This window comes from Drosophila grimshawi, unplaced genomic scaffold, assembly GCF_018153295.1.
Source record: "Drosophila grimshawi isolate 15287-2541.00 unplaced genomic scaffold, ASM1815329v1 contig_848, whole genome shotgun sequence".
NCBI lineage: Eukaryota > Metazoa > Arthropoda > Insecta > Diptera > Drosophilidae > Drosophila > Drosophila grimshawi.
The window spans coordinates 6,236,694-6,363,655 of NW_025063692.1; the positions used below are offsets into that span (position 1 = coordinate 6,236,694).

The following is a 126,962-nucleotide window of genomic DNA, read 5'->3' on the forward strand; positions in this document are numbered from 1 at the left end:
ATACGCTGTGCGAGTGGAGTATCTGTGAAATGTAAAACTTTTGTGTGTTCGTGTATCCGTGAGATATAAAGATATCGCTGTTGGACGACAACGACAACGTCGACGACGACGACGACGACGACGACGACGAGGGTTGCTCGTTGCTCGTTGCTAAATGAGTGCACATTTCAGATAAATTATTGCACACAATTCGTGTACGACGGCGTCTGGCACAAAATGTATTTAACAAATTAAATTTACACACACACAGTGTTAGACTTGGATGTGTGTGTATATATTTTTTTTAAAAAATATTTCACCACAGGGTGTTCCGCGGTTTTTTGCGAGAGGCGACTGCCCGACGGAGCGACACAGGCCGACGGCAACGACGGCTCTTTGTGCCTCTTTTTTTTTGTTTTGTAGGCGGAGCTTGTTTCCAGCCAATGCCGCAGCGCGCTCACATAGATACCGACAACAGCAGACTCGCACACACACACACACACACACACACACACAGACGAGCGCACGTAGATACAAGCAGCAGATACAGAAAAAGATACTTTCACATGGCGCGTGATTAGTCAGCAATTCCTGCTGCCTGTGCTGCTGGTGCTTTGTATGTGTTTTGTATCTCACAGATACATTTACAAAAAGCCAAGTATCTCATCGATTTTTACGTGCGAATTTCGCCAAGGCTTGGCACGAGACTTGTCACGTGACACGTTGACAGTTGCATCTGTATCTGTGGCTATATCAGTGTATCCAGTGTATGCAGTATCTGCAGCTCTTTCTGTATCTGCAGCGGCATCTGCAGCTATAACTACACAGTCAAGTATTTTCAGCTTTTTGTTTGGTAAACTCTAATTACATTAACTTAACTTGTATAAATATAATTATTAAATGCATCAAATTAATGGGTTTTCCTTCATTTTCTAAATATTGTAAATAATAATAAGACCCAAAATTGAATAAAGACAAATTTGAAATGTTGAAACTTAATGGACTTGTTAGTTAAATATGTAAAATTGTATGTAAGCTGATATAATAGTTAATAGTGCTCACTTTCGAGGTGATGCTATGCGAAAGTACTTCAATTTGGAAGGATAATAAGGATTAAAACCGTTTCCGGTTTTGAATTTCAATTAGTATTGTTGCGATTCCGATTCCTGGTTTTGAGTGACTCAAATACTTTCTGAGAGTAGTCAAAAATATATTAAATATACAACACTAGAAAGAAAGATATTCTAAAATCTAAAAAATAAGAAATCAAGCTCAATATTGATTTGCTTGCTGGATTTGAAATGTTGCCTAGAGTCCAATTTTGTACAGTGTATCTGTGGCAGTAGCTGTATCTGTATCTGCAGCTGCATTTGTGGGTGTATACTCATAGTTCCATTCATGAGATGGCGGATACACATAGCGAGCGAGAGAGAGCAAGAGATAAAGACAGAGCAAGACAGCGAGAGAGCGAGAGAGAGAGAGAGAGCGAGAGAGAGAGAGAGAGAGCGAGAGAAAAGGAGAGTCAGCAACGAGTTGCAGCATTTTTTATTATGTTTTTTTTTTGTGTTCTTTTTTTTTTTTGTGTTGGGTTTGGGGCCGAGTGGTTTATATATCCAAGCTGTAAATATCCGCGAGATTTACAACGCCAACAACGACTCTGACTCTCTGACGCCGCCGACGACAGCGTTTTTACTTTTTTATTTTTTTATTTGTTTTTGCGTATCTGTTCGCTTGAATCGCAGTATCGAGTGTTTTGTTGGCATCGCATTCGACAGGCACGGCACGACAAGAGGACAAGACACGACTCCGACTCCAACTCCAGATCCAGCTCCGACTTCGACTTTGACTTGGAGTTCGACTTGGACTTGGACTCCGAGTCTGATTCGCGGCTTGCGGATAATGCATAACGCATAACGCAATCGCAATCGTTTGCTAATCCGCCTGATTTTCGCAAGCAGATACAGATACAGCTACAGCTACAGCTACAGATGAATCCCACTCCAGAGATAGATACGCGAAACTGAAAACTGAAAACAGAAAACAGAAAAAAAAGAGGCGATTTCGTTGTGCTCCAGTTGGCTGTTGCTAACCCATTGTTGCCACTTTGGGCTGTCAGCCGTAACTCACAATTGAATTGTTCCTTTGTCTTCTGTGTGTATTGTGTGTCGCCTATATAGTGCCTCCTTCCTTCTCCAGCATCTCCTGCATCTCCGCCATCTCCTTTATCTCCTTCAGCTCCTACTCCTTTAACTGACTACCCCGTTTCCGATTTTGGTTAACGCTTGCAGTTTCAAATAATTGGCATACGCCTGACGTCTGTCCACGTTTGTAGTTTGCCGCCTAGATCCGCATACGGATTTCAACTGGGAATTGAGCTGGGAATCAGGCATCGCTATCAACGCTATCATCGTTAGCATTATGCTGGTGCCGCCGGACATGTTGGCCGCCCAGACGAGCATGATTTACCAGCTGAATCGCTTCTGTGCGGAACGCGTCCAAGCTCGCATCTTCAAGACGGCAACAGCAATCCGAGAGATCTGTAAGATTGTCCAGGCCATACTGAAGGAGGTGGAACTGCAGGAACCGCGCCTCATTTCCAGCCTGGTCGAGTGCAATGGCAGGTGAGTTGAATCGATCAACGCATTATTGATAATCAGACAAATATCGATGGTTTACTCTACTGTGATTTATGTACGGCAAACAGATCATATTTTCAGACAGTATACAATTTTTCATAGAAATATCAATTAAAGAACTCAACTCAAACAACTCTTTATATATACATATGCATATAGCAAAGTGGCTAGCCTTCCAAGGATAGTTTAGAGCTTACATCAGTTTGAGACGTGTTGCGCAAAGATTATACACAATCTCAGCTTCAATTAAGGTGTTATCCATTCCTAAATGAAGATCCAATTAATATATATATATATATATCTAGTTAAATATATACATGTATATAGCAACTTTGGCTGTGTCACGTTTTGTGCCCCAGGAGCAATCATCGATATTGAGCAGGAACTGAGGAGCATGACTTGACAGCAATGACATTGCATGTTTTATCGTATTGAGGATCTCAGTTGTTGTTGTTGTTGCTTGGCCTGTTAGCAGTTGTGAGCCAGATACGAGGGCGGCCACACAGTGAGTGCTGCGATGACAGGCGTCAGACGCCCGAATTACGCAGATCCAATTGGAGCAGCCAGTTGGAGGATGCAAGGGGAGCACGAGAAGGTCTCGAAATGAGATCAAAGGTGTACATCGAAAGGAATACATTTCAATACACTAGCAGTGCACATATATATATATATATATAATTCGATTTTTAACAGTGCCAGCTCGGATAATATTTTTGTACCTTTTGCCAAATTGTATTTACTTTAAATATTCATATATCCCAAAGAAGTTCGCCTTATGAAATGGCAGATCTGGATTTGAAATCCTTTCTTTTTTTTAATGATATCTCAGCTAAACTCAGTCAAATTTACTCTTATAGCTTCCATGGGAGCAATCACTGATTGACTACCATTTTTTCTAATAGCTTTCTTAGCAATAATCGCGGATTGATTAAAATCTCTTTTTATCGTTGATCGATTAAACATCCTATCGATACCTGTGTTCTTATGTTATACAGCAACAATCGGATAAGATCAGAAATTCTATCTCGTCTACATCTAGCCAGGCATTATGGAGTATTGCAAACAAACTCAGTCAATCTATATTTTGAACAGAATCTTCATTTCTTTATGTGTCACGAGAATAATCGCTGATCGATTAAATGATCCTTTTAGGATTAGCCTATCGATAACGCTTTATATTGTGTATATCTAGCTGGCGATTAGGAAAACATCGATGATAGTAATGCTCTCGCTGTGCTCTGTTCCCCGTTCCATTGCAGGTTCGAGGGCGTTGAGGTTATATCGCCGAATGAGTTCGAGATCGTGCTCTACCTCAACCAGATGGGTGTCTTTAACTTCGTCGACGATGGCACCTTGCCGGGCTGTGCGGTGCTCAAGCTGAGCGATGGACGCAAGCGATCCATGTCGTTGTGGGTGGAGTTCATAACGGCTTCGGGTTATTTGTCGGCGCGAAAGATACGCTCCAGATTCCAGACGCTGGTGGCTCAGGCGTGCGACAAGTGCATCTATCGGGACATGGTGAAGATGGTCGGCGACACCAGCGAGGTGAAGTTGCGCATTCGGGAGCGTTATGTTGTGCAAATAACGCCGGCATTCAAATGCTCCGGCATTTGGCCACGTTCGGCAGCGCATTGGCCTCTGGCCCATATACCCTGGCCGCATCCGAATCTCGTTGGAGAGGTGAAGACGGAGGGATTCGATCTGTTGTCCAAGGAGAGCGTCATCATGCAGAACAAGAACAGTAATGCGGCTAGCATGGAGGGCGATGCTTGGACACTGAGCTTCTTTGAGGCCGAGAATCGATTGCTGCAAGGTAAGAGAAAACACAGAGGGAGAGAGAGAGAGAGAGAGAGAGAGCGGGAGACTAAGAAGGGGCTCAAGAGAGAGAGAGAGAGAGAGAGATGAGAGGATGATGGGAACTGATGGGCATCTTCAAAGGTGGCTGCCGTCGTCGCTGCCTGAGCATATTGAAGACGCTGCGTGATCGTCACTTGGAACTGCCCGGCAATCCCATCCAGGCGTATCATCTGAAGAATCTGCTGCTCTACGAGTGCGAGAAGCATCCGCGCGACATTGAGTGGGACGAGTGCTGCATTGCGGACCGTTTGAATGGCATATTCCTGCAGCTAATCTCCTGTCTGCAATACCGTCGCTGTCCCCACTACTTCCTGCCCAGCCTCGACATGTTCAAGGGCAAAACACCCAGCGCCTTGGAGCAGGCCGCCAAGCAGGTCTGGCGATTGACCCGTGAGATGCTCACCAATGCCAATGCCTTTGAAAAGTTGTAAACTAAATAACTAACACATTGTGCGACAGAGACAGACAGTGTGAGAGAGAGAGAGAGTGTGTGAGAGAGAGAGAGAGAGAGAGTGCGAGAGAGAGAGTTTGATTCAAGTTGCTACATTTTCATTGTCGCACAGAGCTGATTGTGTTGCATCTGATAAGCGAATATGCCCCGAGTAGCTGCCATTTTGTGCCATGTGCGAATCTGTATGTGTGTGTGCGAGTGTGTGTGTGCGAGTGTGTGTGCGAGTGTGTGTGTGTGTGTGTGTGCATACACTAAAAAAATGCATGTCCACGAATTTAGAAAATCGCCAAAATGCATTCATTTACATTCATTTACAGCAAATTCATTCATTCAAATTTTAAGCCACATTTCTGATATGCTTTCAAAGTTTACAAAACTCGAATAGTTTAGGAGACTTTGAGTTGGGGGAAATAAGCCATTATATAACTGATTGAAAGAGACTCTATATACCTATTATATGCTGGCATCACAACCGCAACTCCATCAATTAAAATGTAGAATCGAAATCCCAATTCAATTTTGATGAAATTTTTAGTTGAGATTTTGATTTCAAGTTTAAAGTATGAGGATCAAATTGTGTAGAAATATTTAAGAATTTCAAGAATTTTTTTAATGAAAGTATAACTGAAAACTAGCAGTAAATGAATGATTAAACAAATTTTAATTTATAATTTTAAGAAATTTGCGCACACTCAGATATAAAGCTGGAATGTGTTTCGCAAATCGGAAAATTACTGTTAAAAATCAAAAACTATATCTAGTTTTTCTTAGAGGGCGACGTTTCTAAATTTGTGGGCATGTTATGCATGTATGTATTTCTCCAAGTGTAGCCGCAACAATGGCAAGCAGCGGCATGCGAAGTGTTAATGCAAAGATGCGAGATAAGCCGCACATTTGCCCCCCTCACTCCTCATCCCTTTGCCTGCTGCTGCTTGCCTCTTGTTGTTATTGTTGTTGTTGTTGCTGTTGTTGTTGTTGCTGCTGCTGCTGCTGCCATTTGCCATTTGGCATTTGGCATGCCCAATGCATGGCTGGCTGGCTGCTTATCCCCGGCGAATATTGTTTTTAATAACAATCTTTCGCCTGATGGCCCAAAACAATGACAGGCAGCGAAAACAAAGCCAAAATCCAAACAAAGCAAAAAAAAACAAACAACAAAAAAACACCAACAAAAAGTGGAAGAAAAAAGGAAAAGTAGAGAAAAAAGAGCATTTTGTCGGGTCGCCTTTTGCAAGTGGGCTGAAGTGTGATTGAAAATCGCGCTTATTATCGAAAATTGAGTACTTACTCAGTGTACAGTGTACTCCGTTGTAAGTAGTAAATAGCCCAACAGTAAATACCCAGTATTTACATACATACCTTACAAATACACATACAAATACATCCAAATACACACTGAACACACTTTTTGTAACTGAACACAATTGAAATACTTATCTTGTCTTCCTTTTTTTTTATTATGTTTAAAATAATACAATACAACCAATGTTAGTTATATGTTTTTTCCGATCTATGAAATGTTGTATTGGAATTGCTTGAATATGCAATAAATTCGAAAATAGCTCAAGGCAATTAGCAACATAATCACTATGTATAAATCTAATAAATGTTTTGTTCTTTATTTGGGTTTTCTTAATGAAATCTTTTATGATTTTTATATTTATATATATTTTTAAGAGCTAAATTTTGATGTGCTGTTTAAATGATGCTGATTATATACTTTATTATATATATTTCGATTTGGCCGAGTTTGGAGTGCATTTGCTTTTGCCAATCTAAAAACCCGATTTGCGATCAGAGTTGGGCTCATTAAAAAAGAGTTGGTAGCTCTTCCGATTGGATGCGATTGGGGTATGTTGGTTGGTGAGTTACTGTTATGAGTATTTAACATTCACAGATCGCCAAAAACAGAGAGAGAGAGAGAGAGAAAGAGCAACAAAAGAGAAAGAAAGAATGAAAACGAAGAAAAATTTATTTGTTGCTCTTAGTCAGGACAGCTGCAGCGACAACTGAGCATCAATTTTATTACCCTTATTTATGGTTATGGTTTTCGGGGCTCCAAGGCGCTCTTCTTCTTCTTCTTCTTCTTCGACTTATTCGCCTTCTCTTTCTTCTTCTTCTTCTTCGTGTTCAGCTTGTTGCTGTTCTTTTTGTTGCTGTTGTTGTTGTTGTTGTAGCGGAATACAGACAAAAAGTTTTCAGCGAATGTAATCGATATTTTTCGTTGATGTTTTTTTGTTTTTTTTCTGTTTTTTTTTTTTGCTGACAAAGGATATTTCGTTCCGCTGTAATGTTAAGAGACAACAGAGAAATCCATTTTCATATACATATGTTGTTACAGTGGTCGCTCGCTAAAGGTTTCCACACGTTTCTAGGTGTAATTTCTTTATAAATATTTATGCTCAATTATTTTTAAGGACTTCACTTAATCTATACTAATTAAGAGTCGCAGAGGGAAAATTGGGTTAAATTCATAATTTGTTGTCATATCTAATTTATTAAATATATAAAATAAATATAAATAAAAGCCTAAAAATAATTTCACCATTTGCTGCTAGTTGTAAGTGGCGAGAGACTACTGTACAACAAACTGCGTAGCATAAACAGAAAAAACCAGCAGCAGGAGAGGGAGGGGGTTGCTGGTGCGGGAGCGGTTGGGGGTGGGGGTTGTGTGGTGGCATAGTGTTTGTTGGTCTGCAGAGGTAGCACAATGCGATAGCCAAAATAACAAATTATGCTCGAGCACGCAGGATCATATTACAATCAAATGTGTGTACCCCCTCTACCTCCCCCCCCTGCCACCCCTCCCCTGCCACCTAACTCCAAGCAACACGGACTACCCCTACCATCGTTGGGTAATTCATGCCATTATAACAGCACACCCGCCCATCTGCTTAGGCATGTGAGGGGTGGGCGGGAAGGGGTGCGGGGTGTGGGGTGAGGCGTGGCAGCAGTTTGGCATGGGAAAAGCATCATCAGGTGACTTGCGGTTGTTGTTGTTTTTGCTGCTTGCTGCTTGCTGGTTGCTGCTTGCTGGTTGCGCACTTAGTCAAGACGAAGCCTGAGGTGGAGGCGGAGGCGGGCCTTGGGGTGGGGATTGCTGCTTTCCAAGATGTGGTTGGGTTTGGGGGCAGCGCGGCACGTGTCCGTCATGTGAATTGCCGCAGGCTGTGCGCCCCTTCAACTGATAAGGCACGTTTATCCGCATACACACACACATATATATAGATATATATATATATATATATGCATATTGTTGCTGATCACGAATATATATACTTTATAGGGTCATAGATGCTTTCCTCTGCGAGTTACAAGACATCATCACAAAATATGAGTGAGCATTTTTGTACTTTATATATTATAATAAAATTTTCTATAAATGTTTACCAATTTATTATTATTATTATCATTTCTATTATTACGATTTATTTTATGGCAGTGCATTGCAATTATAAAGGCTAAAGGACGTAAATTTCACCCCCTCACCCCGAAATCCTTTCCCTATTTTACCTCAGCGCAATCCTTTTGTCGGTTTTCCGTTTTCGGTTAGCTGTCAAAACTTTGCGTAAAGCCAACAAAAGCAAAACAAGCAAAACAAGTCAAAGTCGCCCTTTGATTTCTGTTCGGGCTTAGTTCTTAGTTCGCTCAGTTCTCAGTTCGCCTTTGCCATTATTCTGTTTGCTGCTTTGACATTTATGTAAGCTACCCCACCCCCTACCCTCCCCCTTCCACTCTTAAGTCTGTGGGCGTGGCGCGCGCGTTGACAGGCGGCTTGCGATAATGCCGCATTGTTAAAGTCCTCGTCTCGTCCTCTCCTTCTCCGCCTCCTCCGGCTCCACATATTCATCCTCATCCCTTTCGTTTGTTGTTTTTCCTTTCTTGTTTTCCTTTTGTTTTAATTGTTTACTAATGATATTTAAATTAGTGCTCTAAATGACCGCAAGCGCTTGCTTTGTATGATTATTTACCTCTTGCATTATATGTTTGTCATCTCATTTGTTTGCCTCTGCGACTGACACATGCCCCACCCCCCTCCCTCCACCCCTTCCCTTCTCTTCCCCCTACGCAATACACAACCCTTCCTAACTATCTCTCTCTCTCTCTCTCTCTCTCTCTGCTCGAAAGCCTTCTAAAGTCATTTCTGGTGAATGTTTAGTTAACAGCTGTTGAATAACATTCATAACTATGTTAAGCTCGCTGTTAATCTTTGTATAAAACTATTTACAAATTGAAATCATTACAAAATGCACAGCTTAAAGAGCCTTTGTTTTTTACACTTTGCTAAAATGTGCAAAGATTCTTCTCAATTGAGTTAAACGATATACCCCCTTCCCATATAAAGTGAATGCAAAGGGTATCATAAAATTGTGCATATGTTTTTCTATGTCAAACACATTTTAGGCATTTTTCTTACTTTGATTTTTGTTTTGATTTCATTTCCCCGCAATTGGCAAAAAGACAGAAGTAGAAAAATATGAAAAAATACAATAATAATATAAATGTTTTTTTGCCAAAAAAAAAGAGAAAATACTCATTTTTTCCGTGTCCAAATTTATAAGAAAAATAATATTAAAAAATACATAAAAATGAATAAAAATACGAAAACTGCTCGAGAGCTGTCTGTTTTTTAGGGAATGAGAGAAGGGAGCGGTGGGGGGGGGGGGGAATGGGGGCTGGCATAATAATTATGTTGTCATTATCAAAAACACGTGGTGCAATTTAACAACATGCCACAAGGAGTCGAGTACGTCGCCAGCCGCCACACGCCACAAATTATGAATATCAAAAAAAAAAATGACACAGGAAAAAGGAAAGGCAGCAGTGAAGTGAAGTGAAGCTGCCCGGGAGTAGGGGGGATGTGGGGGGCGTAGAGGAAAATTAGTTTTCCACGCATCGTCAGCAAACACAATGGAGCATACAGCAGCAGGGGCGTGGCAGGGCGGCGGGGGAGGGGGAGGTGGATGGCACCTACACACGATAATTTATAGCAGATTGTCGCCTCTTTTGGGACGGGCACAGAGATTTGGGATTGCAAGGGGGGAGGGGGGAGGGGGGGGTGAGTTTTGCTCCTATATAGATACCACACATATATATATATATTTTTTTTTTTTTTTGGGATAGGCATTTGCATTCAATTACGGCAGCTGTGAGCCGGACACATTTATTTTTAGACAAACGCCCATAAACGAAGCCCCAAAATGCGCCACAAGCGAGAGGTGGTGCGGGAGGAATGGGGGGGGTGGTTTGAAAGGAGTGCAGAAAGGGGGATTAGGGGGTGGCGATGGGGTGAGGGGGGTTTTTAGCTAGCGTTGGCTGCGCTCAATCATAATTATGTGATTTGTTTGCGACGCCGACGTTAAAAGTTAAAGTTAAATTTAATGGAGGCGGGGAGGTGACTAATTAAACGTGCTGCCAAAAGGGGTTGAGGGGAACAGGGGTGGAGGTGTGTATGTGTATGTGTGTGTGTGTGTGTTGCACTGACATGTTGACGTATTGTCGCTTGTGTCGCCGAGTGGAAGTTATGACATTTTGATTTCAGTTTGCATTTGATGTCGCTCAGCCGGCGCTAAAAAACCTAGAGAAAAAAAGAGAGGAGACAAAGTAGCCAGACGCTGATTTATGCTCATGGAGCAGAGGGATGGGGGAGGGGCAGGGGACTAGGAGTTAGGCAGGGGTTAGGAGTATGCTAGGTGAACTCAACTAATTAAGATGAGAGTCGGAAGCTGCCTGCCTGCAAACGCCAGCTGCACACAATTTAAAAGCGACAGGATTGAGAGGAAAAATAAATTCAAAAAAACGTATTCAAATTGCTAATTGCAGTGTGAGTGGGTTAATACACAGTAAGAAAATGATGAGACTAAAGCTAAAGCATGCTGGAGTCAAGCACAAAGCAGACTCCCACGAAGCCAGACGAACTTACAGACAGGCCAATTATTATTAATTTTTATACATATATTGATATAATATACATATATATTCTTAAAGCATTTAAGCATAATATGACAATGGGGCGTGGCAAGCAGTGCTGCTAATCGAGACCTCTTCAAAATCTTCAATATGAAGAAAAATGATTGGTTTCTCATCTGGAATCTGGAATCATCTCTCTCCTCATCTGGGATTGACTTACAATACTATGCATTTCCAAATACTAAACGTGATACAATACAATACAATCCACCCATTTTATATCTGGGTCTTAGAATTATTATTTAACCCCCGGGAAAACTAAGAAAACTTCATTATTATTTGCGATCAATGGAAAGACTTTCATTTTTGTTCTTAATCATTTTATAACTATGCCAACTTTTAATGTTTACTTATCTTTAGTATTTTTTTTATATAAATATTAGTTTTTTTCTCATTTTATTCGAATTTCTTATTATTCTGTGGTTTCATTTGTTATTCTGTCAACTTTGGCAGAGATATTGTGATTCATTTTGGGATGAATGAATCATTTTTGGTTGGCAAATTTGTGTTTGGAACTTTAATAATTGAAATTCAGAACTGAAAGCGAAAATCAAATTGTGAGACCAATTCAATTCGGAACCGGAACCGGAACTGGAAAGGAATTCGATTCGGCATCCTGAAAAGGTTATCAAACCGAAACCGAAAATCGAAATTTTTCCCAATTAAAATTTGGAATTGCAATTGTAAATACTTTTATTTGAAATATATTAAATATCTATATATTTATTATTAAATATTTGGATGAATGATGAATACATGAATGAGAAACAAGTGAGTACCTTTCGAGAGATGATTTGAATCAGTTGCCGATTCTAATGAAAATTATACGCAAAACAAATATAAATTTCATGTTATGGATCCTTTTAACAGATTGGCTGGGTTCATCTTCTTCTTCGTGTTGTTGTTGTTGCTGTTGTTGTTAATAATTTAAATGCTTATCTGGTCGAGTGTATCTATTGCATCGCATCGGATTGGATCGGATCGGATCGCATGTGTTGTTTGGTGTATCTTTTACATATAATTGATATTATCTGCATTTCATTTGACTTCTTTTTGTCTCTTCTCTTTTTTTGTTTTCTTTTTTGTTCTGCTTTCGTTTGTGTGTTGTTTTTGTTGTTGTTGCTTTGAACATTCCACAGGTTCTCGAGATTCTGCTGTCCGTTGTCTTTCTTGTGGTTGCAATCCCCTCTGCCCCTCCCCTTTTTCGATGATGATTATGTTGACAATCTGCTGCTGCGACAATTTCTTGGAAATTTTGAACTCTTTCAGAAAACCTTTTTTTTCTTCATTTTTTTTTTGTATTTTTATTTTTGTTGTAGTTTTTTGTCAAATTCATTCGATTTTTGTGGTTTCGAGCAGCATTTTAGAAGTTGTCTTTTAATATTCATTAATAATGTTAATCGATATCGAATTGTGGCCCACAAATATGTCACTTGTTGTTGTTGTTGTTGTCGCTGTTGCCACACACACCCATAACACTAAACAGAGAGAGACAGATAGATAAAGAGAGTCAGAGAGAGAGAGAGAGAGAGAGAGGGAGAGACATCACTTTAAGTTGAAGTGAATGAATTTTTTCTTATCTTTAAACCTAAAACAAGGAATCTTCTATTTATATCTAATTTCGCTATAATTTCTATAATTTTCATTCGAGCTTTAAGAGGCGATCGATTAATTTTATATAATTTCATTTTTTCATTTTTTTATATAATTTCAATATTTAGGAAGTGAGTTTGTATGTTGTACCCAAAGTGTCAATATTCTATTTAATATCCATATTTAATTTAATATGAATATTTATGTATTTCCCCCTGTTGTAGTCGAGTTAAAAAAATGCATATCGTTTCTTTACTTTTTATTCATAAATACGCTAATTAAGTAGGCTAAGAAAAAAAAAACACAACAAAAATTGTAGTATAAATAACAGTTAGATTTAGTGCTTAATCATAAATAGATAGATTAATAACTTTGTGCTCCTCCGCCTCCGTTTCAAATTAATAATTTCAAATAACTTATGCGATAATCAAAATACTATCAAAAAATACAAAATTCCTTTGATTTTTTTTGCTTGGTTGTGTGCGTCGGGTGTGTGTCCGCACTAAACAATGGGAACAGTTTGCTGGCAGCTAGCAAAGACACACACATGTCGATTGGATGGTTGTAAGCTGCGCTATGACTGAAAAAACTATTGCCTGCTTTTGAGCGCGACAGAGAGCTTTCCGGTTCGGTTATGTGCTGGCGAAATGGTTGTGAAATTGGCTAAATGTTCAATCCTTGCAATATTTGGTGTGCAGCACATTTTCCGCACCGGAGAGAATGGCGCCCTCGTGCAGCGGACACAGCTTCAAATACAAATCACTCGACTCCAGCGACTCGATCAGAATATACTCCAGATAGATGCGCGGCGAGGAGAGAATGCGCCACGTCAACGGATTCAGAATATTCGTCTGATATTCCCAGAAGACTGTCGCATGTCCCGGCTCATGCAGATCCCGGCCAGGCACCAGCGATGTATACTCAAAGCCCGGCTCAAAGTACATGGCCTTCGGCGAGAATTTCATGCGTTCCGTGCTCCGCTTGTTGTTGTTCCCATTCCCAATCCGCTTGTGATCCTCGTGCAGGCGAATGGAGAGGGTGCCCACCTCGCCGCCATGGAGATTGCTCTCGTCGTGACTGGAGACACGCACGGTGATCTTGTAGTGCTGACGGCAGAAGGGTTTGCGATCGCCCGTCATCAGATAGAAGACTGGCGGGGCATCCTCCGATTTGACCACACCCCTCGCCAGATGCTTGCGATAATCCTGCTCGCTGTGGAAACCCATGCGCATGCAGATACTTCCCGGCTCCTCGCAGCTTCCGCACTTGACATCCTTAAAGCTCTACAGGGAAAGAGAGAAAGATAAGAGAGAGATTAGCTTCAAAATTGAGAAGAAAGGAGGAAGGTGACTTAAGTAGGAGTAAGCAGGAGAAGGGGGCAACAAGAAGTAAGGAAGCGGAAGCTACTTACATCGAAGGAGTCACAGCTGATGCCCAGAAAAGGACACTTCCCGCCGACGATAGTCTCCGTGTAGTATTGCTCGCTGCGAATGTGATTGCAGCCGAGGAACTCCTGCATGGTGGTGAAGAGTGTCGCCTTGCGGTTGCTCTTCATCACGTCCTGCAGCTTCTTGTCGCAGCCGGGATTGTCGAAGCCACCATTCGGATAGAAGTCGACGTGGCCCAAGCGCTGAATGATGCCCAGTCCGCCCTTCATCAGCGGATTCGCATCCGTGTGGATCACATCCACAAAGTGGGCATCGGAGCGATCCAGTCTCACAATCGGATCGGTGTCCGTGAAGAGTGGTGCAGCCGGATCCAGGCCGGAAATGCGTCCCAATTTGAGGCCAAAGTCACGCTGTAGGTGGGTGCCCGCATAGCCGGAGAGATGAGCGCCCAGGGAGTGCCCGATGATGTGGACATTGTCCAGATTGGGCAGACGCAGTTCCTCGTAGAGCAGGTGGATCACATGCGCTGTTATCGCTCCCACCAGGCGTATATTCGCCACGGCCTGGACATATGGCGGACTCGATCCGCCGCCCCAATCAACCAGGATTACGGCGCACTCATCCTCGGCCGGACAATGGGTGAGCAGTGCCTCAGCCATTTCCAGCATCCAGGGCATGGTACCCGACTCCAGATACCCATGTACAATTAAATATATCTTGGCCCGTCGACTGATGGCCAATCCCTGCACAGCATCCGGATCATTGAGATCGATGTACTTAGGCTGATCCAGCGAGCTTTTCGTGTGCAGCGTAAAATGGGGCTCAATCTCCGACGGCTTCTGCGGATGCACACTTATCGTCCGCGTCACTGTGTTCCACGGCCCGTTGATGGGGAAACAGCCGTAGACACCAAAGCATTTCACTTCATTGATATCTGTAAGGGAATCGCAATAATTTCAATTAAAATCCATACAAATTGTCATCTAAAAAAGGGAGAATGCTCTTAACAGAGCTGTGCGAGTTATTAACATAGATTACTCATGTTAACCAACTCTGGCTTAAGTTAAGAATACTAAAAGACCCACTTGAAAACTGGTTCTATTAACAACGAATCATAGTCCTGTTAATGAGCTGGGAAAGTTGTCAGAATATTTTTTAACATAGCTGACATATATTAGAAGCTGTTAGCGCAGCAGCAGCAATTAACTTAAGTACGTCATGTCGAGCAGCTGTTAAACAACTCAACATTAACACTAGAAGAGAATAAAGCTGTAATCTAATATATGGTCTGTAATTAACAGCAGTGCGTGCTGCTAATCGGCTGTTACAGCACACACTACCATCTACCTGGGTTATGTTATGATGCTAACATTAACATTAAATATTTGTTATGTTAACCAAGGTCTCTCGAATCAGTTGGATTTCAATTATAACATTGACTGTCTCGATGGTATTACAAGACCAATAAATATTTACTGTTCGACTGCTGCTAGCCACTGCTTGCAAATGTCATTGAATAAATACTGTTTGCTCGACCACAACCGCAAACAACAACAAAAGTAACGGAAGCAGCAGCTGAGAAGTGCACGCAAATATTCTCATTGGTCACATTGGACGGACTCCTTCGGGTCGGTGGCCTTCGGCTTTTTAGCCGATTGACTGATCAGCGTTGCGTGCCAATCAAAATCCGTTCAAATCGAATGCTAAAAACGTTTGTCGTCATTGTTGTTGTTGTTATTTATATTTATATCGGAAGTTTTCTATTAGATAGGCATGTGTGCTCTCGACCCCTTCATATATACATAAGATATTTAAATATATATGTCTATAGTTAATGATTGTCGTTGCAGTTTTTCCGCTTTCGACTTGAGCTTTTTCTCATATACAGCTAAAAGCTTCCCCCACCTTCAAAAAAAAACAGCCAAAGAAACAGAATTTCAACTTCTCTGTCTCATCTTCGTCTTCTGTTTTGTTTCTGTTTGTCTGTTTACAAAAGTCAAGCAACTTTCAGTTTAACTCACTTTTGCTTCTTCGTCTTCTTCCTATTGATTTACTTACAAGCAGTTTGCATACTTGAGAAATTCGCGACTATAAAAATACCCTGTATCCGGGACTAAGATCACAGACTGGTATTTACTCTGCATACTTAAATTGACTATGTATACATTACTTGAATATAGTCAGATATTTATAAGCTGCATACTCAAATAGACTAAAGATAGAAGACTTGAATATAGATATTCAATGTAATCCATGAATGATTACAACTTGTAGTTCAACGAATAAAGTCATTCTTTTCTGCGAGTGCAGGGTATATAAAGTCGAGTATAGAAATAGACACTTGAAAAAAATATTTATAAGGTTTATCAAAGGTGCTATATCACTTTCAACTGCACTTCAATAATATAATGGGTATTACTCAACAAGGGCGTACAGTCTATGTGTTTATTACAGATATGACTATATCTCATAGACAACACTCCATTATATATATGCATAGTATATGTTTTATGTAGTACTTCAAGTCGAAGCACAAGCAACAATTTGAGGTTTCTGCCTTGTGCAACAAAGAGATCAGTTAATAATATTGTTGGTTTTTCTTTTAGCTTTGTCCTTTTCTCTTTTTCTTAATAAAAGTTCCTTAAACTTACAAATATAATAGGATGGTGCTATTATTTTTTCTCAACTGTATACTGATCAAATATACATATATAGATATATATTATACTGTTTAGACTGCCTAAGGTGTGGTTTAATTTGCTTGCCTGGCTAAGAGCACTTACCACTTTTGGGCGCCGGTGGCAGATCGATTAATGTGTTGACTGCCGCACGACTTGTGTGATTTGCCAAATAGAGCATCGTTTGCAGCATTAAGCCGCCAGTCGTGTTTGCCACATACATCTTGATCTTGCAACAGAAGTTTTCCTGTTCTGCTCTTAATTATTACACACTTGTTTAAATTCACTTTTTGTTGTTGTTTTTGTTGCAGTCTGTCTACATTTTAGGTAGAAACACGTCAGAGTTTTTTTTTTTTTTTGTCTTTAGTCAATTTGAACTTTTTTGTCAGAAGACAATTTAGTTCACGTTTTTAATTAAATTAATCTTATCGGCTTTTAAGTCACGCAGCTGTCTCCTCTTCGCGCTCACACTCTTTTTTCACTCTGTCTTTGATTTGCCTATTATTATTTTTCGATGGATCAATTTGCTAGTTCTTGGTAAACGGTAAATCGTTATTTGCCAATCTTTGATCGTCGTGCTTCGCATTCGACGTTAGTCTGCGCACTGAAGCCGATCAGCTGCGAGCCACGCAATTTGTATGCCTTGACAAACTTGAGCTTCGGCCTCGCTGTCGACGTCGCTGCTGCTGCGGCTGCTGCTTCTGTTGAGCGGGGTATAACGGCACTAAGATAAGCTTTTGCCCCCACCCCCTCCGAATCAACAGATGCAAAGTACAACAAACGTCGTCGTGTCGTCGGCGGCAGATGCACTTTAAACATGATAACGCGTCGGAGATCAAACTCGCTGCGCCGCTAGAGGTCCAAAGCACGCGCTGCCTATGAAGTAAAGCTTCAAAGCTCTTGCTGCCATATGAAGTTTACAGAAAGAGAGAGAAAGAGTGGAAGTAAAAGAGCAAAAGACTGCACTCAGAAAAAATAACATTCTACTTTTTGTTTGTTTTTCGAATTTTGTATGGCATATAACAACTTATTTTAAGATCTTAATATTTTCCCTTTTCATCAATTAAATATGATTTCTAAGAAACGACAAATAATTTCTGACTGTTGCTATTTATTTTTTTTTTACTAGTGTAGAAAGGCTTTCGCATAGGAAGAGAGATGACTGTACTGTTTTTAAGAGATAAGCGGTGCTTGAATCGACGAAACTTAAATAGAAACTGTGTCAAGCTCTCTGCCCGACAAGCCTGCCAAACTCTCACACACACACAAATATATATATATATATATATATATATACATATATATATATATAGATGAGGGGGCGTTGGGGTTGTTTACAGCTGCCGTATCAGCATTGCGGATTCGGGATCCAAAGTCCATCGGCAAAGGTGTTTACCGGCTGGGTCGATTTGTCGCCAACAGGATTTCAATTTTGCGCCATTGACGTCAATTGGCTGCCAGTGGTGATCCGCTGGACCAGATCGCCCAGAATAAACCAGCTCAGCTGCCTTATCATTTAATAACAATAATTATTACTCTTCTTCTTAGTGCTGTTCGTCGTATTTTCCCTTTGTTTTTCTTAGCTCGTCTCTGATTTACTCATCCATCTCTCCCTCCCTCCCGCCCTCCATCCCTCAATCAATGGATTTTAAAATAGTTTTTTGTGTGACGAGGTTAGTTTTTGATTTGGGGTCTGTGTAAAGCGAATCAATTATATGTTTATTTATATAAAAGAACAAACATATTTGATCGCTTTATTGATTTCTTAAAGCTCACATTTCAGAAAATCGAACTGAAGATGCTCTGTAGGCCGACCTATTACAGAATATCATTGGCAATAGCCCTGTTTGAAGATCTGTGTATCTTTAGTAATAGCCCAAGGCTTACAAGGTTTCTCCTAGCCACTTTTCGTGAAGTTATTTTTAATTGTTGTAATAATAGCCCTGTTTGGAGATTATCTTTAGTTACATCTTCTGGAATTTGAGCACTAGGAAATTTTGATTTTTTTTGTATTTTGATTGATTTACAACAGATTTAGATAATTTAATTTTCCATTTTCTATCTATTAAATAAAGAGAAGAAAAGAGTTCTACATCAAAGTCAAGAAATCCATATGTACATAAAATAGGGTATAAAAATTATTATTATTATTGAACAACACGCTTACATTTAAATTGCGCTTATTCAATGTGTTACGTTTTATTATTATTGGATTTTGATTTGTTTTCGAGAGAATACGCATCGCATCGATAATCAGTGCAGCAGAGTATTTTTTTAATTCTGGATCTATTTGTTTTTTTTTTATTGTTGTTGTTGTTTGTTTGTTTGTTTATTATAAAAACTCAAAGTGCATCATTGAAAAAACGTCAGCAAATGAACCCCACAAGGTGATAATTCCTTCTGAAATAAGTGTGCTATAACTATAGTTTAACACAACAAAAAATAATCTTAGTACGTTCACAACACAATTTGCATACAGATTGATTAATCGGGTATGAAAACAACCGATCTGGGAATATAAGTGTTTTTACCGATTTCGCTGAAAAACAAATGCATTGAAGTAATTCATGAAAATAATAAATAAATAGGTAAACTAATAGTAAATTATCACCTCATAGACTTAAAGACTTAAGTTTAAAAAAACATAATAAATTAGAGATTAGATTCTGAATTCCAATCGGTAAAGCTTACGGTCCCAATTTACGGTCCCGGTTTAAGTAGATCCATAAAGCCAACAAATGAGATTTCAAAAGCAGTATTTAGGTAAATTTCATTTTATTTTTTTAATATTTTTTTTATATACTCGTATAAAATAAAACAAAATAATTGTATAATTATGCATTATGCTTGTATGGAGCAACAGTTTAAATATGAAACTCGTTTTGCACAATTATTTATTTTTGGTTATGATCGATGGCATATTAATGTATATTAAGTAATATTAAAAAAAAAATTTTTTAAAAAAGTTGCAGGCACTTGGCATAACTTATTGTCGTTAAAATTAGTTAAGGCAAATCGCGAGACAAATCTGATTGAAATTACAAAGGATTTCATAAATGGGACAATAGTTAGATACAGATAAGATGGCACTTAGCATTAAGATACTTAAGATACAACTAGTTAAAGATTATGAAAAAAAATAAAATAGAAATATAAATGATTTTTTTTTTTTATTCTCGATTTGGATCGTGGATGGTGGATTGTGGTTTGTGGATCGCCTCACTCGCTGCGCTGCATAATCATCTCGATCTTGTCGCCGGCGACTGCGATCAGCGGCACCGTCAAACAGCAGTCAAAGTCCTGCGTCTTCATCTCATTGACCTGGGGGCAAATACCAAAAATAAATTCAAGAATTATATGTATGAAATCTAATAATCTATATATGTACATATATATAAAGGTCTAAGGCAGGCTGTCAAAACGGAGTCGATTAGAATCGATTATCTACTTATCTAATATTTTGCCTCTCTTTCTGATCGAAGAACGATGCTTGCTAATAAGCCAAAATTGATTGTTCAGTTGATGGATTGATCAAAATTGAACAGCTAAGTTAGTTTTGCAGTTTCCATTAGGAGTAAAGGGTCTTTTCTAGCACTCTCTCTTCAAACTTGCAATATAAACTATGCTTAACTAGCCTTATTCCATTTCGGATATTCTGCTTCAGTTATAATGATCTTTATGCGTTAGTTAATCTTCTTGCTCTATTTATCAATAGATTTAATATATATAATATATATATGTTCATTACTGATGATAAATATATGTCTGCGGCACTTGCCTGCATAATGCGATCGAAGGGCTTTAGCTGACCGGACATGTCCGCCGGGCCGCCGCTGCGAATGCGATTGATGAAGACGCCCCGCTCGTAGAGTCCATCCGAGACGGAGAAGCCATAATCATCGTACACCTTATCCTTGTAAAGTGTGACATGAAAGATGCGCTGCTGCTGCTGTTGCTGCTGCTGTTGTGCATCTGAGGCATTGTTGTTGAGACTGGCCTCGGTGTTGGCCGACGGACTGCGAGGACGCCGCTGCACCCGCGCATAGATGGCCTGCGTCTGTTGCGGCAAGTTGGAGTTGGCGCCGCTGCCACCACTGTTGCTGGTGTCGTGACTGCGCATTATTTTCAGATCGACAACGTTGCTCAGATTGTGCAACAGAGTGGTGGCATGCGATAGCGACATGCCCTGCACCGAATGATCGCCGATCGCCAGCAGCTGATCTCCGACACGAATCTGTCCATTCTTATGCGCAATGCCGCCTGCCACAAAACGAAGAAAATATACATATATTAAACGTATCAGAGATATATTTGGCTCGAGCAGACTCACCCTCGACGATGGCGCTAATGGTAATCGGCTTGGTTATATCCTCACTGCCGGCCAGGGTTATGCCCAGCAATCCGCCCATTGGCATCAGGTGCACCGTGAAGATGATCTGATGCAGGCTGCTCCCGCTACTCTTGCTGCTCGAACTGGCTGCCGAGCCGTACACCTTGCTCTCCATTGGCGGCGGCAATGCTGTGCAGTCCACGCTGCAAACAATCAAATGCCTCGTTCAATCAATCAATCAATCGGTCAATCAGTCAATCACTTACCTAGCATATCGATTCAGCTCGTAGCCACCATATGGATGCGTTTCACGACGTTCCTCATCCAGTTCGTCGTCCTCCTCGGGCAGCTCGGTGGTCAGACTCTGTGTGTTTGCTGCCCCAACAAAGGATCGACTTGTCGAGCAGCCATTGGCCGCCGGTGGCCAGATACCATTCGGCTGTGGCTGTGGCTGCGACTGTGGCGGATGTCGCAGCTGTACGGACTGCAGACTGCCCGTCTCATCGAGACTCGGTGCGCGAAAGTAGTCCGGCTGTGGGGTGCTCGACTTGAGCGAGATGCAATCATTATAATTGCAATTGCTGTAAATGGGACTGGGCAGAAAATCGGGCAGCACCACTCGCTTGATGGTCAGTGTGGTGAAGTCCGCATTCGATGATGTGTTGCCAACTGATGCTGCTGCTGCTGCTGCTTGTGCTGCTGCTGCTTGGTTCTGTGCGGGCAGCTCCTTGAGCAGGGCATCCACATTGAAGTGCTGCACGGGATGCTGATCGACAGCGAGCAGTATATCGCCCGGTCGCAGCGAGCCGCAACGATGTGCCGGACTACCCATTTTCACATCGGATATAACCAGACCGGCACTCGAACCGCTGACACTGAGACCCAGGCCACATTTGCCGGCGCGCAGCAGTTTGACGTTGAAGACACCGCTGGAGGGGACCACAGCATCGGGCATATCGAACTCCACCTCCAGCTCCAGCCAGTTGGCAGCCGTGGGCAACACGGCCGTACCATTGCCGGGTCGACCCTCGAGCAGTTGTCGCATCGCCGCCGCATCCAAGCTATACATCTTATTGATGGCCACAATGCGATCACCGGACTGCATGCAACCGCTGCGATCCGCCACAGAATCGGGCAGTATCTGGGCAATGGTCACGGCTCGGCCGCAACTGCTCGCATTTCCCAGCACAATGCCAGCGCCCTGACTACAGTCGAGCAGCACCGGAAAACTCTCCGCCCGGCACAGGCTGGGATTGGGATTGAGATTGGGACTGGGACTGGCTGTTGCTCCATTCGCCTCCAGGGTCACCGAACTCTTGCGTATGAAACGCTGTCGCTGCTGCCTGCCACTCGATTTACGCGATTCCAGTGTGCTGAAGCTATACTTGGGGCTGCCCAGCGATGTCATACCTGCAATACAAGATGCACTCACACAAATTAGTGGCACGATAAAGTTACGCTCTTTTCCCTCATCATTCATTGCAGGAGAAGTCTCTGGCCTATCAAGGTATTGATTAATATTAGATTGTCTTTGTAAGAAGGATTTCTTTCCAGCAAGTTTCTGAAAAGTTTTCAAGAAAAAGTTCCATTTTTTCTTGAAGGAGAAGTATCTGATCCCTGAGTATATATTTATATACATATATATCTGCTAGTTGAAGCCACGCCGCATCTCCTTTCCCAATGAGCAATCTAACACATATAAACTATTTTATTTTTTTTTTGATCTTCAGTTTCAAGACTGCTAAGCCATAATACGAACTTTGGCATCAGACATTGTTTGTTGAACGTCAGCCCAAAGATTTCCCATGGCTCTTACGCAGAACATGTTTGAAGAACCACCGCAGAGATCACATTTTCCCATATTTCAATGTAAACATGACCTTTTTCCACACACACACACCTTTTCCACAAACACACAAAACATTAAAGCAAAGCTGCGACTCAAACTAAGACAAAAGGTATTAAATTTATATTACTGCTATATATAGTCGGCCTGCCTGTCTGATAATTAAAGTGCGGATCGCGTTTGCTATTTTGTTTGTATTTTTTTTTCAGTGCATTTTAAATGATGCTGTTATTTTTAGACACCCCTCTGCGAGCAGCTGTCGCTTAGCCACTATTTACGGCCTGCCTGGCAAAGATTCTGCCTGCCCAAACTTGGCCAAAAGCTTTTAACACACGTTTTTGCCCCCGTCCGCAAAAGGAGGGTGTATGTGGTGGGTGAGGGAAGGGGGAGTGGGAGGAGGAATAGGTCGCTTCCATCTCTGATGGGCATGTGTGAGAAATAGTTCATACACTTTATACTGCAGCTAATCCACAGCTTAGTCACACACATACAAACACACACATGTGTGTGCTTGTGCGTGTGTGTGTGTGTTGTGTGCGTGTCGCAACAGGGCGCCTCATTGCTGTTTATTTGCCTGTCGCTCTGGCCCAAGAATTAACGGTCTAAAGTAGTCGTCCATTGTCGCCCCCGAAAGTCAAATTATTCGTCTTTTCAACGCACTCAAACTCAAATTGATTGGCATTCAGCATGATTGAACGAGGGCTATATATATATATATATATATATAAGTGATGTTTGATGGCATCAAATATTCTTGGGTTGATTCAGTTGAGTGGCAACTCATTGAGCAGCCCTCGCAACGTATTGGTTTAGCTGCTGCCGATCTCGCCGACGTCTGCTGTTCATTAGCCAGACGCCCACGCAACGCAACCTTCAAAGCACCATTTTTGGATGGGCGCCTTGGAAGGCTTTATTATTTGTTTTTTTTTTTTCTTTTGGCTTTTTCTTTGGCTTTTGGCGTTGCACAAGCAGCCGCCGATTGGAGCACTTAGATAGCCAAACATAAAATAATAGATGGAGACTAGCACACAAATATATATATATATATATGTATAGATGTGTTGCATGGAAGGAGTGAGTATTGTGGCATGTGAAACTTACCGCGTCGCGCCAATGCATAAGCCGGCATGATCTGCATTTGTGTGTAGCCGCGTCCGCTGGTGTCCAACATGGTCATGACCTCATCGGGAGTGTAGTTCGTGCTCTCAATCATTGTCTCGTCGATGGATAGCACCTGATCGCCAACTGATAACGCGCCGCAGCTGCATACACAAAAAAAAAAAAGCAAAGCCAAAAAATAAAAAAAATATATAAAAATAGGAACAGAATCAGAATAAATTATACAATGCGAATTCTGCGCTTGCATCTCAATTTGAACAATTTATGGAGTTGATGTCATTAAATGAATGCGCTTCCTATTTTGTAAAGTCAGGATTAAAGATTAGCGGATAGGTCATTTGTAAAGATCATCTGGAAAATGTAACATTTTCTATGGATACATTTATTCAATTAAATATTTAAAAAAATTTGGGTGTTTAAAAGTGAAACTGAAAATGGGTTTACAAAAATTTACTTTACAAATTAGAAACTAAAATTAAAAAATAAATTATAAATTAGCTTGAAATTCTTGTTTAAGTTCTGCTCCAACACATGGACGGGTGTCCCAACTAGGATGGTCGCTGCCTGTAACTAGTTCTTAGAAAATTTTGAATTTCTATTCTGGCTCTGAATTTCAATTGTTTGTTAGAACTTTTCATTAAACTGATCTTCGCAAGCAATTCAAATCAGCCCAAACTAAATCCAAACCATCTAAATAAGATGTAAAAAAGGAACTACGACAACGATAAACTATTGATATTGATTTGATATGTTTTAATTTAGAAAGAAGTGATAAATGCGGTTTATGTTGAAATACTCACCGATCGGCAATACTGGCGGGTAGTATGCTAGCAATATATATATCCGATTGGGTAATCTCGTCAATACGATCGGTACTGCTGCTGCTGGTCGCTGTGCCCGCCGAGCTGGAGCCGGTGCCGGCGCTTGAATAGTTGCACAGCACCAGTCCCAGTTTATCGTTCATGGGTCGCTCGATTTCGATGATTAGCGGTCCCATCGAGAACTCGACGTTCTGCACAACGGATACGTCATATTCGATGGTGAGATTTGTATAGCCGGAAACGTGGCCGCATTTAATGATCTGTTGCGCCTCGACCAGGGTCTTGCCAATCAGTGAGATCTAACAATGCAGCAACGCAGAGTGACAGAGACGCAGAGAGAGAGAGAGAGAGAGAGAGAGAGAGAGTTGCATTACGGATATGGCACAACGGAAGCGACTGTCAAGCACGATGGGAGGCAGGTGTCATCCATCATGTTGAACAGTTTTTTCGAGGTGCATTCGAATTTCGGTGGAGAATAGATATTAAATATCGAAGACGTGTACCACTTACGATAGACTCAGAAAGACTTGCTGGGTGCTGGGTATGTGGTAGTCGGGCTCACTTTACTTACATTATCGACGCGCAGCAGACGATCGCCGGGCTTGATGCGTCCCGTCTTATAGACGGGGCCGTGCAGTCTTACGTGGGTCACGATCAGCGGATAATCGCCGCCCCCTCGCAGCGTTAGGCCCAGGCAGCCGCTCTCCCGCTCCACGGTGATCTGTGCCAGTTTCGAGGTAACATACAAACTATTCTGCGAAACTGCCAAGACAATCACAAGAGACACAAAGAGAGAGAGAGATAGAGAGTGTGTAAGAGAGAGAGAGACAATGTCGCATAAGAGAAGTGTTGAGAATCACACTTACTGCATTCGGGTAGGGAGTATTCGATCTCCACAATAGCTGGAGCCGCATCTGCTCCACTGGAGCACAACATGTTCATAATCTTCTGGTTGCTGATGCCAATCGTTGAGATGCCATCGATCTGATGGAGCCGATCGCCGGGCAGCAGAAAATCGGCAGCATGACCCACTGGATTGAGTGCCCCAATTACCGGTGGATAGGATAGATCATTGCGCTCTGTGAATGGATTGCGATTGAGAAATCAATATTAGTCTTTACTCCATTAACAGATTGAAACCAAACAAGCAAGCCAGGTGTTTATCAATGAGCTACCATTAATCTTAGTCCGAGAACTCGTAGTACTTATTTTTAGCCATTCTTCCATACACCCTGCATAATAAAAATGTGGGCATAAAACATGTTTTGCTTGTTTTATTCACACTTGTTTTATTCGCACCCATACTACAAAATACCCATCAATTACAATTGTATATCATATTTACTCAAACAAGTTCCTTTACAGGTAGTTCTGGAGATGCTCCTATTATTATTATTATATTTCTCTTAAGCTCTTCATATATTTACCAAATTTAACAAATTTGCAATGCATTAAAGCTACTGACCATATCAAGTAGTGCTCACACTGATACTAGTCTGCCGCATGTTGCACGTTATACATTTGGAAGAAAGCAGGCTTCATAGATGACGATACTTTCCAATTAGAATTGAAAGATCTGTTCCTTAACAATCTGTAATCAATTGCACTGAAAAACACATTGTTTAATAAAGCACAATCCAAACACGTCTTGATATCATTTTTTATAGACGTTCAATATTAGGGCAAGGCTTATGCATTTTCGATTTAAGGGTTTTATTGCTATAGGAAATCGATTTAAGGGAGATTCCTTTTTGCCCTTTGTTTTTCTATTTTGCGGGACATGCTGGCGTATACGCAATGGGCTACAATTGCCGCATTTGCCGCGAACATGTGCGGCCAGACGCACACCTCAACTACACACACACACTCACACACACATACTCACACACACACACACACACACACATGTGCCTTAACTTTGACGCAAACGGCGACCACAGCGGACGCGACTTTTATTTTCGAACGCTTCAATGGCGCATAAAGTTTTTTTTTTTGATGCCCGCAAAAAAGAAAAAAAAAACCAAAAAGCAAAAAAAAAAAAAGCATTTAGAAAGAGCTGAGACAAGGGCGGAGAAGCTAAAAAACGAAGCGTTAAGATTTGGTGCGTTTCGCTTCATTTGCCAAGCACAACAACAAATGTATCTTGCAGATACATTTGCCTAGATGCGTATCTACGTACAGATGAAGGTTTATCAGTGCAAGTAACAGGCAGAGCAAAGCATCTCCGATACAAAATATATGTTCTTAATCAGGATCAACATTCTTATTCCACAATTGCCACTTTATGTGGAAAATATTATTTAGTGTGTTTCACCAATTTATTTATTCTGCAGTTTGGTTTTTACTATCACTGTTTCTTTGGAAAGTATAAGTTTAAAAACAAATAAAAAAAAGCACAGCTAATATTTACGCAACGTTTTTTAAATTTAGTCTCGCCCTTCAACAATTTCAGAGAAATAAACATTAGGCAGTTAATAAATCGTACTTAACATTCACAGTTTCTGAGCGTATTCAATTTTGGCCCGTTGGGTTGGCGGCACTCGTTGCTTGTTGCCTTGGTCTCCATTACCAATTCTGTCAACGGCTCGTCATGCGACACAGTCGCGCCTTTTGGCCAAATTGCAACAAAAAAAAGAAAAATACAATCCAAAAACTACTCGTAAATAAATGTATGCTTAAAAAGCGACTGGCCGAATTGAGTTGATTGTTGTATGTTGTTGTTGTTGTTGTTGTTGATGTTGTTGATGTTGTTTTTGTTATGACAAACTACGCAGCCAGTGAGTGTGTGGATGCCACTGCTACAGTTGCTATTGTTGGCAAGTTGCCAGCCCAACAACATAAACAACAACAAATTAAGCCCCAGCCCGCCCCGCCCAAAGACCTCCATTTGGGGCCAACATGTCGCAAATGTTGAAGACGCTTACGTCAGACAGGCGGCAACGATGACTGAAAGCCAGGAGTCTAGTCCAGCTCTGGCGCAATTGGGCTGCTACACTTGAAACAACTAAAAGAAAATCTCCAAAATGCAAGCGAACATTTTACAATAATTATTTCAGCTGACAGATGACGTATCTTTATCCAACTTTTAAAACAAATCAAATCAAGCATATCTATCAGAGATATTTGTTATATTTCTTGAGAAGCCTTAAGGGAAATTGCATATATATTTAAGTGTTGGTGTTTTTTGCTGAGTGTAGGCTTAATGCCAGTCTATGGCCATTGCAATCTTCTATGCTCTGTAGCTGACACTGACTATCTCTGTCTGATAGCTACCAGTGGAAGAGGCGTGCCACATGCGGCATGGCGAATCTGTTGTCGAGCTCTCGCCATATAACGCAATATGTTGAGATTAGTCAGGGAAACGAAACAAAAATTCTAGACTACGGACTACGGACAACAGACAACAGACAGCATCTACGGATGCAGACGAAATATATATTATAATGTCTGGCAGTCGACAGACTCGCCACGCCTGTGATGGCAACCCGAGGGTGGTGGAGGCGGGGTGTGGGGTTGGCGTCGTTGGCAGATTGAAATGATGATTTATTTTGGCAGCGGCGACGACGACGACGACGACGACGACGACGACGACGAAGAAGAAGATGAAAACGACGACAAACGATGTTTGGCCGTCGGTTATCGACGCGGACGCGTTCCGCATTCAAATCGTATCGTATCGGCCCACTTTTGGCTGGAGATCAAGACAGTTCGACCGCAACCCCACTTACCCGTCCCTCCCTACCCAACCATTCCCAACTTTCCCAAAAAAAAACAAAAAAAGCACACACAAAAAATGAATAAACTAGAAAACCGAAAACCGAAAACAAGAACCGCAAATTGAAACAGAGGCCAGCCCATTTTGTATCAAGTTAATGAATTGCTTATGACTCAATAGTTCATAGAGCAGGCAACAAACAAATCATATCGAAAGACAGCCAAGTCCTACACTGACAAAAATACATTTGCTAGTTGCTTTTGATGCGAGTTGATGCGTTTTGCTGAGTGTATCAATCAAATACACAGATATCTATAAAATACATATTTCTATTGAACAAAGAAAGCGAAATAAAAGCGTAAATAAACATTGTGGAGCACCATTTAAATATTTGTTTGTTTGTTTGTTTATGTGAATGTCAATGTTTATGTAACTTTCATTGCTGAAATATAAATGTCTCTTAACTCTTCGAAAGACTGTAAACATTTCAAAATATCAGCACAGTATACAATAGCATTCTAGAGCACCCATTTGGGACACGTAGAGTAAGCAAATATAAATATATATATATATATATATATATATATATATATATATATATTAAAAAATTTAATTGAATTTTAAAAAAAAAAACAAAGCTTAAAGCTTTCTAAGGCGATCGAAAAGTTGTTCATCAAACTGAGCTTAAGCTGAACTTGCTTCATTCTATGAAAATTAAGAATTACAATGAAAATATTACAAAAATGTTTGTCATAACTCCATCTGTATCCATCATTTGTAATTCTAGCCTGATAACAAGGCAAAGCAACCCTTCGAATTACAAATTGATTTAACTTAATTATAGAATAATTTTTGAAGAATTTACCAACTATAACAGACAGCTGTCAAAACACACAAGAGCCAAATAATTGAGTATATATATATATATATGCGGGCTACTGTTTTCAATCTGAATGGAATCTGAAATGTGGAATCGCAAAAATCTAAATCCCCTCTATCGTATTGGAGAACAGATGCCATCAATACTGATATAATTATAATTTATAATGGTATATAATTATGCTCTCGCCTAATGGGCCACATTAGGAGTCCACTTGAATGTGTCAATTCGCAACTAAGACGCCCCGTGCCCCTTGTTTGCCACTTACCTGCAAAACTGATGGCCAAATTGAGGGCATTGCGTGGCAACGTGATCGTTGTATATGTTGTGCCCCTTTCCGGTGCCAGTCCAGAGTCTTCCGACTGTGCCGGGCTCATCGCACGTTCAACTGCAAAATAGAAAACCAAAACAAAAAATATTAAAAATGAGAAGATAAAGAGCGGAGATCAGGCATGGCGTAAAATCAACATCAAAGGTGTATTTTGGCCCAGACAAAGACGTTCATTGACCGGCACCCCCTGCACCCTATCACCGCACATCATTTTTGCCAAAGGCAAGCAAGAAAAACCGAATCCGATGCAACAGACCGTTGCACGGGCATCGGGGCGGTGGGGTTGGACAACTTTGCTTGCTTTGAGGATTTCCCTTATGCATCACCCAAAAAAAAAAGACAAATAAAAGTAGTGCCAGAAGATCAAAGCGACCCACAGATTTCGCCATGGAAATTTCGCCTTCCGGCAGTGAAGAGAGAACAGCATCAGCAGCCGCCCCTATGTGACCCATAATTGCTATCGAATTGTTTCATAAATCGGCTTCCCCTCAAGAGTCCTCTTCAAAATATTCCCAAATTATCCCCTACAAATTTGACATTGATTACTAAAATGTTAACATGGTTTGAAGGCGGTTGAAGTCAAATTAAGCCATTTGTAGAATTAATGCTAACAAAAGGTTTTCAAGCAGCATTGCTTAATAAGAATGTTTTTTGGAGAAACTTAAAACAAACAATCATTATATTTATTAAATTAAGCCCCTAAGTGCTTAATAAGATATGATTTATGATCCCTTGTGCATTTTCGAGAACTCGCACGGCATTTATACAAATTGTAATTAAGTTTCCGTTGCTCTGTGCACACAATTGCCAAAAATGTGAAATGAAAATCAAAGGGCAGAGTCCCCATCTGCTGGATTTATGCTTTGTATACACATATATATGTCTTTGACCCTTTCGTCATCAATTCGCTCGAATTCACTGCGGCGATTTATATGTTCTTGTCCAAATCGATCTTGCTCAACAGTGAGAAAAAGCATGAAAAGCAGCAACAACCACATTGAATTCCTGCTCAAAATCAATTTCTAATTTATTTCATTGAGCAACAATTGTATACAATTGTATGAGAAACAGATGCAACCTGTCCACATACCGTTTAAGAATGAAATAGTGAATGTGAATGAAATATAAATAGTAGATTGCTACAAAAAAAACCTCGATTTACATAAAGTATGTTGTAGGTATTTGACTTACACAACTAAGAGTTTTAATAATTACTTTAGAAAACATGGGAAAATGCCAGAATAATTTGAAGAAGCATCAAGACCAAATTATATACACAGAGGATTACGTCGTGATTAAGAAATTGTTGCTGCAAATAAACAAAATGTGATAAAAGATTTTGACTGGTCTCTTGTAATGTATTGGGAATTGTATTCCTTTTCTAGTTCTTGCCGAGGGTTTCGGCTTGCAAGTTTCGTTGTTGTTTTTTTGCGGGACATGCTGGCGTATACGCAATGGGCTACAATTGCCGCATTTGCCGCGAACATGTGCGGCCAGAACAGACGCACACCTCAACTACACACACACACACACACACACACACACACACACACACATGTGCCTTAACTTTGACGCAAACGGCGACCACAGCGGACGCGACTTTTATTTTCGAACGCTTCAATGGCGCATAAAGTTTTTCCTAATGCCCGCGCCCGAGTCGGAAAAACAAAAGCAATAATTAGGCAAAAAAATAAAAAGAAAATAAAAAATACAACAAAAACCAAAAAGCAAAAAAGAAAACAAAACTAGAAAAAGCAAAGACAAGGGCGGAGAAGCTAAAAAACGTAGCGTTGAGATTTGGTGCGTTTCGCCTCATTTGCCAAGCACAACAACAAATGTATCTTGCAGATACATTTGCCTAGATGCGTATCTACGTACACAGATGTACTTGTCTTTTGGTATTGTATATATAAATGTACATATTGATTTATATGTTTATACATAAAGCGTTTGTTTTTGCGTATTTCAGTTATTTTTATTGAATGTGTTTAGCTTTTTTTTTGGGTCTGTTTTTTTTTTTTGCCAATTTCTTATATGTTAGTGCCGCTTTTGGTTGCACATTATGTTGCCTGCGTCTGCTGGCACTTGGCCGCTTCTTCTTCATCTACTTGCTGTGCTTTTCTTTTTCTGTTTATATATATATATATATATATATATACATCTTTTTTTTTGCCCACTTTACACATTTCGCTTTGATGTCATTTCACATTTTACATTTCTATATCTACAATTCTTTGGCTTTTGGAGTCCGTTTTTCTGTTTTTTTTTTTTTTGCTATTTTTGTATGAATTTTTATTTTGATTTCGGTTAGCGGCATCGCTATAAGTTTTTCATTTTCATTTCTTTTATTTTGTTTTTATTACTGCCGTTGTATTTTCGACATAATTCATCGGATTTGTCGAGCGGAAATCAGTTTCAGTTTGAGACTAAAACAAATTTATATTTTTTTCCCAACATTCAATTCTGGCCATTCAACCAGAATCAGAATCAGAATCGGTTTGTCGGTTGAGACACCATTGAAGGCTATTCATTGATTCTTTTAATTTTATTTTTAGATTTTATCAAATATTCTCTTCTCCATTCCTTGGCCTTATATCGAAAGCAAAACACGTGCAAATATTGTGATTTTCTGTATATATTCAATATACGCAACTGAAAATACAATTTTAAATATATTTATGTTTAATTTATTAACTCTAGTTGCTGCTCAAGTATAAATACATAGATAAGTATTCTTTTATATGGGATTAAACACGAATCTGTTCCATTCCACTCCGCTCCGCTGCGTTCCCCCTTTAATTTTGTTGCACATTTGTTGCGGGTGACAAAACTTTCTGGGTGACTTCATTAGGAAATTGCAAATTGACGGGCAAATTCGCGGTGCCATTTGCAGTTCCGTTTAAAGAGGCGACTGCTGCCAACTGCTGCAGGAGGCGGGCAGCCCGCCGGGAGTGGGGTAGGTGTTGGAAATCATTAAAAACTATTTTGGGTGTTTTTTTTTGTGTTTTTTTTTTTTTTTTTTTTGCAGTCCGCTCGGTTTTTATGGTCGGTTTTTTTTGGCATTCGCTGGCAGGCTGAAGCAGTTGCAGTTAAATTTATCGGCGACAGTTGTGCGTTGCAAGTTGCTTGTTGCATGTGGCAAGGCGGAAATTGCGCTGAGCCGCAACGTCGCAACATTAGCGGGGAAATGGTGCTAGTTGGCATTACCACTTCCTGACTAATCCTGGCAATTAAACAGATCACACAGATCGCAGATCGCAGATCGCAGATCGTACACAGTTCACTTGGCAGGCTGATTGAAATAGATGGACAGTTGGACAGTTGGACAGTTGGTTTAGTTTTGAATGGCAGCTCACTTGAAGGCCGCACCAGACCAAAGATTTCCCAACTCACTGCCTGAAGATATTCAGCGACGGATTGACTGACGGACTGATGGACTGACAATTGGTTCGACACACAAGTTCGCTGGGGGTCTTTTCTGTTCTCATTTTTTCTCCTTAATTTACGGCACATTTGCTGCAAGATATTCCATTTGCTTTGCAACATTTACTTTGAAAATAGACATCATTCAAAATCACAAAGAGGAGCTGTACTCCCTGCATTATCCCCCTTCCCGCCTCTTGTCTCTGCCCTTAATGAATACATTCATCTGTTGATGTTTTGGTTATGAGCAGCGAGCCTCTTTTAGCTAGATGACTTCATTTGAAATGTTTTTTTGGCGACTTCTGTTCTTTATGGATAGATATATATATATATAATCTATATAATGTGGTAGTAGAATAATTAAAGTATTCTAATAAGAACTAATTAAGAGAACTCGAAGTAAAGTCATTCTGTGATGAACATAGATCATAATAATAATTCTTACTTCTAATCAAGTCCAGTCAAACCCAGTCTGTCTGTTCTTTCGCTTTGTTATTTATGTGTTCTTTGCTTTCCCTCTTCATATTTAAGCTTAAAATAGAAAATAAGAGTTGGACAATTCTGTAAAAAGAGCACTCTTCTGCCATTCTCTACGAAGCATACTTTTCACTTTCAACATTCTGTCCATTTGACAGGTGCTGCCCCATAGCCTCCTCCGACAATGTGGGCCACGCGTGAAATGTGTGTCGATTGATTGACGTGCGATTATATTGTAGTACTTGGTTATTCCCTGGAGCAGTTTGGAAATGCACAAAAAAGACACGAGTAAACAGAGAGAGAGAGAGAGAGTGAGAGAGAGAGAGGGGGGTGCTTAGAGAATTGTGTGCAATACGTGCCGCGCCTTGACTCTTGAATACAAACACACACAGATATTAATGTGTCCATTAACCTCGCACTTTGTATAATGGACGACAGTTACAGAGGAACAGTCTTGCTGGAAAATATGTCAAAAATTTCACAACACCACCCTGTAGGGGGTGGGGCAAAAGGGGCAACGCGGCGGGTGCCCCCCAAGCGACAGGCGAAGACAACAAGAAAAACCAATTATTGCAAATGAACTCAAGTGTGGTTCCGCAAAAAACAAAAAAAAAATGAAAAGAAAAAAAGAATAAAAATGTCAACATCTGATAAAGCCGCAACGAACACATGCCCCAAAATCGAGGAGAGGGCAGTTGCAAGGGCAGCGGATGCAGCCAAAGTGCAACAGCCGATGAACTGAACTGAACTGAACTGAACTGAACTAAGCGCAACTCAAAACTCAACGCAACGGAAAGTTGCGTGCAAAAAAAAAAGAAAAAAGAAGAAAAGAAAAAAAAAACATGAATTTCGCAAGAGGGGAGTGTTTTTTGCAGTTGCTGGCTGTGGCATGCCACAGGCAGTTGCAGCTACTGCATTTAGATCCTCAACTATTTAGCAAGACGATGACATTTTTGAGTTAAGCACGAGAAACGAGAACGACAACTGAATGAACTAGTTCATGCGAGCAGCATTAATTATTAAGTTTAATATTTTTAACAGCTGTTGCAAGCTTGCATGTTGCATGAACAACTGTCTCTATGTGTGTAAGCCAAGCTTAACACATTTCTCAAGCAGCTCCAACTAACATTTAAATCCAATATTCAGCTGGTTGTCTACCCATAACTCACTGTTATTTATAGTTAGTGGTTCGGTCTAAGATTCTTTTGGTTCTTTTAGGCAATTTACAATGTTACCAACAATTAAATGTGATTTGTCAGGTTACCAAATCGATACGAATTTATGTAAGGCTTTCTATTAACATTTTAAAATGACTGCAAATCTTAGCTTTTGTAGCTAATATTCTAATATCTATTTTTGAAATGTTGATGTCCGCGGGTTGACTCCGATCTGCGAGGATATGGATTATTCGGAGTGCTCAGATAGTCTTTCCTTTTTAATATTTTTGCAAAGACAAACAAGTTCTATTGAAAAAGCTTCGAGTGTAATTAAATTATTCTGCTTGCCCCGGAATTAAGTGTGAATGGCAAGCAGATAGCAGACAACAGAGGAATGCCTCAAGCCTCAATGTCCTTACTATGTATATGTATTTTATAGTATATATATATATATATATATATGTCTGTGTGTGTGTGTGTGTATGGATATTTGCCTCATTATTGCGCCGTTTTGAGGCAAATATTTAGCGAGCAAGCAAAGCGACGCGACGCGTTGCAAGAGAATTGATTTATGCCCAAACGAGTTGTTGTGGTTGCTTTTGCTGTTGTTGTTTTTGTTGTTGTTGTTGTCGCCGCGGCGTCAGTTACTTAAAAAAAAAACCAAAAAACAAAGCAAAGTCCTCCCCCAGTGGGGCCGAGGGGTCGAAGGGGCGGCTCATAGGCGTTGAGTGTCGCCTCCAATATACATATGTGTGTGTGTGTGTGTGTGTATGTATGTGTGTGGCACTTAATAAAGAGCCAATGCAAATAAAACATGCAACACACAGTCAACATTTTCATGTGCAACTCAGTAACTCCCGTTCCCGTTCCCATACCCCAACCCCTGCCCCTGCCCAATTCCGCGCTTCATTTCCCACTGGGCATATAGACGATATACCATTTATGATATTATATACATATATATATATATACAGATGAATTCCCAGCAGTCTGCTGCTTTCTTTCTTATCGTTGGCAAACACAGACACTCGCACTAGCACTCGCATGCACCATGGTGTACTTGCAACTGTAAGGGGCACAGATTTATGCCCCGAAATGTTAATAGCCCATAACCAATCCTCGGTCGCACACCCAACACACGTACCGCACCGCCCCGTTTATTATTTTCGACTATATTTCCCGATAAGGTCTCCCGGTCTGCATTTACATGCATTCGATACGTTTAGATAGATATTCAATTTGACTGCTGTCACACAATGAAAGGCGTTTCTCCCATGCCACACTCCACTGATAACTGCAACGTGTAAATATGTCTCCTCTATCTATAATATATGGTAAAGACTTGAATATGCCTGAAAGCGAAAGTTATATGATAAAAATACACCATAAAATTATGTTATAATATCAAAAGGTTTTGCTTTTCAAAATCAATTCAGTTTTGACAAAATTATCTAAGTGGCAAGCAACACATTTTGGCTATGAATGTAATATTTTCTCAGAGACTAAACTTGGACTATGTGTTTCTAAATAAATGCATAACTTTAAAAGGAAACTCTTTTAATACGATTAAAAGTTTCATTGCTTCATTAATTGTTTTTTATATGCCACATATTTAAATAAAATTCCCAATAAGTACCAACTATAAAAATCTAAAATTTAAAAAATGTGTTTCTAGTTAAACCTTGAATACATTCTCATATTATACCTATGCATAAGTACCTTAATGTTAATCCAAATGAAATATGTTAACGGAAACAGTAAGTATATTTAAGCATTGCAAGTCAGACTTTATATTACAGTTGCTTCTTTAGTTTATATATAGTAAACGGAAGACTCTCTTTCATGTCGAAGGATTCGACTCAACTCATTTGGCCAATCAAAAAATATGAGTATATACTAAATATATATATATATATATATATTTAAGACAGAGTGCTGTTGTATCTAATATTTATAAACACACAGCTGCCATGCCACAGAAGAGAAATATTTCTCAGTCATAAAACATCTCTAAAAACTGAGAGCTTGTGGCACATTCTCCACATTCATAATTAACACGTGCAGAGGGCGTTGACAAAAATTGCAAAAAGACTGACGGCCAAGTCCTAAAAGTTGCATGTCATGCAGATACAGATACAGCTACAGATACAGCTACAGATACAGCTACAGATACAGCTACAGATACAGCTACAGATACAGATACAGATACATATGCAGATGTAGATGCAGATACAGATACACAGCCAAAGATACATTTACAGATACAACTGCGCCCGGCAACAGAGACAATAATTATGCTGATGGAGTCGACAGAAGGGAGCTGAACGATGGCATATGGGAGATGGGAGACACAAGATGGTAAATGGCTGATGGAAGATGGAAGATGGAAGAGGGAAATTGGGAGTTCTGCTAGCCGATGTAGACTTCTACAAATTAATCCAAACGGGAGACGCGAACAAAAACAACAACAGCAAAAAGAAATACAAAAACAAAAACAAAAACAAAAACAGCAACAAATTACATTAATCGTGTGTCTTCTGATGATATAGATGATAATGATGTTGTTGCTGATGATAATTTGCCCAGGCATTGCCTATTCGCTTATACCCTGTGTTTAAGATGAGTGCACACATATCCTGTATATTATGAATCTATATATCCTTATGGATAAGGATATCAGATACACTCTTCACATACCAGCCAAATATCATATCAAAATATGATAAGCAACTCTCTCTCGCTTTAGCTCACTCATTAAATGCCTTGATTTTAGATATAGCTGCAATTGGAATATCAACTATATATTCAAGAATATATGAATAAAAGCAGGGCATCTTTAAGTCGCATAATATCGGAAAGAAAGCATTCCTATTGCATTTGTATCTGCTGCTGCTGCTGTTGCTGTTTTTATTTTTCTTACTATTTTTAGCAACGCTGAAATTGTGACAGTTTTTCCTGCCAGCTTCCAAGACCAAAAGATGCATCCACACCAATGCATTTAATGTCCCTTGTACACACACTGACGTATGTGTGTGTGTGTGTGTGCCTGTGTGTGTGTGTGTGTGTGTTTGGGGCGCGTTGTATTCATTTGAATGTTGCTATCAACGAGTACAATGCTCGGCCTCTGTTTGCTGTTCACTTTTCTCTCTAATATTTATGTATTTTCAATTCTAAATACAAATGATATGCGTGTGTGTGCGTGTGTGTGTGTGTGTGTGTGTGTGTGTGTGTGTGTGTGTGTGTGTGTGTGTGCCGTGCTGAACTGCGTAAAGTCAATGCAGATTTTGCACAAAAGTGTAAACAAAAGTTCGACAATTGCCACACCAGTTGCAACATCAACAATTATTGCTAACAACAATATTTGACGCACTATGGAAATATCAAAATTATTTTACAGCCAACATTCAGCTACTAAACCGCTAAATATTAATATTGCGATACTTGAAAACGAAATTATAATATCCTATAAAATTGTATTAAATCCTTGAGCTGTCCTTTTAAGTTGTCAAAGCAAGTATGTTCTAGGGAAATGATATTTGTAATGTAGGCGCTAAGATGAATGTATTTGGGTTGCCTTAGAACGGGAATTAATTTTAGATTGCAGTCAACTAATAATTTACTAAATTTATAGCAGAAGGCTTAAACTAACTGCAGTTTAACAGAAGTGCAACTTATATATATATATCTACATAGACACACACAAATATGTACTATTTGCAGTCTGCTTAGTCAGTTGGTGCCACAGTGCGAGACAGCAGCAGCAGCAACAGCAACAGCAGCAAAAGTCAATGTCATTTGCCTTTAGTCTGGCTGCTGTCCTTATGCCCAGCTGATACTCTTGTTGTTGTTGTTGCTGTTGTTGCTGTTGTTGTTGTTGTCACTGTTGTTGTAGCTGTTGCAGTTGTCGCCCATTGTTGCTTCCGTTTGGTGTGGCAGCTTAATGAGCGCGACACCCAAAAGGATTTGCCGCAAAAAGAGTCGCCCTCCGGAATTGCAGACGCGTGTGTGTTTCTCTCTGTGTGTGTGTGTGTGTGTGTGTGTTCCATAAACAAAACCAAATGCTGCCACTGCTGCCTATGTGGTAAGGGGTACAGGGAGTAGGGGGCGGTGAGGGGTAGCTGCTTTTTGGCCTGTGCTCATTTTGTTCCAATTGCGTGAAATTGTTGTGGCAACTTTTGTGGCTCTTACCACACTTATGGCAGCAGCTCTCCGCTTTTGTTTATACTTGGCGAAAAAAAATAAACACAAAACACACACACACACACACACACACACACACACACATGTGCACACACAACCAAAATATGTTCGATTGTGTAAAATTGTGGCAGCTCAGCGATTTTTCACATGTCTCTGTCGAATAGGAAAAACAAATTTTAATGTTTACTCATTTGCCTGTGACGCGTCGTCTACAGCTACTCTGTGTCCCCCCCCCCCCCCCTTAATGGCTAGCACACATACACCCCACACCACCACACCCCTCTTACTTCCTATACATATCCCCAATGCGCCATCGAGGTTCATTGAATGCAGTTCAACACAAATACAAAAAAATAAAGAAAAAAGTACTCGTTGCAAGCAATATGAAAATCCCCCGAGCCACCCTCGTGGCCCCAAGGGGGAAAGTCAAATGAGGGGAAGACTTTTATTGCAATACCAACTGCGATGCCGGCTACCCCGCTCACTCTCAGTGGATGTGCCTGGGTTCTGGCTCTCGTCTCAATGCCAGACTCGAAATAAAGCCATCAACAATAAAGTGTCGCCAACAATTTAAATGACCTGTTGATGGATTATGAAAAATCCAGCAACGAAAATCATTCAACTCAAAGAAAATATATATATATATATATATATAAATCTATATATATAGTTATGGTTTTTAGTCATCTTGTATATATCTGTTGTGTATATGTTAAATTCAATTAATTGATCATAAAACTAATTTCTGTATTAATTATGATCTGTTTGCAACTGCAACAACATTTTTGTATTGTCATTTGAATTTTGAACACATTTCACATTTTACTTAGCTCGCGGCACGTTTGACCATTATTTCGTTCTATTTCGAGTTTTTATTATGGCAAAAACATCTCCAATTAATCATGTCCCAAATGCACAACACGTTAACAACATTAAACAACTGTCTGCGATACAGATTGAGATGCACAACATATTTGTGTTTGTATCTAAAGCATCCCATTGACGCCCATGCAAATTGTGGAGCTCATCTAATTTTCAAATTATGTCAAATTCCATAAATTCATGGACATTTTCATATTTGACTCTGGACACGTTCGCTTTACTTGTCTGCTTATCAAATGTGGCTCTTCCCGGTGCTCGAATGGGTTCCAAAAACATCAAATCAAATTAGTTTTGGCATCTGATGAAAACATATCTCAAATTATAACAGCGTCTTCAAATCCTATCTATTTATCTATATATATATATATATAAATGTGAACATTTTCTTTTTGTTTATTCCTCCTGATAGTTACAAGAACTTACATACATATTTCGTAATGGTTTGCTTTTTAAGAGGTATTTTATTAAACTACACATTTTTTGTTGTTACGAAACAATTCAATTTTGTATTTCACTTGAATGTGGCAACAATTTGTGCTCTTCCATGGGGGAGTATATATTTTTATGGTGCCCCAAAATGGCTGCATAGTATTTCAATATATAGATGAAGTTATGTTTTATCCAAAATATGCATTTTATTGCAGACATTGTTGAAATTGCTTTTGTTTTTCGTTTTTTTTTTTATTGTTGTAAGAATTGCTTAGCTGATTTGATGAGTGTTTATCGATGGCCACATACACATTTGGAGGGGTGTAGAGATATCTAGGGTCGGGTTAACAAATAGAAGATAGGGGTTAGGGTTTTAGCGGCGTTTGGGGGTTGGTTGGTGTATCTATGAAATCTGTGGCCATTTGGTGATTGTGGTGCATTGACACTCGAGCACCTTTCGATTTTCTCAGGCCTTGTTTACACACACACACACACACAGAGTGGAGTGTTGAGTAAACTGCAGTTGTTGTTCCTGTTGCTGTGGCTGTTATGATTATTGCTGTTGTTGCTGTGTAAACAAGTGACATCTGGGCATTCATCCATTCCACTCGATGCCATCAACAATGCATTCACTTATGATCAGTTGAGCCTCTGTTGTGACAATTGGCGCGGGTGTAACTGTATCTTGTAGCCGTATCTCAATTTTGTATCTTTAACTACTTTGTAGGTGGCCCACTTTGTGGCCCCTTAGCTCTATCTCGCTCCCTCTCGCTCTCTCTCTCTCTCTCTCTGTCTCTCTCTCTCTCTTGGAGGCATTCATTAGACTAACAACAATCTGTGGCAACATTCCGCGCTAGCAGATTAGACAAGCAAATTGCTTGGAAGCCGTTCAACGAATGCGCCGCATCACAAAAATATTTAATTAAATGCTTAATTACGCTCTCGCCATGCCATAAATTCATCAAATGCAACTTAAGCTTAACACACACACACAGATACACACACACACACACACAGATACTCGCACACACACACACAGACGCTCATCACGATGCCAAACGAGGCAATATTGCCGCCAGCCCCTTGTTGCGCCTTGTTTTTGTGTTCGTTCATCAGTCAGCTGCATGCGTTAATGTACAGATGCAGATACAATGATGCAAAGATACAAAGATACAAAGATACAGAGATACGCGGCAATACAGATACAAGTACTTTGTATTCGTCGCAGCTCGTTTTCTCATTTCTCGCTTCTCACTTCTCATTTCTCGTTACTCGATTTCATTTCATTCATTAACAGAGTTCACTTAAAGCTGGGCACCCTCTGGTCGCCCAGGGTTAAACGTTATGTGCCATAACTCTTCCAATGCACCACCAGCAACAACAACAGCAACAACAGCAACAACAGCAACAACATGCATTGAATAGCGGCGGCAATAAGCGTATTTGCAACATAAAACTGAAACCGTTCACAGGAGTCTATATCAGCCTTACAATCGTGATTCGTCAGTCGTGAGTCGTGAGTCGTGCATCGAAAATGAATCCCAGAAATAACTGCAAAAATATTTGTAGACATTCCACTTTGAGTTAACGCTGTAAATTACGCACTCCATCAAATCGCATATGTTGTTTAATATTTTATTTATTTTATATTATATTATTATTATCCTATATCTAAGCTAAGTTTAAGGCTATAGCTGCTGAGACCTATTGATTAATATATTGAGTGTTTTCCTTCACAATTACATATTTGAACTGAGCTTAAGGAGTTGCAAGAGAGTCTCAACTGAAAAATAAAAAAGAATCAGTACTCAAAAATAAAAGTGAGTTTCTAATAAACATTCCGACAGCTAAAACTAAACTTGATCCGCATTTTGATCTTCAAATAACAGACATGATTTCACCCAGTTAATGTCTTATTAACATTTTTCAACTAATTTTGATTAATTGGTAAACGTTTTCTTGGAAATGTTTCTCATGAAAATGCTAAAGCCGCGTTGCAAACCGAACAAATTGTTATTGTTATTGTTATAACTCAATGGAGAATCAGTGGTCAGGTCATTGTGTCTCCATTTCCATGCCCACACACACAGTGTGTGTGTGTGTGTGTGTGAGAGAGAGAGAGAGAGAGAAGTAGATAGATACGCATGCACAGTACACGAAATTGACAAATTGCAGTGAAAATTTAGCTTTTGAAATGAAAACGAAATGCGAGCAATTATTTTTAATTGAAAATGTCAAACATGTTGGCTGCTGAAAAGAGTCGGCCAAGTCGTCAAGCAGCCAGCCAGCCAGCCAGCCAGCCAGCCAGTCAGCCAGCCAGCCAAACTCAAGTCGCGACCAACTGCTGCCCAGCAAAATGTATCTAACAGATACAAATACGCATCGCTGTGCACAGTGCACAGTGCGTTCTGCTTGAGAAATTGAAAAAATAAAATTGTAGCAAACAATAACAACAACAACAACAACAACAACGACAACAACAACAACAAAACAGCAAAGCAAACGTGGAAAACTTATTAGAAGCGCGCTTCTGCTGAGCACTTGAGGGCCATTTGTGCGGCAAACGGGACGCAGTCGGAGTACCTTGAGCGGAAATGCGATAACCCTGAGCGACGGGAAATCGAACGAAAAACATAAAACATAAAATATAAAATAGTGCAGGAGAAGGAGGAGGAGGAGGAGAAGGCAAACATACTTTTAGATTGATTTCGAACATATTCAAAAAAGAAACTCTATTGTAAACTTTCAGCAAAAGCAAAGTTTTCATTTTTGGTGTGTCGAAATATTAGATGTAAAAATTAAATGATACTGAAAATAATTTCAAAAACAACTGGCAGAAAATGTCAAGCGTTTTTGGTTTTCAATTTGCAAACACATTATTTAATTAATTGAAACTGAAATGCTTCGATCAAGTACAAAATTGCGCAAGTTTAATAGTAATAATAACAGCATTGATTTTAGAACTTGAGAACTTGATAGTAAGAAACTTATTTAAAATGTAAAATTAAATCAAGTATGCAAATACTTGATTCTGGGTGTTTCACTTGCATTGAGGAACTTCAAGTAAGAACTATATTTATCTTACGACAACCAATAAAGTTCTTGACTTCGCTCACCTAACTAACTTAATTTTTGTTGTTTTATTTCAAAATACTATGCGCATTGAGTACTGAAAGTAAGAACTATATTTATCTTACTTAAAGTAATCCAGTTATTGATTTCAAAAAAGAATAAACGCGCTTAACTCATCCGAAAATCGTTTTCCGTTAGCGATTTCAAAATAAACTTGTTGAAAATACAAAAAACGAAGCGTTTTCGCCTTTGATTTGGCAATTTTATTAAATCTTACCCGAAAGCATTGGCGCCAGCGCAATATTATTGGACTCCTGTTGCTGTTGTTGCAGCTGCAGTTGCTGTTTGGTTGCAAGCTCCTGTTCCTGTTTGAGAGCACTGGATTTTCCCGGCACACAGCCGCCAATGGGCTTCTTTGATTTCCACAATTTCATTTTGCTTGAATGTCAAGTATTTTGAATGGACTCAGCACACACATTATATATATATGTTTATATATATATATATATATTTATATAGATATGTATATATTTTAGATTGACATTGTTCCCTGGGTTTGTTTGGCTATGCCAATACTAATTTATTTTTATCAACTATATAGAGGCTGTGGTGCACTTGGTGTTTTGGGTTCTGATTTAGATTTCGATTTCGATTTTGATTTTGGTTTCGGTTTGCTGAGTTTTATGCTCAATTTCAAAAGGCGCTGCATAATCAAGAATCCCAAATAAATACTACATATGTAGATGCAGATGTATGTGTAAATGCATTAGTCGGCAGCGCGGTCACACAATAATAAAAAGGAAAAATAAAAGAAAATGTAGAGCACACACACACACACACACTCACACACACACACAGAGACTTGGGGCGCGCGCGAGTATTCAAAAATTCAAATGTGACGCGTCGCGACGAATTTTGTGTTGCTACTGCTGCTGCTGCTGCTGCTGTTGCTACTTTTTGTGGCACGTCCGGCGAATGCGGCGAGAAATTGCACAATGATTCAGAAGTCCGCCAGACGCCACTCGACGAGTCAGCCGGCTGTCCGCGATCTTACAGTTATTTGCCTCGCTTTGCTTTGCGTTGTTTCGCTTCGCTGCTATCTTGCACAGCACAGCAGGCAAACGCTCTCTCTCTCTCATTCTCTCTCACTCTTGCACTCTCGCGCTCACAATTACTCTCATACACACACACACACTAACACACACTAACACATTCTCTCTCTCTCGCTCGCTCGCTCTCTCTTTGCGTGTGCCTCCCTTTCGATTTGTGTGTGCATTTCTCATTTTCCCGGCCATGAATTTTCATTCTATGCACTCCTAGAAACTCTCCCAGTCTCGCTCTCTCCTCTTCGCCTATGCTAGTGCGACTTTTACTCAGCGTCGCACAGAAGCACAATCCAATAAGAATGCTGCAGCTGTCGATTAACGACTGGAACATACCCTGTAATTGGAATTACACATATATTACTAGCCATATCATCGTAAGAATCGTAAGGATTGTTTAGTTGTCGATATACCCTGCTTGTCATGTCACACATATGTGGCATCATCATATGTGTTTTAGGCCCATATGGAATATTTTGTGCTACTGTTGCGCCAGAGGAAGAGGAAGCATTCGTTGTTCCATATCGCATGCGAGTTTCTAATTGGAAAGCACTCAAATCAGTGCCAGCAGACGGCTGATGTGTGATATGCATGACAATCGAGCATCGAGCATCGAGCATCGACCATTAAATGAGCTAACGCATTTGGCCAAATTGTTATAACAGGGCTCAAGGGTTTGGCGCCAAACACCCCAACTCAAGCATACACATAAGTCTCTGCTGCCTGGCTGCCTTTTTATTTGCATACATATATACTTATATATATATATATATATTATTTTTTCTTTTATTTTTTTGTATTCTTGGCTCGAGGCTGCCTGTCTCGATGATTATGCCGCAAATTTTGCTAATTAGTCACGAAAAGTCGCGGCTCGAAAATGGTCAAAATGACCAAAATTGGCCGAATGGCAAATGTGGCAAATGTAGCAAAGTGGCAAAATTCAGCAGCAGCTGCAGCAGCAGCTGCTCTTGGTTTCGATACATTTGATCTATTAGAATAATTTATAAAATATATGAAGGAAAGTGTGCATTGAAAATTAATAATAAAATTGCAACAATAATAACTTTATAGAGTATATATATATTCTTGAGCATAAGAGATAAAGACTTCAAATTTGGATTCATAGCATATATCAAACACAGTTTATTAATATTTGAGTTTATCGATAGCTCCTCCCGTTACACAAATATCGATCAAAATCGAATTATGTACAATTTTTAATGAGACATCAATTTATTTGAACCAAAACTTGAGTTCATATTGAACAACATATATTAGCATATTTACTTTTTTTTACCATTCGACGAATTTGATTGCAATAAATTCAATTCCCAATCGATCTGAAATTTATTAGAAAAGTATATCAAATATTAAGAAAAACACAATTCATTTTGCTCCCAATTTCAATCAATACAGCACAAGAATTTGTTAATTCGATTTTGAATTATGCTTCTGCATATTATAGAACGGATGTCAGTCCATATGGTTGGTATGTCTGCCTTTTAATAGGGCCTGTTCGCGTTTGTAGTCGCTTTAAAATTCATCATTTGGAGTTGGGGTCGAGTAGCACGAATAGATTTTTGTTGGTATTTGTTGGTTGGTATTTTTAATTTTACGTGATTTTAGTTCTTCCTTCCGCTGTGGGGTGTGTCGTCTCTGGCGATGTCTGGCACATTTATGTAGCCGATTTAATGCCTTTAATGACCTCCACTAATGATCGAAGCTGATTGACTCAATACACAACGAAATCGAAGGCATTTACATTTACCAATTTCATTTATTTTTAGGCTCTGCCCGAAGACAACCAGCGAAAAGTGTCTCTCGAATAGTATTCCTGTCCTTGTACCTATATATGATAAGGTGTGTGTGTGTGTGTGTGTGTGGAAGGTTCAAACACTCGATAAGTTCAAATGATAATCGTTTTCCCAGGTCTGATCTTGAAAATAGAATAGAAAAAGTATTTCACATTTCTAACATAAATTGCCATTTTTATATAATTTATATTTGATTTTACAAATCGTGTTCCACTGTGCAACCTTGACAATGCATACGGTAAATCTCATTCTGTCTCTCATTCTCTCTCTCTCTCTCTCTCTCTCTTTTCTTTATGCCTAATCAGTTAACTGTTACTGTGACAAGCTCTGACAAAAAGAAGCACGAGTTCATTTTGAGCAACGCATGCGCAAAATTTTCAAAGTGTTTGCTTTTCTGTGCACGTCGTAGATGATCTGAAGATCTGCATTAATATATGCATTTAGCCCAGTAAATCATAGATGGATTTGGTTGTGTTATTTCTATGTGTATTTGTTAGTTTTATAAAAACAGTAAGTGCAAAACGATACAATTCTATATATTTTGAGTAGAGTCTGTCAAACATATCGCTTCTACTCAGTATAATGGACACGATGCTCTTGCTGCTGATGCTTTTGCTGCTGCTGCTGCTGGTTCGCCTGTGGGCAATCTTCAGGGTGTACAGGCGCGTGGTAGCCCACCAAGATTAATGCCAAGTGTTTGCCGCAAGGATGCGAACGGCAGCAGTTTGAGCGTGGAGATTCGTCTGCCCTTCATGGACATGGAGTTGCGACATGAGCGAACTCTCCACGTGCTGCGCACCGAACATCTGCTGCTGGTGCTGCATGGCCAGGAGCTCTTCCAGCTGCAACTGGGCAGTCGCGACAAGCGACTCGTCCGGCTCGGTGAACTGGCTGGTCGAGTGAGTCAACAGGATGCGACTGTCGCTGCTGTGGTCAATTGGCGACAGTATCTGCTATTGGCTGTGGCCCTGCCACAGTCGCTCGAGTTCTATCAGCTACCACTGCAGACCCTCTTCAATGGCATACAGCTGCACTTTGAGCCCATACAAGAGTTCGCACTGGCTGCAAAGCTGCAGCAGCTGCACCTGCTCAAACCCAATCCCGAACAGGTCCTGCTCTTGCTGGCCAGCAACTTCACCCAAACTCAGACAAAGTGCAGGTGAGCGTAAAAAGTGGCATATTTGAATGTTTGCAATCGTATGTGGCATTCATCTAAAGTCAGCTCCAAGTCCATAAAGTAGATCAACTATTGGTAAACGGATTAATCCAAGTCCTTACAGCCATATTCATCTATTCTTGTGTCTGCTTAATAAAGGAACATTTTCAATATTTGTTTGTTTGTTTGTTTTTTCTTAAGTTTAATATTTTCGAATTTCGCAGGTCTATTTTGCTATGCACATCTAGATTTCTAGATTATTTCTAGGTTTTCTAGATTATTTCACTACTTTTATTAACCAATCCTATAGTTTTTGATATATGCATGAGGATATTAGTTTGGATTTTTATATTCTTATTATTCTTATAGGGTGAACTAGGTGCATTTAGCTAGATATTTGCCTACAATGGAGTTTATCTGTTGCTTACCTTCATTTGTGATGTGTTTCCACAGAACCTTTGAGTGGCTGGAGACTTACTTCAATCCCGTGGAGGATTTCAACTTGCCGGCAATTAAATCCTTTCAGGTGGTGGGTCATCAGCCTCACTATTTAGTCACTGGTCGCTCACTGCGCGGACAAGCCAAAGTAAGCTTCCATCTCTATCTAGTTCATAGGAATTCTTCATTGTTTTTGCCTTGCAGCTGGCGCTCACTGTCCATGAGCTGTTGACGCCCTCTCTCCGGCTGCAGCGCCGTCAGAGTTTAACTGTACAATCCCGGCACTTGCTCGCTGTCCGTTTTCGCAATCGCAACTGGCTTTTTGCCTGTGGCTCCAGCCCCAGTTCCAGCTCTAACTCTAGCTCCAGCTCCAGCTCTAACTCTAGCTCCAGCTCAAACTCCACACCGTGCATCCTGTTTCGCATGGTCGATGGCAAGTTTGTGGTGTACAGAAAGCATGTGCTGAGCCAGCTTCAGTTCAGTCAACTGGCCGCATCCCAGCTGGGACAGCTGCTCGTCGGTGCGCGGTCGAATGGCGAGGTGCTGGTCTTCAATAGCCATCGCTTGGACTGTTACAGTGGCTTCGGCGCCGATCCCCATCCCAGTGGCCTCCACACCCATCTCAATCCCCAGAACGAGAGCTTTATCCTGTTGACGTATCAGCGCAATGCCGACACCACATTGTTACGCATGGTTCAGCTGGCTGGTGTCACATTGCCACCTGCCACCATGGAGCCCTTTAGCGATGGTAAGCCTTAGTCTATCAAGACTAAGTGTATCTTATTAACAGGGTATTCACAGATTTGAGCAGTGTGCAGCAGCATCGTCATGAGTTCGAGGAGTCCATTGGTGAGCTGCGCAGCTTGTTGTTGCGCCGCAAGCAACAGCTGGACGCAGTGCGTCAGTTGACACAATCGCTGCAGCAGCGCCAGAACAGCACCACACTCAATCTGCAGCAGGCACTCCATGTCGCCAGGGGATCACGCATTGAGCAGCTGCATCTGCGGGGACAGCATCTGGCGACACCCACACAACTGCAGCGGCGCATTGAGCAAGTGCGTCAGAAGTATGCAGCCAGTGGACGCTATCCACGCTCCTTTGGTGTGGCCAATGAAGGCCACAGTGCTGCAGCTCTGGACACGCTCAAAGTGCGTCTCTTGCATGTGAACAATCTCATTTATGATGGTGAACTGCTGCCAGGTGAGAAGCGAGAAGAATCGAATACAATTTATATATATGAATAGATATTTGATTCATATATATTTCTCTGACAACAGGCCACTATGTGGACTCGTCGGTGCCACCAATTCTCACCGTCAAGGGTCAACTGCTGACTAAGCAGCTGCACACCCAACAGTTGCTGGCACCACAACGCTACCAGCGGTCCGCAAGTGCCGCAGTGGATGAGCAACAGTTGGTGGTGCGACATCTTCAGGTGGAGCGCATCAATAATGTGTCCTGGTTCGATTTGTATGATTCACTCTTTTTGCACTCACGCGACACTGAGATCGAGGGTCGTCTCGTCATCCAATCTCGCGGTCGAGTGGTGAATCTGCAGTCGCCGCTGCTCAATGGTCTGGTTGTGGAGCAGCTGTTCAATTTGCGGCAGCCGCAGGTGATTGCCTCCAATGTTTACATGTCCGCTTTCTATGTATCAAAATTGGACGCCAATCTCATCAATGGTCTCAACTTTGCCGAGGACATTGTTTTCCGTGATGTCAACAATACCCTAATTAAAAGTAAGTTCAACAATTCAAAATACTTCGATCGTTTCAAATTCTAATTAAGTCCAATGGTCAAATATATAAACAAATTGTAAGATTTTAACTTAATTGTCTTAGCTTTAAACTTTTCTCATCATTTCTTAAGTTTTGATTTAGCAATGTTACATTTCTAAATGAATCAGAGCAGAGTGTGCCGCCTTAGACAGGAAAAGATGGAGAACTTGAGACAGAAACGTGTTTTAAACTCAGAGATCTTAGATCTAGAACCCCTCAACCCAACACAGATTCAGGGTGCTATAGACTCAGAAGGGTCCATCAGTAATATATTAATGAGTAAAGATATTAAATACTTAAGCCACTTTAAGATACTTGCACAAAATACACAGCTGATAAATTTGAATTGCATTTTTGTAGCACCCGTTCGCATCTATCAGATGAGCGTGTCCGGCGATATGCTCGTTGCCAACGACACCAAATGGGCGCGACAAATGGGCGGGGCAGAGATGCCCGCCTTGAATCTACAGCAATATTACACGGGCAGGATTACAGTGAATGGCTCCTTGACCGTTAACAATTTACAGGGGGACACGAAGGCGACGCAGCTGGAGCTCAATGGGCAATCTCTGCATGCACAGGACTTGCACGCCGAATACTTGCTACTCCACAAGCCGCAGGTGAGTCTGGCATAAGCCATATATGAGTGCAGGTCGATCCTCGATCATTAAATTTTGCACTCTCTTGTTAGAACCTAACGTCGCTGATATTTGGGCATGCGAAAGTGTCGACTGTCGCTCTGAGCAGCGACCACATCAATGGTCATCCCATCGCTGAGCATCTGCTCAGTGGTGTTGGCCATAAGGCGGATCCAGCACACAAGCCTCTGCAACTCATATTCATGAATGCCAGCATCGATGGGGATATTAACTGTAGCAATTTGAGCTCCCGTTTGGCTGAACTCTCCAGGGATGCAGTGCGTCAGGGTGAGACGGCAACCATAACGGGACACAAGCATTTCGTTGCACCAGTAAAAGTGGACACCTTGTCCAGTTCCAGTCTTAATGGATTGCCCAGCTCGGAGCTGGTGCTCAAGTCGCAGCTGAGGCACAACTTTACCGACTTCAAGGCGTTCAAACGCCTTGTGGTCAAGGGTCAACTGGAGATTACGGGCAATTTGAATGCACAGCGCCTGAATCGTGTGGACTTAAGAAAGATGTTGCAGCCAGCAATGAGCTTGCAGCGTCTGGAACTGCTGGAGACGCCACACTTGCAGCATCTGGTATTCCAGCGACTCAATGGTCTGGCATTCGATGAGCTCTTTGGCAAGCTGAGTGTGGACAGCAATCAGCAGCTGCTGCTAAACAAACAGCTCATCATCGAGGGCAATGTGCGCTTCGAGGGCGATCTGCAGCTGCAATCCCTAAACGATATCGACTGGGAGCCGTACCTGAGTCGACTAGTTAATGCAAATGAAAACACTTTGCTTGCGGGCAGCAAGAGCTTTCTGCAGCCAGTTCTCATCACAGATGCCCTGCAATCGCCCACAATTAACCAACTCGATCTGAGTTCGCTCTTGGAGAATACATTGTTGCGCACAACGCCTCAATCGATAAGTGGCGACTACACATTCCGGCGCATGACGGCCACAAATGTGGATGTGCCCCTGGTGAATGGGGTGCCAGCTGATCAATTCCTGGATACACGTCAAAAATCTGTGCAGCTGCAGGGGGATCTTTATCTGGATGAGCTCACAATTAATGGCAGTTTGAGTTGTCGTCTGGCCAATAATCCACTGCCTCAGCTGACTGTACAGTTGGCAGCGCTGCAGCAGCGCAGCTGGCGTCAGCTGATTGTGCTCGAAGATGCCCTGTGGCCAGAGGAGGCCACTGCTCCCAATTGTTATCAGCAGCTCGACTACCTGCGGCAACATGCCGTACGTCGTTGGGGCGCCACACAAACCATCTCGGGACATGTGATACTGGAGCAACCGCGGCTAGGCAAGGTTCAAGCACCGCAAAACTTTCCCGGCAACCTCAACATAAGTCACGTGGCGCAGGATGCGCTGTTGCGTCACGGGACAGCCACACAAATCGTACGATCCCCTCAAGCAATGCGGCAAGCGGTATATGCGCGTTCCATCAACCTGCACAGGGATGCACAATTTGGTTTGCTCAATGACATCGATGTGAATCGCTTGAATGCCTCGCTCTATCGTCGCTCCAGCGGCCTGCCCATCGAGGCTCGACTCCAGTTTGCGACACCACCCAGACTGGATCAGCTGCAGCTTGAGGGACAATTGAATGGCATCGCAGTGGGCAACATTTTTGAGCAATCGCCGAATGCGGTTTACCCAGCTGTGGTGTTAAGGCGACTGCTGCTGGAGCATGAACTCCAGCTGGATGAGATCAATGGCATGAATCTGGAGTATCTGTTGCAGCAACGTGTGCCGCTGCGTGGCGCCGCCTTGGAACTATTTGGTACACTGCGCTTTGAGCAACTGCACCTGGGTAAGGATGCACTCTTGCGCAGCATTAACGGTATTCCCCTGCAGAATGTCGTCTACAAAAATGCGAAACGTGCCCAGGCCATCAGCGGTGTGAAGACCTTCGAGGCTGGCCTCGAATTCAAGGGACCTGCCCATGTGATGCGCCTGAATGGCAAGGAACTAAGCGAAAGCTATCAGCGCACCATATTCACCGATCGCGACTATAACATCGATAGTCTGTTCCTCGATGGAGCCATCTTCCAGGGTGGTCTCTTCAACGATTTCGCAATGGGTGAAGCTCGGCAAGCGGCCCAGTTGCCAACGTCTGACACGAGTAAGGAGAGAAAATTGCACAAGTTGATGGAGCAATTGCAGCAACAGCTGGCCACAAATCGCACACATCGTTTACTCTACCTGGACTACGAGCCTGATTTGGAGGCCAGCTGGAGTGAGCCGCCAGCAAATGCAACATTTGAAATGGTAGCCAATTACAGCGCACGATCCACCAACGTTTGTCAGCCGCTGCAGCAGCAGCTGCGTGCCCAACTCCAACGGCAGCCGGCACGCGTCCATCTCAGCTGGGTTGAGTTGCCCAATCGTCTGCGGCGCCTCAATGCAACTCGGCTAGCGTTGCGCATCAGGGCACAAAATTACTGCAACAAACAGCCGTTGCAGTTGCACAATCGCATTCGCAGTCGGATACAAATCAATTGTCGGGAAGAGACGCACACCTTGGGACTGCCCCATCATGTGGAGTCACTGGAGCTGCTCGAGCAGCAGGATTACAGTCTGCTATTGATTGACACGCTGGAGGAGTTGCGTGTTTTACGCATTAATCACACGAATTGCAGTCTCAGCGATTGGCAATCACTGCCCTCCACCGGTGCCCTGATGCAGCTGCTCCACCTGGAGCGGAATGGCACAACACTGCTGCTAAACAGTGCCCGCCATCAGCACTTGCCCATTGTGGCTGTGCAACGATTGGATGCGCACAGCCAACGCTTTGTGCGGCTCCAGCAGATCGATGGTGACTACGATATGGCCGTATTCCATCAGCAGCAGCAGCAGCAACAGCAAGAGCAACAGCTGCTGCTCAGCTGCCACAATTGTCGCCACATTGCCATACATTTGTTTGATGCGCAGAGTCAGCATTTTGTGGCATTGCAACAGCTTCGCCTGGAAGCACGCATCCAACAGCTGTTGCCATTTGTTGTCGCCCAGGAGCGACATTTACTGGTGCTCACCGTGGCCGGCTCCAAGCATTTCTACCTGTTCAGCTATGCCCACATCGAGGGCTGGCAACAGCGCACCTATGGCCACATGGCTGAGTTCCAGTATTCCTGGCCACTCATCCGATCCGGTCAAGAGTTGACGGCATCGATGCCAGTGCTATTGCTATGCGGACAGCGCTTGTGCAGCCTGATCAGAGCACTGCTCGATTAGAAACCCCACTCCTCACTCCTCTCCCACTATCACTGTGTATTTAGGGTACTCCCACAATGAATCAAACTGTATCATCATATTACCCGAATAATCCATTTACTTACTATATATAAACTTTTTCGAATATTCAGATAATCAGCATTATATATGAATTGCCAAACAATTTTTTGTCTAATAAATTGCTTTATGAAGAAAGGTAAACATAAATTGTGGCATACTTTTAGGGGTGTTTAAGTCTAGACAACTAGTTCTAAATAGGTTCAATTCGTTCGAAGTGCGTTAGTAGCACAAATAGATTATCTACGGATTATCTATCTTTATATTCGAGGATTATGGGGTCGTCTAGGAAACCAAACGATGAACGGAAATTAATGAAAAATTTCTTCAGAAACTATAGGTATGATTCCGATGTCCTCTGCTTGATCGCGCTGGACAAAACAAAATGTTTGACACAGGACTCGTCAGGATCTGTAAGGTTTTGCCCAAGTAATGAGAATATTTGTTGTTTTTTCGAATCCTAGAAATCCTTGTATAGAAATTGTTAGCTGTTAGCTATTGTTTCTAAGATCTCAAAAATGAAAGTCAGATTTTCGAAGGACACAGGGCATCAGTTAGTAATACATTCATAATATATTAACAATTATATTTATATATAATCAGCCACATATTTATTATTCATATTCACATATATTTTCTTGATTATAATCAATTTATTATTATTATTATTCATCTTGTAAATTAAATACAAAATGCATAATTTTAGTCTGTTCAATTATACTTCAATTATATTAATGATGCACATTTTTGGGGATGATGATGGTGATGAGCTATGAAATATGACTTTCAACTTTTGCGTACAGATTGTCCAAATCCTTGAACACTTTAAATAGTGTCCCGTTCTCCTATATTTTACAGCTTAAAATACATTTTTGCTTTCAGTACGTATAATCAGTCGCCTTTGGCAACCTATTCTAAAAATAATAATTGTCAATTTGTATGTGCTTTAACAAGTTATATAATATTTATATTTGTTATTCTATTTGCATATTCTAATGAAAAAAAAGTAAAAAAAAAAAAACACATATCTTTATGAGGGGTAGTCTCTGAAGTGTAAAATAGAAACAGATACAATTACTTAGAACAGACATCAGATGGATTCAATTATTAACTAGAAAAGTTTGTCATTTCTGGCATACCCCTAATAGAGATTATCACATTTGAACTTAAAATAAAATAAATGTCTAATCAAAGCTATTAAACCAATGCTCCTCATCATCAATGCTCTTCACTGTCGTCCAGCTCAGGAGATGAAGCTCTTGCGACTACAACTGAGCACATAGATTGTAAAGACAATTAAGCCCAGAATGCCATAAATGGAGCTGTTCTGATTGCAACCATTGCCAGTCTGGGCCTGGATCCACTCCACGTGACTGGCGACATCGACAAAAGCGGTCGACTCACTGCGCAGGCCAAGCAGTTGATTCGATTTGGTTAGCGGAGCACCTGCATCCAGTTCATATGCGGCCAGCATTGCCTGGTTATCGTAGAGGACGCACAGCTGTTGCGGCTGCTGGCAGGACGACTCCTTTACACGCAACGTGAGCATCTCGTGCAGCTCGTGTCCATCCTCGCCAGCCTGTCCCCAGCTGCTGATGTGCAACGGCGCCGCATCCCCATCCAAGACCTGCGCATCCACAGGCAGTGCAATCGGCTGAATGGCTGCTTGATGAGCGGGCACATCCTGATCCAGCATCAGTATCGCAATCGACAGCTGCTTGGGCGGCAGATAAACGTGTGTCACTCCATAGACCTGAGCATGAGTTGTCGGCGCAAAACGCTGCCTGCTGCCCAGCACAACACGCAGCTCCGCCGGATGATAAGAGCTATCACTATCCGACCTAGAAAACAAATCAAATTACATATAGTATTTAGTAGTCCAGCTTGGGCATGGGCAAAATTTCTAGCTTACTTGTGCAGACACTGGGCGACGGTGAGCACAACAGATGGACCCACCAACGCTCCGGAACAGATATGTCCCTTGCCAAAGTAATCCATCTCCTGCTCCAGCAGCCGTATGGAGGCCTGATAAGGTGCTCTGCTGTGCTGCTTGCCACCAGTTGTTGGGTTAGATGTGCCAATGCTGTGTTGTTTAGTCAGTTCGCGATGAGTAAAGGCTGCGGGCAGCGGGATAGAGAAGAGCACAAAAATTGTATTCATCGACTAGCACGTATACCAGTAAAATATAATAAAGAACAAAACATTTTAAATATTGACTCACTACTACATGTGCTACTGCACATTTTAATCGCTTTTCTATTTTTTTGATTTGATTCCAAATTTGTGAGAGGTTATTAAAGATAGCCAGCCTTGAAAGCAGTTTGTTGCCAGCTGTTTTAGCTTGGACGTCAGTTGGCAATTACTGGGACGGTCACCAAGCCAACACAAGCACAGTTTAATTTATTGGTATTTAAGATTATCAACGGTAGCAAATTCCATACCCATTCCCATTCCAATTCCCAGACGGGTAGTTGGCCTTGGCAACAAGAGGCGAAATGCATTTTATATGGTCTGATGCCGTCTTGTTATCATTATCAACGTTAAGCCAACAAACGAACGCATTACGCGATCACCTGATATTCTCCATCTATTTGTGGCTATTTTTTTTAATATTTTTTTTTTGTTTTTCTTCTAGTTTGTGCTATGGTCTATTAGTATTATCGTAATTGCGATATGGTTCAGTCTCAAGAGCCCGTCGGGCATTTATTAAGGCTTTATTAATATGAATCGCAAATCAATAATAGTTGGCCAGATTCACGTTTTGCATTTACTATTTGGTTTTGTTGGGGGCTGTTCTGCCCTTGAATTTTCTAATCTGTGACTACAGTAGATACAGTTGAACATGTCCATAGGGATAATGCAATTGCGGTTTGACCTTAAAGCGAACACTAAATATTTCTTTGGATCTTGAATATGGAAACTTCAATTAATTGACCACGTTTTCGGTTTAATAAAAAAAATTAAAATTAAAATTTATAAGAGTTCTTATCATAGATTCCTGAGAGAGTCAGTATCGTTTTAATATTAATGGAAAATTGGATAAAACACTTATCACTAAAGTAGCTGGTCGATAACAATGGAGAAGGAATGTTCATAGATAGCCATTCAATTTTGTTTTTTAGGAAAACAATTACAGAACATATTTAGTTTTAACTGGCTTTAGTGAAATGCGAAAATGTTGAACATGACTTTACGTATATTTCAATAAAGATTTGTAGTTAAGACCAAGTTTCAAGAACTGTTATTAATCGAATATTTATCGCAAAAAAAGCAGGTGGGTAACACTGGAGAATAAATATCTAAATATAGCATATATAAAATATAAATATATTTTTGCAATATAATATATATATATATATATATATATATATATATATATATATATATCGATCTAGCCTTAATGACCTTACAGAAAATTTTGAATTTCTTCTGGGTCCAAAGAGCGTTAACTTTTAACTTATCTAAGACTCGTGCTATTTATGAGCTTTCACCTTGATTAAAGTGTTAGTAATACGAACCCCAAATCAATAATAGTTGGCCAGACTCACGCCGGATGTTTTGAATTTACTATTTGGGTTTTTGGGGCAATTCCAGCCTTGACTTTTCTAATCTGTCATAATCGCTGAACAGTTAATACAGTTGAAAGTGTCTATAGATATAAGGCAATTCAGATTAATCCTGTACATATTTCTATAACATTTCAAAAGGACAGTTTCACACATTTGAAAATGTTTTGCGATTTAATGAGACATCAAAACTCATAAGCACAGATTCTGGTAAAGTCAAAACTATCTAAATATATTCCATTTATAAAAAAAAAAAAAGTATAAGCAAATATAAAACATTTTTGCTCCAAGAACTTTATTGCAATTAGCAAATTTCTTACGAGCCAGAGAGAGTAATTTTTTAAACATATAACTTATATATATTATCAAATTGAGTCTTAAAAAGCACAATTTTATATTCCAATTTCAAATTGAAATATATTTGAATTTTAGTTTCAACTTACTTGTCTGCATTTCGGTGCAGAGGAAGGCAAATATCAGTATTTTCATCACTTTCTTCAGGTGCTCGTTGAGTTGCATTGTTGGGCACTTGGGATTAGTTTGGATCCTCTGGCACTTATTAAAAACCTGGTAAAGGCGTCAATATACTTGGAGCTCCAAACGCTGAATGAATTAATTCGTTTCTAAAAAGTACGAAAGCAAAATCGCAAAACGCTTTTCACCCAGATAATTCAGGTTTGTTTTGATTTCTGGCAATGTTTATGCTTTTGTTCATATTGCTTTTTTTTTGTTTTTTCTTGCTTATATGTATTGATAAAGCTACAACATTCGAGCACACACACACACAGACAAACACAGGAATCTTAATCGCGAATTGATAAGAACTCTATTTTATTTTCTTCGTTTTTATTGCTGTTTTTTCATTTTCTTTGTACACTTTGTTTATTTTTATATTTAAATTGCGATCAGTGCAGTTACCCAGTTGACAACACAGCTTGTGGCATACTCTTTTTATTTTTACTTTTTTTAAATAAACAGCACACACAGTTTGAGTCTCAAATATCTAAACATCCCAAACAATATACAACATTTCAGTTGGTCGGCAAAAATTGCATTTGTTTGTAGTATGCAGAGTGTGTAGAGTATTTAGTGTATGTATAGTTTTTTATTTTATTTTTCATTTTCATTTCAATTTTATCAGTATGTTTACCTACTAATTTTAGAAGCCTGCATAAATTTATGTCACTAATACGAATCATACGAGCCTATAATTAGTCGAAGGTTGCCCGCCACAGAATAACAACATATCAAACGAAAATTAGTTATAGCTTCCATATTAATCAAGGAATCATTGACATTATATTATTATATGTACATGATGATTCTGGGTCAGCTTTTATTGTATAAAACATACTTATTATAATAGGGTATACAGCTTTAAGAATGTCATAAGCTCAATTTCACTAGAGACTTTAAAGTCTGCCGCTTTGAATATTTATAGAAAGTTTTTTTTTTTTTGAGACTAAGAAGACAAAATATATTTAGAACAGCTCTAACATCGAGCTCTAATCTCAGGATTAAATATTTGGAAACTATTTGTGGCTATTTGTATCATTATCATGCAATAATCACGTGCAACGTGCGCGTTGCACAATCCAATCATGTGCATAACTGACAGTGATTGCTGTGCTAAACTGCATTAGTCAGCGATTCCTGGGTGCAGGTTATAGATAAGGATTGGGGAGTGTCCAGCATATGCCATTGCAGTCAACAGCACTTACTGACATCGAATGGAAATACCCAGTAGCCAAATCTTGAGGGGCATATTGACTGCACTTATTGCACAACAAAAAGATCAAGGCTGTCGCTAATCTATATCTATGCGCATCATCATTTTAGTATCAGGGTATCAGAAGTCTGAAAATCCCATTTCTAATTTCCGTTAAGTTATCTTTGAGGGGTTTGCAACACGCGCCAATTTATATATATATATATAGTTGGCCATAAGTAATAACAAGAAATTGTGACCAAAATAAATGACTTTGGTCAGCAGTAATTGCGTGTTAAACTATTTGTGTTTTTTTTTCGGTTTTTACCACAATGATTAGAACTTCATTGATTTTACGTTGGATTATAGTTTCATTGAGCTTTCCGTTCTGGCTTATCAGCGACCTCAAATCGAATCCAACAGCAGCCTAAAATTATGCTATAATCCTATTTTTCGATTTGCAATTAAAAATTCCATACAATTAGGATGGCAAGAAGTCGTAGGTCCCCATAGTGTTCAACGCTACGGGAAATGGAATCCCACGATGATTTGGCAAGTTCATCAGCAAAGCATTATCCTCAATCCATTTTCGATAATACCACACATCGGTGTGAATACCCGGCACGGGAGGCATGCCCCAAGAGCCAATGCCAGTCAAAGGTCCACCCGAGTCGGCGGTGCAGGCACCCGATTCCAAATCATTCACACAGCGAGCACAGATCATACCGGGAATTAGATGCTGGCTGAGCTTGCCATCGACACGCCTACACGCCCCAGATCGATGAGCATTACTTTATAGTTGAGTAGTTCATTCCTGTTGTCCTTCTCGTTCTCGTTCCTTATTCGACTCTGCTCGCAATAGATCAGGATACTCAGCTTGAATCAGCCTTGTGGGCTGCATAAATTCAGGCATCGACAAAAATAGCTCAACTCTACACAACTGACAACGTGTGCCACAAGCAGCAGAAACCACAAACCCTTCTAATTAATGTTTTACATAGTTAGTATTCATAAATAATGGTCTCTTGTTTATTATCATTCATTTGTTATAGTTGTCCAAAACTCAATCTCGATTCGAGTGAGCAATTTAAATTATTTCTAATATACTTATGGTCAACAAAATACGACTTGCTTTTTATTTTATTTATTTTAGATTAGTATTACTTCATTGACTTAACAATCTAGGCTTACGTCCACAAAGTGGCTTAGACCGAGTAGAACAGGAACCGCAACACTCATAGCGTATGTAAATGTCAGCTTGGCGACACCATCACCACTACCCTCGCCACTACCCTCACCACTACCCTCGCCACTACCCTCGCCACTACCCTCACCACTGCCCTCACCACTGCCCTCACCACTACCCTCACCACTGCCCTCGCCAGTATGCTCCGAGATCTGCTCAATTATCCAGTCATAATAGTAGGAGACCTCGGTATAAACACCTGGTCGATCGGGCTCAGCACAGCCAAGACCCCAGGACACAATGCCTGCCAGTTGGCTTTGGCAGACGAGCGGTCCACCGGAGTCGCCCGAGCAGGCATCCCGCTCACCCTCCATATACCCAGCACAGATCATGCCGGACAATATGAGCTGGCCAAGGTCGGTGTCTTCGATGCACTGTCTCTCATCGATAATGGGCACATCGACAGACATCAGCAGATCGGAGTTATAACCCATCTCAGTATATCCCCAGCCAGTTACCTGGCAAACGATATCCGCTGGCACTGCCAAAGCAGTTAGTGCAATGGGCCGAATGGTTGGATGATTGGCGGGCACTGAATCATTGAGTATCAGCAGAGCAATATCCTTGTCATAAGTCTTCAGATTAAAGATTTCCAGCTGCAGGATCAGCGACTCAATGTCAAAAGTCAACGTATTCGTCTGGTTAAAGCGATCCAGATTGCCCATGACCACAATTATTGTCTCCTTGGGAACGAAGGTACCATCGTAAATAATCTGGCTAAAGAATCATGAGTAATCAGTGAGAATATATTTAAGAATAGTTATTAGTCATTTGCATTGCAAAATATATATAAGGATACATCTTAACTTCAGCCTTGGATCAGTCATGCGTTATTATTAATATGAATTAGATATGAGGATCAGATTTGAAGAACAGCTTTGAGTTACAAATATGAGATCAGGTTCGAAGATCAGCTTTAGTATCAGATATATGTATGTATGTATTTATAGTTGTAATGGGATCAGCTAATACAATCAGTATTTCTGACTGATTATCAGGAATTATAACGAACAGGATCAGTTATGAGCCGGGTGTCAATCGAAACGAATTTGGGTTCCATTTCTGATAGAGAAAAAAAAACCCTCAAATATATACACATAGTCTGATACCGATTCCAAATTTCAATCGTTAAGGATTCGGTTCCATCTCCGAATCCAATACCAATTTGATCAGTGATGAAAATCTGCTTCGAAGATCAGCTTATGTCTATCAGCTATACAAATTAGTTAGGAGCCGAGATCAGTTGCAAGTGAATGGGTTATGAGAAACAGTTATGATCACTAATCACTCATCAATTTTAAATATTGAGACTTACTCCACAAAGCAATGCGCTGCGGATAGAACGACATTTGGCGTGATCAATGAACCACCGCAAATGTGACCGGTTCCAAAGAAGTAGCCATCGTTGAGACGACGCCGCAAGCTGATCTGATGCCTTGTTGCCTCCATTGTGGCCTCTGTGCCATTTATAATGCGTCCCGGATCTTCATTGAATCTCGGACGTATCTTCTGTGTGTTCAACCGCTCACCGTTGCTCGCTGACAGATGGAGGCTGAGCAGCACAACGAAGATCATTATTTTGGGAGCCATGGGGAGTGTTCGTATTTACGGCACGAGCTAACAACGTCAACTAATTTGGTGTGGGCAGTGAGGGCCCGCATTCGCTTGGCTAATGCTTTATAATCGATATCGAAACAGTTACATCTGCCAATACACGCCCGGCATAATCTAATCAGCTCCCACCTGCCCAACCAACCCACTTTCAAATTAGTTGTTTTTGGTCGATTCTCAATTCGATAAGAGTACCTGTTTGGCTAAACGATATGTTCGTGTTCGTGGCTCTCTTTTGCCAAAGTATCTCAAGTGTGCGACAAATCTGAGACACACCGACAAACAGAGACGATGTAATCGATGGGTTTGCCACAATAATTGTAGATTTATAGCACCATGTCTTGTCTTTTGCTCATCGATAAGAATTACGGCTCATCGTATTGGAAATAAACCAAAACTATAAATGTAATCAAGAGTAAGAGATACACTTTAATTGCATTAATTTACTGATGAATCATTGGATACTTACAGATGAATGATCAATTATTTCAAGAACAATTTACTTAATACAAATGTATATGTTAATTATTAAGAAATTTGCGTTTTGTTATCATTTATTTAAATTGAGAAACTATTGTATTGTTTCATAGATTTCATGATTAACACAAATTGGCCATAAACTGAATTCAGATGGTGGACAAATTATAATATATCCAGGCAAACGCCACTATATCGATCTAATGAAGATGCAAAAAAAAAAAAAACAAATTCTCGAAATTCCTTTAAATGTAATTTCGCGACTCCACTCGGCGCAGTCGTTGCACCTTGATTTTAGTTGTAAATAAAATTCTAATCAAAAAAACATATATATAAATATTTATATATACATAATTAGAATATATATATATATATATATATAACAAAGAATTCAATTTTCCACTTAGTAGCTGTTTCTTATTGATTAGATAAAATGATTTTTTTCATTGATCAGAATTGCGACTGAGACAACACTTGAGTTCCACATTCTGACATGGTTCACAAATTGTTACACAATTTTCGGAAGCGTTTTGCCATTGTTTAGTTAAAAAAATGCTAATAAATAAAAAATATATGTATATAGCAAAGTAAAGAATAAAATTTCCCATTTAGTAGGTGGGTTTTTTTTATTGATTAGATAGAATGACATTTTTATTGACCAATCACGGGACTGAGACTACACTTGAGGGCCACGTTCTGACAAGACTCTACTATTTACCCCACAAGATACAATCAAAATACTTTTAGCCAAGAGCGTTCGCATTCGAAGGCTGGCAATTGTAAACAAGGAATGCACTTTGCATGAGTCTTAATTTAGTAGCTGGCTAATATAAATACAGCGAGAATTGTTGGCCAAACCGTTAACTGTAGCGATCCGTTTTTATAAATCGAATAATCGAAGGAGTTATTGATACGATATATCCAGTTGGTGTACTTTATGACATTCGTGTAGACGCCCGGGTAGTCCTTCTCTGCGCACTTTCCGCCGTAGGAGACGATGCCCACCAACGTGTTGTGGCACTGCAGCGGACCGCCGGAGTCGCCCTGACAGGAGTCGGTGCCCCCGTGCATATACCCTGCACATATCTGTGTAACGGGTATATTGCCGTAGCTTCTGATGCACTCCGCACGGCTGATTATCGGTATCTCTGCCGCCTGCAGGCTATTGCTTCTGCTACCACCCTAAAAGAATAATATGTAAGAATTCTAGGAAATGTTGTGTGTTATATACGATCAATCGATCTTGATGAAATTTCGGAGATTTCACTGCTACCCAGTGAATATAATAAATCGAATTCAAACCAAATATAGCCTTAATAATAGTAAAAACTTTCCTTTAAAGCTGAAGGAAACAGATACTCGATTTGCACTTCGAGGTTATATATAGTAAGTAGTATGAATGATAGATTAGATTAGAATAGATCTGCCAGCAGCAGTATTAATATTTTAAGCCTCTTCAGCTTCAGACTGGCAGACAATCGAACGAATTGCACAATACCAATATACTCTTCTTCTATCTTTTGTACAACAAGTGCGAAGAATTTAAAACTCAATTCAAAATTTGACTTACAGTTTCTTGGGAACCCCAGCCGGAGACAACACATTTGGTACCCACTGAATATTGTCTTGTGCTAAGCGGCAGAGCGGTTACCTCCGAGTTCCATGGTATGTAACCGTTTATAAAAAACAATGTTATATCGTTAATGTATGTTTCGTGGTCATAGCTGGGATGATTAACCACCATCTGCACATTATATTGGAGCGTTGTAGTATCTTTTTTGCTGAGGAACGTGCTGCCCATGATCAGTACATATTCACGAGCCCTTCGAAATCCTTTTTTCTTTGGTCTGCAAGATGTTGAAATAATTACTAATTTATTACAATTACTTTTTCTACTGTTTTTCTCCTTTTCCAGATGATGATCAATAATATAATATACCCCATTTAGTGGGGTTAAAAATGGGTTACACACTTTATAAGGGAATTAGAATACCCTGCTTTGTACAGCTCCTCTGGATGTGGACGGATACTACTCACGCGAAGGTACAGTGGGCCGCTGACACGATCAAGCGCTGGGTGATGACAACTCCGCCGCAGATGTGACCACTGCCATATTTTCCATTTTCGCGTTGAACCAGACGCACAGATACCTGATATGGTGCTTCCATTATGTCGATATCCTCACCACCAACAATCTTGGTATTAAAACCCTTTCCAGCAGCAGTGGAATTGTCTTAAAGAAATATAGGGATTTAATTAATGTCTTTATGAATAGACTTATGTTCAAACTGAAAGCTATTATAAGTCCCTAACAGTATTCCTATATCATATGTGAGTATGGCGAACCTCCATTTCCGGCTAAAATCAAGAGAAATAGCGTCGATGCCGCCAAGATGAATATCATAGAGACTTTGATCTACAATTTTAAACTACAATGAAATTAAATAAAAATGTAACTTTAATCAAACAAAATTAAATTGAATTTTTGAATGTAAATCCATTGCTATTTGGCAGGCAGACCAGACTTTGAAACGACAACAAGGACTTAAAGGAGATACATCAGTAAAGGTCCACATTTATCAAATATTCTTAAGCTAGTTGCTCATGATCTATGTTTATATATGGGCTAGAATATTAGAATATTCAACCTAGCAAGAGGACGGATACTACTCAGACATATTTCCTCGTTTGCCGTCTAAGCTGATAAGGTGTTTCCTTTATAAAGGTATCCGCACTGCTTTCATCACCTAAATCAGGAAGAAAATATATGCATTTAAGATCTAAATGAATTTACTTCTTAACTTTTCTACTTCTGTGCACAGAACAGAACAGAAATCTACAAGAATGTGTTATCTATTATACATATGTATGTATGTCCATGACGTTCTAGGTATCTGCGTCATAGTATTGCTCTATCAGATGTGATTATGTTATCTCCACAGTTCGTAGTAATGTAATGCATTTCAATAAGCTTGAAATCTTATCGGATTTCTAGCAATCTCGTTCGAAATCAATGAAGGTAAAATTGTAATTATAAAATTTCATCACTCAAGACACTCACAATAAAGTAATTAATTGATATATAAATACATACATATAATAGTTCTACTGTCCCCAAATCGAATAAATCTGTTCGTCTAAAAATTTGAAACTGCAATGAAATTAAATTAAAATTCAACTTTAATCAAAGAAAATAAAATTGAATGTTTTAATAACAAGCATATACATCAGTAAGGGTCCACCTTTATAAAATATTCGTAAGCTAGTTGCTCATGATATAAATCAATATATAAATATATATACAATTACATAAAAATACCATGTTCGGTATTCGTTATATCGTACTTAAATTAATTTGTGCACATCTAAGTCAGCCAATTTATGACTAACTAAATGACATATTAACTGGAAAGATGTTGGTTATGGTATAGAAAGAGATAGAGCAGCAATCAACCATTTTGCTGGCTTTGTCGTACTTAAGTTCTTTTTATCATTTTCCTTTTATAAACTATGTGATTATAGAATCAATGCTGGGTTGCAGCTCTCTCTCTCTCTCTCTCTCCCGCTGTCTCTATCTCTCTCTCTCTTTCTCAGTTCCCAATGATGTTGTTTATGTTAAACTATCCTCCAAATCATCATCCTCATCACATTCAGTTTTGATGTCAGGTTTAATTTCGGCTAAACTAGCCTCCAGATCATCCTCTTGACTCTCAGTATTCTTATATTGCAACTGTGGCACACGACGACGCTGTAGCACCTTGCGTTCCACATGCTGTATGCCCGTTTCCATTGCTTTTCGTTTTCTAGAAAAATGAAATAAATAAGTATCTTTTTATTTTATTTTACATACTTAGCAAACCTATTGCGAGGACTCATTGTTTTGGACGCATCTTTGACTGCTGTGTCGCATGGAATTGTGGTAGCCACATCAGCGGTCTTGGTCTTATCCACTGGTGATTCGCATTTGATAGTCGCCCCTGTTGTTGACGCCATCGAATCATCGAGAACATGCTGCATGTCCTCGTATTTGGCCACATTCGACAGCAGCCTATCGTGTTCCACACGAAATGCATCCGCATCGAAGCGCTCTGTGGCTACAGTGGCTACAAGAAGATGAATATGCGAATATCACGAATTGCTGCTACTACTACTACTATATACATAATGTGGTTAAATATATAAATATAATATATGATTGGGATACACAGCAATTACTGCATAGTTTACACAAGCCGACTTACTTCTTAGCAGCCGAGAGCCTTCAATGCGATACTGTTGGAGTTCCTTATCCTTAAGCTTAATTATATTTAGCAAATATTGCAGATTTGTATTAAGATTATAGCCTTCATTGAGCGTTACTTTTAATGCGTTACGAAAAAACTGCAAAAAAGATACAGATATAGATTAGATATGTATATAGCTTGTGGCATGTCTACTGAATGAGGAGTTACTATTGCACTGTCCATGGCTGCTAGATGCCACTCCCACTTGAGAGGTGCCGCTGCGCCCTCAACGCGATATTTTAAGCTAAGTACAGCGTCATTCTCAGCCGCATCCGGACCGGTTAACATTTTGGCTTCCACTGGATTGCAGCCGCTGAGAGCCGCATTCAGCGCAGCAATGGGAAAATGAATGCGTTTGTTCAATTCCTGTTGAAATTAATGAATTCTTTTAATCGTTGGCACAGAGCAACAACAAATGGCAACAGTTGGCAAAATGGTTTACCCGAATGCGCTGCAATATTTGTGGCTCTGTCAAATTCTCACTGTAGCTCATCATATTAACTTCATCACGGCAATTGAATTCCATGTCGCTCGATTCGATAATATTTGTGTAGCTTATTAATTGCAAATCATTTATTTTGATTGACTTCAGAGACATTTTGATGTTGACAAAACAGAATCACAACACAAACACAGCTGTTAGCTGAACCAGACACGCAATTTTCCAGCAATCGCCGATGACATCATACTTATCGATAGCTTGGGCGCTAAATTCAAATACAAATAAATAATGTCAAACAAGAGTTTTGCATTTTCAATGTGCCTTTGCTTTAATCATATATCGTTAATAAGTAATACTTTTCATTTTTGTTTTCTGCATTTTTTGTTTGTTTTCCGTTATTTTTAATATTATTAAAAAATTGTCTGTGTACTCTTTTCTTCTTTTGTTTTGCTTCACCTGCTTTTTTTTCTTTTACTTTCGAATAACTAGTTTAATTTGTGTTTAAATTTTACTACAGACAGAAAATAACTACATACTTCATTCACATTGAATGCTAGATAATACCACACTAATACAATTTATATGTTCATATTTCTTTATGTATACATATATAATTAACTAATTCGCATATTTATATTTATATATAGTAAAACAGTTTCAGTTATAACACGAATATAATGAAAAAGAAATTTTGTTTTTTATTATTTTATTTTTTTTTTCGTTTTTTGTTTTTTTTGTTTGCTTAGAAACGGTTTTAGATTACGGATCGTAAATCATCTTAAACGAGCCTCGGGCTTAAATTAACTGTCTTTTCTGCAAGTGCCATAAATATATATATATATATATATGTGTGTATATATATATATATATATATATATATATATAGATGTATGTATAGGCTATTCTATAAAATTCTGCTGTAACTTAAGCTTAGATTTAACGCCTAGATCAATCTGTGACGACGTTTGAGATTTTGCAACTTTTTCGTTGGTTTTCATATCTGCGGACGTGTCCAGAGCTCGCTTAGGTCCTTCTGTCGCAGCTTACCCAATTCTGCAAAAAATTGACACACAATTAATCATGCATATGCCACGAGGAGTGATCAATGACTTCAACTTACCCAGCTGTGCCGGCAACACGCTGCTACTGCGGAAACTCAGATCGAAGCGCGGCTGCACCGCCAACTGACTGGCTGCGGAGGAGGCGGAAACGGCGACGGAATTGCGAAATGTGGTGCCGCTATAAAAAATTAATAAGTACAAATAAATATTAATACACATAAAATTAAGAAAACTTTCATTTTTCTATGAACTTTGTCACAACATCGTCTGGAATTATGAACTAGAAGAGCAGTCATGCATGGTGCTAGCCACCAGGTTATTGCCTTCACACCAATTTTACTGTGCACGTTTAAGCCCAATGGAGCGCTTACCTATATGGATGCTTGAGGCAACCATAGACCTCGCGATAGCGACCATAGAGTGTGCCATAGGAGACGCCCAAGATGCGTGCGGCTTTCTTCATTTCAAGTCTTTTGTTCTTGATGGCATCGAGTACCTGCAGAGCGAAGTGAGGAGAGAATTGTAAGCTAACTCGCTATATCAACTCAGTATATCTTGCTCTCTGAGAAAACTTACGCGCTTGGTGAACGGCTCCTCCCAAAATTGCGGACGGCGCCCCTTGGCCAAATAGTCATCCATTTTGATGACATCCTGCCACTGCGATAGCTCCTCATTGGTTAGACGCAACTCGGCCGCATCGTAATCTTCCAGCTTGACCTCAGCATAGTCCCCAGCTGCACCGCTATGATCACTACCAGCACCACCACCACCACCACCTCCTCCTCCTGCTCCTGCTCCGCCACCTGCTGTCTGATTGCTGCCATTTGCTGTGGCAACAACAACAGCTGCTGCCGCTGCAGCTGCCGCAGCCGCCGCAACACTAGGTGCAAAATCGTGGGCCAAGAGCATGCCATGATCGTTCATCAAGTAACCAGATGTTGTGGCATCTCCATCCGGTGCATACTTGCCCGCAAAGCTGGCGGGCAACAGAGCCGTGGAACGCGGCGATTCGACACGATTGGCCACCAAATGCTCATTCTCAATCTCATCGACCGGCTGTGACAACGTTTGCTGCTGCTCCACATCCACCTGTTCCTCCTCCAGCTCTGCCGGCAGCTGTTGTTGTTGCTGCTGCTGCTGCTGTGCTCGCGACGTCTTCTCGGTGGACTTTTCACGCTCCCCGTACAGCCGACGAGTGGCATGACGCAGTTTTCCATGACGTTCACGTCGTTCCTGCGACTTCTCCTGTTTCTTGACGGTGTTTGTGAGCGGCATGGACGATGTTGCTGTTGCCGCTGCTGCTACTGTTGCTGTTGCCGCTGCCGGTTCATTACTCCCATCGTTGCTCAAGTCTAGCTCTGTTTTGAGCTTGCCCCCATCGCTCAGCGTGGGCGTCACATCGGCAGCGCCGTTTCGCCAATCTGGTGCCACATCCTGCTCACCCTCCACGGACTCCGTTAGAGACGTCTCTAACTGCCTCTGCTGCTGCTGTTGTTGTTGCTGTTGCTGTTGCTGCTGACGCAGACGCTGACGCTGCTTGGGCGGGCAGGCGGCGGGTGGCGAGGACAATGTGGCGGAATGTGCGCTAGACTGCGGCGCCTCAGCGTAGACACGCCCAGACTCCAAAAACGCCCGCTGTGCCGGTTCCAAATTTGCGGCATATTGAACCAGTTTGCGTCTGCCAGGAAAATAATAAGAATGAAATATATAAAAAAAAAATTAATTATTAAATAATACGCAACAAATTAAATAATATTATAATTTTCAATATATTTTCTGGTTCGCCGAAATTGGGGCACTTAATAACTATGCTGTGCATTTTTTAATAATATTTTATAGCATTAAATATTTCTCCCAATTAATATATATAAATGTATTCCGACTAAATAAATGAACATCAAAAAAACCCTTGAATAACTTTATGATTTTTTTCTTATTTATATAGAATTATAAATGTCATTCAAAGCCATTTTTACTCTTTTCTATTTCGTATTTCTTTCAATTATTATTTGAAGAATTTTGAAACTTTTGTCAGTTGTCATTTGTCAAGTGAGTATATTCATAAGATGGCACTCACACATTGAATACATCGTATGTGTCATCCAGTGGCGGACGACCACGCTTACGCTTCGGTCCCAAATAGGGATCAACTGGCGCTGGGCACTCCAAACTGGTGTTGTGACTCGGTAGGGGCGTCAATGTTGGCATACGAACACCGGCTGTTAAGCCGAGTGCATTCTCCACCAGGGCTGCTGGTGAATGGCGCTCATGATCGCGATCGGAGCTGAGCTTTGACTGCATCTGCAGATGCTGGGCCGTCTGCTGCTGGTGTTGCTGCTGATGTTGCAGCAGCATGTCCTGGGCATAGCTCTCGGCGAGGCTGCGCGGCGGCGAATGGAACTCGGCGGCGGCCATCGGTGGTGGCGGTCCATCCTCATCGTCGCGCCAGGTGACCTCGGCTAGACCCTTAATTTTGAGATCATCGGCGGTCTTCAGCAAGGAGGGCAAACTTGCCTGTAAATCACAAATCACAGATCACATATTGGCTCCAAGTAGAGAAATTATCCATATATATATATCTATGTCTCTATATATATATATATATATATATAAATATATACTAACATGCTCCACATTTATTTCACCCTTGTACATGAACTCGATGAGACACTTGACCTCGGCAAAAGTCACATCCTTCATAATAATAATGGGATCCCGTTCACTGGCATAGTTCGACAGTACCGAGTCGAAGAAGGTGCTGCAGGCACAAAGGACAACACGATGGGCCCGTATCAATTGTCCCTCACAGGCTAATGTCACATCACAGAAGCATCCACGGTCCAGCAGCTGCGAGAACATCGTCTGTAGATTGCTATGATGGTATTTCCATCGCAGACAATACTGCTGCGGTAGCATCGTGACCAAATCCGGATGCTCGCCCCCCTCAATTGATCAAAGATCTAAAATGAACCGAACGGCAAGTAAACAAAATTATTTCACATGAGTTTCGCATTACAACGAGACAGTTTCTGTCTGCGTTATATGAGGCCAAGCAAACAGATAAACAATGTCAGCTTTATTAATATTAAGTTATTCTACTATTGATGTTATATAAGGAAATAATGGTAATCGATAATTATAATTAATCAGAGTGGAAGCAAACATATATATAAATATATACATATATATGCGCCATTTCACAATAACGATCGATACAAATCGATTAAAAGCTTTCGCTATATATGTTGTATACCCAGACATATTACTGATGATGAACTGTGCAAATTCCACTAATTTCGGATGAGAAACACAGATTTTGTTTTACCAAGAGCAAGCCTCAAATCAAATATTTTAAGCCTAGATTAAGGGTATCTCCTAATCGACTAGTTAAACTAGTTGCATCAGGTGCAAGATACCACCTGGTTACAAAATTCTCACTTCAATAGCATTCTCATTCAATAGAGTCTCAGTCTGCTTAATGACAGGCAATGTCATCGGCAATTTAAATCTCTTCATTTTCAGGACATCTTGCACAATTTGAAGCCTGCAATATTCCCATCAGGAGTTTTGACTCATTTACAAACAGTGAATGGAGATTTTACTTATATACAGAGACAATGGAAAATACGTTTCTTGTCATAGCTTGACAGTAATGAAACAAATAAATGCGGGCGTGTCGTGGGACCCAGTAAATTGTGGTTCTATTGGTATTTCCAAATAAATAAAATGTCTATTTTAAGGCGTTCCACACGCACAACAACAACAATATTGGAATACCCTCTACGAGGGCATACAAAACATATCAATCTACAAAATGTTCTCAATTTCAAATTGTAGTTGGGTGCATGGCAAGTGCTGTAGCGAAGGAGTTAAAATACAGCAACACAGCTGTTTGAAAGTAATTATTATTAATAAATAGTACCTTATGTCGCCCTTAAGTCGTTTAGTGTTTCAATATAACAATATTTCGAGCTCTAAGCCAGCCAGGTTCTAAACAACAATGTGTTCAGCAACGCAGAAACTCGAAACATGAATTTCATTTATTAAATATGTATGTAATTAGTATATAATTGTAATACAATCGCATTTCTTGTATACAAATGTCAACTTACAGACGACCAAAAGTTTCGAGTATCGTTCCTTTGTTCCCAGGAATTTATATTTGAAAATTGCAGCCGAGCTACATATTTGTGGCCAAGTGAAAGTTTGAATGAAATGCGCACACATAAATACTTGTACTTATTTGTATATATTTATTATGTAAATACATATTTATATTCGAAATATATTTAAATGAAAGAAGTGACTTTCTTACACAATGTTTCTATGACAAGTCATTTGGAAAATGTTACAAGCAGACTCTGACTCAAGAGTGAGGGCACTGCTTCTAAAAAAATTACCCGGCAATGAGGAGACTGAGACACTCTCAGTTGAGAAGTAAGAGTAAATTTTACTTTGCTATTTTGCTACTCATGGCAGGTCTGGACCAGGAGCCAAAGCACAATTTGATAGTGAGAGAGTTGCCACTCAAAAACTCGACCAAAAAGAAGAACAATAATACTAATAATGACCAGCAATTTTTGTTTAATTCAATTCAATAACAAAGAGTTGAAAAATTCTATGAAATAACATGATTTTTACGTCTAAAAATGCATCCCTTTCATGATTGCTTCTTCTTTTTAAAACTTCAACAGAAAAAGTTAGAAAAGTTTTAGTTTTTTAACCGATTCAGCTTTGACAACAGTTTTAGATACATTTTGATTGTTCAGTTTTATTTCTGGCGATTACATACATTTACGCTATTACCAATTTGTGGTCAGGGTATATAATTTATAAAAATTTGACTTAGTTTCACCTTAGTTAAATTTTTTTGTAAGCACACAGGAAATTTTCAAGCATGATTTTCATTCAGACTGCATTTCAAACTGGGCAGAGCACTTTATGGATTCGCGTGCAACTATTCACATTCACATCAAAAGCTATACGCAAAAATAATAAATGGTAAAAACAAAAGCCCCCCTGAACCTATCCACAAAATAAGACGAACAATGGGTTTCAAGGCCGAATGTTTAAAGTGCTGCACACAAGTTTTTTTAACTTCAAATATTTGCAAAAGCACTCAATAAATTTGAATTTGAAACAAATAACTGAACAAAATGAGCTTACGCAAAATATGCAATACTTTATTGAATATGCGAGGCAAGCTTAAGCCTGGTTGCCAATTAGAGATAAAATATAAATATTTTTAACCAAAAATATGTAGTAATAACGTCCACATATGCATTTAAGTACGTATGCAGCATGGCAGTCGTAGAATGAAAAGTATCTGTATCATGAAAAAAAAATATTTAAAAAAAACATATAAAAAAATAAAAATAAAAAACAAAAATAAAAAAAGCTCTAGCTATAAATTTCACGAATTTCGTTGCCCAACCCCTGGGCTACCCTTTTTTGTGAGAACATACCCAGCATTTCTTTAACGTGAGACCCGCTTTTTTTTTTTTTGTGAAAAGCACTTTTAGTTATAATACTAATAACACATATAAGGGTAACAAAATAAAAAAACTTTGCTTTGCTTCTGCGTTTTATGTCAAAATGCGGAAGGCACCGGAAATGAAACACACACACACACACTCACACACATACAGGCAATAAGTATTAACTAAAAAGGACACACAGTCAGCCACAGCTAAAGAAGAAAAATGTGACCCAACCAATTCAAACGCTGTAAATAATTAAATAAATAAATAAATATTAATATTAATATTTTCTTTTTCGTAACTCAATTTCGCAAATTCCAATTCCAGTTTCTGCTTCAGAAAAATAATTGAAATATTTTGAAAAAAAAAACAGCAAATAATTCACTTGATATCACTGTTAACCCTTATGGTTTACAGGGTATCAGAAAAACGACCAGTTAGGAATTTGGCAACGGTGAGGGTCACGAGGAGCAGCCAACATTTAAAAACGACCGTAAAAAATTTCGTTTCACTTTTTTTTTTTTTTTTTTGAGAAAAGAAATTGACGACATGAAACAGAGAAAGAAGATGGCAACCGAAAATCAGGATGATAAAGGAATGCTGCCACATAAAATGCGCAAATGAAGGAATTTCTCAAAACTCTAGTAAATAGAGGACAACATGCACACATATCTATATATATATATGTATATATATGTGTGTATATATACATATAGTGTGTGTGTATGTGCGCTTGTAGATAAAAAGGGGTGGGGGAGTTGAGTGGGCAGAGAAGAGCAGCAGTGTCCAGCTAGTGGGAGTCACCCGTAACAAGAAACCATTTTTGCCAACAGTTTTTGCTGCAAAGGGTTTTTGATCCCTACACACACACACACACACACACATACACACAGGCACACATACATATATATACCGCTTCACATACTTTATATGAGCCGTTACACATTTCAGCTCCTTAAAAAAAAAATATATATATATATACACAAAAAAAAATGAAAAAAAAAAATTACAAATTTACAACGAGAACACAAAAAGAATGGCATATAAAAAATACATGTTTTATTGTAGTATATTTTTCCCGCCATCGCTTCGTTCGTTCGTTACACACGACCCAAAACGTCAGCACTACCCTCCAAAGCCATCACACCCACCCCCCTCCACTCCCCACCCCAACCTTTCACACACACACACACACACACATAACACCCAACGCACCCCAACCTCCAACGTAACCAACTTGAACTCAAGGCCCCCAACACACACACATACACACACACACACACACTCACTCACACTCACACACGCAGACAGAGACTGAGCTGACGTTGCCTTCTCCACTTCTTTTGGATTTTCTCATGGAAAATATTTTTCAGTTTTTATCACATTTTTCTTCTTTGGATTTCGCTTTTTTCGTTTCGTTTTTTTTTTTTATATGTATATATATATATATATATATATATAAACATTTTTTTCCTGTTGTGTTTGAGCGCGCTTTATTTTCTGTTTTCTGTTTTTATACCCTTACCACGTGACCACTATAAATATGCCAGACAATGTGCGACCAACTCGAAAGTCTATAAAATAGTAAATATATACTATCTTCTGCTATATTTTCAAATTTCATATTGAAATTCTTGTAAAAGTACTAAACTACAAGCTTCACTGTGCACTGTGTGCCTGAGCTAGACAAGAGACAGGTGGACAGTAGAGAAATACTAAGACTAAGGAAAGTCCTTCCAATTATAAACTTGGCTAAAGCATGTTTTTTGCTTTTTTTTTTTTGGTATTGTCACGATTCATTACAGTTGATAGTGTAATATTTGGGTTTGCAGTATAGGAATCTGGATTTAAATTTAGTCGAGTAAGAGTCAAAGTTGAAGTGGTTTGCTGTGCACATAAAATGCGTTGCAATTTCCTCAGCGCAGAATGCTTACTTTTAACGTAAACTGGCAACGGGTACACAAAGAAAAAATTGGCTTACAATTTCAACACATTGTCAACAAGTTGTGCAAGTGAGTTCTATCCTTACATTTAACTGTCAAACGCAAAAAGCCTGTCAAGCATGTAAATAGCTGTCGACTTCAGAAGTATTCAGCTTAGAATTGTTGCATAACAATATTTTAAAGTGCATTTTACAGTCATCCAAGGATAAAAGAAGACTTTAGAAGCCTTACTGTCCACAACTAACAAACACTTTAACATATTCTCAAAACTAGACTATTTTAAGACGGGAGAGGAAAGGTCCAAGTTGCATAGAGTATCAAAGCACATCATCATATATCAAAATCGTGGAAAATCTTAGCATGTAACTAATGACATTTTAAATATTTGTCACACGTGATAGATATTTCATACAGTTTATAATTGGCATGTTTATATATATACTGGCAGAAATATGAGCAAATTGCAATTGAGAAAAATAGCGATCACTTTAACATGTGAAACTCGGTTAGACTCGGAAACAAAATTCCAACGTTTTGAAGAACCAGCTAAATAAAACAAATGGATTTTAATCAAATTTGTACACTAGAACAAAAGACTAACAGACAAATAAATATTACATTATAACACATAACCATTAACGAAGACTGTCAACACCGGAACCGATATAAGATCCGATATAAAATTCTGGTTTTTATAGTTTCGATTCAGCTAACAAGTTAAAAGTTTGCTAGAGTATTTAAGACTCGGTCATGCCAAAGAAAGCTTTTTCATTTATTTTTTTGTTTTGTGTATTTTTTTATATATTTTTTTTTGCTTTACAGTAAGGCAAGAAACGTCGTTGGCTCCACGAGTATAAAAGGGGGGTAATGGGGAACGGGAGGGGGGCTGCCGTGACGCAAAAAGGTTGCGAGCGGAAAATGAAAAAAGACATTACAGCAACAGCAACAGCAGCAGCAGCAGCAGCAACGACGACGACGACTTCGGCAGCGGCAGCAATAATAAAAAAAAAAAATAAATAAATAAAAACACAAAAAGCGTCAGAGAACATAGCAAAGCGGAAAAAAGCATAACGACCGTTTCGTTCTTTTTTTATTATTATTATTTTCATTTTCTGTCTTTCTCCGCTCATTTGTTGTTGCTGTTGTTATTGCTGCTGCTGCTGCCTGTTTTTTAAGCTGTAATTTTTTACTTGACGTTTTTTTTTATGGTTTTTTCTGCAATTTTATCCTTTTTTTTTTTAAATATCGATTTTTATGTCAACTTAAATGAAAGGTACACAGTTTTTCATTTAAAAGTGTATGGGATAGTATATATACTTATACATACATATATATATATATATATATACATTTATATATATGTATATTTGAATTTACACATGTGTGCCTCAGTATATGCTTCTTCACTATTAATTTGTATGCCCCTACCACGCCCCCCTTCCACATCATTGTTGCATTTCAAATAACTGCACGTCAGACACATACAAGAAAACAACAGATTTCAATTTCCTTTCAGCAATTTAACAGAAAAAAAAGATGCGAAACGCATTTTGTATGCGGAACAAGAATGCGCAAAAAGTCGCTTAAATATCCATATGGGACCATTATTAAAAAACACCACTAGACAGACTACAGTTGATCATTTTGTGTTATATCAACTAGAGTTAAATGCAATAGTTTTGGCTGGTCTCCTTGAAACATTTTTAAAAGTCTCATAAAACATTAAGTTACCTTCTAAACATACAGCCGGATAGGTCATCGTTTCTTTGCAGGCTCTGTTAACCTGAACTGAAACCCAAATTGAAATTTAACAACCGATATTATAAGTATCGGTTTTCAAGTAACACAAATAAATGTTGACACTAACTTATACCGGAAACGAGATATTATTCGATTTAACAACCTGTTTCTGTTGGAATATCTTTCTATACAAATAGTTAGTCCAAAATATGAAATCAGTTAATGCTAAAAGTTTGCAAATAACCAGATTGTCAAACCAAAAAGAATTCAGGTTCCAATTCCGACTCCGGTAATAAGAGTTCATTTGGTAAAAATGCGGTTAGGATTCCGATTCGGGTTTCAAAACCAATTTCTGAATACTTTGAAAAACACCTAATAGAGCATTTCGTAAAAATGTTGACAGCTTCTTGGTAAAGGAGCCTTCAACTTTTCACTTTTTTATCTTTCAAATAGAAATTGACAAAATGTGGAAAATAAATCAGGCTAATAAAGAAATGGGGGAAAATATATCAGATAGATTTCAAGTAAATTTGCAAGCTGGTTCAAAAGACTTGCTGATGACTAAAGTAACTAAAAATCATGTTTGAAGATATTGAACCTTTTTATGGCTTATAATCTATGATCGACTCTGCAAGGATTAATTTTTCCAATCTAGTCTCTTATAAACCGACAAAAGCAGCCATAAACTTAAAACTAAAAGCAGAACGCAATTTGTTAGTACATACTAAAAAGTATATAAAACTCGCTATATACATACGTATATAAGTATATATATATATATGTATATATATGATATAAAAGTACGCACACACACTTATATGGAATGTAAAAATCCGTTTTTTTCCCTCTGCCATAGCAATTTTCTTTCTTTTTCCAGATGCTTTTGTAATTTGTATAATTTTTTAACGTCGTCGCTGACGTCGTTTTTGTTGTTGTTGCTGCTGCTGCTGTCGTTATTTTTGTTGTGTGCTGGCTGGAATTATTATTTTTTTTTTTACATTTTCAATTTTTTTTTTTTTCTTTTTTGTAACGTTTTTGCTTTTGTTTCTTTACCATACGAAGCAAAAAACTGTAATATAAATTTATGTGCTAACGTTGAACGGCAAAAGGGACACGTGGCAGGGGCAGGAAGGTATAAGTGGAGGGGGAGGAACAGCTTTCGCAGTGCGCTACAGATGACAAAAGTGAAAAATAAAAAAAAGACACACACACACACACACACACACACAGACACAGACAAAGTATGTACAATTTTTTACACAATATATCTGTATATACACACACACACACACACACATAATAAACACATATATACTACTTATGAAAGAAATACAGATAAAAACTTACTTAAACATAAAGTAAAAAGTACTCTAATGGGATTTTCCAAATTGACAAAGAAATTGTGTATGTGTGTATTATACTCGGCTAGGTGTTATTTTTTGTGGTTTTTAAGAGCCCTTAAAGAAAGCTGCAGAATTTTATAATTTAAAATTCCAGCAGGAAAAAACTGAAGCATCTTTCAAGTCTCATTCATAGATTCCTTCGTATTTTTCCAAAAAAAAAAAAAAAAAAAACGTTTATAATTATGTTTTAAGAAAAGTTGCGATTGAGCTTAATAGAATGAGGAAAAAACAAAGAGTTGACAACCAAACTTTTTTCACTCGTGCGGAATTGAATTTTTGCAAAACGTTGATAAGACACGTATTTTACTGTTTGTTTCAATACTCTTTGAAGTTCATATCAAAGCTGATCGTTTGTAAAAAAAAAGAGAAGAAAATATTGTATGCAGCAGATTACGAAAATGTTGTAGAATTTACGAAAGAGAGTGACCAAAATCACTGAAATCATTTTCAAATTGAAATTAAACCTCATTCGATCAAAGCAAAATCGTAAAATTCGATGGGAAAATGCAAGTTTCAACAAGTTAAATCCCAATTAAACAGGTTACAAGCTATGCGCAAAATAGGATCAGGATGTGATCAGAGTTGAATAGGTAATGAGTATCTGTTTACTATGATTTCTATGCTTAATCAATTAGATTGATATTAAACGATATAAAGTTAAGTTAAGAGTTGATCTAATAGTGCTCAAATATTTCACATTATTTTCGACAATATTTATTTCCGTAATATATATATATATATATATATATATATATATATGTAACAGGCTGAAGTATATATACATGTTCTTGATCAGGATCAACAATCGGGTTGATTTAGCCATGAACATGGCTTCAACTACAACGGTTAGAGACTTTAAATTTTCTTGTATATCATAATCATATCGAGTTTATTTAATTTTATCGATAACTTCTTTCGTATGCCAATTATCTATACATATCGAGTTTTGATAGCAATAAAATCCCCAATTTTAAAGAAAAACGTTTCTAATCGAGAATGGAATATTAAGCATCTATAAAAATGTCACCAAGCTCAAGTTGGGTAAATAATTGGGTTCAAGGCATCGACTTGTGTTCGTGCTAAGTTGTCAACTTGAGCCTGCAGTTCTGCTACTATTTATCTAAACAAAATTCCTGGCAACTCTAATAAATAAGCAGTTTTTCAGCTGATGTTGTTGGTTGTTGATGCTGTTGTTATTCGCCGAGAAGTATAAGCGCGTTTGCAATAAGAAGAACTAGAAAAACAGTCTAATAAGAAACGCATTTGAAATCAATTCAAAGAATAAATCCATGCGTTCCCTTTTCGTCTTTCTGTTTATATTTGCTTTTTGTTTGTACACAATTGGCCGTCTTTGTTAAATTGGAATTGCTTGTTGTTGTTTTCATTGTTATTAGTAATTTAGTCTTTATTTATTTTTTTATTTTTTTTGTCGGCAATTCATATTTTTGAAAAAATACCGAAGAAAGAAGGCGACCAATGTCGAAAAAGAAGTAGAAAAATAAAAACAAAATCTGAAATCCCTTAACTCAGCAGATTGCAGTTCCAAAAGCTGTTTGTCTCTGGGCCCCCTTTCAGTTTTCTGTTTTATTTTTATTTATATTTTTTTTTATTTTGACTTTTGGAATGCGAATGTTACAAAAATAACAACAAGAACAACAACAGCCGAGCCTGAAGAGCAGTTGGAGTTGCCTCTCGTAGGCCAAGGAACTGAGCACGCAGGCGCGCCCGGCTGAGAAGATAGCCAAAGTGTACCGAGTCCAAATTGAAGTCCAAGATCAAGTCTGGCTAGCTGGCTAGCTGGCCAGCTCCAGCAACAACAGCAGCAGCAGCAGCAGCAGCAGCAGCAGCAACTACAACAACAACAAAAACCACTGCAAGTGGTGGCCAAGTGCAATAACACTTACTCACAACTGATTCGAGATGGCAGATGGGCGATAGTCTGGTCCTGGTGTCGTGCCTCTTCTCGTGATTGCCCCAAGATATTTACATATTTAGTTAATGTGAACTTAAAACAGTCCACAGTTTTTATAAAGGGTTTAATTTATAATTACATTTAGTTTAAATTTAAGTGAAAGAGTATGATAAAAATAATAATAAATATATCAGGGTGTATTCAAATGCAAAATGGTTCAATATTTATGGTAAGCATTGGGCGAATCCAGAGAAAAAGACAATCAGACCAAAAATTGTTATGCATTTATGAAAGATTCGCCTTCAAGGAGCAACAAAGTTGTGATTGTTATGTTTAAGAACCACAATAACTAACTACTTGCTTTAAGTTTTTCAACAAAACGAATTTAAGTAAAATGTAAGCATTCTGGTGCTTTCAAAAATTTCAATAAGTTAAGTTCATTTAAGGATTTCGGCACTGTTTTGACTCCTGGAGTCAAATTCTCAAGAGTCGGCACATGATTCTGATAAAAATTGAAAGTGATTTAAAATAAAATCTCATTCTTTCGATATTGCAATGATATTATTGACAATAACAATAGTTTATTGTTTGATAGCATTTTTGTATACATTAAAATTAAATTATGTAGTAGTAAAAGACGAGCATTGCAATGTTTTTGATATCGCTTTTCTCATTGATCACAATTACCGTGTTCGTCCACATTCAGATCTCAGATAGTGCTGAAGCTATTCTCTCCAAAATTGGCGCATCTCTACGTCTAGAGACGGCTGCAACGCTGTTTGTGTATTGGTATCTGCAGAGCTGTAGTTGTGCCTGTAGCTGAAGCTGAGGCCTAGTCTGAGGCAGATACGCATGCCACCTTTTGCACACAGCAACTTTAAGCAACATCATAAAATGTTTTCAAAACAACAACAACAACAACTGCAAGCTACAACAAGATGCAAAAAAAAAAAATAGAATAAACCTGGAGCCCGAGCAACAACTTGCGACTTTACGATGCTCTACAACTATTATTGTTATTGTTGTTGCTGATGCTGTTGTTGTTGTTGTTGCTGATGCTGTTGTTGTTTTTGTTGCTATTGTTGTTATTTTTGCTTTTGTTGTTGCTGTTGCTGCTGTCTGCAAGTCCAAGTGCATTCGCCTTCCGCTTTTGCGCTGTCGTTTTTATTATTATTTTTTTATTTATTTTTTTATTTATTTCTGTTTTTTTTTTTCTTTCTTTTTTTTTGTATTTTTTGTTGCTAGTCAACGCTAGTCTGCAGTTCTTGACTTTTGCAGCTTCCACAAGCGAAATGTTGCTGTTCCATTCTCATTGTTGTTGTTGCTGTTTTGCTGACACAAAATCTAATAATTTTCAGACAGCAGGAACAACAACAAAAAGCGCACAGCGTCCAGTTTGGCGCGCACACACACAGATATAGATACAAATGCAGATACAGATACAAATGTATCTTCTAGCTGGCTTTCATGTAATCTAAGGTGGCTGAACCTCAAGCCCAACTCCAAACACTAAGGCGGCGGGGGTCGGGTCGAGTTGGTTGAAGCGGGTTGCGAGAGAAGACTGTATAAGCAGGACTCACCATAAATAGAGTCCTAGCTGTAGAACCAGATTTACTTAGGGCTCGACTCGGCATTCAACAACCACAACTACCTTACAAATACATCTTGAAATATGCAATGTTTGTGGAAAAAAATAAGAAACAATTTTTTCAAATTTTTTATCGGTTTTCAAAATAGCTTTTTTTAAACGATTAGCAATATAATTAATATATTAAAGTGAACGACTTAGCCTTGGTTCGAGCAGCAGCAGCTTCTCAAATTACTCTTGAGACTTAATTTAATATTAAAATCTGCCGTTTGACAATAAAGCTAACAATTTTTGTGGGAACACTCTTTGGTAGCGAGCAGACTTCGACTGACTGGACTGATTATGCGCCACATGAGTGCGACATTAAAGAACTTTTTCCGCGTTCAATTAAATGTTATTAATTAATTACAAGACAAAAAAGTTGGTCCTCGTTTTTAATGTTACAGTTTGGTAGCACTTTTCACATTAATGTCAGTGGCTGGATTTTGTCACGTGTCATTTTAAATCAACACCACCAAAATGTAGCTGTGTGCATCTTCGAAGGGAACTTTTGCCTGGCAAAGCCATTTCAAAAGTTTAAAATGACAAGTTATTAACAAAAGTGATTACAAAGACAAGAAAATTCAAAGTGGCTGGCCAGCACAATGCTTCTCGAAACGCATCATAAATATCAACTTTAAATTTCAAAAAGCTCTAATAGGAAAAAAAAAAAAAACAAGAAAAAGTATAGCTCAACTAAAAGTAACGATCTAAAAATGTGTGGGATTATTGAGAGGAGTCCCGTTAAAAAAAAAAAGTGTAAACCAAATTTGGAAATGATATTTTATAGCCGAATTTTACGATGCCCAACATTTCGTACATTCACATTGATTACGAGGAGGATTTACGAGGAGTCTGCGTTGTCTTCAATGTACGAGTGGCAAAATTACCGCTTGATTGAAATAAAAGTGCCGATCGGATTATTTTTACTACTGTTTGTATTTTCACATATATATGCAGTATTTATTTTTATGTCTTTTTGTTGTTTTTTTTTTTTTTTTGGCGCTGATCTAAGCGCCACAAAACTTTCTTCCCACAGCTCGAACAACAGAGCCTCGTGGTAGGGGCTCAATTTAATTGATTGTTTTCGGACTTTTTCTCATCTCTAAACTACAAATATTATACTTATTATGATTAGTAATATATTTTTTTTTTTTTGCTAAAAACCTTCAATGCAGCTAGAAACTAAAGACTGAAAACTGTTACACAAAAAGGCTTTGATAAGCTTATCATCCGATTCGAAAAATCGCATTTTACACAAATCTTTGGCTCTAGTTAAAAGAAGTAGAAAAAGCCCATATATCACTACTACTAAAATGATATATTAGAAACCGAGATTAGACTGCCAATAGTTCTTAAAAAGAAGTTGAGTTTGGTTTTTTTCTATATACATATGTACACATGCAATTTATGTATTTATTTTGTTTGTTTTCTTTTTTGGAAGCAGGTTCAAGAACATGTAACGTAGAAAGAAAATGAAAAGCTGCTGCATCAAAGCACTGGGCTGGCCTATTACAGGGGAGGGGGAAGGGGGGCGGGTAAGCTATTGCAGGTGGCAGCTGTAGGCTCTCTGCCTTTTTTTTTTTGGTTTTTTTTTTTTTTTGGTTTGGTTTGGGGCTTGAAAAGCGAAAGAGACGCTAGCCAAGATTCGCAATGGGAAAAACTCGCTTCAGGTGTTGTTGTTTTTGTTGTTGTTTTTGTTTGGGGCTTAGCAGCAGCAGCAGTAGAAATCTTTATGTGGGCTCCCTGACTTGGGGAAGCAACGCGCACATTCATCAAGAAAACTGTCATCGTTTTTTGTTGCCCATACGTGTGTTTGTGTGTGTATGTGTGTGTGTGTATGTGTGTGTGTGTATGTGTGTGTGTGTGTGTGTGTGTGTTTGTTTGTATCTTGTATCTGAAAGTACGTTAGCCTCGGTCACAGATTCTAAATCATATATGCGAGCTTTCTGCAACTTTTTTTTTCGTTTGTAACATTTTGTGCCAAGACGCAACTTGCTCTTTCTCTCTCTCTCTTTCTCTTTCTCTTTCTCTTTCTCTCTCTCTCTTTCTCTCTGTTTATTTGTCTTTCTCTCTATATCTCTGTCCATACTGTCATTTGTTTCGTGTGTTTGTTTATGTCAATGTTTCGGCTATGTTTTTCTGTTTTTTTATTTTTTATTTTTTGCTCACTTATCATATTTTTGCGTCTAATATAAACTTAATATTACTTTTGTATATACATCTAAACATAATAACATAACAATGCCAGCTGGAGGGCGACCGCAGAATTTTCGATAAACAAAAAAAAAATATAAATAAATAAAATGAAAAAAAATAATTACTACCTTAGCACATCCGAACTTCGTATACCCTTACAGACCGAAGTCTATCTGTTGCTATTTCGTCCTATGAGTGCGAAGATATATTTTAAGTAGAGTATCATATTTTGAAGTGAGTTTGCTTTTAATAAAAGAAAAAACGCATATAAATCTTTAGCCTGAAAGGGAACACATCTCTTTTTTGTAACCAGACCCGATTTTATGTGTATTATGAGTAAATATAGCCATAACCAAAATATAAACTTTACGCCTTAAATAACGGAACCGGATTCAAAGCATTATTGTTTTTGATACCTGCTTACCACTCAAGAAATTTATAACACATAGATGTATGATATAGTGGGTCCGATCCGCTCAATTCTAGCATATGGCAACTGTAAAGTTGGAGACTAGAGATGCTGAACGAGAATATATATACTTTATGTGTATTCCATCTAACCAACAAAAATAGAATACACACGGCAAGGGCATAGGAACGAACACACAAATAGCAAAAAACTATGTGTTCAGTAAACAAAAAGAGCTCCAGAGGTGAAACAGGCATAGTTACGTTGCCAGTTCTTATTGTGCTTTTTCCTTTTTTTTTTTTGTTTTGCCATTTTTTTATTTGTTGCGGTTTGTCGCATCTTTTGGGTTTTTTCTTTGGTTTTTTTTTTCGATGTTTTTACCATTTTTTTTTTTTTTTTTCGTTTTTTGCACAACCTGTTCTAAGCATCTGCATCTAGCCGAAGCTTTTTGTACACATTAAGGTATGGTGAAGTGAAGAAGAAACTGGCTAAAAACAAAGGGGAAGTAACTTGCAGTTACATAATAAAATATGTAGATATGTATATATATATATATGTGTGTGCGTGTATATAGTATAGCCATGACCTCAGACAAAAGTCGACTTGTCGATTCGAGTGGGAGATGAACAAAGGTGTATCTTTAGGCAATTTTTGAAGATTCTCCGGAAAATGAGAAAAAGACGCGATAACTTCGATAACGCTCGAAAACTGTCACAGGACAAAGTATTCTCAGATACCGTGGCAAAAATGAAAATAACAAAAAACAAGTTAAAAATAAGTTTAAAAAAAAAATGAAGAAAATCCAATCAAAGAGACAGAAATAAAAACACAACCAAATTAGTGGGGACCACAAAAAAAAAACACACACAAAAAAAAACACACACAAAAAAAAACATCCACAAATAAAAAAAAGGCAGTTGATGATGATGATGATGATGGCTCAAGAGCTGCGCTTGAGCTGAGAATTTTGCAATTACCCATCTCTCCTTGAAATTGAGTTTGGTTTCCCAATTCTTTTTCTTAATTTTTATTTTTAGTTTTTGCGACTACTTTATAATTTATTGCAAATTTGTATGAGAGTTTAAAAAAAGAACAATAATAAAAGGAAATTTGTTCAATTTGGCTTTGATATCGCTTTATCAGGGCATATATAAAGACTGCCGACCTTCAACCCACACTCCCCCCTGATCCGCCCACGCTTCCCGTTTTTATGGCATGCAAAAAAGAGACAGAAGCAAAGCAGCATTGAATTTTGAGTTGTGTTTTTTAATACTTTCAACCGATTCCGTATGGCATTTCAAGTGATTTACTCTTTTGATAATGTACAACTCTGATGCACGCATGTAACTGTCTCTGTATCTCTCCCCCTCTCTCCCTCTGACTACGTCTCTGTCTCACTCTCGGTTGTCCTTCTTATGTGTTACATGTGTATCTTGTGACTTATACACAATTTGAGCAAAAATCTAATAAAATGAAGAACGAAATCTTGCACCTTCCGCACCCACGCACTTTCACAAAAAAAAAATTATAATAAAAAAAAGAAAATAAAAAAAAAAACATTTCTTTAGCTACTTCGACTATTTTATATCCATTAATAAAAATATGAAGGTGTTCAATTTTTTGATATCGCATATCGATATTTGTTGTATTGTGATTAAATTGATTGAAAAATTGAAGGCATATAACTTATAACCAGGATGTCAAATTGAAAACAAAAGTTAGAACGACTTCGAGTACTATATGGCACATGAATATCTGTATCTATATCTACATTTATCTGTATCTATATCTACATTTATCTATATATAAATAAATATATATCTATATCTTTTGGGAAACATGATTTCATGCACTTCATTTGTCATTTCATATTTGAATTTCTTCAGCAAAAAGTGTTCAGCAAAGTGGAAGAGAACCTGACAAGATACGCCTCATTGCGTATATACCCCATGGTTGATTGTATGAGTGCATAGGATATGTTGATAACAAGGCAAGGAGGTGGGCGGAGGGGTGGGGGGTGCACGGCTCATAGCTCTCTCAGCTCTTAGCTTTTAGCTCCCTGGCAGTGGGTTTTTTGTATGGGTTTTGGCCACTTGTTATTTTGTTCAGTGCAAAGTATAAATGAAGTTTTTGCTGTTGTTCCCTTTTTGTGTGTTGTTTTGGGCCGCGTCTTTCCCCATTGCATGCGCCTTGGATGTAAAGTTCAGTTTCAGTTTCATTTTTTGCTTTTATTTGATTTTCCATTTTTTGCGTTTCGTGTTTTTTATTTTGTGGATGTGTTTTTTGTGCTTATAGTTTTCTGGCCGCGCCAAAAAGGCAAAAACCGAGCAACAGTAAAACGAGATTATTTTATTTTTATTTGTAATTTTTTTTGTTGTATTTTTTTTTTCTTTATATATTTTTTTGTTGTTGTTTTTGCCTTGATGCGACTAGAGTGGTTGCTAGCGCAAGTGGGTCGGGGTATTGGCGGTGGGCAATAGGAGACAGGGGGTGGTATAAGAGGCAAAGGACTAAGAGCGAACACAGAACACAGTGCCCCACAGAATGGGGCGATGGGAGACAGAGGAGGGCAGCTGTTGGATCTCCTTGGTGGGCGGGGTAAATAAATTAAATGCTTTTTGCTCGACTTTATTTTGCTGGCGATGTTTGCCTTGTTTTAATATTTTCCTTACCTTCTTTCTATCTATATATAGCTTTTTTTTTTCTTTTTTATCTTGGTTTTTTTGTTTTTTTTTCTTCGCCAAAAGTCATCGACTTACTGCCAGTTAGCCATGATTTATATGCATATGCATATATATATATATATATATATATATGTAAATGTACGTTTATACAGTCAAGATATAAACTGTTAAAATATGCTATTCAAAATAATATTTACAAGCGAGTTAATTTTTGAATTAAACGAGAATTTGGATTGAATTCAAGTAGAAAATAGCTGAAAAGAGCGTCAGAGCCGATTATAATTTAGAGTCCGAATCGAAAAACGATTTGGTTTTTGACAACCTGATCCAGTCTTTAGATCAAACTTCAAAAGTAAATTTCTCTTAACTAAACCAAGCAAAAACTCATTCGAAATCATACCTCAATATTACCTATAGATTAAAGTGACTAATCTCATATAGAATATATACAAAAGATATGTATATATGTATATACATATATATTGCAGTAACATACATAACTCAAATACACAATTAAAAACTCGAACCACAGCGTTTCCTGATCGATCTGAATAAAAGTAATATATTTGTACGAAAGTAAGAACAAAATACAAGCAAATGAATTGCTCCAAAATAATATGTAAAATCGGAATGAGTAATAAATCAAATGGAACCAAATAATGTAAAATACACACATATATTTATATATACATATATACAAATATCGTGAAAAAAATTCCCACAGTTCACATACTACATGAAGAGGCTATAGAACAAATGAGGGGGTCGGTCAGAGGGGGGTTCTGATAAAGCATAGCGTTCCGATGCAAACGCGGATAAATTAAAAAAAAAAATACATTAAAAAACGAAGAGAAAAATGGGGAAAAAAATGCATGAATATAAAAATGTATATTTCAGTAAAGGCATTAAAAACAATTTCTAGGGCTTGGCGTGCAAAGTGCACGACTAGCAAATACCCTGTCAGCAAATTGTGTGTGTGTGTGTGAATGTAAATGTGGAGAGGCATATCCAACCCCATAAAGTATTCATAGTATAAAGTATACATTCTTGATCAGAATGAGCAACCGATTCGTCTGAGCAAGCCGGTTTCAGCGACAATAAGAGCTGGAGCATTCAAATTTGGAATATAAGTTCTCACATGCCGTGTATCGATAAGAATCGATTTCCGAAAGTGATACCAGACACAATTGTAAGCAACAAGAACAAGAACAAACTTATCTATAATAAAAGATACAATTGTGAAGATAAAATCTTTCAATTGATTTATAATATAATGTCACATTTGATTGGTAAACTGTAAAAAAATATACATTTTTATTACGATCGGATAAGAAACGCATATTTTGTCAACCATAACGTATTTTCATATTTAGTAAAACACTATTTAAAAGTTGGGTTCTGTTTATCAACTAGTCGAAATGTCTCGTCTAGAGCATTCTAAATGATTCCTATAACTTTCAATGGGTAGCCAGCCCTATTTTTGTGGGTACAGGCAATAAACAATAACCGACCACAAATCGTTTTATGATGCATAACTTCAAAAAAAAAATATACATGCATGTTTCAGTTAAGCTTCTATATACATACATGTGCATGCATACATACATACATATATATGTAAATATAAATATATTATCCAAGTCATATCGTTTGGAATATAAATTGACCATCTTCGAGGGCGTCTTTTATCAACTCGCTCCACGCTCTTGGGGCTAATGCAGGGAGCGCTGGATATGATGCAGAGGGGAAGAGGTGGGGAGCGGCAGTTAGACGTCCGGAACGTATCGCAAATGTTTTTTTTTTCCTTTTTTTTTGACTCTTTTATTTTATTTGTGTTTTTCTTTTTATTGTACTCCTATTGTTTGGTTTGCTTTTATTCAACGGAAATAGTTTTTATCTATGGCACACAGACTTTGCTTTTAGCTTATGCTCTACTATTATTCTCTTTCATTCTTTACTTGCTGCTTTTTTCTTCTTCTTCTTCTCTCTTTTTTCTTCATCAATTTTTGTAAGCATTTGTTAGATTTTTGCTCGTTTTTATACCCTATAGAGAGTAGGTTGAGTAAGAGTTTATAATTTCTACAAAAATACCGAAATTAAAAGGAATTTTGCCCTTTTAGTCTGAAAGTCTGTATATCAAAAACTTTATGTAGGGTATTAGCTCGCGGCATATTTGCTGTTATTTTTTTATTCTTCCTCTTTTAGCTTTATCAGTAAAATTTGCCTAACGGTTTCTCTTGTAGAGGGTATTATAATTGTATCGTGAATTTTGTCATGTCGTGTCGACATAGCCATGCCTATTTGTCCGATTTTGTACATCAATTTTCTAAAAAAGAATCGGTCATAAGAAGTTCTTATTTAACAAGATATCCGAAACAAACTCATCAGTTAGGCGGATAATTAAGTTCTTTACAACAAATGGTGGAGATTGGACTTCTATAACTTATAGCTGCCATAGTACAAATTGGTGAAGCGCTGACTTCTTGTATACAAAGCTTTTTTGTTCAAGTTAGCCTAGCAAAACACACCAGCTAAGCGTATTATTGAGCTCCTAAAACGTGGACATAAGTCTAACAACATCAAAATACCATATCATATAATTTTAATCGGAACAATAGATCCGTTTATTTAAGTTTTTGGCAAAGTTTTGATGTCGGCAATTTGATTGCGGTCGTCAAGGGAATCCAATCTTCGACAGAGGTTATTTGCATTGGGTTATTATTTTTTCTTTATAGTTTTAATTGTGTATTTTGCTAGTGCATTCAGAGACACAATCACACCATATAAATAAATAAGATAGCCGTGTATATTATATACATTTATATATATATATATATATAGACATCAACGATATTTGTGTGCATTTGTTTGCTCTTTTTTCCGTTATTATTATTTTTATTACTTTTTTTTACTTGGTTCCTTCGTTTTTTCTGTAATTTGATGTCTTTGTTTACATATTTTTTTAATTATAAATAAGCGCTGATATCAGCGGTGAGGGGCGTAAAGAGCAAGATATGAGAATAGAAAACCAAAAAAAATATATACATACGTATATATAAATACAATGACTGATACGCACAACAAAAAATTGCCCCAAAAACCCCATAAAGTTGCAAAAACAAAAAAAAATACCCAGTTCGGGGAATCTACTTAAAAATTTGTTCTTTTTTTCTTGTACTGTTTTGACGAAACTTTTGCCTTCCTCAAATGGCTGCAGATCGTAAAATTGATTGGTCAACAATGAAACTTACATAATTCACATAAATTCATATGTACAACGACAATACATCGATATATATATATATATATATGTATATAAAAGTATAAACAAATAATATTTACATAAAACTCGTCGCAAAACTCGTAACAAAAACAAAATCAAACAAAAGATGGAAAAAACCAAAGTAAAAACTTTTCATAAATTGTGCGCAATAAAAAACAAAAACATTTTTCAACAGAATTTGTCCGTCTTTTTTCCTGCTTTTCCCCCCCTCACATGGTACATAAAGTATACAAAACACAGTGCAGTTTTTTGTTTTGGGGCACATATTCAATTCAATATTTTTTGTAGACATTTCTCGATCTGAAACACTTGTGTGGCCTCCTCGTTAAGCAAAACCAAATTTTGTCATAAGTTTTTGCGAAAAAATAAAAGAAAAAAAATTTATCGACAATAATCAAAACAAGGCCATGGGCTTTGTTGTTGTTGTTGTTATTGCCTGCCTAACTCAACTCTCTCCGTCTCTCCACCTCTCTCTCTCTCTCTCACACACACACTCTCCATGTCGTTGTTATTTTGCGATTTGGATGAACTTGAAATTTTGGAGAGCCAACAAAACAGCGAGGTAATTGAAATGTGTGTGAGTGGAACACGCGTCACAGTCGCGTCGCAGTCGCGTTTAGCCGCCACACTCCACACACACACACACATACAAACAAGCAAACTCTCGCACACACACACACTCGCACACAGATAAAGGCTTGCACTCGAAATTGCGTTGAAGCTGCGTCAAAAGCGGACAGTGGAACGCCGCGCATACGAATGTCGTTATGAAAACAAAAAAAACTAATAAAGCAGCGGACAAAAACAAACAGCCAACTGACAACAGCAACGCTGGCAGCAGCAGCGGCACCGGCAGCAATTTGCAATTTTAATTTTGCGTGATTGTTTTTTGTTTTTTTTTTTTTGTATATACTGTATTTGCACAATTAAAGTTAAAAATAAAAAAAATAAAAAACGAATGAGGAGCAATAACAAACTTAAAAAAAAAACTCAATTGCAAATTGCTTGGCTCATTTTGCGGGCGCCTTTTTTTTATTCGCGCGCGGGAAAGGCGGAAATTGCTCGTGTCTCTTTCGCACTGCCTCTTTTATAATTGACAAAGCCACACAAAACAAAAAAAACAACAACAACAAAATAAGATAACAACTCCCAATAAAAACAAATATACAAAAAAAAAAACCAAAAGCCTAGCAAAAAAAATTAATTACCAACTGAACAGAAAGCAAAACACAAAAAAAAAAGCAAAACAATATAAAAAAAAACTGACAATTTTTAATCTGCTTCCTTTTGTTCTGCTTTTTAACGAATTTATTTCTTGTTTTAAAGTTTTGCTGATTTTTTTATGAAATTAACTTTAAAAGCGTTTTACTGTGCAAAATTCATTTTAAAAAAATTGTCAAATATAAGCAAGCAATATTTTTGAATTATTATTAATTATATATGCCAATTGCAATTTCAATTTTAATTCCAATTTGAACAGAAGCAAAAACAACAACAGCTGGCAAAGTCAACAAACCCGGAAAGAAACGTTTCAGCGAGAACAACGGAATTTTATCGTAATACTTTATTTTTGACTCATGCACTTGCAAAATATAAAAACAAAAAACAACACGAAAAAAAAACAAAACAAATAATTGAGTAAAAAGGTGGAAAAAGAGTAACAGCTAATATTTAAAAACAAAAAGAAACCGCAAACAATACTTTTATTTATTTTTCAGCTAAAAATAACATTTCCACTTTCCTGTTTTTGTTGTTGTTATTACCGTTATGTTTTTGCTTAGCTTTTTGGCACAACAAATAAATAATAAAAAAAAATATATATATATATTGTTTTGGATTTCTCACCTTTATGAGTTGTTTTGAGGTCTTCAAATGTTTTTTTGTTTTTTGGTTTTCTTGCACAATTTATTTACTGCTTTTTATTTAAATGGCACGCAGGCAGTTCTTTGGTAAATTCATTCATACATTTTGCGGCGTACACAAAAAAAAAATATTGCATCGCGCGCTTTTTTCCATATAAGCTAACGGCTAACGGTTTATGACGTATTGACGTATCGCGCTGACTTTTGCTTCTCTGCGCCGATCCACCAACCGACCGGCTTAACAGTTAAATATCAACTGAAAGTGTTTTGCAGTCACAGCGACAAAGTGTGCAGCCCTTGCTGCTGGTACTGCTGCTACCCAGCCCTCGCACCATGTTGTTTTTTGCATTTATCGATAAACATGTGGTTCGATTACATGACAACCTCAGTAAATTGAACAATATAAGCGTCAGAATGACTTTACCTACTCCAATATGCGCGTATTTTCTTTATTTTCATTTAAATTTAAATTTAAGAATTCAAATAAGCTTAACATGGTTGTGCAGAAATATTTAAATATCGATTGTGTGAATTGCAAAACAGCTGATCTGGTGAATAGCGACGATGCCGATGTCTGTTAGCTATTGAACGGCAAAGGGGCAAGTAAACAATAATTTCTGTCGCTTATCAGATGTAGAAAAGAACAGAATCACAAAAATATCACCAAAATGCAGGTCAAAGTTTATCAGCTGCAACCGATGGTCGCTAGACTGGGTCGCCTCATTTGTCAGCTAGTATAGATTTGGACGCCGTACGCTGCATATAAGAGGAGAGCGTTTCTGAGCAGAAACTTAAAAAAAAAAAAAAAAAAAGTCGATCATCATGCAAAACTTGCGATCTGCTGCTGTCCGTCTGCAAACGAAACTCTGTTGTCCAGTTTATGCAGCAGCTCGAACGTTAACATTGACCAACAACAGCTGTCAGCGTCATCGGCAGCAACAGTCTGCTGTCAACTTCGCCGCACCGATATTTCATATGCCGGTACAAGCAACCGGCACGATCAGAAACTGTTCAGGTTCAGACGCAGTAAGTTTGTGTGCGCGTTAAAGAATATATAAAACTTTTCTAATAACTATATCACGTATACACATCAATTAAAAAGTTAGTAAGTGATAATCTAAACAAGCAATTCTATTTAACTTGTTCGAATTTGTAAATATATCAATTATGTGATCTTTAATTTGAAACCCTCCTTTGAGAAACACGTCGATTTTTTTGTTGTTGCTTTTGCTATTGTTTCTGCTGCGCTTTAGGGTTAGCAACGCGTGCTTCGAAGCTGACCTTGAAAGAATTACTTGAATCGCCCTGTGCATGCTTCATGTTTCGCTTCGTGCTTAACGCATTTAAATGCCTACGCAAAATAATATTCTGATCTAGCTGCTATTTGTACATTTTTTGCAATTGACAACAGAAGTTAGTTAGCAGTGGAGCGTGGGGCGTGACACGACGAGGGGCGTGGGGGCGACGACGCCCAGTTGATTTTGCCATTAGCAACTGACATTTAAATTGAGTTTCATTTCTTTGGATGCACGTAGCCCATTTTTCCACAGTGATCACTCCACAAATGAGATGATGCTTTTCTTTTTTTGAGAAAATTTTGAAAATATCCGTTGATATTGATATATTTTCCACTAGAAAATTTAACTCGTAAAATGTAAAATTGCACTAAATCGTTAATTGAATTTATCCGTTTTGTTTTGTGCATTTTGGAAGCAGAAATTTAAGATAGATAAAAAAAGATATGTGTTCACTTGGAATATCGTATGTATTTTCTCATATCGTATGCATTTCCTTTGTTTCTCTTCAACTTTTTTTTATTTTCATATTTTATGAGTGTTCTAGTTGCAGTTTTCTGGGAAGCAATGAAAATATAAAGTAAACAAAGCGAAAAAATGATTGTTTACTGGAAAATTGCGCTTGTTCTTTATTCGAGCGTAAATTATGTGCATTTTTGGCTTTCCACACGCTTTGCAATTGTGTATATATTCAGAAATGAAGTCTGAAAGTAGCTTAAAATCTGTTCTAGCTGGATTATTATTATTTTTTTATTTTGATAAGATGTTGACTTCTGAGACGACTCGACCAGCGATTATGATAGTGTATTTTGTTGCCCCCAGCTAAGACGCTTATCGTTTAAATTTAACTTGAACTTTTGACACATGCCAGCCGTGATAAGCAAGAATATAGCTCGAGGGGGGTCTATTTTCAAAATGGGATACTCTGGCGTCCAGCTAGCAACCTGTACCTGCCCCATACAAATACAGACAGACAAAATGAAAAAAAAAAAACATAAGTTGACTGCACACGCGAACGATGAAAATAAAGTAATCTTATCGTGCAACAGGAATGTATATACATATATATAGGGAGAGAGGGATCAGCATTATTCTCTTATCAGTACAATAAAATTTTCCGATGTTTTTTTATTTGAACTTAATGAACCGTTTCTATTCAAAAACATGCAAATATTTGTGTTTTCAGTTCGCGATTGCATCGATTACAATTCATTGCACTTTTGATCATTGTCGCGATCGCAACTAGAAATCACAGCACAAATCAGAACTAATAACCTGATTTAGAGTATTAGTTAAGAATTGACGGCACTAATAATAATCATTTAAATACAATGCAGAAAATGGAGGACCAGAAAATGTTGCAGGCCACGCTGAAGGAGAGCGATCCCGAACTCGCTGCGATCATCATAAAGGAGAAGCAGCGTCAACTGGAAGGTCTCGAGATGATTGCCAGCGAGAATTTCACCTCGGTGGCTGTGCTGGAAAGTTTGGGCTCCTGCTTGACCAACAAATACTCGGAGGGTTATCCCGGCAAGCGGTAAGTCAACATCTATCCACACACCTGGACAGTGAATTAGGTGTGAATTGCTTGACAAACATTTCTTTGTTAACACTGTGAATTAGATGCGAGTTGCATTCAATTAAGAAAACGTTCATTTCTCTATTAACTTTGTTGGCAAAAGGTTAGATTTGAATATATCAATTATAATACAGACTTAACTGAGCTATCAAATAATACTAAATGAGCCAAGGACATCACTACAGCGCTGGGAATAAAAGTTAGTGTCTTGGAGCTTAGAACAAGGAATAAATAAACAATTGCATAACCACATCAATTGGCTCACAACTGCTCTACAAATGCTCTTAAGCCAGAAAAAACATTGAAAGCCACGAAGCATTCATTGAAACCGTATCAGCAATCGATAATCGTACTTTGTTATCCTCTAAAAGTGATCCTTTTTAGATTAGATTAGAACAGCAAACTTTTAGTTGGGTAAAAACTTGGCATTATTTGAGAGGTTCAATTAAATGACAAAACAGTCTCTGGAATGCCAGGAATTAGATATTAATTAGTTTGTTTAAGAATGCCAAAGGAAACGTTAGCCAAGTTATTGTCTTCACACCAAGTTTACTGTCCAGATGTTTATCTATCTATGCGGATCCATTTCTAATCTATATGTAAACATCTACACACAGCTACTATGGCGGCAATGAGTGCATCGATCAGATTGAGCGAATGGCTCAGTCGCGTGGCTTGGAGCTCTTTAACTTGGATAGCAGCGAGTGGGGCGTCAATGTGCAACCGTATTCGGGTTCTCCGGCGAATTTGGCTGCGTATACGGGCGTGCTGCGACCACACGATCGCATTATGGGCTTGGATTTGCCCGATGGTGGACATTTGACGCATGGCTTCTTTACGCCCAGCAAGAAAATCTCAGCCACATCGATATTCTTTGAGAGTATGCCGTATAAGGTTAATGCGGTGACGGGCCTCATTGACTATGATAAGCTCGCGGAGGCTGCTCGCACATTCCGTCCCCAGATCATCATTGCGGGCATCTCGTGCTATTCACGTCTGCTGGACTATGGACGCTTCCGCAAGATCTGTGACGAGGTCGGCGCCTATCTAATGGCCGATATGGCACACGTTGCCGGTCTCGTTGCCGCCGAGCAGATACCCTCGCCATTCCAATACGCCGACATTGTGACGACGACAACGCACAAAACGTTGCGTGGACCACGTGCCGGTGTCATCTTCTTCCGCAAGGGTGTGCGCAGCACCAAGGCCAACGGTGACAAGATCCTATACGATCTGGAGGATCGCATCAATCAGGCCGTATTCCCAGGTCTACAGGGTGGTCCGCATAATCATCAAATTGCTGGCATTGCCACAGCATTCAAGCAGGCGAAATCCGTGCCGTTTAGGAACTATCAGGCACAGATCATCAAGAATGCGCAGACACTGTGCAAGGGTCTGATCAATTTGGGCTATGAGGTGGCCACCGGCGGCACCGATGTCCATCTCGTTCTGGTCGATTTACGCAATAAGGGTTTGAGTGGCGCCCGGGCCGAACTGGTCCTCGAGGAGGTGGGCATTGCTTGCAACAAGAATACGGTGCCGGGTGATAAGTCCGCACTGAATCCGTCCGGCCTGCGCTTGGGCACACCGGCGTTGACCACACGTGGCCTGCTCGAGAAGGATATGCAGCAGGTGGTCGCCTTCATTCATGCAGCGCTCAACATTGGCGTTGAGGCGGCTAAAGTCACTGGTGGTCCCAAATTGACCGACTTCGCCAGGACCCTGGCCGAGAACAGCGAGATCAAGCAGAAACTGGAGGATCTTCACAAGTCCATCGTCAAATTCAGCACCAGCTTCCCACTGCCCGGCCTTGGTTCCCTGTAAAAATTGCAAAGATTGCAACAAAAAAACAAGCAACAACAGCCCATTATGTGAATGGGAATATATATATATATATAACTTTGTTCTGATTACTCAAAAATATTGTTTTCCAATCTCCAGTATGAATATATATGTCCGCATTAATATATCAATTTCATGATTAATCCTTAATTAAGATATTAAAAACCCAATTTTCTAAACATTAAAAATGATTTACGTTTGTATTTATTTTTGATTTAAGTTTTTGATATTTATTTTCGATTCAACTGGTCCATGTTGCAATATGGCTATATGCATATATGAATATAATTCTGTATATATATATATATATATAGAATTAGGTACACACGTAACTACAACTAACATTTAGCTACAATCCAAATTGAAACAATCGAGCAACTTCGATATACGTAAAAAGTATATACTTCAAAACTTACTCATGCATATTCATATATATATATATACATATATCTTCGATTCTTATAACAGATCTTTCATAATACTTGGTCACTTAGCTATATATACGCACACATATCAAAAAGATAGAAAGTTCAGTACATCAACGACTCCTTATTGGATTTGTTTGCTTTTAGAAATTTAAAAAGCTTTTTTCTTGCCTGGAGGGATATATCTGGACTATCTATAGAAAACTTGGGATTTATACATTTTTATACGAAAAATAATTCAAATTAATCTCACTTCTGTTAAACATACGTTTTTCATTTATAGTTTCAAATCGGAAGATAATTCAATCGATTTGTTTGCGAGAGATCTTTGATTAAAGTACAAATGAGTATTCCTATAAAAAAAAAATATATTTTGCGATTTTATGTTAATTTTAATGTGAAAACTTTATAAGTAAGAAAATCGTAGGCATATCTTATTTATTTATTTATACATACAGATAACAATTAGTATTTATTTTCTTTCTATTACTGAAATTCTTTTGAAATATTTCTCACACTTAATCAAAGAAGTATTCATTCATTCATTCATATATCAAATAGAATAATTATGTAGAGGTATTTAAAAATCGGTGTGCTTTTTGAAACCTATATTAGATATGCCTCTAGCCTAATTGAACCTGTTCCGCAATCCAATTCACTTTTCCAGTTTTTCATTTATGGCATTTTATGCTGTTTTAGGTTCTTTCAACATTTTTAAGTGTGTAACATTTTCGAAAATTGAACTGTCAAAGTTTTGATTAAATATTAAAAACTATTTGTCATGGTTTTTGTTTGAAGTAAATGTCTTAGAATAATTATTTCTTGACCATAACACTGAGAATGCAATCACTTATTTGAGTTGCAAATTTAGCAAGCTTTGAATTTTGCATTTGATCTTAAAAGAAGTGAAAAACGCAACTTAAGAGCAAACAATATTTGTAGTACAAAATTCGTGTTAGTTATTTAAAAACATGCACATTTTTGCTAGAGCAATATAGATATAGGTGAAGCGAAATCTATACAATCTGTCTATATCTTTTTAATATTTACACAATTTTTGATGTGAAATATACAAATTCTTCAATATTGTATGGATTTCCAACTCAAATTCGGTTGGGTTACAGAAACTGAAAGAAATTCGAGTGTATTTCAATTGGAATACGAAACAGATTTGACTAACTGGGGTTATACATATATATAGAATTTATACAACTTTTACTGATTAGCTAATGATCTAATAAAAAAAAATATGTCTCACTTTCTCTCTCTCTCTCTCTCTCTCTCTCCCTCTCTCTGTCTCTCTCCTATTGTGTGTGTGTGTTGGGCTATATTCGAGCTTAGTTCAATGGCTGATCGGGAAAATCGATTTTGGTTAGCTCCTTGCTCTGACGCGCATCGCGATGAAATCGGGAATTGTGCGTGGAAAGCGACCATTTCGTTTTGAAGTTCTTCATGCAGATGAAGCACTCGTGCTCCTTGCTCTGGATCTCCGAGTGCCTGGATGCGATGTGTCGCCTCAATGCATTCATCGACTGCAGTCGTCGCTTGCAGAAGCTGCAAATGAGCGCAACTCCGGTTGCGGCACTCTCCTCAACGGTGGCAACGGCTCCAGATCCAGCTGCTGAAACAACAAAAAACAAATTAATAATAACAATAACAATTAATCATTGTGTGCATAAGAAAAGCAATACTGTACTCGTACTTAAGTAAAAAGTCGTTTCGATTTAAGCAGGAAATACATATAGCTTTTTGGCTTTTATTACGTGTATTTTTTATTTGATTTTATGTTGCAATCATTTTCAATGAGTTTTATCTCTTTTTTCTTTTAGTAAAGAGCAGAAAATTTTAATCATCTATATATATATATATATACGATATATATATATATATATATATAAATACATGCATATTTGGTTCTCTTCACATACTTGTTTTTCATTTCATTTTCGTTTTTATTAATAAATTACACAAATACTAGACACAAATATTTAAATTGATTTTCGCTTTATTTTGTTACCCGTGCAGAGTTTGCAGGTTTCTTTTTCTGAGTTTTAGTGGGCTGTTTTCTTGAATTCTTCAATATCTTCAATATTCGGTATCTCAACTTGAGCAAATATACTCTAGTCGACTGCTTTAATTGCCTTTCGTTCCCTCTTTGCTTGCAAGTTGCTCACCAGGCAAACATTTAATTTGTGGCTTTTCTTCTTTTGTTGTTGTTTGATTTTCTTTTTCCATATATAAAAAGATACAATAAACTTGTTTACAGTTAAGAACATCTATATGTGTAGTTACTATATATGTATATCATATGGCTGGCAATTTTGTGAGAACAAGTCTGTCTGCAAGGGTAAATCAAACTTCGGCATGCCGAAAGCAGTTTTTTGCTATTTCAGTTGTTTTTTTTCTTCCTTGAATATATAAAATAATACGTATGAGTTGTTCAATAAACATTTAGCCTTTCAATTAACTATCTTTAGTATGTGTGTGTGTTGTGTGTGTGTGTGTGTGTGTGTGTGTTGTTTGTTGGGTGTGGACAGTATACAGCTTATGACATGTATTTATATTTACTTAAAAATAGCCAATTAAATATGATATTATGTCTAAAGTGTAATATAGCCAAATAGTTTTGGAAATTGGAGAAAGGGGTTTTCTAGTGTAAGCTTAAAATAACTAAACAATAATTTACAAAAGTTTGCTTAAGCAAAACCAAAAAAAAAAAAAAGAACCAAATTAAAAAAAAAAGGAAAGAAAGAAGAAAATATTGAAATGATTTTGTTTTGTTTTTTCCTTCAGTTTGTACAAGTTGTGTGTGTGTGTGTGGAGGTATGTGTGTGTGTGTGAGTGTGTGTGTGTGTTGAGCAAAGTACATAAATATTTAAAAACATAAGTTGACTACGGCTTGCGAACTGTCAGCCTGCTCTGGCTTTGGCTCTAGCTCTCTCTCCCTCTCTCTCTCTCTATCCCTCTTTCTACAAATGATATACATATATATATATATAAATATATATAATATATTATACTAAATATTTATATTTGTATTTTATAATAGTTAAGTTTAAAGTATGCTCTATTTAGTATATACAATTTTGTGATGTACGCAACGCACTTCGGCTAGCTAATTCACTAAAATACATCAATTAATTTCATTTCGTTTGAAGTTGTTTTTGTATTTGTTTCTGCTTTTTTCTCTGGTAATATTTTGCTTTCGAATTCAATATTAGGAATATATATATATATGTATATATATGTTTAAATATGGAGAAAAGAAAAACCAGCTCCACTGACTGACTCGATTTGCTTACAAATTAGATTAGCCACAAAGATTCAAATTAGACACACAAAAAGCACACATATATATATATATAAACATACATATATATATATATATATATCTGTTCACATGGATAGCGCTCACCGATCAGTTGCAAGCTTAAACATTTGATATTTTTATACATTTATCTAAATATTTGCAAAATTGTACACATTTCATTTGAGTTTTATTCTTTTTTTTTTTTGCTGATTAATCTTGTTTTTGGCTAACACAAAGAAAAATAGAATTTGACTGCTGGATACTGGCAATGTTAGTGCTAATGACTGGAAAAGTGGGTGTGGCTGTGACTGTGTGTGTGTGTGTGTGTTGGTTTGTTCTTCTTCTTCTGGCTTCTACTGTTCACATTTGTTGCAGTGGTGCAGCTTCTTATGTTTTTCATAAGCAAACATTTTTAGTGTGTATTTTTTTTTTATTATTTTTTTTTTTTGCATCTTGTTATTGGACGTAATGTTCTATGTGTTCTCTTCCCTCTTCCTCTCTCCCACACACTCTCTCTCTCGCTCGCTCTCTCTCTCGCTCTGTCTGTCTCTCTCTCTCTGTCTCTTTGGTGCAGTGCTGCCTCGTCTCGTTTCGTCGCCTTTTTGTGAGCATCATCATCATCATCATCATTGTTTATTGTAAGCCATGCTGCACGGTGAAAATTGTCCATCAGTTTTCCGTTTTGATGGCAACCTTTTGCTCATGGGAAATGCGAATGTGCTCGCGCAGGCTGTATTTATTCTTGAAATTCTTATTGCAGAGATCGCATTTGCGCGGTGGTTGCGGGGTGTGTTGGGTGCGAATATGTCTCCAAAGATTCACCGTGGTAATAACCATTTTGCAAAACTGACATTCTGTCCATTTATTATTGGGTGAATCTAAAAATATACAGAAAAATAGAACAATATTATAGTATATTTGCATTGCTTTCACATTTCTTGTTCCATTTCTGTTTCCATTTTGTTGTTGTTTTATTTTTTATTTTGTTTTTTTTCTCAGTCAATTACATTTTTGTGTAGAGATAAAGACAGATACGAGCAGTAGACAAACACTTTGGAGACATATTCGACACCAAAACACAATATATAAGATATATATATATATATACAAATGATAATCAAAAGCCATAGAAACTATATATTTAATTAAAAGTACGTTGCACCAACACCAACAATTAAAGCTAAATAAAACATTAAACATTAATCATAAAGTAAGAAAAGATAATCATTAAATAATATTTGCTTTTAATATATATATATATATATATATATTTACACATATTTACAAATAATATTGCAATTAACAATACAAGCTTCAAATCTGCTACAAATAATAATAGCAATTTATATTTTTATTCCTGTATAATACAATATTTGATCTTTAATCAAGTGATGAGTGGGGAAAGTTGTCTTTTCTATTCCCGATTATATTATCAATAACAGAAACCGTTCAACTCTCCTTCGTTAATAATATTAAATCTCCTCATGACTTTGTTCAAAGCCGATCAATAAAATCATCTCGAGTCGAACCCTTTTTTGCCATTATTTCATCATTTTGCAAATAAAAAAATAAACATTCAATTTTATTATGATGCTGTTTCAGTCTAGTTGCATCTATTAAATATCGTTTTTGGCAAATATTTTATTGAAAAGACTGGAACAAAGTTAGAAACCCTTTTTTGTTTAGACTTGGATTTCTTATATTTTGTTATAAATATATATATTTTCCCAATTTTACCACTTACTACAAAATTATGAAGCCCATTTTACATATATTTATTCTGCATCAAGAGTTGAAAATACGTATTTTTGAAATCAAATCCAGTTTTGCAACTAGTTTGCTAGCTGTTATTTCTGGTTCTGCACCGATTCCCATTCCCATTCCCATTTCCAATTCTCAGCAGAGTTAAGATTAAAGATATATGCATATATAGACTGATTGCAAGCACTTACCGATGGTGCCACTGGATTTGATATCGGCTTTCACTGGCGATATTGAGACGGTGGTTGTGCCACCGGTTACCGCAACATTGGCATCCTCGAGCACCGCCTGGGTGGTTGCCGTCGTTGTTGCCACACTCGCCGTGCCCAGCAGGCGTGCTTCAATTTGCAAACAATCACAATTAGTTCGATATATATATATATATATATATATATATATACTCACTCATTTCGATGGCAATTTCGGCATTCTCGTTCTCTGCCTGATATTTCTCCTCCATTTCGGATTCGGTTAGGATCTCGTATTCGGATGAATATTGTGCCACATTTTGTGCGGCCGCCGTTGTCGCATCCTGTGTCGTTTGCGGCGTGGCACCGTCCGACAGTCGATCATCGACCTCGCTCACTATATAATCGGGTATATCCATTTTGACAGTGCCACGCAGAAATGTCATCTCAGCAGCTGCAACACAAATCAATAAGTTATTCTTCATCATAAGCCAAAGATTACCGTTTAAGCTAAGTTTCAAACTGTTGAAATCAGTTGGCATAACATTATAAACAGCCTTATAAATAACATCTAAGCCTATAAATAGTTCAAAAATAGCAAACGCTTAAAAATCATTGCACATTTTAGTATTTATAGTGGAACAAAAGTGATCAGATCTGCAAACGAACTTAAAATCGATTTATTAAATTGGTTCGACTGATACTTGATATAAAAACTATTCGAAAGAGCTTTATAAATAATATTTATATAATATAATAATGATATAAACTATTCCCCAAGACTTTTATAAATAATATCCATATAATATAATAATGAGAACAGCTTTTCAGAATCAGAATTAGAGCCTAAAATCTAAATTTGTTGAACTGATATTGTTTGTGCCGGAATTATCGTATCGGAAGAATAGTTAACACTATTACTAAGCTACTTATTTATTCTTATTTTATATTTTATTGTACAGTTGCCAATACGTAAACGATTATCGCAAGAAAGCTTTAACAAATTAACTAAATTTCTACAATCATTTTTATGCTATTCGAACTTAATTGAAAGAGTTATATCGTAATATATATATATATATATATCTATATGTGCCTTGGCTTACTTTTGACAATGGTCTGCTCGTCCTTGACGGCATAGTCGACCGTTTCGGTGGTATAGATGTTGTCATCATCGTCGGAGAAGGTAATCTTGCGCTTCTTCACCTGGTTCGCTGTGGGCATTGTTACCGCATTGCTGATTGTCAGGTGCTGCGCCTGCGCTGCTGCCTGTTGTTGTTGTTGCTGCTGTTGCTGTGGCTGTTGTTGTTGCTGCTGCTGCTGCTGCACCTGTTGTTGCTGCTGCTGCACCACTTGCTGTTGTTGTTGTTGTTGCTGCTGCTGTTGCACAGGTACCGCTTGCACCTGAATATGCTGAATCTGAGTGCTTTGTACATGATGATGTTGCTGCTGCTGCTGCTGCTGTTGTTGCTGCTGCTGTTGTTGTTGGTTTTGCTGCACTTGCAGCTGAGCTATGGCAACAGCGTTTTGCGTTTGAATCTGCGTTGCTGTTGCCTGCAGCAGCGTTGCCGTTGGTATTTCAATGGTTTGTTGCTGTTGCTGCTGCTGCTGTTGTTGTTGCTGTTGTTGTTGTTGTTGTGTTCCATTCTGAACAATGCTCGCAATTGCCACCTGCTGCTGCTGCTGCTGCTGCTCGTTGACGGCGCGTATTGTGCTGGGTATCGTTTTGATAAGCTTGTGCTCGCTAATTATGGGCACCACCGGCAACTGTGGCTTCTCCTTCTCCTCGGCGGTCAAGCCTTGCACGGCCAAAAGTTCGGCGGTCTGCAAAAACGATTGCAGCGCCTCTTGTTGCACATTTACCTCGCCCTAAAAAAAACAAGCGAAAATAATCAAAAATGTTGCACACAAAATTTATCGCAGTCAAACTTCAACAACGCGCAATCGAGAATGAACAAAATAATTATATATATCTATATAGAAATATATTCGATTCGGCTTTAGTGAAGTTGGACTGTACAGTACTGTACCTGGTACATGAACTCCACAATGGAATTGAGATCCTCGAATTTGATAAACTTAAATATGATGACGGGATGCGGATGGGGATTCTCCTTGAAGATCTCCTTGAAATACGACGAGCACGAGGACAGCACCACTTTGTGTGCCTTAATCTTGCGCCCATCCACACAGAGGCTAACATCGACGAAGTCATCGTTGAGCCGGTGATTATCCAATGAGTAGGTCAAATGGCGCAAATAGTTATTCCAACGCAGCGAATATTGTTGTGTTGTAGCCATCGCTTAAGACCTTCTTTATCACATACACACACTCACACACACACACACACACACAACACAACACACACACTGTAGCTCTCTTTCTCCCTCTCGCTCGCACGCAGAGTTTGTGTATTGGGGCCCCCGCCGCCCCCGTTGGTTGCAGGCAGGCTAATCCAATTAAGAGTTTCTTGCAGTTTTCCTTTTCGGTTAGCGCCAAACGCGCTGCTGCCACTGTTGCTGCTGCTGTTTATATATTTATATAGATATATATATATATATATTCGATCTGTGCAATTGTGTTATTTAATTAGAGGCAGCCTTTTTGGTTTGTTTATTTGTGTGCACTTTGTTTTGTTTTGTTTTCAGTGTAGTTTTTTTGTGGCTTGGCGAAAAAGAGGTTTGCAAAAGCCTTGAAATAACCACATATACAGTCGAATTTTACAATACGCACACGCACACACACTCAATATGTTTATTTATTTATTTTGTTTTTCGATTTTTTTTTGCGCTTTGCAGCTATTCATTTTTATAGTTTTTCTCTCATTTTCCACGGCAAAATTTAGTTGGTTTTTTTTTTGGCTACCGAATGTTATTGTAGCATTATGTTATACCAAAATATGCGTGCTATCGTTTCTTATCGTCTGCTATCGCTTGCTATCGATAGCACCATATGTTAAGCCTAACAGCAGCGGCGCCTGTTAACTGTGGTTACTACCACTGCACGCTAGATGGCGCCCACTCAATGTTAACAACACGCAAATAACGCTCAAAATCAACATCAGCAATTTAAATTCAATTTTATTTGACCAGATACAAAAAAAAAATAGCAAAAACACTTTCATATAGTAATAAAGAAAAAAAATAATTAAAATTAAATAAACACACACACAGAGATAAAAAGAAATAGCAATGTATTAGGGGGGTTGGGGAGGCGGGGCATGCTTAAGACAAGAAAATGCGCACGGCCAGCTTATAAACGATTCGCAATAGAAATCCATAAACGATCGCACGGAATAAACAATCCAAGACGTAGAAGATCTTTATGCGCAACATTGCGCCCCGGCTGCTCTCGGGAGTCTCGTGCAACAGATACTCCTTGGCGCCCCTAATGCCATTCCGGAAGAATTTCACATAGTCAATATTCGAGTACTGCATAAAACCAAAAATCGATCTGCAAAAACGAGATTTTTTATCTTCGCATAACATAAGATTAGATAAAACTTACATTTCGTTTTCGGGCACTGAGTCGTGTAGGGACTTGAAGTTATCATTCTGAAAATGCCATTCGGTGATCGCAAAAATATGCAGCGCTTGAAATGCGGCGAAAATGCGACGTTGCAGCTTCAAAAGGCTGTGGGAAGGTAAACAAAAATTTGATAAGCAAAGTGGCTTAAAGAAAAAGGGAAAACTTATCATTTTCTGTAGTGCAAAACTTTTTTTCCTTTCTGTAAAACAAAACTTTTTTTGGTTTTACAAGTGCTTTGTCCAGTTAAAAACAAATAAGACCTGAACTGTACAGCTTAGGATGTGCTTCCGGCACTACTTACAATGGCTTCTCATTGGTCAAGCGCAGCAAGAAGTCCACCACAATGGCCATCATAATGTGCATCGTTATAAACTAATTGGAATGATGAAGAATTAGGGGCACTTCGATTAGGGCATCTACACGCAATCTCACCCGCAAAAAATGCAATACCGGACACATGGTAATGCTGCCACCTGGCAGCCACAAGGTCTTCTCGAATGGATTCTGTCGTATGTAGCGTTTACCAATGTCAATAACCTGCCCCATGGTAATGGGTGATATATTTGCTGTGGCACAGTTGAACACACCGATCGGTTGATCCTTGGCGGGCGCCTCTTGCAAATATTTGAACGATGATAAAATTAAGCCACGAACAACGACATCGGCGGGCACAAAATCGGCCACGATATTCGGATCACAGTTTTGGGAGCGTAAAATGCCAACGGCACAGGCAACCAACATGCCCGTGGGTCCATTGAAATTATCCGCCCAACCCGGCACCGGTTCCTCCAGCGTTGAGATCACTGCGGGAGACATAGCGAGAGAGAGAGAGAGAGACAGAGAGAAAGAAAGAGAGAGAGAGAGAGATTTTTAGCTTCAGATAGATTAGCTCAACACTCGATATAGACCCATATGTGGGGTCTTCTGCACTTCTACCCAGAGCTTTACCGAAGAAAATCAAAGAAAATGAATTGCCTAGCAATACCGAGGATAGATTAGCTCAACACTCGATTTAGACACATCTAAAGGGTCTTCTACGCCTCATCTTCACAAGGGTTCCAAAGACTACCGAATAATATCGAAAAAAACAAAAAATCGCTAGCACTACCGAGCTTAAACCAAGCAGTACCAACTAAAATTGAGCAATACCCACCGATTGATGGTCTGAATATGAATATGGGCAGCTGATCCTTGTAATCATTGGCCACATGCTCGGCCAGGCTCTTGGTGAAGGTGTACGTATTCGGCTGAAAGTTGCCATATCTACAAATACAAATATTTAGCAGTTGGTGCATTAATCAATCAATCAATCAATCATTGCTCGTCAAACAAACGCACTTCAAATTGAAGACATCGAGGGTTTCCTCATCGTAGGTCTCGGCCAGTTTGATGGTGGTGCGCCAATCAGCATACGGTGGATAAATGCGCTCCTCCACCTCCAGTTCGGTGGGATTCGAATATGTGGTCGAAACATGAACGAAGGCCCTCAGTTTCTTCCAGGTCAAGGCGAGCTTGATGAGCTCATGGGTGCCACGGGTGTTCATCAGAATCGCATCGCGCAACGGATCATCAAAACTGTTGACCAAAGGGAACAAGATCTTATTTCACGGGGTTTCATGAACATCATCAATCGGTGAACACACTTACCGCACCGAGGCAGCCGAATGATAAACGATGGTCACATTCGTCAGACGCTTCAGATCCGATTCGCTGATGCCCAGTCCCAGTTGGGTAACATCTCCGCCAATTGGCACCACCTTGGCCAGGGTATGTGGCTGTTCGCGTCGCAATCTTTCGTATAGCTTGCAATTGAGTAACGCCTCCAGTCTCGACTCGATGGCGACACCCTTCTTGGGCCGCAGCAGCACATAGATTCTGCTTAGCGTTGGACACGAACGCAACAGTTTCTCAATGAGTGCCTTGCCAACGAAACCTATTTTGGCGTTTCATTTTTATGTGTACAACATGCAACACGCCAATTGAAGGAAACACATACCCGTGCCGCCAGTCACAAAGATTTCCTGATCCTTGAATGCCGCTGATATTGAAATTGACATGTTTGTCTCGCTCGGATCGATAACCAAATGCAATCTAGCCACCTTGAGCACAGTATTCGTTTTTTTTTTCCTCTCTGCCAACGTCGACGAACGACCGAAGTACAACGGACAAAATAATATGGAAATCCGTTTCGATTAGCCCCCAAGTGCCCCAAGGGGTCACTTCGATGAATATTCAATGAACACCAACAAAAAAAATGTACGCAAAATGAAATATAAATAAAACTCAGCAGAGTCCACCTCATTTTTCCATTGGCAAATGGCAAATAATTTCTAATTCTTTATTTTGTTTTTTTTTTATTGCGTATTTTTCGGATTTTTATTTTTTTTTTAAAGACACGTTTTTATTTATTTTATTGCTGAAAAGTGCATATTTTTTTCTTCTTTGTTTTATTAACTTCCTTTGCGATATGAGTGTATTTGGCTTAAAGATAAAGACATTTTTTTAAATTAATATTTTTCGAAATCGAATTAAAAATTTATTTATGATAGTGGAAGACTTTTGGAGTAGGCTTAAATGGGAAATTTTTTTTAGGAATAAAATACCAATATGGATATTCGAAATTTGACAAGACAAGTAAGAATGATTCAGTCGGGACTGCCCGCTCGGGATATACCCTTTATCCAACTGTTAAAAACACATGTTCCACTTTTATTTAGCAGCACAACTCAAGGGCTAAAATAAATCCCAAAAAAAAAGCCCAACATATTTGCATATATGTATGTATACATATTAATGCACGCATACATTTACAGGAACTGGATGAAAAAAATACTTGCCTATTTAGTGGCTGCTGCTGTGTGTGTGAATAACGGAGGTTAATCCAAGTTGGTGAGCGCAACTAAAGAGAGCGAGAGAGCGATCCTTGATCTTGGACAATGCCAAATGCTAATTAAGAAGCGAAGCAGAGAAAACGAAAGAGAGCATGAGTTGCATTTTATGCTGTGGTTGTTTTTGACGCACTACAAATGAGAGAGGATTATTATGCATTTATATCTTGTGTGCATAAGTGCGCTGCGTTTTATTGGGTTGGTTCCCATGGGAAATTCCAACTTCTCTGCATTTTGATAAAACTCTTGATCAACACATGGCAGTAAAAAAAAAAATAATTTTATGAAATACAAACGAAATATTTACATGTCAAATTTGCAAGAGAATGGAAAAGAAGCAATTTCGTGTCAAAAATAGTTGTGGAAGCTGAGCGAATGTGGCACAATGTTAATTTATAAACCATTTATTAAACACGTCCAAGCTCTTTCAAAACGATGCCAAGCAAGCAATTTTGTGGATAGCGTTAGAATAAACGGCACTTTAATCGCAGCGATTGCCTCATTTGCCTTTGTGGAATGGAATGGTCCACATTACAAGTTTAAGATCATTAGCACATGTATGTATGTGTGTGTGTGTGTGTCTCTGCCGCTGCACTTCAGCAGTGCGGCGGAGAGAGACGGAACGCAAGCCAGCTGTATGTGTGTGTGTATGTGTGAGCTGCGAAAGCTTAGAGTTCGTTGACCTCCCCACACCAACAATGATTCTGTTATTATTCTGCAAATAGGAATACAAATAATACTTTCAATACTTGTTTGCATTTCACATTTTAATTAACATTTTCAGGCGTAAACTTATCGTCAATTCAATACGCATGCAATTAGAAAAGTGTACAAATACAAAAAAAAAAAAATAGAAGAGAAATACTAAATACGCAATACAAAAATGTTCAACTTAAGTTTTAAAAGAGAGCGCAGTTGATGATGATGATGATGTTTTTGATGCTGATGCTGTTGTCGTTCTTTCCTTTCCTCAACTCTCTTACTCATTTACCTTCTCTCTCTCTAACTAAACACACGTGCAGTGTGTGTGTGTTATTGCATTTGCCGGCCGGCAAAATGTTAGAGCGAGATAAATGAGCGTAAAGTTAGGCAAAGTCGCAGAGTGAGCGGGAGGGTGGATGGTGGAGGAGAGAGCGCAGTAAAGGGGGTGGCTGGTGGCAGTTAACAGCAAAAAGAAAGAGAGAGAGAGAGAGGGTAACAGAAAACAGAGTTGCTTAAGTTTTTTTTCCATCATATTTTTGTTTCACTTTGTTTATAATTACATCATAATTAAAAAATAATACATAAGGTTGAAATTTTACAAAACTCGCAGCTGTTGTTGTTCTGCATATTTTTGTGTTGTTGTTGTTGTCTTTTGCTTGCTTTTCATTTTTGCTGTTTTTTTTTGGAATATTTTCATCATGTTGTTGGTATGTGTGTGTGTAATAGATTTTTTAAGTGGAATGGCAGAAAGAGAATATATAGGTATATATATAATATAGATAGATGTTCTTGTCTCAAATTATTTTCATGTTATATTATTAAAAAGGTATATAAAAAACAAAAAAAAAAAAAAATAATTATGCATGTTTATAAATCATACATATATATATATATATATGTATATATCTCCATGTGAAATAAATTAAATTAATGCTAGAGAACACAACATATGACGACGACGTGTTGTCTTTTGTTTTTTTTTTTCTTTATATGATGATTGTGTGTGTGTATGTGTGTGTGATCTGCTCGCTCTTCTCTTCTTTTGCATCTGTTTCTTCTGCTTCCACTTGTTGATTGTTGATGTTGTTGTTGCCACTCCACTTCACTCCACTCCATGCCACTCCCCACATTCCATGCAACTCCTGCTTAGAAGCACTTGCGGTGAACAATGGATGGTCCAGACTCATCGTACTCCTGCTTGGAGATCCACATCTGCTGGAAGGTGGAGAGGGATGCCAGAATGGAGCCACCGATCCATACAGAGTATTTACGCTCGGGTGGTGCAATGATCTTGATCTTCATGGTCGATGGGGCCAAGGCGGTGATCTCCTTCTGCATGCGATCAGCAATACCAGGGTACATGGTGGTGCCACCGGACAGCACTGTGTTGGCATACAGATCCTTACGGATATCCACATCGCACTTCATGATCGAGTTGTATGTGGTCTCATGAATGCCGCACGCCTCCATGCCCAGGAACGAGGGCTGGAACAGGGCCTCGGGGCAACGGAAACGCTCATTGCCAATGGTGATGACCTGACCATCGGGCAACTCATACGATTTCTCCAGAGAGGAGCTCGATGCAGCCGTGGCCATCTCCTGCTCGAAATCGAGTGCAACATAGCACAATTTCTCCTTGATGTCACGGACAATTTCACGCTCAGCAGTTGTGGTGAACGAATAGCCACGCTCCGTCAGAATCTTCATCAGATAATCGGTTAAATCGCGACCGGCCAAATCCAGACGCAGAATGGCATGGGGCAGGGCATATCCCTCATAGATGGGCACCGTATGGGAGACACCATCGCCAGAGTCGAGCACAATACCAGTGGTACGACCAGAGGCATACAGCGACAGCACAGCCTGAATGGCCACATACATGGCGGGTGTGTTGAAAGTCTCGAACATGATCTGTGTCATCTTCTCGCGATTGGCCTTGGGGTTCAGGGGTGCTTCGGTGAGCAGAACGGGGTGCTCTTCGGGCGCCACACGCAACTCATTGTAGAAGGTGTGATGCCAGATCTTTTCCATATCATCCCAGTTGGTCACAATGCCGTGCTCAATGGGATACTTCAGAGTGAGGATGCCACGTTTGCTCTGTGCCTCATCACCGACGTACGAATCCTTTTGGCCCATGCCAACCATCACACCCTGATGACGCGGACGGCCCACAATCGATGGGAAGACGGCGCGGGGCGCATCATCACCGGCAAAGCCAGCCTTGCACATGCCGGAGCCATTGTCGACAACCAATGCAGCAACTTCTTCGTCACACATTTTGTAAGCTGCAATATCAAAGTAAAACAAATTTGGGAAATATTAGAGAAAAATGAACAAAAGTCAATTAAAATTGCATTATATAATATAATATATTAAATATATATTTATTATTATATCACACTTTCAAAATAATAACTGCAATCGAACGATGAAATTCACTAAACTCAACAAATCGAAATATCGTAAAATCCGCAAGTTATAAATTTTGTTCTTCGTTTAAAAATTGAACTCGTTCTCTATCTTTATCTTACTCTCTCTATCTCTCTTTCTCTTTCTGTCTTCGAGGGCCAACACCCTGCACATAAAAGCAGCAAATTTCACAAAAAAAAAAAAATGCCGGTGCAAAGCGGGCAAGTGAAGAACTACACAAACGCTCTCAAGTGTCTGTGTGTGTGTATACACAGGCACTTAAAATGGCCGCCACGAAGAAAAAAAAATCGGAAAAAATAAGAAAGAAAAAAGTACGCTGATGCCGGCAGCCTGCATTTAACTAGTTATTTACACGAATTTTATTTGGTGATTTTACCTTTTTGTTTTATTTAACAATAAACGACGAAAATAATTTTAAGAAAAACTGAATTGTATGTTTTGCAATTCAAGTTGAATAAAATTGAAACCACACTTGATTGTTGGTAGGAGGCGACGAGGCGATAGATTGACTGAAATGCAACCGCACCGTTTGACTGCCGAAAGAGGAATGAACAGACTGGTGAATGCCAGTTAACAGCTATTTCAAGCGCTACTTTCAGCCGACGACGTCGTCGTCGTCATCGTTGTGGTATCTATGCGAGCATTGTCTGCTCGCTCGCTCGCACACAGCGAATGGTGGCGCATGCGTGCGAAAGAGAGCGCACCACTAGCACGCTTGGGTTGCCAACTTTTGTGACCATATATGGTCATGTTTCGAAGCGCAATCGTCGAGAGAGACGATGGAGAGAGCTGAAAATCATCGCCGCTTTCGCTCTTTCTCTCTCTTACTCGCTGAGCGACGACGCTGACGACAGTTGACAAATGTTGAAGGTTTTCTCCATTTTAGCGCGGCTCATTAAAAGAAAAAAAAAAAACAACAAGAAAAAAAACCGGCATTTTTGCATTGAAGAAATACCGAATAACTTTAATGACGTGATTCCTTGACTATTTCTGGCCAACTACGCGTCTACGTCACTTGCACCGTGGGCTGCTGGCACACATTTAAACGCACATATGTGCATGTATGTGATGTGCCTGTGTATGTAGCATGTTCATGCATGAATTTGGCAGTTACTTTTCAAATGAAGTTCGCCATGAAAGTTAATTGAAGCGTGGGAAATATAGAAAGTGTTTGCGAATTGAATTTGTGTGTTGCAAAGTGGCTAAAAAAAACTGTCACCAGTTCTTTCTTTTCGCTGCTGCTTCTTCTATTATTTCTTTTTTTTCGTTGGCCTTGTCTTAATTTGGAAATCCGCATTGGGCACGCCCCTCCACTAGATCGATGTGTATATACATACACAACACACATATACATATGTAAGTGTGTATTTATGTCTTCTTCTAACTTCTGGCGTTTATCAAATAGACTTTATATCTTATCGATCCACAAATTTTATGATAACACAAATTCTTAAGAGAATTTCCTTTCAGTAGTTATTTTGTAATTATTTTTTTGGTTATTTCACTAGCGTGTCACCGCGTGACTTTTTTGTTGTTGTTGGTATTGATTAGGTTTGGTTTTTTTTATATCAAGAATGTCATTAATCGACTCTTGGACATTATCACACATATATATATAAATATATTTATATATATATATATATATATATGCATGTCTGTATCTATATTCCACAAGCACTTTTATACAAAAAAAATGTATTTAAAAAAATATATATATTCGCTATTCACGATTCGTTTGCAGATTTCATTTTTGAGTGTTTTTGAAACTTTTTATATTTTTGATGTATTTTGTTGGATTGGCATTGATTGATTTGTTTGTTTTGCTGGTAGATGTACAAAACAAAAACAAAACAAAAAAAAAAAAATACTTACATTTGGTCTGTTTTGTTTAAAAGTAATTAAATAAATATAAATTAAGTCTTTCGGTTTGTGTGTCTTTCGTTTAGACGACTTAAGCTGGCTGCTTTTAACGGTTTTGTGTCGGGAGGAGTATCCACACAGCACAAGAACTCAAACTGTAATGACATGAAAACTGGTCGCCGCTTGCCGTTTTATAAAGCCAGTGTCCGTCCATCTGTCCGCCAGCCGGCAAACCGTATTTTAGCGCCTTATCACAGCGGCCACTTACACACTTCTCCAGGCTGCCAAGCGTTTTACCATATATGGTATGAATTCAATTTTTACCCCGTTTTTGTGACTAGCTGCGCCAGTATCTGTGTATGTGTGTGTGTGTGTGCTGCTCACGAAGAGTATTCCACAGCATAATCCCCTATTACGGGTGTGACTTGCTCAAATGTTGACTCACTTTGCGATACGCTTTGCACTGTTTTCAGCAATTTGTTATCAAGTGATTTCCGATTATCAATCCGAATCAGAATCAAATTAGATGTGATTCCTTCTCTCTGTTCTTTCTACTTACAAAGTAACTGGCGTAAAGGAATTTAGCACAGCAAATGGAGAATTTTACTAAATATTTCAGATAATTATAACACTTCGCAAGTTTTTATTTCGGAGTTGTGAAATGTTATGCCTAATATTAGAGATTGAATTCGAGTTATAAAATGTTATGCTTCACTTAAGGATCATATCTATAAAACCCAAGAAACTTGTCTCTGTTAATTGTCTTGCGCTAACAAACAACATAAATCGTAGCACAACTAAAACAATCCAATTATCTACAAATATTCCATAAGTAAGAAGAGAGCGCAGGGTATTCACTGTTCAGCATCATTTTTGGTTTAAAGCTCGGTTTGTAGCTATAACGGCGCCAGCCTAAAACAGCTGCCAGTTGATGCGCCAACCACGCGTTTGCGCAAAAGAGACAGAGCCACACTCAATCACACATATACTAGCACATACACTCTCTCTCCCGCACATGCATGCACGCACAGACACAAACAAATGACGAGCACACAAATGCTCATTCACTTGCTGCGCTCAGCGCGATGCTGACTCAACTCGGCTCGGTGGTGCAGAGGGTTTGTTTTTTTATTTCATTTTTAATTTTTTGTAAACATTTGCTATAGCTAAATGGTTAAACATTTGCAACTCTTTCTTTATTATGATTATTATTATTTAAGTAAATGATCGAAAAGATGTTTTTGATATCGCTGGCTAAGGCAAACAGCCAAAGTCGCTCTCTTTCGCTCTCACAGCTGTGTGTAAAAGTGAAAGAGCGTAGTGCGAGTGGTTGCCGGGCTCAAGAGAGGGGAAAGTTGCAACAAGCATGCACCAGCATATACATGTATGAGTGAGTGTCTGTGTATATGTGCGTGCGTGCGTGTGTGTGTGTAACGGCAACTGCTCATACATGGCAAACGAAGGCATTCCATTGGCAATCATGCTTTTTACTATTGCCGGTTGACTAATCATTGTTTAAATAATTGCCCATTTTCAAATCAAAATGACGCAGAAATAGTTAACAACATTTCAAAAGCAACGCACGCAATATATGTGTATGCATGTGTGTGTGTGTACATAAAGCATAAAATACACACGCACTCAATGACAGTCACGAGCATCGGCATAGCCAAAAACAAAAAAGAAGAAGAGGAACGTCAACGAGAACGAGAGAGAGAGAGTCTTACGCAGACATATTCTCTCACTGCGAACAGCATAAAAAGAAAACAACAGAAACGCTTGGCACAAGGAGTGGCAAAAATGACGTTGCTCCACACTATTCGATCGCCATTTATCTCTACATGCTATATACATACATATGTATATGCATATGCATGTGCTGTGTGTTTTAAGTGTGCTTATGTATTTGCAGTTATTTGATTCATTTGCATTTTGTGAAGAAATCGAATGCAGGCGGGCAGCTGATTGCTTGCCATTCGGGGAATTCTTATTGGTCAAGGCAGACGCTCAATTGGAAATGGGAGCTTTCCTCTCGCAGTTTGTCTCAGGTTTTCTTTTTTTAAAATTTTGTTTCATATTTATGCCAAGTCAAAATAATGTAATTCTCATGGTATTAACCGTTATTCGCAAGCGTCAGCAATCGCGTTCCATTCTCTTCTTCGCTTCTTGTTCTGCTTTCGTCGATAAGCTTTATCGCATTTTTATTACTTAATGAGTAAGGTATGGAAAAAGAATTATGGTCATAACTTACATGTATCTGTGTGTAAAATGTGTAAAATACTTTGAAAAATATTGTAAAATTAGTTATTTCAAAAATTGCATGTTCTGAAAATATGTTTAATAATTGTATTTAATTGAATACATCATTTCTAATTTCTAACCAACAATATTAAATGAAAGCTTAAATTCTGCACACTATTTCAAAATAATTTAATTCGATAAAATGCGTAAATGCTGACATAGAAAATATTTGTTTATTTTGCGTATTAGGAAATTTAGTGAATTTATACACAATACAATTATTTACCGATTCAATGATTTTAATCAAATCGAACTAATTAGCATGAAATTTAAATAAAATTATAATAAAAGCACTAGTTTATTGGACATTTAGTTTTCGTCACGCTGGAAAGCATTTTGGAAAGGCAAATGAAATATTTTCAATGCAATCATTTAAGAGACATTCAAACAGAAGATATGTACATTTGTATGCGTATGTGTGTGTGTGTGTGAAATGACCTTGTCGGTAGGAGTCAAGGGAGACAAGTGTGTACACACAGCTGGATCTTGATCGAAACTAGAAATAATTAAAATAGCCAAAAACGGCACATTTACTGCTGCTGCTGCTGCTTTTGCCGATGACTTTGAAAAAAGCAACAACAACAATACAAGCAGACAATCAGCAACAACAAGAGCCATGATCAACGACCTTTCTCCAAAAAGTTCGAAGCTCGTCACGTTTTCTACACACACACACACATACGCAGGAAAGCTCATCGAGCAGACTTTAAGTGGAAGGGGTAGGGGAGGTGTAAACTGAGACGAAGACAACAGTTACAAGCGCAGTTCCACTTGCTCAACAACATCCACACTGCATATATCTGTGTGTGTGTGTGTGTGTGCACTAGGCACGCACTACTACATACAGTTGCGGTCAAAATAATAGTAGCGCTGTTTCTCAATATCACTCATTTAATGGTAATAGAATTAGGACCTCTTCAAAATCTTCAATATGAGGTAATATTTTAATTTTGCAAAACAAAACCTGTTTGATTTCAAATACAATTGTTTTCCAAATAATAAATGTAGTAAAATATAAACACCTATATTATTAAGCCGCAGGGAGTGTTGAGAAAACCTCACACTATTATTCCACTACTTTTTTTAAAAATATTTTTCAAAACATGTGTGCACTACTATTATTTTGACCGCAGGTGTATGTGCATGTGTGAGCTTGCTCGATGTTGAGCTGAGTCTCCAAGACTTGTGGCTCAGAGTCAAAGTCGCAGCCAAAGCCAAAGCCAAAGCCATTGTCAAGGTCATTGAATGAGAAAAGTTTTACGTTTTTTTTCGCAATTAATATGGCATTTAACGCGCGTATGCGTATTTGGTATTAATATGCATGCATGCACACTGCCCCGCCCTCGCCGCCCCTCCTCCTGCTTTTGGTCTGAAACTGAAAACTTGCACATTTTCACTACAACTTTTTTTTGTGTGTGTGTTGTTTTTTTTTTGGCCACAGACTTCGCATTCAGGTACGACCAGTTTCGACCATGATAATCACAGCACCGAAAATCTCATTAATTGTTTACTTAATTGGAGTGTGATTCGTGAGTGGGATTCGCTTAACAGTCCCATTTGGACTAGATTTCTTATATATATATATAATATATATATTATATATATATATTTATATATATTTTATCTAACTGTTTAAATAGGATTCTTATACGATATACCAGAACCTGGTTGCTACACTAAGAAAAGAAGAAGGTCCTAAATTTGAATAAATCTCCCTAAAATAAAGACAGTTTTTCTATTAGTCAGAAATAATTTATTTAAAAGATTTACATTTTTCTACATTTTCGAAATGTTTTTCAGGTATAATCATACATTTAACAACACTATTTATGCGCTTTCTTACCAATTTGAGCATACCAGAAGATCTTCATGAAAATACGCATTTATTAAGCTAAATGATTTTCTCAAGTTGATCATGGTTCGAGTCGAATGACTGCAATATATTTAACGTAAAGTGGGAGGGGCTGTAGTTATGGTTAGTGGTTGGGTGTAGGGGGTATGGGTAGGGTTTGCTACTTCTTAAGAGATAAGTTGCGTGCCATAATTACCGGCATGAAAATGTTAATACAAAGTACTCAAATTCCAAAAGAAAAAAGTTGTTAATTGTTCGCCTAATTGATGCTGATTAAAATGCAAGCGGGCAGCCGCTGAAGATGAGCCCACATGCACGTATGTTATCGATAACATTTAGATTAACGGAGAATATCGAGTGTGCTGAGAAAGCGGATCACACAACCAGTTGAACTCGATGAAACCCATTTGGATTAAGATATTCAGTTTGAGCGCACTTTGAGGTCGTTTAATTAAGTTCTGCGGAGCATTCAAAAATGTCTCATCTCTAATTGCCAGCTAACGGCCTCATTGCGTGTTGAATGAGCGGAGGAGGAAGAAGAAGAAGCGGCAGAGGCAGAGGCAGAATTTAAAGCGGCTTTTGGGAAAAAGTGAAAAATGATTTTTTATTGTTTATTGCGAGGGGCGTCAATTTTTCACAATTTCACTTTAATGCCAATGTACGACTATATTTGTGCGTGCCTCTTGGAAATGCCTCCCCCTCCCCCTCTCTCGCACTCGCACTCACAGTCGCTCCATCTATAGATGTATATTGTTGTCTCTTTCATTAACGGCTGTCCATCCATTTCGTTTTCGGTGGGTGCGCATTTCACATGAATAAAATAATTAGCCAATTCCAAAAATGTTTTGTGGCCAGCAACAACAACGCGTGCAGAAAGAGAGAGAGAGTGTGTGTGAGAGAGAGGGAGAGCAAGTTAACCCAACAAACAATATGTTCAGCAATTAAATGAAATTTATAAAACAAATTTCTTATGTTTATTTCTGATATTGTTTAAATAAAATGGAAAACAAAATGTTAAATATTCATGGAAAAAAAAAATAAATTGTTTATACAAGTGTTTATATGTATATATGACAAGCCTGGTGGACAGCTCACAATATTTGTTTGCTGGGCGGAGCCAAGAGACAAATTGCATTAAGTCACTTTTTCGTCAGACAGCAGTTTGTGTTGTGACTGGGGTAAATAGGTGTGGCAAGGGTAGAGAGTATCGAATGGTGTATGTGGGGAGGGGGGGTGGTAAGGTAGTCTAGTCCCGGCTTGACTAACTGGTAGCTGCAGTAGCTGCACAGCCGAAGGTGTTAAAGCAATTGTACGCGATACCTGTATAAATATGTACATATTTATATTTATAAATATATATATATTAGATATGGATATATGCTAGTTACACTGTGGGAGTCGCCAGACACCCGTCTGAGTACCACTTTTATTTGTTAAATTTTTGCTTGATTTTTATTTCTAATTTCTTATTTTATTTACTGCGCTGCATCAGCGTCGAGGCGAAGCGAAACCGATGCCTTGAGCCGTCTGTGTCTGCACTCGATTTTCCATTATTTCCATTATTTGTTGTTGTTGTTGTTGGTGGTGTTTGTTGTTGTAGTTGCCGTTGTATATTGCTAGCCATTTTTATGTCTGCCTGGGCAGCATCTGAGTATCTGATTGGCTATCGAGGCTATCAATCTCGCATGCGAACTGCGAAACAAATTAAGAAATGCAAGTGAGAACATTGCAGTCGAACATATCCGACTCTGAGATACTCTGTTAAGACTTGATAAGATACTTGATTAAATGCAGTGAGTAGGAAAAAACATAATTAAAATAACTATTCACAGTCGATACAAATAATACAAATATACGGATTTTTAAGGATTTCGATAGCTTCCTGTATATCTACAAATCATGCTAACAGAGTATAGATGATATAGAAAGATATAATATTAATATTAAAATTAACACTAAGACATATATAAGTAATTAAAAATAATAAATATTTTCACTCGTATCAAAAATGTAATTGCTCAATGAAACTGGCATTTCTAATTCTTAGAAAAACATATTATAAACATAACCTCAATCAAGACATCTTCTAAATAATTAAAGATTCTTCAACCGGTTTTCTTTATGATGATTGAGAATTATGAGTTGTAATCGGTAGTAGTAGAAATATTCCCCTTTCCGCTCACCGCACACAGACACACACGCACACATACACAAACATATTTACACGTTTCTACATATTGAATACGATTCAAAGGCGACGTTAACGTTGCATTTGTATATGGCCAAAGCAACATATTTGCATGGTGAAGTAACTGTGACAACTAGAACTACTATAAATTGAAACAGAGTCAACACTCGCTATATGCGCCATATACTTTTATTCAGTCATTCATTCATTCATTTAATATTCATTTTCAACATTCTGCTAAATAATCGCCTCGTTTACATTTGCAAGCAGAGCTGGCGACTGTAGATGGCGCCACTTTATCTCCCCCCCTCGAAATTTTTTTCTAATTGGAGAGTGAGTGCATTTTGAGCGGCTCATTGCGTTCCACTTGGAGCGAGTCTTCACTTTAACGGCGTATTTAAAGAAGGCCGCGCAGCCGTAAGAATGTGGGTTGCAAAAACAAAACCTTAAGTGGTTTTTAATGAAAATGAGTGAGTGACGCCTATGTGTGAGCATGTGAGTGTGTGTGTAGTGTGTGTGTAGTGTGTGTGTGTGGGGGGGCGCGCGCTGGGGTCCCCCCGCCCCACTTCCATTCAGTTCGCATCGATTGCACTAAATCACAAGACGGGTGTAGGATTCTTCATTCCCGGTGGGTGTGTGTGTGTGTGCGTGTGTGTGGTGTGACATCAAGGCTTGATGTGCGTGCAACAGGAGTCACCGAATTGGTCACACCTAAAAATACAAAGAATAAAATTAAATAAAAATTAAACAAAAATTTGGCTTAATCACACACAACGAAAATTCTTATCATATTTTTGTGTCAGTTGCTGTAAGTTGAGATTTGAGTGCATTCCAAGCATTCCAATCAGCGGATATGACGCTCATCTATAACGGAACTCTGGAACTCCCATGCCTCCCATGCGGGCAGCAAAACCAATATCAGAACAAGAAACAAATGTTTTGTTTTTTTCTCGTACCGCACATTAAATGCCCTTTCTAAACTATGATTATTTTTCCTTCAAATAGGCATAGAATAAAACTCATAGCTAAGTTTTGGCAGAGCTTGTTTTACAAAACTCGACGGCAATTGTCAAACTCGAACTTCTGGCAGCGTATCGAAGTACGCCAATCACTTGGAAGTATCGCTTACAGTTCCAAGCATGCCTTCCACTTGAGTACAATACACAAACACACACACATATTGAAAGATATGACAACACTTGAGCAACGCTAGGGGCGCCTTGTTGCTTTTATCATGGCTATAAATATGTAAACACTCACATCCATTACAGTTGCCAAAGCGCCTATAAATAATAACACAAAAGGAATTCACAGCAACGACAACAAGAAGAAGAACAAACACAAATATAACGATTAACTAAAGTGACTGATAAATATTTTGTTTTCTAGCGACTAAATAACAAATATATAAAACTAATGTCCATTTCATTTGCTGATAACAACACACACTTAAATTGAGCAATGACTCAAACTTGAAAACATCCCAGCAACGCACTAGTGAATGACCCCTCCCTCATTACCAAATGCATTCTGTATGCACTCTAAAGTAATTCATTTTTAATTTTTAATTTTTTTTTATTTTAGGCTTTGTGGCTATGTGTAGTGAAAAATAAGATATATTTTTATGTTTAAATTTAAATTTCTTAGATGTCTTCAAATTGTACTTATTGTAAATTTTGATTATATATATATGTATGTATATATATAGTATAGTATATTATTTTGCTTATGCGAACCTGTAAAACGGATAAAAAAGCGTTCGGCAACGCATATTTGCATATCTGCATTACAGAGCAGTGGAAAAGTAATGTGGGTTGTGTTATGAATTCGAAACTAAGGTATAGATTACGAATCGAATTCGTAATGTGATCATCTTTTCGTTGCTGGGCATTTTATAATTTATTCCCTTATTCGCCTTCGGGATGCACTTGTGTGCCTTAAGGCGTGCGCAGGAGACAGATAGAGAGAGAGAGAGAGAGAGAGAGAGAGAGAGGGGGAGGAAAAGAGGCCGAGAGAGTGAAAAAGCGAATCGTGCTTATCATTGGAATTAGACATTGACCATGGGAACAGCGCGCGCTTAATGAGTCACCTTAGTTCGTCCCACACGGACATGGATAACAAGCTCGCCTTACACACACCGGCACACAAACAGCACATATGAAACTATAGTGGTGCCAGCTTGAGGGTCGCATTGAAACATGACGCGGCAGCTTAATTCCATGTTACTGGAATGAATCATTCGGCTGAAATGAAAAGTACGAAATTCATTTAAGCTATTTGCATATGAAACATCGGAAAGCACCGCATCATCAATAAGCAATAACGAAAACAATAACAATAACAATAACAGATAACTGAAACAACAACTGAATGTAAAGTGACTGATGACGACGCAGACGAGATGAAGCAAAAAAACGCTTGCTGTTTATTTTTTATACAATGGCAGCTCAAACTAGTTGAACGGTAAACAAAATAATAGGCGATTCCTCCAAAAAAAAACAACAAACACATACATACATATGTATGTATGTGTGTTAATAATTGAGCATATTTAACACACAAACACATTAAAGCCCCGGCTTATGTTAAACGAGCGAGCGAGTGAGCGAGAAGGCAAACGTTCCCGTTGCCCGACAGTTGAGAAATCAAATGAGAACAGAGCGAGCACCTGTAGCCTTAACAGTCAGAACAACAAGAGCAGCAATAACAACAACAATAGCAAGAATAACAACGCAAGAGCAATGTTGGCGTTGATTTGATGGCAACGTCTTCGTCTTCTCCCCATTGTTGACAGTTACGTTTGAAATGTTAAGAAAAACAGAAGTCGCAGCGGCACAAAATACGCTAAACTTGTTTTCAAACAACGGAAGAAACTGACTGCAAAAATAAAAGAAGGCAACATACATAATGCTACAGTACTGAGCCACAGCATAGAAACGTTCTCTTAATACAATTTTGTGTGTATTGGATTTTATATTTTTATTTAATCACACATATGTTAGCTATCAGAATGATATAGACTTTAAAACAAGCATGATTCCAGTCTTAATTTTATATTTGCATTTATATTAAAAAATATAAATATAAAAAAATCGTATACAATTTATTTTTGTAAGTTGTTACATTTCAAATATACTTTCATTTGTTACGTTTTGTATAGAAAAATCGAGTTCAAATGTTGTGTGCAGCTACTTTCATACGAAGCGCAACTATTTAAATACCCCCAGTTGTGCACAGTTATTTCAAATAGTCTCACAAACGGTGCTTAGGCAGCTGGAAATGGGGAGCTACTAGCACAAACACACACACACACACGTGTACGTGTACATGCATACAGGCATATGTATGTGTGCGTTTGCAATACATTCTTATGCATGTGCGCGGCGGCCACTTTGAATCTGCAAGTCGTGATCCTCTAATAAGCACAAGATAATTAACATTTAATAAGCTTGCGTCATATTTATTCCAGTTCCCATTCACATGAGAGCTTCTCATTCCATCCATATGCCTTGAGCAGCGGCGCCTGCGCCACTTCCACTCACACTCGAACTAACACATATATATGCACACACGAAGAATTCTTGGAAGACTAAAAATGGAGTAATTCATTGTTTGCTTTCTGCACACTTTTCACTTTCTAATCCAGCAATGATGAAGATAGATCAAATAAACAAAAATGACACTGGCGCCAAAATACCAATTACCAATGACAATAAACTATTTCTTTCCACACTTCGATTTTAAAGTGTTTTCTTGTTGGTTGCTTCGAATGTGCAGTTGTGTGTTGACTTTAAGCTTGGGAAGAGCTTTGAAAGTACAGACATGCACACATATACATATATTTATGTAGGTAGGTTTGTACGCATTATATACAAATGTGTGCTAAAAATAAAGAAGAAAAATAAGAAACAACAATAAGCAGCGGCAATAAGAAAGAGCGCAAAACAAGTCAACGTTTTTGGCATTCTTTTTGTAGTTTTATTTTGTTTTTCGTGAATTTAATTTTTACTTTGCATAATTTATTTCGTTTTTTTTTGCGCTTTTAACCGCACACTCTCGCGCTCACACACACGCAAACCGAAGCCATTGACATTGAGCTGTCTCTGCTTGCGTCGCTGTCGACGCAGCCGCATTTGGCCGTTGCCGTTTTGAATAAGGCAACAACGTCAAGTTTTGTGTTTTTGATCTTTTTTTTTGCGTTTTGCTGATTTATATCGAATTTTAACCGAAAATGTACATGTTGCAAAGTTTGTACAATAAATTGCGGCGCGCAGTCGCAGTTACAGTTGTGTGTGTGTGTGTCTCTGTGTGTGTGTTTTTATGGACTTCAAAATGTAACGATCTTCGAATTTCGAACAGCGGAAATTGACAACGTTGCCATATTTCGACTTTTTCGCTGAGAGATCGTCAAGCTTTAAAGCTAGAGATGACAGCAGATTCTAGTGACTTGCAATCGCTATCACTGTCTCACTCTCTCTCTCCCTGTCTCTCTCTCGCACGCACTGTAAAAGGCATTGCATCCGGCGTTTAACTATCGGCAGCAGTTTTATTATTGACCCGCAGGAAGCCGCCGCAATTCAAAAGCCCCATTTTGGGCCGCACACATTTTCGTAGCCTTTTTCGTTGTCGTCGACAAATCTAGAGAGAACAAATAGTTTCTGTTTTTTTTATATATTTTTTTTTATATATTTTCTGCCTTTTTTTATTGCAATTTCGACATCCGTTTGCATTTTGTCTGCTGAATTCTGCTATTTCTGGTTAACAATTTGCTAACAGCAGGTGAATTTTTAATTTAGTTTTAGTTTTATTGTTTAGGTTTTCTTTTGAATTCGCTTTTCCCTTGGGAGTTCGCTGAAAACATATGCTGAAAACCCGTTAACTATATTTATAGCTGCAATCTTTTCAACAGTTTGGCTCGTTTGCGAAAAAACGCAACAACAACAAAAAAACAGCTAAAAATGGCCACAATGGAAATTAACTAACTTTACTTTATTTATTTATTTTTTGTTTAACGGCAAACGAAAGACTTTCACTGGCTAATCAGAATTTCAGTGAACGTGCGACAAAACCAAATTACAACAACAACAACAACAACTGAAACATGAAAAATTTAGTTTTTTTTTCATTTCATTTGATTTTATTTCAATTCAATTATTAGGCAAATTTTTGCGAAAGTAAAATTTGTTTGCTTGAATAAGCCTTTTGATTGAAGTCGAAGAAATGTGTGCGGAGCTCAGATATCAGATATCTGAATCGAAATTCGAATTTGGAATACAAAAGCAGCTGCAGCAGTAAAAGTATCTAAAGCGAGATACGCTCCAAAGATGCGCATAGACAAAGAAATGCGGCTTCAAAGCAGAAAACCGTTTAAGCCAAATAAAAGACACAACAGCAACTTGCACTACTTCCATTCAAAGTAGCTGCCCCCTCTCCTTCCCTCTCCCTCTCTGTATCTCTATCTCTGTCTCTGTCTCTGTCTATGTTGATTTCTTCAGCTGTCTTTCTCCTTTTGTATTGCTGTGATATAACCCTAAATCTATTGCATACTGACTGCATTTTATAGTGTTTTTTCTTTTTGATTTCTTAAAAAACCCGAGAAAAAAAAACAGAAAATGGAAAATGGATATCTCTTTTTTCACTCAAAGATTAAATGTTAATTTATAAAAATATATATGTATATATATATTTATATAAATACATTTAATGTTTGAGTAAAAATCAAGTCACTTCTGATAAAAAATATATATTTTTTCTCTATATTTTTTCTTTAGTTTAATCGTATTTCTATTCCTATGAATGGCTGCAATTCTTTTATCACCCTGATTTCCATTCACCCTGAAGTCCGAGAAGCTGATATCTTCCACAGTTTTAGTGCTCGTCATCAAAGAACAAAAACGAAACATAAAAAACTATCGAAGCAAAATGAACTGAAAATGAAAACTAAATAAAACCATCAAATCTTCAGCAATGTTGTAGATAAGTGATAGGAGCGATAGTAAAAACTGAATTGCTTTGGGCCCCAGTCAAAGGGGTTGAATCATTTAGCGATTATAAACATATTTCACACATGGGCGATAACCATATAGGGTCCCCGATTAGACCCAGTCTTTAACACTTGGTATTTCTTTGAGCAGTGGCAATTTTTTTTTTGTTTTTGTTTCTTTTTTTTCTTTGCTGTATGTTTTCTTTTGGAATTTTCGAGAATCGTTGGAAAACAGAGCGTGACGCATTGCATTTCCATTTCAGGGGCTGAGGCTGGAAAAACGGAAAAGTGCTTTCTGCACCGTCGCATCGCATCGCATCGCATCGCATCCATTGTGACCGACTAGACAAAATCGGATGCATTATTTATGAGTGGCAAACAGCTAAGCAGCTAAACAGCTGCCAAATATTTTGCCTATTAGACGAAAACAAAAAAACAGAAAA

At 38.6% G+C, this 126,962-nt stretch overlaps 13 protein-coding genes and 1 long non-coding RNA gene across 20 annotated transcripts; 4 read left to right on the forward strand and 10 right to left on the reverse strand.

The window, feature by feature from the left end:
• Positions 1–1,662: 1,662 nt before the first annotated feature.
• Positions 1,663–4,965, forward strand: LOC6566083 (protein mab-21-like). The gene is made up of 3 exons (XM_001992095.2): positions 1,663–2,600; positions 3,875–4,428; positions 4,554–4,965. Exons 1-3 carry the CDS (start codon positions 2,398–2,400, stop codon positions 4,901–4,903), a joined length of 1,107 nt encoding a protein of 368 aa, XP_001992131.1. The 5' UTR covers positions 1,663–2,397; the 3' UTR covers positions 4,904–4,965.
• Positions 4,966–12,730: 7,765 nt separating this feature from the next.
• Positions 12,731–17,173, reverse strand: LOC6566084 (pancreatic triacylglycerol lipase). The gene is made up of 3 exons (XM_001992096.3): positions 16,658–17,173; positions 13,898–14,808; positions 12,731–13,769 (listed from the first exon to the last, which is right to left on the reverse strand). Exons 1-3 carry the CDS (start codon positions 16,773–16,775, stop codon positions 13,158–13,160), a joined length of 1,641 nt encoding a protein of 546 aa, XP_001992132.1. The 5' UTR covers positions 16,776–17,173; the 3' UTR covers positions 12,731–13,157.
• A 2,195-nt stretch (positions 17,174–19,368) lies between these two features.
• On the reverse strand, positions 19,369–43,716 carry LOC6566085 (glutamate receptor-interacting protein 1). Its single transcript, XM_001992097.3, has 10 exons — positions 43,512–43,716; positions 29,532–29,651; positions 25,535–25,747; positions 25,240–25,430; positions 24,648–24,967; positions 23,830–23,990; positions 21,149–22,292; positions 20,883–21,085; positions 20,331–20,812; positions 19,369–19,873 (listed from the first exon to the last, which is right to left on the reverse strand). The coding sequence occupies exons 1-10, from the start codon at positions 43,666–43,668 to the stop codon at positions 19,772–19,774; spliced, it is 3,093 nt and encodes a 1,030-aa protein (XP_001992133.1). The 5' UTR covers positions 43,669–43,716; the 3' UTR covers positions 19,369–19,771.
• Positions 43,717–46,476: 2,760 nt separating this feature from the next.
• LOC6566086 lies at positions 46,477–53,601 on the forward strand. The gene is made up of 8 exons (XM_001992098.3): positions 46,477–46,661; positions 46,730–47,310; positions 47,761–47,893; positions 47,950–48,493; positions 48,547–48,945; positions 49,023–49,484; positions 49,884–50,143; positions 50,215–53,601. The coding sequence occupies exons 1-8, from the start codon at positions 46,611–46,613 to the stop codon at positions 53,392–53,394; spliced, it is 5,610 nt and encodes a 1,869-aa protein (XP_001992134.2). The 5' UTR covers positions 46,477–46,610; the 3' UTR covers positions 53,395–53,601.
• A 550-nt stretch (positions 53,602–54,151) lies between these two features.
• On the reverse strand, positions 54,152–57,621 carry LOC6566087 (plasminogen). Its single transcript, XM_001992099.2, has 3 exons — positions 57,461–57,621; positions 55,364–55,568; positions 54,152–55,292 (listed from the first exon to the last, which is right to left on the reverse strand). Exons 1-3 carry the CDS (start codon positions 57,534–57,536, stop codon positions 54,695–54,697), a joined length of 879 nt encoding a protein of 292 aa, XP_001992135.1. The 5' UTR covers positions 57,537–57,621; the 3' UTR covers positions 54,152–54,694.
• A 2,105-nt stretch (positions 57,622–59,726) lies between these two features.
• LOC6566020 (trypsin eta) lies at positions 59,727–61,618 on the reverse strand. The gene is made up of 2 exons (XM_001992101.3): positions 61,287–61,618; positions 59,727–60,688 (listed from the first exon to the last, which is right to left on the reverse strand). Exons 1-2 carry the CDS (start codon positions 61,559–61,561, stop codon positions 59,899–59,901), a joined length of 1,065 nt encoding a protein of 354 aa, XP_001992137.2. The 5' UTR covers positions 61,562–61,618; the 3' UTR covers positions 59,727–59,898.
• A 1,066-nt stretch (positions 61,619–62,684) lies between these two features.
• LOC6566021 (trypsin) lies at positions 62,685–64,486 on the reverse strand. Its single transcript, XM_001992102.2, has 4 exons — positions 64,406–64,486; positions 64,097–64,292; positions 63,630–63,906; positions 62,685–63,241 (listed from the first exon to the last, which is right to left on the reverse strand). The coding sequence occupies exons 1-4, from the start codon at positions 64,461–64,463 to the stop codon at positions 62,873–62,875; spliced, it is 900 nt and encodes a 299-aa protein (XP_001992138.2). The 5' UTR covers positions 64,464–64,486; the 3' UTR covers positions 62,685–62,872.
• LOC116805660 lies at positions 63,196–64,531 on the forward strand. Of its 3 annotated transcripts, XR_004365323.1 has the most exons (4): positions 63,196–63,256; positions 63,632–63,724; positions 63,784–63,904; positions 63,975–64,531. It is a non-coding gene; the product is annotated as an uncharacterized LOC116805660 (long non-coding RNA). The 3 variants fall into 3 exon arrangements; XR_004365324.1 differs by lacking the exon at positions 63,784–63,904; XR_004365325.1 differs by lacking the exons at positions 63,196–63,256; positions 63,975–64,531 and adding an exon at positions 63,362–63,445 and having other exon boundaries at positions 63,784–63,846.
• A 690-nt stretch (positions 64,532–65,221) lies between these two features.
• Positions 65,222–66,998, reverse strand: LOC6566022. The gene is made up of 5 exons (XM_001992103.2): positions 66,785–66,998; positions 66,511–66,708; positions 66,301–66,439; positions 65,919–66,162; positions 65,222–65,862 (listed from the first exon to the last, which is right to left on the reverse strand). Exons 1-5 carry the CDS (start codon positions 66,938–66,940, stop codon positions 65,670–65,672), a joined length of 930 nt encoding a protein of 309 aa, XP_001992139.2. The 5' UTR covers positions 66,941–66,998; the 3' UTR covers positions 65,222–65,669.
• A 661-nt stretch (positions 66,999–67,659) lies between these two features.
• LOC6566023 (modifier of mdg4) lies at positions 67,660–92,605 on the reverse strand. The gene is made up of 7 exons (XM_032738994.2): positions 92,371–92,605; positions 70,471–70,805; positions 69,923–70,359; positions 68,422–69,523; positions 68,217–68,341; positions 67,905–68,023; positions 67,660–67,837 (listed from the first exon to the last, which is right to left on the reverse strand). Exons 2-7 carry the CDS (start codon positions 70,759–70,761, stop codon positions 67,779–67,781), a joined length of 2,133 nt encoding a protein of 710 aa, XP_032594885.1. The 5' UTR covers positions 70,762–70,805; positions 92,371–92,605; the 3' UTR covers positions 67,660–67,778.
• Positions 92,606–93,085: 480 nt separating this feature from the next.
• Positions 93,086–97,291, forward strand: LOC6566024 (serine hydroxymethyltransferase). Of its 2 annotated transcripts, none has more exons than XM_001992105.3 (3): positions 93,086–93,413; positions 95,020–95,219; positions 95,879–97,291. In XM_001992105.3, the coding sequence occupies exons 1-3, from the start codon at positions 93,210–93,212 to the stop codon at positions 97,083–97,085; spliced, it is 1,611 nt and encodes a 536-aa protein (XP_001992141.2). In that variant the 5' UTR covers positions 93,086–93,209; the 3' UTR covers positions 97,086–97,291. The 2 variants fall into 2 exon arrangements, with proteins under 2 accessions (XP_001992141.2, XP_032594606.1); XM_032738715.2 differs by lacking the exon at positions 93,086–93,413 and adding an exon at positions 93,453–93,488.
• Positions 97,292–98,802: 1,511 nt separating this feature from the next.
• On the reverse strand, positions 98,803–105,561 carry LOC6566026 (broad-complex core protein isoforms 1/2/3/4/5). Of its 3 annotated transcripts, none has more exons than XM_032738887.2 (5): positions 104,818–105,561; positions 103,894–104,656; positions 103,005–103,241; positions 102,791–102,937; positions 98,803–99,146 (listed from the first exon to the last, which is right to left on the reverse strand). In XM_032738887.2, the coding sequence occupies exons 1-5, from the start codon at positions 105,085–105,087 to the stop codon at positions 98,866–98,868; spliced, it is 1,698 nt and encodes a 565-aa protein (XP_032594778.1). In that variant the 5' UTR covers positions 105,088–105,561; the 3' UTR covers positions 98,803–98,865. The 3 variants fall into 3 exon arrangements, with proteins under 3 accessions (XP_032594778.1, XP_032594777.1, XP_001992143.1); XM_032738886.2 differs by having other exon boundaries at positions 98,803–99,149; XM_001992107.2 differs by lacking the exon at positions 98,803–99,146 and adding an exon at positions 101,038–101,716 and having other exon boundaries at positions 104,818–105,559.
• A 402-nt stretch (positions 105,562–105,963) lies between these two features.
• Positions 105,964–108,434, reverse strand: LOC6566027 (putative fatty acyl-CoA reductase CG5065). Its single transcript, XM_001992108.2, has 8 exons — positions 108,312–108,434; positions 107,963–108,248; positions 107,654–107,890; positions 107,469–107,578; positions 106,748–107,118; positions 106,617–106,687; positions 106,295–106,420; positions 105,964–106,240 (listed from the first exon to the last, which is right to left on the reverse strand). The coding sequence occupies exons 1-8, from the start codon at positions 108,370–108,372 to the stop codon at positions 106,012–106,014; spliced, it is 1,491 nt and encodes a 496-aa protein (XP_001992144.1). The 5' UTR covers positions 108,373–108,434; the 3' UTR covers positions 105,964–106,011.
• Positions 108,435–109,949: 1,515 nt separating this feature from the next.
• Positions 109,950–114,401, reverse strand: LOC6566198 (actin-5C). 2 transcript variants are annotated; one of them, XM_001992109.2, is made up of 2 exons: positions 114,208–114,401; positions 109,950–112,190 (listed from the first exon to the last, which is right to left on the reverse strand). In XM_001992109.2, the coding sequence occupies exon 2, from the start codon at positions 112,180–112,182 to the stop codon at positions 111,052–111,054; it is 1,131 nt and encodes a 376-aa protein (XP_001992145.1). In that variant the 5' UTR covers positions 112,183–112,190; positions 114,208–114,401; the 3' UTR covers positions 109,950–111,051. The 2 variants fall into 2 exon arrangements, with proteins under 2 accessions (XP_001992145.1, XP_032594937.1); XM_032739046.1 differs by lacking the exon at positions 114,208–114,401 and adding an exon at positions 112,712–112,885.
• Between the last annotated feature and the right edge of the window lie 12,561 nt (positions 114,402–126,962).

Excerpts from the sequence above, each read along its gene's own strand:
- LOC6566020 (XM_001992101.3), bottom strand. The coding sequence starts at position 61,561 with ATGGCTCCCAAAATAATGATCTTCGTTGTGCTGCTCAGCCTCCATCTG. Across the intron at positions 60,689-61,286 it reads GCAGCGCATTGCTTTGTGGA|CCAGATTATTTACGATGGTA; the intron begins GTAAGTCTCAAT and ends ATGATTCTTTAG.
- LOC6566085 (XM_001992097.3), bottom strand. The coding sequence starts at position 43,668 with ATGAAATTGTGGAAATCAAAGAAGCCCATTGGCGGCTGTGTGCCGGGA. Across the intron at positions 25,431-25,534 it reads ATACTCCCTACCCGAATGCA|TTTCGCAGAATAGTTTGTAT; the intron begins GTAAGTGTGATT and ends TTGTCTTGGCAG. Across the intron at positions 21,086-21,148 it reads GAGCTGAATCGATATGCTAG|CGTGGACTGCACAGCATTGC; the intron begins GTAAGTGATTGA and ends GATTGTTTGCAG.
- LOC6566021 (XM_001992102.2), bottom strand. The coding sequence starts at position 64,463 with ATGATATTCATCTTGGCGGCATCGACGCTATTTCTCTTGATTTTAGCC. Across the intron at positions 63,907-64,096 it reads GCGGCCCACTGTACCTTCGC|ACCAAAGAAAAAAGGATTTC; the intron begins GTGAGTAGTATC and ends AACATCTTGCAG. Across the intron at positions 63,242-63,629 it reads GCTGGGGTTCCCAAGAAACT|GGTGGTAGCAGAAGCAATAG; the intron begins GTAAGTCAAATT and ends TTATTCTTTTAG.
- LOC6566027 (XM_001992108.2), bottom strand. The coding sequence starts at position 108,372 with ATGTCAATTTCAATATCAGCGGCATTCAAGGATCAGGAAATCTTTGTG. Across the intron at positions 107,119-107,468 it reads CATATTCAGACCATCAATCG|TGATCTCAACGCTGGAGGAA; the intron begins GTGGGTATTGCT and ends TGTCTCCCGCAG. Across the intron at positions 106,421-106,616 it reads TTGACCAATGAGAAGCCATT|CCTTTTGAAGCTGCAACGTC; the intron begins GTAAGTAGTGCC and ends ACCTTCCCACAG.
- LOC6566024 (XM_001992105.3), top strand. The coding sequence starts at position 93,210 with ATGCAAAACTTGCGATCTGCTGCTGTCCGTCTGCAAACGAAACTCTGT. Across the intron at positions 93,414-95,019 it reads ACTGTTCAGGTTCAGACGCA|AAAATGGAGGACCAGAAAAT; the intron begins GTAAGTTTGTGT and ends AATACAATGCAG. Across the intron at positions 95,220-95,878 it reads GAGGGTTATCCCGGCAAGCG|CTACTATGGCGGCAATGAGT; the intron begins GTAAGTCAACAT and ends ATCTACACACAG.
- LOC6566086 (XM_001992098.3), top strand. The coding sequence starts at position 46,611 with ATGGATTTGGTTGTGTTATTTCTATGTGTATTTGTTAGTTTTATAAAA. Across the intron at positions 47,894-47,949 it reads CACTGCGCGGACAAGCCAAA|CTGGCGCTCACTGTCCATGA; the intron begins GTAAGCTTCCAT and ends TTTGCCTTGCAG. Across the intron at positions 49,485-49,883 it reads CAACAATACCCTAATTAAAA|CACCCGTTCGCATCTATCAG; the intron begins GTAAGTTCAACA and ends GCATTTTTGTAG.
- LOC6566087 (XM_001992099.2), bottom strand. The coding sequence starts at position 57,536 with ATGCAACTCAACGAGCACCTGAAGAAAGTGATGAAAATACTGATATTT. Across the intron at positions 55,569-57,460 it reads CTGCACCGAAATGCAGACAA|CCTTTACTCATCGCGAACTG; the intron begins GTAAGTTGAAAC and ends CGCTGCCCGCAG. Across the intron at positions 55,293-55,363 it reads GTCGCCCAGTGTCTGCACAA|GTCGGATAGTGATAGCTCTT; the intron begins GTAAGCTAGAAA and ends TTTGTTTTCTAG.
- LOC6566023 (XM_032738994.2), bottom strand. The coding sequence starts at position 70,761 with ATGCTACCGCAGCAGTATTGTCTGCGATGGAAATACCATCATAGCAAT. Across the intron at positions 70,360-70,470 it reads GTGAAATAAATGTGGAGCAT|GCAAGTTTGCCCTCCTTGCT; the intron begins GTTAGTATATAT and ends TGTGATTTACAG. Across the intron at positions 68,024-68,216 it reads TGCCTCAAGCATCCATATAG|CGGCACCACATTTCGCAATT; the intron begins GTAAGCGCTCCA and ends AATTTTTTATAG.
- LOC6566198 (XM_001992109.2), bottom strand. The coding sequence starts at position 112,182 with ATGTGTGACGAAGAAGTTGCTGCATTGGTTGTCGACAATGGCTCCGGC.
- LOC6566084 (XM_001992096.3), bottom strand. The coding sequence starts at position 16,775 with ATGTATGTGGCAAACACGACTGGCGGCTTAATGCTGCAAACGATGCTC. Across the intron at positions 14,809-16,657 it reads GCCACCGGCGCCCAAAAGTG|ATATCAATGAAGTGAAATGC; the intron begins GTAAGTGCTCTT and ends ATTCCCTTACAG. Across the intron at positions 13,770-13,897 it reads TCAGCTGTGACTCCTTCGAT|AGCTTTAAGGATGTCAAGTG; the intron begins GTAAGTAGCTTC and ends CTTTCCCTGTAG.
- LOC6566022 (XM_001992103.2), bottom strand. The coding sequence starts at position 66,940 with ATGTCTCTGAAGTCAATCAAAATAAATGATTTGCAATTAATAAGCTAC. Across the intron at positions 66,440-66,510 it reads CAGCCATGGACAGTGCAATA|TTTTTTCGTAACGCATTAAA; the intron begins GTAACTCCTCAT and ends TCTTTTTTGCAG. Across the intron at positions 66,163-66,300 it reads AGGCTCTCGGCTGCTAAGAA|CCACTGTAGCCACAGAGCGC; the intron begins GTAAGTCGGCTT and ends ATCTTCTTGTAG.
- LOC6566083 (XM_001992095.2), top strand. The coding sequence starts at position 2,398 with ATGCTGGTGCCGCCGGACATGTTGGCCGCCCAGACGAGCATGATTTAC. Across the intron at positions 2,601-3,874 it reads CTGGTCGAGTGCAATGGCAG|GTTCGAGGGCGTTGAGGTTA; the intron begins GTGAGTTGAATC and ends GTTCCATTGCAG. Across the intron at positions 4,429-4,553 it reads CGAGAATCGATTGCTGCAAG|GTGGCTGCCGTCGTCGCTGC; the intron begins GTAAGAGAAAAC and ends GCATCTTCAAAG.
- LOC6566026 (XM_032738886.2), bottom strand. The coding sequence starts at position 105,087 with ATGGCTACAACACAACAATATTCGCTGCGTTGGAATAACTATTTGCGC. Across the intron at positions 104,657-104,817 it reads TTGTGGAGTTCATGTACCAG|GGCGAGGTAAATGTGCAACA; the intron begins GTACAGTACTGT and ends TGTTTTTTTTAG. Across the intron at positions 102,938-103,004 it reads CGAAATTGCCATCGAAATGA|CACGCCTGCTGGGCACGGCG; the intron begins GTGAGTATATAT and ends TGCAAATTGAAG.